The sequence below is a fragment of the Epinephelus lanceolatus genome, chromosome 17, assembly GCF_041903045.1.
Source record: "Epinephelus lanceolatus isolate andai-2023 chromosome 17, ASM4190304v1, whole genome shotgun sequence".
In the NCBI taxonomy this organism is placed as follows: domain Eukaryota; kingdom Metazoa; phylum Chordata; class Actinopteri; order Perciformes; family Serranidae; genus Epinephelus; species Epinephelus lanceolatus.
In genome coordinates, this window is record NC_135750.1 from 33,065,673 (window position 1) to 33,169,345 (window position 103,673).

Consider the following 103,673-nt stretch of genomic DNA (forward strand, 5'->3'; position numbering starts at 1 on the left):
TACTAATAAAATGAAATAGTAATACAAATAATAGATAAATGTCTCCATTCCACTCACATTTGTACATACACTTCATACACTCATTGCCAATATATGCAGTTAAAATGGGATAAAAATGCATGGATGTACATAAATTAAGTTACTGCACCTCATAAAGAAGAACTGTATTGTGTTTTAATGAGTTTGCCTCAGTTCTTCATCACCCGCCAATGTTTCATAAACTTGTCCAGACTAATGTATTTCTATGCATTTACTACCAGAATAGTCAAAAAGCAAAAAGTTTATGGTTTCTTCTCTTAGTGTCTTAAAAAGGCATTCTGCAAAATGAAGGAACGGTAGGAAGTGCCAACAAACCTCCCGACTGACGCAGACACTCACACAGGTAAAGGTAAATCAGGTGGGTGGGACATGGGGCACGACATATGTCTGTCGGTGGGTTCAGACGGTGCAGGTCGTCCCATCAGTGAGCAGACCTGAAGTGATGGCCCAGGTAAAGGTAGCAGGAGGCGCAGCAAGGAGCCACCAGGACTGTGCAGAGCTTTACTCTGACATGGCTACTGTTAGCTCCACCGCAGGTGAGTAAAGAAAAATACTGTATGTAAATGTGTATTAGTCTGTTTATTATCAGTCCATCATGTCATCCATGTTTTCACCTGCAGAAAAAGTAAATTTCTGGCAATTTTTGTTGCATGTTTCTTGAAAGTTATTTAAGTTACTTTTTGCAGGTGTTGTCTCATTCAACTAGTATGAAGTTATAGTGTTGCATGATGGTTTACAAGCTGTAAACATGGTTTTGTAGAGGACTGTAAACCATATTGAATTTATTTAACATCAAAACTGTTATATATGTCACTTTTGATACTGGCACAACATGTTGCCTCGTAGATGCTTTAAAATTAAGCTTTTAGCCTTACATAACATCCTATTGTTCTGTCCCTAATAGTTTATTAGTTAGCCAAGTTGCCAATTAGCAATGTAAAATGTTTACTTTGTTAACAGCATTCAAGTCCTTTAGTTTTGTCCTAAATAATCAAATTCAACCATATGGATATGTAACCAGGTTTGGTTAAAGTAACTAAGAGAATAAAAGTCTTTGTGAGACAGATTAGTTTACAATTTTAATACCTATCATCAAATCAGCCCTCTCTGTCTCTTCTCTTACTGCTCTTACCGATGTGAACAGACAAGGTCAACTCAGTACATCAATTTGTCAGATTAGTCACTTTGTGGTAATAATCTTGGTCAAATCCTCCAGTTTCTAGTATCTTTTTCTCACGAGCTCGTCTTTAGCAGCTAAAGCTCTGAGGCTCTCAGGTTGCCTGGTGGCAGTGGGAACCATAAAGTCAGCGTAATCCCTCTTTTTTGAGACAGTCATCGGTGAAATGCGTCCTTACAGGTCCTGGCCATTTTTTGTATCATGCCAAGTAATTCAAGAAACAGGAGCTGGAGATTTTTCTCTGTAAGAGTAAAAGTCTTTTCAGCATCTATGCAAACTCTTTTTCTCCCTCCTGAAAACAGATATAGGAGAGTCGGTGAGGAAAGGGTCATTGTGTGAGACCTCCATGGGTGTCAGCCTTGGCAGGCGGAGCAGGGCCTACCCTTCCCCAGCCAGGAGACGACACCGCACCACCTTCAGCCACAAGCAGCTGGAACAGCTGGAAGTGGCCTTTGGACAAAACCAGTATCCTGACATCTACTGCAGAGAAGAGCTGGCTCGTGTCACCAAGCTCAACGAAGCTCGCATACAGGTGGGATATAGCTCTCAAGTTACGAATGACAAGTTTCTGACAGCCATGAAGTTCAGCTGTGACTTTATTAAGTCACTCCTATGTTCAGAGGATATGAGACCAAAAAAATGAAAATCTCAGGTTTCAGTTTTGCTAATACTAAGTGCCAAACTTTGGAGCTGAAAAATGAAGCCAACACAGAAGTGCCAATATCTTCAGTTCCGCCAATTAGTCTTTGAGCAAGTTAAAAATGGCCAACTTTATAGTAGAAATAAACATGTTTAATTCAGTTTTTATTAAGACTAAAAATTGTGCATGTAGGGCGTGGCTGCTTTGAGGAATGAGTCATTACCAAGACAACACCATTGGTTAGGTAATGTAACCATGGTATAACCCCCAGATTCATAGGGAATAGTCGCAGCCGTAGCTGTTGCTATTTCAGTGCGTTTTCAGATCATGAAAGTTCATTGTAACGTTTTGGTTGCCTATGAAAAGTACCCTACATTGTGTTTTAATGGTTTTAGGTATGTTTTTTGCAAGCGAAATTTGCCTTAGCATTATCACTAACCAAGCTAGCAGCTAGCGTTAGGTTAGCTCTAGCCTCTCATCCAAATACTTTCAATTCTGGCTCCAAAAATCCAACATGGTGACAATCAAAATGCCAAACTCGAGTTTCCAAATGGGAGTCCACAAACCAGTGGCTGACGTCATGGTGGTTGCGTCCGTTATTAAAGTCTATGGATAACACCTGAAAGAAATACTCAACCACAAAGTGATCATTTGTAAATATATATCATTTGTTTTTCTCACATGCCTCCACAGTGAAAGGAGAATCCAAAAACTGAGAAAATTCTTGATGAATTGGAGTAAAAGAGGGCCATGTCTAATGTCAGCACAACAAAATCAAAACATCCGTTGACAAACTCTCATACAACTTGTGCAGTATGATGTAGCATGTGTTTGAACTCGGCTCATGCATGGACAGAGTTCAAACGTGGGCCCCCCTTTTACTCCAATTTACTAAGAATTTTCTGTTTTTTGGATTCTTCGTTCACCGTGGAGGCAAAGCAAAATTTTCTTCACAAATTCAACATAACATGGGGTGAGTAACAGATACACACATGGTCATGTTGTGGGTGAAGTTCCTCTTTAACCAAACTTGGTTGGACAGCAGTCAAAGTACAGTTTCCAAGAAAAAGAAATATGATATTGTGCGTTTTATTTTGAAATGTGAGTAGAATCAACATGACTTTATTGAAAACTCTGCAATAGTGCAATAGTTGGGTAAATTGTATTTAGTGATAAATTCATTTGGAGGTTAACTTTCCCTGAACACATGCCGAAGTGTTGTTTTTGCTTCAGTGGTAAAACAAATGCTTAATTGTTAACACTTTTAAATTGAATTATATTGACAGATGTTACTTGTACCAAGAGGTGCAGGCCAGCTAACCTTGGCTTTGTCTTTAATTTGTCCTTGTCTCAGCAGGTTTGGTTCCAGAACAGAAGAGCCAAACAGCGGAAGCAAGAGCGGGCTTCACACAAAGTTCTCCAAGTGGGTGTGTTGCCGGGCCACAGGGCGCTGCTGGGAGGCATGCATGTCCAGCCGCCCAGCATGGCTCGACAGTACTACACCCAACCTCTGGCTCACATCCCCCGCCTCCCCCCAATGTTGCCCTCTGGGGCATACTCCCACCACCCAGGCCCGGCGGCCCAGTGCCCCTGCCCCAGCATCCCACCCCAACCAGCCGCCCAGCGGCAGCATGAGGACTGGTACAGCCCGCTGAGGAGCAACATCACCTCGCCCATGTTCTCACTGGCCTCCATGCAGCCTCTGGAGCCGGCCTCGCACTGGAGCTGAGAAGTTACAGAGGCCAATTTAAACAGTCAAATATTACATGAAAATCATTTTTAATCTCTATTCAGCTGCAGAAAATTGAGTGATCGTGCACAGTCCTTTTCAGCTTGTTTTACATTCACACACTCTTATTCATTTAAGTAAAGTGTTGACTCATTTCATTTTTATTTGCCCAAATAGTCTGTCGTTTCAAATGCAAAAGGTCCACTTTTGTAATTAAAAAAACCTCAATAAGAAATTCAAGTTCTTGGATATGTAGAAAAGAATTGTGCACAAATTATATCAGTGATGAGGCTCCACAGACCGATGTGCTTTATGAATACCTGAGTACAGATTTGAAGCAGAAAACTGCTTGAATATCAGCACTCAAAGCTACAACACTGACAAAGACACACATTTATGTTACAAGTACAAATTCTGCCCCTGATTTTGGCTGTAAAAGTAACTTCACTGCCATACACAATGTAGGAACTTTGACTATTGTCTTTACCTCAATTTAAGGGAAAGTTAAAATGTTTTGTTTTTATCTGCTAAATGTGTGCACCATCTTGTGCGTGATGAGGGAAACACTGGTATTTTTCAACCTGGATCCAAATTTTTGCCATGCTTTTATATCTAAGTGACTTATAGAAACAACAATTAGCTACAGTGCTGTAGCCCACGGTGAAAAAGACTGCAATGTAACCACTTGGGGCAGGAGTACCCCTAAATTTACATCCATTAAAAGAGCTTGTTTTTGCCACTGATAGGCTCAAATTGTTCTTATGAGTGTCTGACAACATTACAGAAAGAACCTTACAGAGAAATTAAACATTTTTCTGTACCTTTAGCTTGTTCCAGTCTGTTTTGTGTCCAAGTCTCACTAAAGGAGAAATCTCCTGAACTCCTGCAGACTTTTTCATGTTGTAGGAATCAGCTACATATTCAGCCATGACACTGAAAGTCTTTTAGATACTGTAAGACTCTCTGTCTCTTACAACTTTCCCTCCTGTTTCTACTGTTTTCTTGCTGCAACACTTCCTCTGAGATTTCAGAACACGACTTCTCCTTTAGTGAGACTAGGAATCAAAACAGACAAGAACACACGAAAGGTATGGAAAAACTTTTCATTTCTCTCTGGTGTCCTTTCAGTAATGTTGTCAGACACTTGTAAAACTAATGAGCCTGTCAGTGGCAAAAACGAGCACTTTTAGTGAATGTAAATTGAAGGGGCGAACCTGCCCTAAGTGGTTACATTGCAGCCTGTTCTGCTACTACAGCTGCAGCACTCTCTCAGCACTCAATGCTGGACCAATTTCAAAAATGTTTGTTCCCACGAGTCACTAAGACACAAAAATACAGCAAAAAAGGATCCAGGCTGAAAAACCACCAGTTTCCCTGGTATTTCTACTATTTCTTTCTTGGTGCATCTAACAAATAAAGATTTAAGATTCCCAAAGCCTTTTTCACATGATTTCATGAATGCAACATTGTAGGACTCCACACAACAATCCATTAAAAAAGATATCACCAGGGCGTCGGTATTGTAGTGGATAGTGCCAGTGCCCCATGTACAGAGGTGATGCGTCGCTGCAGTGGTCGCAGGTTCGACTCTGGCTTGCGACCATCTCTGCATGTCAGCCCCCACTCTGTCCTATACAATAAAGGCAAAAAAGCCCAAAAAATAATCTTTAAAAAAGAAAAAGAAAAAAAGACATCACCAATAGGAGCCTGTAGATTACAGTTTTTATTATTTCACATTCCAGAGACAACACAGTTGCATCTGTTATGCTTTCAGTTTGTTTTTTTTTTAAAAATATAATTAACAACCTGAACTGATTGAAGAATCAATACTGAACGGCAGAAATATAGAATTCATCCACACTTGAGAAACAATCAAAGATGGATTCAACAAATGTTGAGACACTCACACACTCAGCCATGACATTTGATTCATATCTGTTTTAAAGGCAGCTAATGATTTGAAGCAAAAACATGTTGAGTTTGATGCTTCCTAACACTTTGACTGGAAACCTGTGAAGCATTTTAACAACTGCAGTGGCAGCAGCATCAACCAGTGTGCTTTGAGTTGAGATTATCCAGTGATAAAGAATCAGCAGCACAGCGCTGTGATACATACATACATTCATTCATTCTATGACATTAGATTTATGTCAAGTATCAGCTGGCTCACAGAATGTACAGTGACGATGATGGTGATTGGCTCATGTCATATCTTTATGACAATAACAGCAAATACAACCCCAGGAAGAGACATGTTGGGCTGATGAACCACTGCTGAATGGAGACTCTGCAGGCAACATACAATATAGTGCTCTACCTGCGACCTCATCAGTTCAGCATGGTTCTCTCCTCTCTACACACACACAGACACACACACATACACTACATCAGGCTACTGTACATCTGATTAAGTCAAGGCCACTTTCTAATGTCATGAGAACGACCCGTTTGTCCCATCCTCATCACAGACAGCGAATGAAATGGATTCACAGAAGGAATCATTTGGTCCACAACGTTGAGTGTCACACAACCACAGTGTGTTCATGTAAATGAGTGTGTGTCTGCTTGGGTCCAGTATGCACACTGTACAGAGTGAAACCAGTTTTAAATGGAAACTCGGGTCCAAAAAAGTGATGACATTCTGTTTAGATGCTATTGCGCTACCACAGTGAATTAAGTGTAGCACCGTCAAAAGAAGCACACACACTATTAGAGTGTTTAGACTGTACGTATAAAGGGCCAATTCACCCAAAACCTTCCAAAATTAGAAGTTGAAGATAGTCTGGGTTTTATTTGCCACAGTCTTCCAACACGTCTAAAAATGACACAGAGTAATGTCCAGGGGACTCTCAGGAGTTTGTATTGATAGTTGTATTAGTTCCCAGTGAAGGTATTGGGCTTTTACTGTGTACGCATTTTGGGAAAAGTGATCTCAGAGATCATTGAAACCTCACCAAACTGAATTAACAGTATACATGCATGGTAAGATATCATGAGGGGTTAGGTAATGGTGTTTGTCAGTGATATTGAGTGAACTGACCCTTTAAAAAAAAGGCATGATTTCAAGGAACCTACAAAAACAGAAGGTGCAGGTGTGTCACTGCAGCACAAGCATACACCAGAGTCCAACTAAAAAGACCCTTTTCTCGTCCTCCTTTTGTGTTGCTTATTAAATTACTGGTATAATCACTTTTGCTGCTACCAGCTTAGACATCACTTTAAAAAAACAATGTGTCACAAGCTTATTAAGTACAAAAATTTCCAGAACTTGGACATTAATCACCAATAACCCTGACTGATCGCCAGCAACGCTTAGACAATGGTTTCTAGACAGCTTGGTGGCTTCTCTTCTCTTCTCTGCAGATTCCTTGTTGTTGTTGTTGTTGTTGTTGTGGACATGAAGAATGCCAGCGCTCCACTGACATCTTACTCTAGTGATTTGGCAAACTCTGCATAATCTATATACCCGTCATTGTTTTTGTCATCATCCTTCAGAACATCGTCAATAAGAGTTATAAGGTCCTCCTCTTTCATTGGCGCGCTGTTCTCTCCTCTCTCCTGAGAAGGAAACAAGATAATAAAACAAAAATAGTTTGTATGTGTGACGACAATAAATACTGGTCATTACATACACTATTTATATGGCACATGAAGTAAGTTTGGTTTCTGTTTAGTTTTGCTTGATCCTCGCCCCTCTCTCTTTATATACTTTCCTCTTTCGCACTTATTTGGTAATGCGGTACTGTCACTTTGTGGCTTTGGGCTCTAGTTTCGCAGACCGGGCGCGGCGGAGGCGCAGCGCACCTGCGCTTCGCCAACTGGGTGTGGCCAGGCGGACTTTGTAAGTTTGGCACACTGTGCGCCTGGCGCAGCTACTCCTCTTTCCCACCTCCGTCCCTCCTACCGGCGCAAGTCGGAAAGAGGGAGGAGAGAAGGCGTGGAGTGGGTTTTACACACATCACACCAATCAAATGAGCCCCTCTCCTCACCCTTGTACCGCATTCGTTTGGCAATCCAGGCCGGTCATTCCTTGTCGGATTTATATGACCATATGACACGTCTGATCTGAATGCGTTTCATTGCAACAGTCCGGAAAACATGGCGACGCGCCATAAGTTTGTTTTTGTTTGCATGGTTGCTGAGCAACGGAGACTTTGCTGGTTGAAATGACTTTAGGCTACAACGGGCTTGCACAGACTTTTTTTCCAACACAAATCAACAGTGGAAATAGAAATGCCATTGCAAAGTACTTGTATGATTTTTACAACACAAGCGCTTAATTAAACAGCATATATGAGGACAAATTGAGGACAAATAACTTTGTTTACCATTCACAATGTGCGCAGCCATCTTCGTCGTGACGTCAATTCTACCGACTCGGTCTACCTGGACCTTGCCCGAGTTTGATGACGAGACCTCCGGGTAGAACGTGTGTTCTTTTGTACCTTTCCGGACCAGAAACCGTATCAATCCCGGTTCCGGCTACCAATAGAATGCAGCATTAAATGCGTCGCGCGAAGGCGTAATGAGAGTTTACTCAATTCGCCATGGCAGAAGAGAGCAGCAGCGTCAGACAGCCAAACTTCTCCCAGGAGGAAACTGATGTTTTGGTCCGGGAGGTCCAAGCTCGCAGTGTCTGAATATATGGAACTGCGAGCAGACCTCCACGGGCTGATGATGCAAAGGTAGCCTGGGAGGAGGTCACCACAATTGTAAATCAGTGTTGCGTTTCTCTTGTGCGCGCACGCTCTCTCTTTCTCTCTCACAGTCTCACTCTGTTTCTTTTCTTTTGACTTTTCTAAGATGACAGATGCTGAATATATACTCCCTATCTGATGCTGTGGCTGTTTGTGGTTGGCTGAGAGGGATGTGAACACATTAGTTTGCAGCTGTGTTAATCAGATCAGGTTGGGTTTCCATTACGTGTGCCAAACGTGCCAAATGGTGCCAATCCCCTTTGATCTGACATCAGATGTGACGGGACAGTCGATATAGAGATACATTTATGTGCTGATTGCAGATAGTTGCATTGAATAGTGTTTTTTTGGGTATTTATTGCATCGTTAATGTGCCTGATATTCTGGAAACCTGCCTGTGAGGTTTTGGTGACGTGTGCGCACTGTCCGCCAGTCAGCCAAACTCCGGCTTACACCGGCTGCGCTCCGCCTGCGCTGACAGTAGACCTGGTTTCAGCTGGCGAGCTTTTAGCGCACCTTCGGCGAAGCCTTTTGGCACAAAACTGTCACTGCGCCAAGCTGGATCTGTCGACACCTCCCCCTGCTGCGCCGCCACACCCATCTCAGCGCACCTCGGTCTGCCAAACTACCAAACTGAGCGCGCCTCGGGTTGCGCTGCTCAAAACTAGCTCTGCGCGGGGTTCGCCACCCTGCGCCACCTGCGCTGCGCCGGGAAACTAGAGCCCTTTGTGTTTGGTCTGACAAATCGAGAGCAAGACGTTGCACCTGAACCAAAACATACATGATTTGTGGACAAGCACCTGAACCACAGATGGACTGCATTTGGAATGTGCAACTCTACTGTATGTCATAACGTCATTCTACAGTGTCCGCACAGATGATGCCTGATGGGGGCACTTTTCCTCAGCAGGTGTGCAACAGTTTCCATCAACTCTAAGTGTAATATAATGTGTCATGCCTTAAAAAACTGCTAAATGCTGCTTAAAGGAGGAAACAGTCTGAAAGTAAGGTTCCTACTGCTTTAGTGCTTCATTTCAGTTTCCTTTAGCTTGAACAACACTCGGCCACTCTTAAAGAAATGAGTTTCTGCCATCACGGAGTTTTCGTTTGAGGTGAAAGAAAGGTGTTGGGAAGGCAAAAGGTGGAATTATTTAGAAAATGTGGATCCATCAATTATTGATAAGTATCTTGCTTCTGTATTCTGACATGTTTCTGACACAAGGGCTGCATTTCATTTGTTGTTCAACATGCCCTTGATGACCTCCCCTTCATTGGCACTGGCCCTTGGGAGAATCCCGCTAGCCATCTTAAGTGTCATTTCATTTGTGTGAAAAACTGAGGGGAACTTGGTGAGCTTAACTCTCAGAGGGCTGAAGAAGGGAGTAAAAAACAACTGTCACTCCAGCGTTGGTATCACCAACACTGCACTGCAGTTATATGTTTAATACAAGAAAAAATACATCCATGGTTAGGGGGCAGTAATGTATGTAAAACTCCTGTCGCACCACCAAGGACGGAGAAGATGAATAAATTGGAAATAAAACATTGAATAAAATGAATAAATTCACTATCTAACATGAGTTTAAATTTCAGTTTTTCTTATATATCGTATATAACTATATAGGCAAGCTTACATGTGTATAGGTTCACTGCCCATCAGAAGTTTCTTGAGGACATCTCATTGATAGCTGCATATTTTACTGGAAAAATGTCATATAACTGATTGCAGTTAATATTTACTTTTATTGTTGTACTGTTCAGTTTGTGAGATTTAGTTATTCCCAACATTATCTGTAAATGCATGAAAAAATAGCTGTTTTGCAAGATATCATAAAAATGTAGCAACATTAGATATGATAATCATGATACAGATCACAAACAGAGATTTGTAAATCAGAAACCGATGCAGCTAATTACCTAGTGCAGTTATTGCAATTATCCACAGAAGACGCCTTTGCCTTATTTAAATGAGTCTGCAAATACTCCCCTATACTTCCTACTACACTACTTCTGAGTGGTGATTGGAGGGGGCATTGGGGGATTTTAAAAAATAGTTTACAATAAAATAATCACTAAAATGTGTTTCCCAGAATAGTAAAAGCAGTGTGTGTGTGTGTGTGTGTGTGTGCAGTGTTCATTTTTACTAATAAGTACACAGTATACAAAGCTATAAACACACAGGCCGTCTTTACTCAATCCTTTAGCAGTTACTAAAATGGTTACTGGTATTTAAGTAAACACCTAGAAGAACAGAAACAAATATACACACACTTTCATATGTGTTTACTTACTTCTCTGTGTACATGTGTGATAGCTGTTGCGAGCTCCAGCCCATCCAGCAGGTTGTTGCCATCATAATCGTGCATCTTGAAATAGTGCAGCTGAAGCTCCTGAGGTGACATGTCTGTCTCTGGTTTGTCTATCACTCCCTCTAAATGCTCCATGATGTGGCTGGAAGACAAAAGATGATTGAAAAACCACAGAATGTTGCTACTGACTGAGTTCAAAGTTCACCATGCTGTGCAAATAAGTCCAGAACTGTGGCAGAGAGCATGGTGAATGTAGAGACATCACTCACTCTTTGTCCTGGACCATGTTTTTGTCCAGGCGACCGTGACCAGTTATATGAGCTCCACTCTCTACGCCCGCTGGTGGGGGCTGCTGTGGATCCACCTGAGAGTGGACACACAGCAGAAAGCAAGACAGGAGGAGGAGCAGTGCCCCCCACTGTTCACTACACCTGCTGCTCCTCATTCTGCTGGACACACAGACAAGACAGACAAACAGACAGAAAGTTAAGGACTCCTGGGCTGCATTTTAAGCACCCTCTTTTTAACACTAAATCAGTGGTTCTCAACCTTTTTCATGTCAGGGACCCTTTAATTGATACACATTACTTCATGGACCTCAATCTGAAAAGATTTGGGTTGTTTGATGTGATTGAATACTATAATTGTGAACTGCAGTTAAAGAGATAACTGTGGAAGAAGAAAAGTCCCTCTTTGACTCTTACTCACATTGAGCTCATGTCTAATGCAAACTAAGTTGTGAAAATAAACTATTCCTCATTTTTCCAGGGAACACTGGAACTCCATCAAGGACCCCTGGGGGTCGCTGGTTGAGAACCACTGCACTAAATATACATATTTGTTTCTACAACATTTTGTAATTCACATTTCCCGCACAATTTTCATTCACTTGTAACACTGATGTAATTAAATAATCTCTTTCAAAGGTTCTTAATTATAGCGTTCTTCTTGCTGTTTGCTCTTTAAACGTCATATTAGAGCTACATTAGTGAGCTGGCTCTATCTGATCACTGCGCCATATTGCCAACAGCGGAGAAACCAATCAGTAAAGTCATGACTGTAAATCAAAGTGTTGTCGATACTCAGCCATATGGGCACCTTGTCCACAGGTACCGTTAAAACATTGGCTATCTTAGTAAAAATACTGGCTGAATAGCGATATTAAACTGCTGTGAAAATATCACATAGAGCTACATACTGTGTGTACCACGAGGTTACAGAACTAACGTTATCTTAGTATGAGACCAAAGTTAACGGAAACACTAACGTTAGCAAAAGGCTGACAGTAATAACATCTGCTAGCATGGAGCTTTGTTTCAGGGCTGCGCTGAGAAACCGCGACCTGTTTAATGCAAAAACAATACGAGACGTTTAATAATATAATTATTTGAAAGGTCGTTTTAATACTTACCTGAAAATATTTTGCATCCTCGCTTGACACCGCAGACAGTTATGTTGTTTTCGTAGTTGGCTGGCAACAATGATCAGTCACAGCCTTTAAGGACCAAACGGCTTGCCGTAGCTCCACTTTGACACGACAGCTCATTATGATTGGTTAGAATTATCAAAGAGTATAAAATTAGAGCGAGATGATTCACTGCGGCAACGTCCATATTCGCTGAAATCTTGCGAGACAGACTACTTTGTTATTTTTCGCTGTCCACGACTTAATCAAAATTTTATTATAGTCCGTACATGTTCCAACATCATATTTAAGGTTGGAGTAAGATAATGATTCAACTTTAACACCTAGAAATGCTAATGCTAATAACTAAAATGGGATGGGTCCAACAAATCCCACACTTTCACCCAGGAGCCCGCTGTTCGCTTTGTGTGTGAATGTTGAGCCAAACCATGATGTTTTGTTTTTTAAACATTACCACTTGCTTTTGTTGCACAAGGAAGAAAACATAATGAGGTGTTTTACCCACATTGTAAGGTTATTTCGAAAAGACTGTGTGCATCCATCGAGCAGAAACTGTACATGTGTTCTGTGAAAACAGAAGTATATTTGAAACCAACACAATGCATGTAACAAGCATCAATCCATATGGCATTCTGCATTGTCAACAACAGATGCAGGAAGATACCCAGCCCTTCATATGTAGCCTAGATGTGACAGTCTACAGACAAAGTGGCAATATTTGACAAGTTGGGATGATATAGGAAAGGGAAATTGGGGTTGCAAAAAAGAAAAGAAAGAGAGGAAAGGGAAAGAAAGCAAACTGACTACATAAAAAAAAGAAAATCAAAAGGTATGCTATGTGAGACATGGATCAAGAGAGAAAGAGTAGGGGGCCCCCAGACACTGCTTATGCATGGGGCCCAGAAATTTGTGCAACACCCCTGGTGAAATTAGTTTATGAAGTCTCTTAAGTAAATTAGCAATAACTTTCACAACGTTTAGATTATTTGACAAAATATTCGCACTGTCACGTTGTAATTTATGCGCACTTTACGCATGGCACTTTGCTGTGGACGAAGCATTTAACGATGTGACTCATCTTGACAGAGACAAACATCTTTGAGGTGACACGTTGATTACGTCATCAGGGGGCGTGAAGCAGCGGCTCAGCTGTCAAATCTTCACCGCGCAGGATCACGTTGTGTGCTGGAGTATACAGAGGGGAAGGAGAAGCGTCGATCTGTGCCGAGCAAATGTCAAGTTTCCAGAGAGAAAATGACGCTGCTAAATCTCTGTTCAGGAGGCTCGAGGTTTTATTTTTACGTCATAAAGTAGACTTTCAGTGAAACCCCTCAGTAGTGACTGACCCCTGTCTCCCCCTGTATTTACACCCTGTGCTGTGGATGTGAAGACAGGTGTTTATTGTTGTTCAACTGCTGGTGTATTTTCCCTTTATCCCTCCCATTTAGGAGCACTGGTTTGCAGCATAGTTCTCTCTGCCTGGTTTGTAGCCTACAGCCCTGCTGCTTATACATGTCACAGTGCAATAGCTGACAGATGTATTATTTTGTATCTGAGCCAGGAGGTTAGCCGGCCAATGCTGCTGAACCCAGATCAGGGAGCAAGCCATGCAATTACAAATTGATTTTTCCAATGAACTCATCATTTATGAAATGAACACTATTAAAAGTAAAACAAACACCACCATATATGCATGCCTCCTGTCTCTTTTTGGCTTCCTCTCTGCTGCAGAAGAGCATTGCTTTCTCCGCGTTACTGTTTAAGCCCTACCTGATCCAGTTAAAGTGTTAACGGGAAAGATTAAGGACATGGCAGGACACCCGTCATTTTACTTCCGGCAGCTACAGATCAAGCCCTCTGAAAATGCCACAATAATTTCAAGAAATGCACCTTTACTGACAGAGGTCACTAATGCACTGACAAATGCCATGCATAGGCTAATAGTGCATTGTGTTAAGTATGCATTGTAAGTGCTGCAAGATGACAGTAAAGAAATAACAAGAGGGTTCATGCTGGAAAAAGATGAGTTTACTTTGGTAAATAGTGCAGGGATATCCTTGTTAAATAAAGATTCAGGCCAACTCTTGGTTTTATTATAAATTAATCAAGTAGTTCCTATAATAACAATAACATTTTAACAGTGAAACATATTTCCACAGAGCAAATTAAGTCATATTCCTGTATTTACTTTCGCGCTCCTGTGTGTGGTGACCTTTTGTGCCTGTAACCCACACCCCACCCCTCCGCACTCAAAGATTACACATTTATTTCTCCTGCTAGTCTGCAGTCACTCCCATCGTGTCCGGAGAGTACAGTCACCACCGGGACAGAGCGGCGATGGCATCCCGGGTCTCCTTCACCCAAGTCCGCCTGGAAGCGGAGCTGGAGCGCTACCGGGCCGAGTGCCAGTGGGACAAGATACCGATGATGATCGAACAGATGAAGCTTGCGCGGATCCACGAGGACGGTGAGTGATCTCTGCGCACCTGGAGGGTTTGAAGCTGAGTTGTCCCCTGTCGCCTAACTGATCTGCACACTGCGAAAAATAACGATCAAGAAGAAGCCACAGGTTGAATCTCGTGTCTCCTTTAATAAGTGACAAAAGTTATTTAAAGTCCACTTATTTTAGAGAAGTTTCAGGAAGTTGTTTCCAGAGTATCTTAGTTGTCAGAAAAGACTTGCTCTGGAAACAATGAGGATTTATTGTGTCTGGATTTGTTCAGCTGATTTGTAAAAAAGACTCAGTAAGAATCTAAAGTGTTTGTCAAGGATGGATATGTATTGCAGTGCACGGGTTTCACTGCATGTATACACAAGCTGGACTTTGGACTCTCAAGATAGTGTGTGTTACTGTACTTTAGGTTTCCTCAGCAAATTTATTACACAAATAACAATAATCATAATCATTTGATAGACATGTTGCTTACATCTGTCCCACTGGGTGAGACCAGGGGTCAGAGAGGGGTTGCCGGATGGCTCCAACAATCAAATGTCACTCCCTGGAAGTTTACAGTATACACACTGAAAGAGTGTGAGCATGATCAAAGGTATCTACACATTGTAAACAGCCCTCATACAGGATGTATCTGGCACAACCTCCTATATCTTACACAAAACATGGTTTTCCAGTGCGCAACCTTGAACTCATTCCACACTGTACGTGTGCTAGAAGAAATGCAAACACACTTATCACTGTGTAGCTATACTTTGCCAAGTCGCTAATGGACCTGCCTCCACCTCTCACCTTAGCAGAGTAAATATGGGTTCAGGTGACTGGACTGCAGGTCCGCTGTTATTGTACCCATAACAGGCTGATAGTGCCGAGCAGCAGTTTCTCCCTGCCTGCACATGCACTGGAGTGTTAAATCAATGTGGTATTACTGTGCGCATGCATGGGTCACATTAGCTGATCTGACAATGAGTGTGCATGGAGGGCACGGTGCACCAGGACAGGAGCAGTGGTTTTAGACTGGAGATAGAGGAACTTCATGGTTGGTAAAGTAATAAGGAATCAAACTTAGTGAAATCCACCCCACTGTAAAACAGTTAACAGCACTCTGCATTCTTAGGTCTCATGGTGGGTGAATTATTTTACTTTAGATAATTAAAAGTAATTTGATGTCAGTCAAAGAGAAAGGGTTCTTGTTCACCTCTGGTAAACAATCTCCAAGGATAAATCAAATGTTGTTTTGGCAAATACACATTTCAGTAGTAGCTACTATTTAGGATGCTGAGGTCATGAGTGCCCGGTCTCTTGTTCTGGGAATGTGGGGGTTTAGTAACCCGTGGGGAATTTCGTTCTACAGTTAAAATGGCTATTTCATAGGCCAGTTGTATTTATAGACTCGGTGCATTTAAGGATAATCTGTAGAGTTTTCTTGTAAACAAAAAATGTAAGTTTGAATCAGTGTCTCTTTTAAAAAATGTATTGCGTGTGTTTTGAAGTTCTAGTAAACATCATGAATGCATTTCCTTTCTCATAACACATTTGCACACATTTCTTGAGAATTTTAAAGCTCCAACAGAGTTTTTTATGTTTGCTGCAGTCTCCTTCATTCAATTCAGTGTTTCCCCACAATATTTTTAACCTTAAAAAGGCTCTATGCAAAATTCGGCACGTATGAGTTGTCATAGTTCTCAACATGGAGGTAGCTGAGCTGGTGGCTAGCAGCTAATATTGCTAACTCCTTAAACAGCACTAAACAATAACAACAGTGCTGACAGGGTTAACAGTGTTGACCATGGATGTATTAAGAGACCTGGATACATCATTGGAGGTGGGACCCTGTTCATTCCTATGAAAGTTGCTCAGTGGCACATGAAGCCAAAAGCTCTATTTCTGCTGTAGGAAATTCCCCGGATGAACTGCGCTGCCTCTGCATTATTAGGGCCATACAGCAGGTGCACTAGAGACTTCTGCCAGCTAAGATGGCTAACTTGAATTGGGATAAAATGATTTAATCTTTCGGCTTTTCTAGACTTTCCAAATGTTATGGGACTGAATGGATTAAATCCTAACAGTGAAACGAGTCATTTCATGGGGGTTGTGATGCTCAAAAAAATGTATCCACTGATTTACAGATGTCCCCTGCCCAATGTAAATCTATGGGAAAAAGTCTTTTCGGGCCCAGTGGCATCATGTGATGGACCCAGAAGTTGTAATTCCACTGTTTGGCCATTATGAAAATGGGCTTCAAAGCCTGGTGCACTTCCTGGGGGCCTGGTCTTGAACAGGGGGCAACCAGAGGGTGGGTGCTATGCTTCTGCGACAACGCCATTCTGATATAAGCAGTAACCGCTGTATGAACGTGGATCAAAGCAGCAGCAGTGATGAACTAGATACACACATGAAGTAACATGCTTGTGCAGCCTGACTGGCTCACCACAACAAACTAAAGAGAGGCTCAACACACACAGAGGTGGCGTGACTTTATTCTTTGATCAGGACACCATCACAAATTGTGATTTGTGATATTGGGCTTTATAAATAAAATTGATTGATTGATTGATTGATTACTCCACTATATCTACATAGCATTGCTCCTATATTAAAGGGCCAGTGTGTAATATTTGGCATGGTTTATTGTCAAATCTGAATCTGACATGTATGTACGGCAGCCTGAGCGGACAATCCAGCCAGCCAGAGAACGTGTTTCGCGTGTATAAATAAACCAACGACGACAGCGGAAGGAAGGAAGAAGGAGGAGGAAACAGCAGAGAGTGTTAGTAGTTCATTGACAGAGAGTAGTGAAAAGTTTTTTTAGTTATAAAGTTTGCGAATGGACCACACTCACCACGCAACAGGAGAGAATGAACCCGAACCGCCATCTGCGAGGAAAAGAAGACGCAACTTCACTCCTTGTGATGCACTCTCTGCGGCCCTTTTCCTCCTGATGATATATCTCCCCAACAATGGCAGCACCGAATCCCATTCTGTGCAGCAGAATGGGAGCGGAGGATTCAGCCTCTCTTCTCGCCCGCTCAGCATCCAACACATGGAGTTCCTAATCTGTATGCTCCGGCTCAAACAGGTATGGCTCTGGGTCTGTGTCCACTTCAAGAAACTCTTCAAAATTGCGTTCAGAGTCGTCCATTGCAGCTACTATAGTCCGGAGATATTGCTAGGCTAAATAAACAGCTGAGCTCTGTTTACAGGCTACGCTGTCAGTCAGTGTGCGGGCTGGAGATTGGTGGAGCAGAGAGGGGAGGGGGTACCTGCTAGGTAATGTAAGTGAGTATGTGTGTATGAAGTGTGTCCGTTACGCTAGAAGAGTCAGAGTTTGGGACAGAGTCTTTTACACCCTGGAGTGTTACCGGAGTTTTTGGAGTGCTCAAATAAACGGGCCTTTTTCCCGAACACTACTCTGGTTTCCTGCTCGTGAGTGATTCATTACAATATCGTAACATGGTTTAGATTTCTAAATAAATATTCACCTCTTCGCTAGATAGACCTACTCCTGAAAAACTCGTGTCTGCGCAAAGCTTTTTGTCCCTACGAGGCCACCGTCATTTACCCGACGGGAGGGGTGAGCGAGTGAGCCCTGCAATCTAGAATTTGACCACTGATGTCACTGTTTTCAACCCATTTTACACACTGGCCCTTTAATGCTTTGAATATCATGTACAAAACCTTAATTAGTGGGAAATAAAATCTACGGGAACAGTATTTAAAGAATTATTTTAATAAATAACTTGTGGTATCAGGTCAAAATAGTTTGAGCATAGGTTTGTGTATGGTTGCCTCCTGCCTAGGCATTTTTAAAATCCTGGCCACAGCCCTGCACCTATTTCTCCACCTGCAGCAGACTATAAACCAGCAATAACAAATTTTGGCCACAGGGGGGCAGCTGAAAAGCTCAGCACTGACATATTATCTGTCATCTTTCAAGTTGATGCAGCTGATACATGTGCGTATTTACAAAATCAGCAGATATTCAGCATTCATTTTGAGCTTTCATTTGGAGTCATTTCTCCTGTCCATTTGAATGTAAGTCAAATATTTACTCTCCTTTTAGCTCTGTTTGGTCTCCACCGACTCCTGGGAAATACCCAGCTCTTTAGCTGCTAAATGCTCTACTATTTTACCTAGCTAGTTGCTAAAATTGTGAGCTGTTTGATGCTTGGCAGGACTGTAAAGTGGGTTTTAGAGCTTTTTTTGCAAAAAGACTTGCCAAGGTTGATGAGGTGTTGGACTGAACCAAAACAAATAAAATATGGGCTGCAAAACCAAATACCTGAAACATGCTATAATTATTTTGGCATTCAAGTTCAAGTGACCCATTTTACAAATAGCAACATGATCCACTGATAATATAAAAAAGTGATTGTAGCCACATAAACTATTCTCAGTCAGAAAGCTGTTGCACAATTATCATCACTGCTTTTCTCCACATAGGTACACAAAGAAATCACAGAATGATTGCAGAGATTCACAGATAAATGAATGTTTGAGAAAGCTGTTTTTCTTTGACCACTTTATCTTCTTGCATTGAAACAAACTGGCCAACTATACTGTTACCTCCTGGTTACGTATTGCAACATCGACTCTTTCCAAAGTCTAGGCTCCAACTTGTGTGAAATCATTAAATAACTCTTACTGTAGTTATGGGCTGAGGCACGTCCTGCTGTTTATCCTTCACCTTCCCCTCTCTGATAGGTTTAGCCTTGGCTGTGCAAATAAAACTAACTGGCAAATATGTCAAGCATATCAGGAGGACATAAACACTGCTCACAGAGTTTGCGACAGAACACACACACACATAGAATGCAAAAGCTAAACAGGAAGGCTTTAATCGAGTGAGTGTGTACACAAAAACTGAGGTTTACTACTGGACTTTGAAGGCCAATCAGAACCTACTATAAGTAATATCTTCAGTGTGCAGTAGGTGGACGTGGAGTGCTTATCATATGATTACAATGATAAAGCTATTTAAGGAAAGCATGAGGAAAATGGAAACTGTTGCTTTTAAATAGACGTCAGGACTGTGGCATATTTGAACTCCTCTCCCTGAGCTGGTGGGAAATGTTGTTTTTAATGGACCGAGTGAGGTTTGCTTTGGCTACACAAAAATATGACCTGTGACCCTGAGCTCAGACCTACTCCCAACAAACTCAGTTTACTTCTGACTTTTTCAATCCCACCCCCTAGATGACTATGGGATGCTGCTGCTGGCTGAGGCGCTGCTGGAGGAGTGCTTGCAAGAAAACATGGACCTGTTACGAAGCTCCACACCTTTGATGGACAAGACCCAGCCCAGGCTGTCCCGGGCGAAAGGCCACCTCAATGCCATTCTCAGCCGAGGCCGTCTCACAGTCAGTTCCTTCAGGTCACCCTGTAGTTGCAGATTCCTCTCTCACAGGAAGCTTTTATATAAATGTTTTCCTTTGTGTCACTTTTTGCCAAACTATTGATTTCCTCTTGTCCTCCAGCCCAGGTATTTGAACGAGGCTCTGCTGCTGATGGCCAAAGTGCACTATGTGCAGGGTCGCTACCGGGACGCCCAGGGAATGTGTGCCAGGGTGGGACTGGAGGAGCTGACGCGGGATGAGCAGCCGACCTACCATCTCCGCCTGCTGGCTGAAGCTTTTGTCATCAAAGGTACCTATAGGGAAATTTTAGTTTCTTATAGCTTGGTTTGTATTTTCATTTTTTCCATTATCACAGTAAGTATAAATGCTCTCTGTGCTCCTTAAGTAATGCTGAGACCTGCAAAAATGGTCACAAAAAGTCATATGGGTGAATAAAAACACAAGACGCCAGATCATAACTCAGATTGTGAACAACCTCCAGGTTAGCCAAATTTATTTGGAAAAAAGAAGGCTAAAGGTAAAAATACTACTCAAACTGTCCATCACAGTCTATATACAGACTTCCTAGTTCAGTTCAACCTACACTACTTAAAGGGATAGTTCTGGGGCTGTATTCACGAACATTCTCTCAGTACACTCTCAGAGAGCTCCTAACTTAGCCTGAACATTTTTAGTAAGGCGTCCTAACTCAGGAGTGATTTAGGAAAGTTCTCAGCACAACTCTGAGCAAAGAAGGGACAGAAAGTGAGGGGGTGTGGTTATCCCTTTTGCTAGGTATGATGCGTTCTTTAACAGATATGATTGGTTGTCAGAGACACAGCCTGTAAGGTGTGGGGACACCCAGTGGAAATGGAATGAACTGCTGACTGTGAAAGTGCTGTCATTGTTAGTGTGATCACAGCTGATGGAAAGTTGAGGCAGACAGAAGTCATCACTGCTGCACTGTTGCATTTTTCCAGTTTTTCCAAATATCTTAATGTTGTGATCAATTTATTTCTTAAGTTATAGCATTTATGCCCTGGACGAGAAATGTGTGCTTATCCCTAATGAGATCGACCACAAATATTAGCGCTGCACGGTCTAATCTGTAGCATTTCGTTTACTCAGTGTCATCCAGTGTTTGGAGATTTTTTCTCTTTCTTTTTTCTCTACCTCTTTGTGTTTCTGCTATTTTCTCCTCTGCTTAAGAAACTTCTTAAGCCTCTCAAAAGTCCTCCTCCCTACTCCCAACAGTTTTCACTTTAGGAGCCTTTTTAAGGTCTAAGATGCTATGTGAATAACCATAAGTGCTCTATCTTAGGCAACTGGACTTGCTTGAGTTACTTGACATTGCTTGACGTTTTGCCTCTCATCCAAGAAGCTTCTTCAGTTCTTAAGGACTGGTGCGGAGTCATGAGCTTCAAACTCTTTGATGTTGTGAACCCTTACAGAGTTGTTGAGGTCACATGTGAGTCGTTGACCCACCTGACCATCTTGTGTGTCGTTAGGGTTAGATTGGTCCATCTAACCATGACCTGGATGACTGAGAATCTTTACCTTTTGTAAATAACTTTCATCTTTACAAGGACCTAGTCTTAATTTAAGAGGAAATTCTGAGAAAAGGTCACAATTTTAAGAATTCTCTTAGAATTTCATCACAAGGAGCAACTCTTAGCACAAGGTAGCTTTCTTAATACGGCCCCTGATCTTTTGAAATGGGATTGTATGAGGTACCTATCCATAGTCAGTATATGACATACAAAAGATGGCGGTTGGCCCGTCCCCAGTTTGGAGAAGCAGGCTGGAGTCCGACCTGGAAGCTAAGCAATGTCCAGAGGTAGCAATATGTATTTTAGCCACCTGAAAAAAGTCCCACCTAAAAAAAATAATAATTCAATAACAGTTTAAGTGTATGCTATATTCAGAGTATTGTCCCCACTTAAACTGTCAGACAGTGATTTCTGACAGGGTATGAAGCTGTTATATTGCTCTCTTGAAAGCCAGACTCCATTAAAAAAAAGTAATTTAACATCACTGAACACAGGAGCTGCTGGTCTACTGTTGTCTTGATCGCACGGTTTGTTTCATGAAGTGACTTTGGTGTTTAAAGTGGTTAGTTCAGATTCACCAAAGTCAGGCACCCTTCATGTCCAACAGAAAACAGGCCTACTCTGAGTCACTCATCATTTCCATCCTCTTGTTCACTGCTCACTAGCAAAAGTGAAAATGAAAGCCAACCCCAGATTCTGGAGCAAGCTCTGGCATTTCACCTCACTATATTTGTATGTTTTTTTGTTGTTGCTGTGTTTGTGATTTTTGTAGCTTCCTCTTTGAAGTCTTACCTCACCTTTATGTTGTTATTGTCAGTGTGTATTTGTTCATAAACGTCCCAAACACTGCTAAATGAGAGGAAGATATAGGCAGAGGGCAGAGCTTTATAAGTTTATATATGTTGTTTAGGAAAATCCTGCACAGTATACCTTTCAAAACTCATTCAAAAGGTAATCACAAAGTCACAGTACAATAAAACCCACACACTAATGCAAGGGACAGATAGGGGGCAAAGTTGCAATGACATGAAGCAGTAGGTTTCATCAGGTATTGAGTTCGAATTTTTGGAAGTGCTCGCATAAACAACACCAGCAATACAATGCAGTTCTCAACATGTTCAAACACTGTGTTTGCTAATGCTTTATGAGGATGTTAATGTGTTCAACACGTTTTTATAGGCTTGAAGATTATACATAGCATTTTGGTGGGTAAAACTGAATGTAAAGATAAACCGGAGCCTTGTGTTACCTGTCGCTGGGATTTCAGCCTGTTTGGACATCCATTACAGAGCTGCACAGTTTACATTTACAGCAGACCTGTCAGCTCGAGCCTTCAGTATGCCAAGGCAGCACTGAGGACTGGCATGTTTCCCTGAAAAACACTGCAGGCAAGACTGAACAGCTCCCTGCATACATTTCCTTGATGATTCCATTCCTAATCCCTTTGCTAGGAGTTATCACAGCCCTAAAATCACAATGACCTTTTATGGGGTTTAGAAGTGGAAGTGGAAGGGAGGAGGTGGGGAGACTGATGAAATTCAATCTGTGGAAATGAATGTAACATGGCTGGAAAACATCAGCTTGATTGGACACATACTTCTGTCAGTGACCCCCGGAAAGTGTTTTTGTTTGAGTCTTAACCTCAGCTTGTGGATGACACTGGTGATGTGAAAATGTGGTCCATGAAGACGACCTTTGTGTTTTGTCTCCAGCTGCCTCTCCTGAAGAAACCTTGAGTAACAACACCTAAATAATAACGTCTAAAATGGGATGGACTCAGAGTGAAGGGACGACATAAAGCTCTTGTGGGAACAGATTTAGAGCAACTGGCAGATTTCTGTACAGATGCTGTTTTAAAAACCTGATGATTGTGAGTCATATGTCGAGGAAGCATTTACTGTTACTCACAGTCACACATGCTTTCAAGCTGTCTGACGTCCAAAAATGTAGTTTCGCTTTAGCAGAGTATGTTGGGGTCACTTTAAAAAGGTGCTTTTTTTCCAGTCGGATACGATCAAGCATTTTGTCTATTCTGAGACGATGAGTAGCAGCATTATTCAAGGTCAAAGGTCACATCCACACAGCATTACAGTGTCTGTAGTGCTTTGAGCTCTGGATAATCGTGTTACACCCATCATCATCATCATCATCATCATCATCATCATCATCATCATGTTATTAAATTCCCTGTTTCCTGATTATCGGACATGACCTCATGTTCATGGAACTGAGGAGAATTTTATTACAGTAACTGTAAGATTTTGATTTCCTTTGATTGTTTTTAAATGATATTTACAGTGGACTCTTACATGCTACATGACATAACAGATCAGGTCCTTTGGGGGTTGTGTGGCTCCTTCCCATAATGTTTTGTGTGCATATTGTTTTGGGAATGAAATCAGATGTGAATATTTGGATGAAGATGTCTTGTCTATCGGCAGCTGTCTGCTTATTTGATTAGACCTGGCATCTGGCCTGAGGCTGCTGCGGTCTAGAAATGTTCCTGTAAGCTCTGTTTATTTGTACCAATAAGTCCGATAACAGGCATCAGAGCCGGCATCTGGACCAGGAGTGCCCTGCTCACTTCTTCCTCTGTATTCAAGCATCAGCAGTGCATCCATCTGCGCAGCACAAACTGCCTCCTGACTCCAAATAGTGCCAGATTAATGTATATTTTATCATTTGGCCTCCACCCGTACTGCAGTGGTGGAATGTAATTAAGTACATTTACTAAAATAATGTAAAGTTTTAGGATACTTATACTTTACTTGTGTATCTCCATTTTATGCTACTTTCTATTTCTACTTCACTACAACTACAGAAAGTGTTGACATTGTGCTTTTCTGCAAACCATGGATTCTTTACATTGGTGTGTTTTATATGTTTCATATCAGCTTTTCCAAAGTGACATAGTATAGGAGCTGACTTTGTCATCAGGAGGCAAAGGGGATGGTGGATGACGTATTGCCTTAAACAAACAACAATAACCTGTTGTGTTTTAGCTTGTCATCGCTGTGTTTCAAGTGTCTTCATAGCCATCAAATGTGTGTGTATTTTAGTGACCCATCCCTGTGTTTCCACCCAGTTTTAGGGTACTTGTACCTTGTACTTGTGACCCATCTACCACCCCAACCTGCCTTCTAACTTCCTTCCAAAATATGTTGTGGGATATATACAAATTTTGGGGCACTGTTTTTCTCAGGAAAACATACAAACACTGCATGAGAAAAGCCTGTATAATAACAAACAAATGTAACATATCCGTAGTTTGCAGAAATGTACAATGCTGACATTCATTCTGATGATTGGGGTGACATCTCAGAGGCAAATATTGTACTTTTTACTGTTATTACTTTGTAAATGTAGGTTATTGTTACAAAATATAAATGAACTAATAGGTTGTAATGTATTATTATAGGTTAAGCCACCCTGCAGTGTTTAAACTAATTAAAATGAGCTCCACCTTTACCAGCTGCAACATTAAGGTGATGTACACATGAGTTCATCAAAAATTATAATTCAGTCTTACTGTCTGTGTCTGTGTGGGTGTATCTGTCTGTGTCTCTGTTCCACGTCTTTCTCCTCACTGACTTGGTCAGTCCATGTGAAATTTGGTACAGTGGTAGAGGGTCATGGGAGGATGCGAATGAAGCAATATTACATCAATTGGCCAAAGGGGGGCGCTATAGCAACCGATTGAAATTGCAAACTTTGAATGGGCATATCTCATGCCCCGTATGTCATAGAGACATGAAACTTTGCACAGAGATGCCTCTCCTCATGAGGAACAAATTTGCCTCAAGAGCCCATAACTTCCGGTTGTATAGATTTTCCACCATTTTGAATTTTTTGAAAAACACTTAAAATCGATCTCTTCCTAGGAAGTTTGACCGATCTGCATGAAACTCGGTGAACATAATCTAGGGACCAATATCTAAAGTTCCCTCTTGGCAAAAGTTGGAAAACGTCATAAAACTGAGCTTCTATAAGGCAATGAATATTGTGGAGGGCGTGGCTCATCACATAAAGGTGTATAACATCTCAAGGGTTTCACCGATCACCATGCAACTTTGTAGACATATGACCACACATAATCTGAGGGGACCCCTCCATTATTGATCCGATCAAACAAAATGGAGGCACTAGAGAGCTAATTTCTTATCTAGGCCTAACCGCCATATGGATTTTTACTAAACTTGGTAGATATGTAGAACAGGACGCCTCAAGGTGACTGGAGAAATTTAACAACAGAAAAATGTTTAAAAATGGCTAAAATGTGACCGATCACTGTGGCTCCCCCTGTGGCCGAATGTTGTTGTTTTTTTTCTTCTAATTTTTGGTATGACTAAGTCATGGTATGGTATGCTGTACATAATCACGGAATTTGTCAGTGTGTCATTCTGTCAGTCAGTCATTCTACCAGTGCGCCCCACTTTTAAGTCAATACAACATATAAACACTTAAACTATCTGCCTTTCAACGTGCTACCTCAACTACTAATGTACAGTTTTAGCCTAACTATCCCACTATTGGCAATGGTACTACTGTACTTTCAATAAAGCAATCATACTATCAAATTCACAAAAACTCTGTCTGAATACATTGCTCTTCTTAATGGGTTCAGTTGACTATTTAATCTGCAATTTCCTATGACCTGTATCCTAAACACACACCATGTGAAACTGTACTTGGGCAACTGTGCACTCAATGGGTATGGACTAGTAATATAATATATATGATTCTGACCACACTTTTTTTTAACTTTAAAACTTAAAGTTCTTTAAGACAAAAGTAATAGCATCAAAATATACTCCAAGTTCAAAGTATATTTTGATGCTAATAAATTTGTACTTTCATCTCAAGTAAGATTTTAAATGCTGTATTTTTACACTGTAGTACGGTGACTTTATCTCAAGTAAGAATACTTCTCTCTCCAGTGTCATCCTCTCTATTAGTAGCAGCTTTTTGTTGGCGGATGGTAGCAGGTGGTGGTTTCATGGGTCTGCTTGTGTTTCAGGTCTGTCTCTGGACCACCAGACCGTCTCTGCAGTGTCTCGTGTCCGTCTGTCAGAGAGGGAGGAGGAGAGTCTGTCCTGTTACCTAAAGGCCTGTGATGCTTCTCTGTCCTACCTGCAGGAGCTCGATAAGGTGGAGTTTCATACATGTAAAGTTTGCATGCAGTGTTCATCAGTTCCCTACTTGTTTATGGGTCTGAGTTCACAGTTTACCCTTTGTTAATGTAGGTTTTTTTTCTTTCTATTTACTGGTCTCCAGCACTGTTTAGTTCTTTAACATTTTCCAGAACAAATATTAAGCACTAGTTTGTGGTTCTGTATCTGTCAGTGGTGTAAAGTAACTAAGTACATTTAAGATACTTGTACTTGACTTGTATTTCCATTTCCATTTTATGCGATGTCATATTATCACCCCACTTAATATATTTCAGATTAAAATTTGACATACAAAACATTTATGGAAAACGTTTATGGAATATGATGCATTGTCGTAGATTAAACTGATCAGACAAATATAGGGTAGTTATAATTAGTTCCACCACAACCAATTTCAAAATTAAATTATTGCTTACATGTGACTGCATCAATAATAATAATAACGATCTGATAAAATAATAATTAGGGCCATTCTGATTTTATCTATGTTCATTCACTCTGAAACTAATTTGCTGTGCTTCTCTACTGACAATATTGTGGAGCAACAGTCAAAAGACAAAACCCAGAGCATTTAAAGGGACGGTTCAAACAAATTCTAGACTGCTAAATAGCACTACAGGTGAGAGGAAAAATAGAAAAAAAATGTATTTTTGATTTTGGGGTGAACTGACCCTTTAACAGTACTAAAGGTTTTAGAAATAGTGAGCATAAACTTTGTTGTGTTTGTATTTTAAGGTGGTAACAACACCCAGCACCAAGACAGCCAAAGCCGGTCTGTTTCCTCCACCTGTGGAGATCGAACTGGGCTACTTCGTACAGGCTTCCTTACAGAGTGCTTACCTTTGTCTGCTGCAGAGAGGGTGAGTCCACCAAACCTATGTCAAACACTTCTTGCTGTCAGCATTTTTATTGTCTTTAATTACAGTAAATTGAATCACAATTTGCACGAAACAATACATTTAAATATAATCTCTTTAATTATAATTATGATATATTATAAATGGTGTGACATTGGTATTGTCTTTCACCACCACTGTCCTACACACACTCAACACATAGACATACACAGTGTCTGCCTTTTCTGCTATATGCCTCCTCTGTTTCAAGTAGAAGAAGAAGTACTTTTAAAAACAAATCACCTATGAGCTTCAATACCAAGGATGCACATTCAGTCATAATAAAATACCAACTGCCTTCAAATTGATTTCTGTTAGGTAGTCTGTAGTTGGCTGGAAGTTCTAATTTATCTCCCTGTGTTTACATTACATCACTGCTTATGCACTGTGATTAATGGTTGCAGTCTTTGCTTACTCAGCCTGAATTGTAATGGAGGGAACCTTGAGCTTTTTCATCTGTTTTACAAAGTGAGCAGGAGAAGAAATTAAAGAAAAGCTTTCAAGCACCCTATGACCTCAGTGCAGCACAGATGCATTTTGATTTGTGACCAGCAGGTGTCAGTGTTGCTCTTGGACTCGCAGAAGCATAGTAGTGTTGGACTGTCACTCAGATTCCAGTTTATTAGAGACACCCAAGCTTGACTAATGCTGTCTAATACAACAGCTTTGCAGTAACTTATGACATTACGTCAGGGTTGTAGCGATCAGTTTTTCTTAAATATATATACTATAAACACTGAGATCAAGAACTTATCAAGTGACGCCTGGGTAAAGCCTAAAAATTAAAGAGATATGATAATAATTAACGATGATTATTGTGATAATAGTAATAATGACATAGAAATTTGTTTTGAAAATAACAAGGATGTAAATATACATTCATATAGATTACAGCATAACAAATTATAAATACCTAAATAGATTCTAAAATATCCAGGACTCTCCATTAAACTGTTATTAAGGTCAAATCTTTTACCATCAATGACGTAAATAGGTTGGGCAAAATTGTAGTCAGAACATCAGTGGTGTTGTTTATGGCCTCTGTACGTGCCTCTGTAAGCAGTCTGATATTAACAGTTTATTTTCTGTTCTTCTATCTACCATACAACATGTTTGTTAGCTTGTTCTTCTGCATATTTATTTTTTCAATGTTACACCTTCACAACCTATATATCATACAGATATACGCCTACTGTGTGTGTGTGTGTGTGTGTGTGTGTGTTAGTCATCTTGCGCAGGGTGCTCACCAACTGCGTAGGGTGCTCAGGGTGGTGGAGTCACGAGGGTCTCAGAGCTTCAGGAAGGTGAGCTGTCATACACACACACACACACACACAGACACACACACGCACAAACACACACACACACACACACACACACACACACACACACACAAACACACAGTTACTGTTTGCATTTCTAGCTGCTAAACATTCGTCATTCTATAGTGTATCAGGGCAAGTGTACATCAGTATGCCTACACTTTATACAAGTTAACCCGGCCGGCAATTTAATGATTCATATTTAAAAAAAATCTACACAATAATGATGGAAAAAAAAATACTGTACACTGCTTTGAGCACAGAACTACTACATCTTAATAAGTACTCTCATCTATATCCTCATCTACACAGAATTTACAGTAGTACAGTAATATACAGTTGTTTCCTTCTAGTCTGCAGCAAGGAAGCTAGCAGAGGTGCTGCTGAGCTCCGTGAGTGAGGACAGCTACTGGCCCCCGTTGGGCCCCCCACCCTCAGCCTGGCTCCACAGAGAGGGAGCTGCTGCCTCCAAAGACGCCATCTACCCCACTGTTAAACCTCCACAACGTTACGGCACTGACTGGTTTGTTTGTTTCATTTCTATGTCACTGCCTGTTTTTTTGCTGCTGTTGTTGTTGTTGTTTTTGCTCGTGTTTCGTCTTGTTTCTCATCCAACTGTCAGTCTACTGAGTGCAGTGGCTTTACCCAGGTCTAAAATTAAGGAGGGTGATGCCTCCCGGGATTACGTTTTGTTATTCCTTTGTGTCAGCTCACTATTGTGCCCACAGCAGTTCTCTCTAGGTGTCAGTTTCCTTTGTTGAAGTTGCACTTTCAGCCATTGTGCTATCAGTTTTGTCCAAAATACTTTCCTGCTAATAACTGTAGCACTTGGCAGTTGGCGCCAATCCTCTTTGTCAAGTGTTTTTTGTACTAAATGAGTCATCATCGGGGAGGCTTGAATCTGAGTCACGTCTCTACAAAGTAAAAGTGCGCCTGTTCACATGGACAGTCAGGTAACAGACTTTCCCGAGAGTGCTCGTAGGCTAGCAGTTTACATTGGGTCATCCAGGGTGAGGAATCCCAGCACACCCAAATTATCTCACACACCTCTCCTCCTCTTATCACTGTGATGTAGAGCTATACTTGTATCAACAAGAAGAAAACAACAACTACTACACAGCTTAACACCCACCTACAACCTACCTGTGAAAATTCATAGGGCAATGAATTGGATTTTTCAGTCATGGTCTGACACACACGTGATTATGTAGTCACCTAACTGATTAACTGCCATCATTATAGGTGTAGTTTTCAGGGGGGGTTATAGCCCCCTCAATAGCCCCGATTACATACAGACAAAATACAGATACTGTAAAAAAAAATATAAAGAGTGGTTTAAGGTTTAAAACAGCCTGTGCATTGTAATAAACAAGCATGTAAAAGAGCATGCATGCTCAGTCAGCTCACCCTGTTTAAATACAGAAATAAGAAAATAAACATCAGACTGATAAAAAATGTGATACTGTAAGTGTAACTAGACTAAGAATGATAAAACATGCACTGACCAATGCGCCAGTGATTTCCTTAAATTCTTTCCTCAGCAGTTCGTGATGTGTTCGGCTGGACTGGGAAAACAGAAATCTGAAGCTAAAACCAATTACCTTAATTACCCTGTAATCACCTGTGCGGGGTCAAGGAACACAGCACACAGCTGTGTTTAAAACCTTTTACAGTTTTGGACTAGCTGAACCCTTTCTACTTCGCTGCTACAGCCTGTCAGATGTGAAATGACACAGCAGCCTCTGAATCTTTTCCATAAACTGTATAAAATAATGGACGTAGCTGCCCAGACATCACCCACTGGTTTGTGGACTCCTGTTTTGAAACCTTGAGGTCAGTATTTCGGCCATCACCATCTTGTTTTTTTTGGAGCCAGAAGTGGCCATACTTTGATGAGAAGGTGGAGCTGTGGAGGAGGGTGGGATGAATCTGGCTCACAGACTTTGGTGAAGCCTCACAGACAGCGTGCCACTCAAGGCAGCTGCACCCTTGGTCACATGCAACTTAAAGCCTTGATTAAATGTAAATTTAGATTAAATTAGCTGTAGACCAAAACCATTTTTTGTACCAGGCTGTAAACATGTTTGTTCCTGTTGTGAAGTTGAGCATTATAACATGGAGGCCTACTGAGATTTCTGGAGCCAGCCTCAAGTGGCCATTGAAAGGTACTGCAGTTTTTGGCACTTCCACGTTGGCTTCTTCTTCTTTTTTTTTTTTTTGCTGCATGGTCTTCTCACATGTTGAAAGTGGAAATCATACTATGACATATCACAAAAAGCAGAACAAACCATAGCATTATATAACATAACATAACATAACATATCAAGACATGACATTGCACAGCATATGACATGACATGACATGACATGACATGACATACATAAAGGGACATAATATTCACAAGGGATGTGAATGTCCTGACATGACAGGCTGGTTATCTGCATCAGCACACTTAATTGTGTCAGCGTTTTGTTGCCTCCTTTCTACTTTTCCCTCTTTGCAGGGATCCTGCGCTCGTTGCTCAGGCCCTGCAAGCCATACTTAGTCACCACCACATGACTAATCCTGCCCACACTATCAAAAGTGAAGATCTAAATCCATGTCTGAGATTAGAAGGAGAGGGGGAACAGGAGACTTCACCTCTGAGGAAAAGCTGTACTTGAGTATTGTTCATGGCTTTTGTCACCAGTTACCTCTTTTGAAAAGGCCACGGCGGTGTCTGGTAAATATGTACTTTAATAGGACACGGAGCCGAGCGGAGAGGGAGGGGAGGCAAAGAAAGTGATGAATGAGAGGGATGGGAGAGGTAGAGATGGAAGAAATGAAGGAGCCAGTGTGTGTGTGTGTGTGTGTGTGTGTGTGTGTGTGTGTGTGTGTGTGACATCTGAGATAGAGCTGTGTAGTGATACACCCAGGGTGGTCCGGATTGTGTTACAGTGCCACAAGTGAGACAGAAACTGGACACTCCCAGCAATCTGACAATCTACCTCTGGACAAGGCGTGTATGTATGTGTGTGTGTGTGTGTGTGTGTATGTGTGTGAGAGAGGGAGAGGGATAGACTTCCTGTTATTGGTACTATTTCCTGTTTCCTGTGTCCTGGCAGTTGCTTCTGTCCTCAGGACGTGGTGGAGGAGGCTGTGTTGCTGCTGCTCATCACAGAGTCCATGGTGAGACACACACCTACACACATACACACACTGCCATCTCTAGTACTTCCCTTACACTCCACAGTTTGAACCTCTTTGTTTTCAAAACACATACAAGGAATAGACGCTCCCTTTAACAGAGGACCTTTCTGCTGAGACTATTAGCATCACCACCTTTCCCTTCCTTAGGTTTCCTCCTCTTCCTCCTTCCTCCTCCTCTTCCTCACTCAACATCTCTGTCCATCCAGGCCAGCGGAGAGGCGGTGATCAGTCGTCTGCCAGACCAGGCCGAAGCTCGTCAGGCCAGCCTGCAGGATGCCACCTCTGTCTATGACCTGCTCACCATCGGCATGGCCAGGAGGGGGCAGTATGGCATGCTTTCCGAGGTGCAGTGACGCACGCGTGCGCGCACACACACACACACACACACACACACACAAACAGACACACACACACTCCATGCTGGAGGTCTGAGGAGAGGAGAGCAAAAGTGTGAGAGATGTGTTAGTGAGAGCTTTGCCTTTGCCAAACTTTTTAATGAACGTCCTTATCACTTTGAGCAAGGGGATTATGTGTCTTTTTCTACTCTTTCTCCAATTTTTCTTTCAGTATCTCAATTCAAATTCCTCCTCCATGCTTTCTCTAACTTTTTTTTGTCTGACAAACTCTGTTATCCCCCTAATGTGACCTCTACCCAGATGTAGGAAGCTGGGGAGGCGGAGGTTGAGGGGCTGTCTAAAATTAGGTTTGTCTACCTGTCTGACTGATTCATAGATAGCATCAGTCATTCTATAAGGAAGACCACACACACTCACATACACCGATGTAGTTCCACTCAGACCAGTGGATCAGTTTGCTGATATATGAGGCCAGTATGGGCCATTTATTAAGAATTAGATGTCAGCCGGTCAGTGTCATCCATCTCTGATGTGATGAATAAAATTCACATTGATTGATTACAGACTTACCAAAGCATTAATCAATCTATGAGATGTCTGCAGTCGGTTCTGATTTTAATATCAAATTTAAGTTGGAGGATACACAGGTATGTGTATAAGTATTATTATATGGTTGGATGCATACATCTTACTGTACATCCTTGTAGGAATATAATTAAGCGAAAATGCTGTATGGTGAAAAATTCAATGATTTGAATTTTTTGCAGAATAAAGTTAGCTAATGGCAATAATGGATGTATTCAAATCCTGCAATTAAATAAAAGCAGTAAAACCACAGTGGAAAAATATTCCATTATGAGTAAAAGCCCTGCACTCAAAATGTATTTAATAAGAGTAAACTCTGTTACTTCTTTTAGTGTCATGGATTATTGTATATGTTAAATTATTCATTTGAAATTTCGGTTGCATTCATGTGGCAGTAACTGGTTAAGGGTCAGGACTCAGGACATTTTTAACTCTTTTAACTCCACCAGTTTGGTCCGTGGGATGGATTAAAGGAGAGTAATTGTTCGGAACATGTAGGTGCAAGGCTATCAAAAAAAGCTGCATAGGCTACATGAAGAAAAACACCTGAACACTTACTCCATACCACAAAAAAGACAACCACCTTGAGGTTGGAATTCTGCCATCAAGTTAAATATTTTGGCAATTATAGGATGGATTGCCATGAAATTTGGCACACACATTCATATTTTCCACAAAGTGAATTGTCATAATTTTGGAGTTGCCAAAGATGTTGCTCTTGCGCCATCATCATGGTAAATATATTGAATGCCTTTGTTCATGAAAACATACATGCAAAAAGGCATCCCCTCATTCTATGCTGTATTTTGTGTTTAGTGCTAATTTGGCAAATGTTAGCATGCTAACAAACTACAAACTCACCTGAGTAGATATAGCTGTGGCTGAAGCCGTTAAGTGACCCACCCATCAGCTACATGACTCGCCCACCATACCGATGTGATCAGCCCTCTTTGCCCCTTGGTCCGTAAGCGGAAGCCCTGAAGAAAATGCTAAGTTAGCATTTAGCTAACTAAGAAGTTACAGAGGTTACAACCTGTTACTTCTAAAAGTCAGTCACGTCTTTATATATAATGAATGAAGTAAATTAATACAGCAGATTATTGCGACGTTTGGCCTCACAAGAATGTTGCGTTGTAAACTGTAAAACTGTCATTTTGAGCATGCAAGCATGGTTCAAAGAAGCACTGTGAGATAGACTTCTGGTCCTGTTAGCAATGCTACTTGCTAGATTTTTACCTGTGGGTAGTTTAACCATGAACATACCTTAAAATTGCAAAAAATTGGTAAGAAGTATAATGGTAGTATAGCTGACAAGTACCCTTAATGTAGAGTAAAAAAGTTTCCTGTACCTTAGTGGAGTAGAGGCATCCATCCATCCACCTATCTATCTATCCATCCACTTTTCCTATTCAGGATCATGAGGGGGGCTGGAGCTCAGTACAGATTGCCAGACTATCACAGGGCTGATACAAAGAGAAAGACAACCATTCAGGCTCACATTCAAACTTACAGGCAATTCGCAGTTTGCTGTTTCCTGCATCCTGATTTGTCTGAGCTAGTTTCAGCTCTGCATATTAACCCCCTAATCAGGGGTTAAACTGGTATTTGTTATGTGTGATTTAGCAGGGTTAACCAGGGACAGCTCCATTTACTATATCTAGTAGCCGCAGTGACAATTGCAGTTTCATAATAGCAGACTTTTTAAGTGTTTGTGTATGTTTAATTGATACTCAGCTTGATTCATTCATTGTATCGTTAAAGAAATACCCACAGTATTCACAGTAGTACAATTAGCTACATTGAGCTCAATACAGCAGGATGTATTTGTCTGCATGTTAAATGGTCAGCAGCCTTTCTAATAAGTGCATGTTATTTAATCAGGATATTAAGCAGACCTTTTTCCTGGTTTAGCTCACTTCTGCATGACTGACAACATCTGACTGAGCGGCGCTCCATGCCATCCTCTGCTCGTCCACACACACATCAGTCACATCATTATGTACTGGAACAGCACTGAGTGGGTGGTGAGTGGTGACTGACAGTCATTTCAAGCTAGAAAAATGTATTCAAGAAGAGTGGCCATTCAGTTTAGTGACTATGTAAATGAAGGAAAATGAGGGAATAAATTTAATGTTCCTAACCCTGGCTTTCCTGACTTGAAGATTGGTCTACTAATGGCTTAGGACAGTTTGAGCACACATTTTTCATGCATTTCACATCTTTTTTTCAGCTCAGTTTGGGTTTACCCAGCCAGACGCTGCCTGAACCTGTACCTACGCATCCCACTTGTATGAATTATATCACTAAAACATATTTGTGTGTCTGTATTTCACCCTGCAGTGTCTGGAACGAGCCATGAAGTTTTCATTTAACGAGTTCCACCTCTGGCACCAGCTGGGCCTGTCACTCATGGCGGCCGGGAAGGTGAGCTCATTTCTTGTTATATACCAGCAACAGCCCCTCACACACACCATGCCACACCCGAAGGCGACATCCATCTTCAGCCATACCTCTGTCCTGTACACTGCTGCGCTCCTTCCTCACCCTCATGTCCAGACGTGCAGTAAATAGAATTCACAGATGAGTGTGCAGTCTGCTTGGAGAGGACGATGGGTTAAGTTTTATATGATGTGAACAATTCAAATGTTGCCAAGTAAATTAATTGCTAAAGAAAGTACACTAAAAGGGGATTCAACTACCTCAAACCATCTACTACAGAATGCATCGTCCTTCATGGCAACTCCCATACGCTACTGCATAAAAACAGCTTTGATTGATGGGGAAATACTATTGAATCCATTTGCTGCTAAATAAAGAAAATATTCTTTTGATGTTAAAACACTGTACATTCTTCAAATGGGAGTCATCAAAGGGAGCTGGAATAGCTTTCAATCCCCTCTCTTTCTCTCTCTCCTCCTCACTAAGTGTGTGTTTGCACCCATGTGTGTGTGTGACAGAAAAATTGATCTGGGTTGCAGGATAAAGTGACACTGCAGATCAATGGAGAGCTCTAGAAATAGGCTGCTCCCTAGAAGGAGAAGGGGCCGCCTCAGTGTCGTCAGATCCGCTTCTATTTAGGGCCAGCCGGGTGTGTGTGTGTGTATATGTGTGTGTGTGTGTGTGTGTGTGTGTGTGCGTGTGTGTGAGTGCATGTGCGCGTGTACGTGGTCCATTAATGATTGACCTACATGTATTAAGTGACTGTGTGTCTAAATGGGTCTATTAGGGCTGTGTAAGGACAGTTGATGTGTGTTTGATACACTCGCTTAAAAGCGATTTATGTCATCTGTGACTGCATGATAACTGGCTGCTGCATGCACATGAATCACAATTTGTCAGTGACATTGTGTGTGTGTGTGTGTGTGTGTGTGTGTGTGTGTTCTTTTCAGGGGGTTGGTGCTGTGTCTGTATTTAAAGAGTGTGCCAGGATGAGACCGGAGGATCCCTCATTGCCCCTATTGGCTGCGAAAGTCTGCATTGGTCAGCTGCAATGGGTGAATACACACAAAACCTTCACATAGACTTGTATACACAACAATGTGCGGGAGTCAGATACATGCACATGCAGTTCAAAGTCAGAGCTGTGAGCTCAAGCCATAGACATTAAGATTAGAATTTTTTTTTTTTTTTTTGCTAACAGGGCTCTTTCTGTGATATTTTGCTCTACCTTTCCCAGAGATACTTGTTGCAGTGATACCTTTGAATTTTCTGTGGATGAGTTTTCTGTAGGTGGAGCTGTTTCCCCTGTCTGTTCAGCTATGTGATGGCTTTTGCTGCTCCTGTCTACTCCTCTGTTTAGATAGCAGATACAGTGGATACAGATTAGCAGATGTTTGAAGGGCTCCCTAGATAATAATTCTGAGGGTTCAGGAGATGATCAAAGTAAAAAGGCACAAAATGTATCGGTGCAGTACAAAATTAGTTTTTTTTCTGACTCGCCAATGTTTTGCTTTTTTCCTTGTGAAATCTTCGACACTTTCACCACTTCATCCCTCTGGAAATCCTTCAAACGAAACTATCTAAGAAAGGAAAATCCCTCTTTGCTCAAATTGCTCGCAACCTAGGGCATCAACTCTTAAAACAGTGGTTCCAAACCTGAGGATCAGGATCCCCACAACGGGTCCTGAGGTGATTATTGTGGTACAAAATAAGAAGAAATGAAAGTCTGTGACAGTTTATTTTTCCAACTTTTTTCTAATGTTTGCTTATTTTTAGTCATGTTAGCAACTCTGGACCTCTATGGATGGCAGTGTTGGTCCATCTGTCGGCCAGTCTGTCGTTCAGTTCACCACTCTGTTTCAGACTGAAATATCTCAACTTTTACAAGACGCACAATGAAATTTAATACACACATTCATGCATGGTTTATGACAAAATAACTGCAAAACTGATGAAATTCCCAACAGCTTCAGCTGTTTTTTGTATTTAGTGCTAATTAGCAAATGTTAGTGTGTGAACATGCTAAATAAAGATATGGTGAACACAGTGGTGCCCCCAGGAATTTTTCATAGGGGTGGCCAGATGGGGCCTCTGAAAATCTTGGGGTGACACACCAAAACCAAAAGCCAATTTCAGGAATTTGACAGTCGTAGACTATGTCAGTATGAAGAGTGAAGATGTCACATACTGATAGATAGTGATTTCTCATTTCACAGTTAATAATTCTAATTATCCGATGTGCATAGACTAATACCAGTAACAGTTTACATAAAACAATCCTGTTTTAATGTGTTATGTATCTGTATCATGTTAGGTGATTCATTGTTCTTCAAATAGGCTGGTTGTCCTTTTCCTTTAAAAGACAAATATACAGCTTTAATTTGAAAGAGGACATTGATTGGAAGAAATGAAACATTTACTGGGAACAAGTCTTCTCAAGTTAAGCGGAGACTTGTGAGTACCCCTATTTTGACATGAGAGTTCAAGGGACCCCTTTGAAAATGGCCATGCCAGTTGTTCCTCGCCAAAATTTAGCATAATTTGGAGCATTATTTAGACCCATTCCCAACAAGCTATATTGATATGGTTGGTACCAATGGATGCCTTAGGTTGTCTAGTTTCACAAAATACCACTACCTTGATGCTTGTTTAAAAATTGATCATGCCACAGCCTCTTATATAATTATTTTTGCCAGTGGGGGCTGGTAATTGTACTGGGGAGGCACAGCCCCCACTGTCCTTCCCTTGGGGTTGCCACAGGGTAAACGTAGTAAACACTATGCATGATAAACATCAGTTTATAAGCATTACAATTGCGAGCATGTCAGCATGTTGATGTTAACATTTAGCTCAAAGCACCACTGTGCCTAAGTGCAGCCTCACAGAGCTGCCAGCATGGCTGTTGACTCTTACTCTTGTTTCTTGTGGTATACCGTATAGTTTTACCTCTTTGGGCGGGTTTAAATGACAGTCTGTGAGCGGAAAACCACTCATCAGTGTAACTGTGTTAAATTCATTGACATGCACCCTGTGACAATGGGTCAGAAGTAGATGTACCAGTCAGTGTCAGCAGACTTGTCACAAAGCCAAACATATATATATATATATATATCTATATATATATATATATATATATATATATATATATGTATACATATATATATAAAGCTTAAAACTGTATAGTTTACAGTCTGAGTAGCAAGGATCCAGTCTTCATCTGCAGACAAACACAGTATCCTGGACGATCAGTTTTTGTAATCCGTGCATGTTCATTTTTATTTAGTTACACCTGCTGCCTCTGCTTCAGGGAACACTCATAAGATGATAAGCTGAAAGGTGATGTTGGGTCATATAATTCTGCACCACATGGACGTCAGCTTTAAAGAACATTTAATGTGTACATAGAAAGTCATAACACAGCAGCACTGTGTCGCTAATGTTTCAGGATTGACACTGGGGTCGCACAGGGAGATATGCATCACCGTGAAGCCCCGGCCGGCTTGGATAGTCCTGCTGTTCGTGATCTGTGCAAGAGGGAGAGAGTCACATCAGCAGCGGTATTTAGGATGGACAAAAAGAGAGAGAGAATGAGAGAGCGTGGGGGGTGAGTGAGACAGAGAGAGAGAGAAAGGGGTCAGAGATTAGAAAAGAGGAGCTAACAGGGGCGAACGGAGAGAGCACATCTGTCAGTGGCTGGAGATCACGGCAGGCCGGAGACACTAAGGAGCTTACAGCCTTAATCACAATGGGACACTATGGCCATAGTGCAGTGGGGCATTACATAAAATGGGCCACCATTATCCACCATCAGCTCCACTGGACTATTATCTACCCAGTAACATTTTGTTACTCACTACATTGGCCCACTAGCCCACAGACCAGACCAAACCTTCATGACAATTTCTTCATATCGTTCAGAGAGCTCCTACACATGTATATGAAAAATGATTTTAGGGCACATGAAACCCATTCCAAACGTGACATCACTGCAAACTACATGACTGGCGATCTGAAAGCAGAGCTGCTTTTATAAATTCTTGAAGAGCATTTTTGCAGATGCAAGGTTTTCACCCGACAACAACGACACGTTCTTCTTTCACACCATTCAACTGAGAAAAAAAAACTTAATCCTCCTAAGATGTGCATGGACGGGCTGTGTGTTTAAATGACTGCCTATTGTGTGCAGGCTTTGAACTCGCAAGGGCTGGATTCAGAGAAAGAGACAGAGAGAGAGAGAGAGAGAGAGAGAGAGAGAGAGCGCAGAGGAGGATGAAGGGAGGAAGAAGAGGAGGAGGAGGAGGAGGAGGGGGAGGGTGTCAGAGCAGTTGGCTCGCTGTTGCGCTGGCGTGCCGTCAAAGGCATTACCCCCCTACGCCCACCTACCCACCTGCCCGCCCGCCCAGCACCAGCCATACCTCACACAGAGTGACACACTTTCTCCTCGGCTCAGAGCACCTCGGCTCGGCTCAGCCACACACCGCCTGCAGTTGACTGCTGTGTGTGTGGGCGAGCCTGTGTGTATGTGTGTGTGTCCTTCAGCCAACTCTGCGTCGTCCTTGAGTCTGCTCGGACTGTCCTCACACTAAACTCACACCGGGCTCAGCCATCAATACTCCATTCCCCTGCTGCACCTTAGCCACATTCACAGCTCGGTGCCGCAAAGTTTTTTCTTCTCACACACTCATGTACGAGAGGATGTCGCAGGTTCTGCTTTACAGTGCAACAGTTTTTCACAATGCTCCTGAGAGATTTATTTGTTTAAAATTACAGGTTACTGGGCGCAATCCCACTTCTGATTTTTACCCCTAATTCTCATTTTTGAGTGTCCCTTTTCCCCATGGAACAGAATTATAAGGGGTAGTGGTTGAAATCTTCCCCGGACTGCCCTTAGAAGGGAACACGCAAAACAAAGGGGCAGAACTAAGTGGTAGGAGCAGAGGGTGTATTAGGACTGAGTCTTGGTCTCATGACCAGAATAATTCAGTATTTCACCTGCCCGTTGAAGAATAAACAGTTAAACTTCTTAAGTGACTTACTGGGTGTATATTAATGTGTGTGTCCAGTTCGAGGAGGCTGAGGCTCTGTCGCAGAGTGTAGCATCTATGGGGGAAGAAGCTGGAGAATTTCTACCTCGGGCCTACCTGTCACTGGGTCTCTGCTGCAGTTTACAGGCCTCTGATGGTAAGGACACACAAACCAACAAAAAGTTACAAGGTAAAAACAATCTTGTCCAATAGCTTTGGACAGAGCCAGCCAGGCTGGTTGTTTCCCCATACTTCCAGTCTTTATGCTAAGCTAAGCTAAGCTAAATGTCACCTGGCTAAAGCTTAGGCTAATAGTTAACCAATGGAGAGTAAGTTGAACCCTCTTTGCTTTCATTTGATGTATTTTACATAACATACAGCCTACTTTTACTGCTGAAATATAGCAAAGCCAAAATAGTGGCGATAAAGCATTTGGCTCTGTTCTGTCTCTGTCTCTCCAGCGCCTCTGAAAGCTGATCGTGATGAATTCAACAAAAAGGCACTACATGCTTTGAGCAAGTAGGTTCCTGTTCTTCCATTCTCCATTACATGTTTCTGTTTTGTTGTAGCTTTCCTCAAATCATCCTTATATGTAGCATTTCATTTTTAGTCATGCTAGCTAAACCAAGATGGTTAACATTGTTGCTGTCAGCCTGTTAGCAACTTCAAAGAGCTGCTAGTGTGGTTGCTGTTCTTTTTTTTAGTTTCATATGACAATCAAAAATGTTTGCTCTCCTGGCACACCGTGAACCACCAATCCTTTCTCCTTCCTCCACAGGGCTCATTCATTAGACCCCCAGGATGCTCAGATTGCTATGTACCTGGCTCTCCAGCTGGCCCTCGTACGCCAGGTATAGGCAAAGAAGTCCGAAAATTATTATATGTTTTGTACATAAACATGAATGATTAGAAAACATTGCAGATTGTAAGTTATACCTGAAAATGGGTGTGTGTCTGGCAGGTATCCGCAGCCATAGAGCCCCTGCAGGAGGCTTTATCTCTCCGTGGGGACGACTTGCACTCCCTCCACCTGCTGACTCTGCTGCTGAGCGCCCAGAAACACCACCGTCATGCCCTGGACACCCTGAACCTGGCCCTCAGCCAGCACCCCAGCAACTTCAAGTAAAGCCCACTACACCATCCCACTCACACAGGTCACAGAAAATGTTGGTGGAAGTGTTGGTGAATTGGTGATAAGGCACCAGTCGATCGCTGTACAGATGGACTTTTTAGACTGTGGTGTTTTTTATGTGGGTTTGAGTAAGAGTAACTCCAGTGAGTGGTGCAGCGAGGCCCCATCCTAACACTAGTCCTCTCCGTAGGGATAGGGTGTCTCGGCTTGACTGTGTTGGAGGCCAAGCACACACACACACACACACACACACACACACACACACAAACTTGACGCCTTATTTAGACGTGCCAGAGTGGAGGCCTGCATTGCGGTACCTATGCCCGTCATACACCCTTACCCTTTTAACACTGCAGCTCTGACCCGAGCCCTAGTGCTGCTTCCCTGACAGAAATGAGTCATCTGACAAATAAAGCCACCCGTCTGCTACCCTAAGCAGGTTTGAACACTTGAAAACTCACTTGGACATTTACACTCTGATCATTTTGGGGCAGACAGGGATTCAGTGATTTGCTTTGGGCACTTTGAAAGGAAACGTTGCAAGGACTGAAGGAACCTTTGACCTTTTTGTTCCGAGTTGGCATTTCTTAACATGCATCCACTTCACCGTCACCTTTGGTTTCATGATTGACCAAGGTTTAAAATCCATATACATGTTATATGTTATATTATTGCATATTATGATATAACTTTTAAAGTATATCAGAGTTACTAAAAATATCTGATTTAATGACAAACAATTTCAAAGACAATGAAAATTATTTTTTTCCCAAATTATATTCGTCTTGGCTGAAAAGACTCAAGGAAGTAAACTGATATGTCACTTTTTTGAAATAACAATCCAGCTTGAAATGAAATCATTGAAGGCAGGTCAGCAGCAGTATAGCCCCCAAGCTCTGGATTAAGATGCTCTCATTATCTCACAGGAAAGACTCCAGTCCGTCATCCTGAACAAACACAAAACATTCATTAGCTGTGGAGGAAGCTCCATGGTACCATGCGTGGATAACATCAACTATCCAGGCCAATTATTTCACACTAACCATAATATGGAAGCGTGTTGCATCATCTTTCTGATGTTTTTTTCTCTCCATTTCAAAGCCCAGCAAAGCATTTCATAATACAGCCATTTGGGGTCAGTGTTGGCCTCCACGGTCCCAGCACAGACAGATGGGGTACAACCATACATCAGGAGGGAGAGGAAGAGAGAGGAAATGCAGAAAAACAAGCAAATTGATGAAACAACGAAGGGAAGGAAGAATGTAAGAGCCTGACAGGAAGAAGAAAACACAGAGACAGAGTGGGTGGATGCGGGAATGGCTTTATAATTACACAAGCTTTACTGATCAGTACTGTATGTACAAATGAAATCTGTTCTCTCTCTCTCTGTCTAGATGCACAATCACACACTTAGACACACACACACACACCTCCTCCATAGAGACACTTGACTGCTTTGACCCATTTAAGAGCTCTTTTCCAGGCTCAGCCAATCACATTGCTCTCTGCGCCAGGAATCCCCATTGCCCCGGTAACCATGAGGTCATATGGGTAGAGCAGGCAGCATCAGTTGTTGTTCCCAAACTGTTGTTATGGAGCGGTAGAGAGATATTGAGTCACAGAGAAAGAGAGAGAGAGAGATACAAATCTATAACGTGGTAGTTCACTGAATGGAACAGCTGAATTCAAATGAGTTCCTACTGACTGTCCAGCAACTGTGTTATTACCTCTAAGATTCACTGATGTGTCTTTTTGATAATAATGTCACTGATCTGTCATGCCAGTAAAGCATATTTAAAGCACTAAACTGAAAGCTGAAGAGAGAAAGACAGTTCTGCACAGGCCTGAAATGTTAGCCTTAGCCTGACCTGGCTCAATTCATCTGGGCCCAACTGGCCTGGGACCGACAGCTAAAACACTTTTTCATCCCTTTCTCTCTCTTTCAAAGTAGCAGCACAGGTTTGAGTGTAGCGCTGTAACACACACACACACGGTCTAGTCTGCTGCTTTACTAAACTGCCCATAAAGATTGAATAACTTACTGTGAATATTACTGAAAGTATCATATAGTGTAGCATATAACATAGAAACTTTATCAGGGGTGATGTCACAATAAGCAATAGTTAGACAACCTCTCTCCTCATTGATAATTCTGTTAGTATATCCTTAAGTCAATCATAACAGTGTTTCCCAGCAATCACTTAAAGCCGCACTAATCAATATTTTTATATTATATTAATGGATTACATTACTGTGTAATGTAAAAGGTGTAATTTAGAGTGAACCCACACAAAGTGATCAAAGGACTGTGCAGTTCCCCTCAGCTCTATAGCATGTTTTAACATCTTTCAGCTCATTGTTTTAGAGTTTAACCTAAGTATCTTTGTTCAGTCTCAAGGCTCTCATCAGTCTCATTTCCAGCAACAATAGGCTGGTTTGATGGTTTGATTCATAGAATGTAAAAAAAAAAATGGACGTAGCTACCACGACATCGCCCAGTGATTTGTGGACTTCCGTTTTGAAGTCTTGATTTTGGCATTTCAGCTGTGACCATCTTGATTTTTTGGGGGGCCAGAAGTGACCATATTTGGTAGAGAAACTGGCGCTGTGGAGGAGTGAGGGGTGGAGCTGACTGAGAAGCAGACAACACTATCATCATTGAAAGCAGCCCGACCTTAATTTGCGCAGCTTTAATCCTAAATAAAATGTAAATGGGTTAGTTATTTAAAAAGTCACCCTTAAAGTTGTCATGACAGTTGACATTAGCTATAGAGATAAAAAATGTTTTTATGTAGGCTACCAGGCTGTAAACATGTTTTTTTGTGCTTTAAAGTTGAGCATTTTAACATGGAGGTCTGTGGGGATTGACTGGCTTCTAGAGCCAGCTTCAAGTGGCCATTAGTGAAACTGCAGTTTTTGCACTTCCTTGTTGGTTTCATTTTTCAGCTCCGGATGTTGCCACTAGGAAACTATTTCACACTATGTGCCTTGCCCCAAACATCAAACAGATGAAGCTAGCAACTAGCTGGTGAGCACAGTTGAGCATTTAGCAGCTAAAGACCCTGATATTTCCTTCAGGAGTTGGTGTATACTAAAACAGAGCTGAAAGGAGAGTAAATATATGACTTTTATTAATCTGGTGACCAAAAGCCACAGTTTTAATTAGTGATAACATAAATACAGGTCTGCTGTTTGTGTGAATACACAAATCTTTGTTTACACATTATCCATTAGCAATTAATGCAGCTTTTATAATCCAAAACTGAACTGCAGAAGAACACTACTACAATAAAAGTCCTGAACAGTAGTTATCCAAATCTTAGCCAGCTGGCTATTTTCTCAAAGAACATTAAAAACTGACAAAGTGGGGATTAATAAAAGTCTTTACACTCACCATGACACACAGTCAACATTGTTAGCTAGCCAGTAAGTTGTGACCTGTTAGCTTGATGCTGAGTTGTGTTTGCTGGAATTACTTTACTGCTAAGATTCAAGTAAACATCTCCAAAAAAGAACAGACACACATATTTCTCTGACCTCTACAACACAACATCATGGATAATCCATCTCCCTGTTGGGAGGCAAGTTTGAAAGAGACATGCTAACATTATGTCCAAAATCTGTACAAAAGTGTGAAAAAAAAAATACCTGTGGTCTACCTGTGGTCACCTAAAAGACATCTGTGAATGTTTGCTTACATGCAAACAGTGAAGAATGTTCCAAGTGAGAAAAGTACAAGAAGTACATAATTGTAACATTTAACTGTCAGCAATATTTTAGCCCTAAAATCAAATGAAACCTGCAATTTGCACATTAAAATGAATCCAAACAAGGCCACAATATATCACTACCCTTGGGACCCGTCGGACTGAGGCCGAGTTACAGACCTCAGTCAGAGAATGATCGAGACGGAGAGATAGATAGAGAAAGAGAGAGAGAGTGAAAGGAGGTGTTTTCTCAGTAACAAGCTCATTGAATATAATTTGCTTTGGATGTGTGAGCAAGCATCAGAGATCAAAGCTTGTATCGTGCATGGTGCTGGGCATGCCGCGACAGTCGCGTGTGTGTTTGTGTAGTGTTGTGAGGATGGGGGGATGTGGGTATACGTGTGTGCTAGATTGTAATCTGGCACATACACGTTTGTGTGTCACAGTGTGTGTGTGTGTGTGTTTGTGTGTGTGTGTGTGCATGCATGTGTGTGATTCTTGTTAGCCACTGCCTCTCTGCACCACAGCAAACTGTCAGCTCACTGTAGCACACTGAATTTCTCCTTCCTCCTTTTCTCCCACATCCTCTACCCCCGGCTCCTGTCTCTCTTTCTCTTTCTCCTTCTCTTCCTCACTCTCTCTCCCTTTCTCTTTCTCACCCTCTCTTTCTTTCTTTGCCTCTCATCTTTTTTATCTCTCCGTCTCTGTTTCTCCCCTTTCTTTGAAATTTTAATCACCCAGTAAACAGGCATGCATTTCAATGTGAAATGGGATTCTGCTACAGATTGAGAGAGCTGAGGCGAGAGAGGGAGAGAGGGGGAGGGTTGTGTGTGTGTGTGTGTGTGTGTGTGTGTGAAGGGGGGGGGGGGGGGGGTGGGAGTGATCGTGGTCTCGCAGTTTGTACTAAAGAGAATGATTAATCCCAGCCTTTGATTCTGCATTCATCTGACGGGATGTTGCAGCATGAGCAAGTGTGTTTGTGTATGTGCATGTGTGTGCATCTGTATGAGTGTGTGTATCAGCGTGCACATGCATGCCTGGCTTATGCTCTGCAACACAAAGCAAGCATGTCTGCACAGGCTTGTGTGTGTTAATCTCTATGCACTCTATGCATGCACTGTATATACAGTGTGTGTGTGTGTGTGTGTGTGTGCATATATATATATATATATATACACATATATATATATATACATGTGTCCATGTGCCTGCAGAGAATACAAACTCTGATCTGTGGGAGTGCAGAATGAGTAGTACTGTAGATGTACCACTTTTTCGAGGGAACGTTATTAGCTATTTTTATATGGAGTTTACGCTGGCACTCACTGCTCTTAGCTGGCCACCGCCGAGCGTTTACACCGAGCTACACTGCTCACTGCCATCCATCCTCAAACACTACACTTTGCACTCACCAGGCTCATTCTCAGGAGCCTAGAAATGACAGCCTTTGTAATCTGATGTGTAGTTGTGAGTGCTGTAATCTTGATGAAATCTATCTTATGTGACGCTGCAAGGGAAACACTGGCTGTGATCGAGTGTTGCATAACAAAGTGGAAAATACTCTATACCTAGATGACTCTGATCAGTTTGATATTACTTACTATAATGTGCACAATTTTCAAAGACTCAAGGGGTTTTAAATGTGTGATCAAACTGCAAAGACGAGTAAATTCTCAAATAGTGGCCACACTTGCAGGGCGCTAGTCAAAACAACCTTAAATCACTGTTTTATTTGTAATTTTTTCCAGTTTTTATGGGTCTATCTTACCATATTTTAGCACAGCCTACCCTGTTTTCTGATTAGCTTCTGACAAAATTGTTGACTGTTAATGCAAACCTAGGTTTTTCTCCCTGTTTCCTCATTTACACTTGGTTGTACTTCACTGTTTTACAGTGGGCCGCCAGCTCCTGAAGTGTTTTCAATTTTTTTCAACAACATCCTTAATGTTGCTTAACATAGAAACACTGAAGTCTCCCAGATAACATACTGATTATGTAAGTTTATGTCTGGTGTTTCAATTATTCCAACTTTGATTAGGAGAAATGGTGTTTTAGCTTTCATTTCAGCATGGCCGACAGCTCTAAATACTAGTGTTGTTGAGCTGTTGCCATGGAGAAGAATCCAGTCGGACGCAGCACGATGGTTGCTGAATTCAACAAAAGTTGACTCCAAAGTTAAAGATGGATTGATTTAAGCTGCAGATTATAAAATTAGTTTATTCAACAGCATAATCTTTTGCTTCCACCCATCAATATTCCCGCTCTGTGATTGGATATTTCTTGTCAAAATGCACTTTTCCCCAAATGTTTATGTACACAAGTTTATACCTTCTGCTTTTTATGACAGAAAAATCAGCAGGAAGCGCAGAGTTTCACTGACTTTAGCTTAACAAAAACCAGAGAGACCATTAAATGCAAACTTTTATTTGAGAAAAGTAGAGTATAACGCAGTTTAGGTCGTTCTTTATGTTGCACATTCAGGATACACAGCAAGAGTAGTCAGGTCTTTGTATGAATGATACACACCCACGCACATACACCTTGTCACATTTCAACACTAGGATGGGTTTCTACCATCACACTGCTTTTAAATGCTTTGCCACACTGGTAATGGGTAGCCTAGAGACACACACACAATCACACACTCTGGTGGACCCCTACTGGCAGGCGTATCCTTAACACAGCGTCCCTCGGCAGCACTTGTCATCCACACATCAGAATATCCAATCTCCGCCCTCCCACACACACATGCACTTTAATTTTTTTTCCTCTTCCAACATCCCTCCATCTTCTCCTCACACCCTTCGCACACACACATACACACACCCTGCCCCCAATCGCCCACCGACTCGTGAGTCAGTAACGAGGCGCATTTCACTGAGAGTTTTCTCCCCTTACACGGGCTCGTCTCGCTCTGCTATTGATCCTTGCCCTCCCTCCATCCTGTCATCCATTTTTTCGTCCTTTCTTTCCTCCTTCCCTCTATTCCCCCTGGACCTGGAGGAGCCTTCAACAAGAGGGAGGCAGTGGACAACGAGGCAGGCGGGCGTCGGATGTGCCCAACACCATAGTCTCTCTGCCTCTCTCACTCTCTCTCTCCTCACACTCATGGATGAGTGATGCCTATGACGGACTGCATCCTCTGAGAGCCCCTTCTGGCAATTACCACGCACAAACACACACACACACACGCTCACATCAGAGACTCCCGCATCACTTAACCAGTTGTCTTCAACTTAAAGGGCAGAGCGGAAACACTCTATGGCCTCTACTCATCAACCTCTCAACACACTGCAAAACACACACACACACACACACACACACACACACACACACAGTACATCCACTCTCAAAGCTTGTTGTAGATGACTATCTCTACCCTCTCTGTTTGTATCGATCCACGTGTGCCTCTGTCCGCATACATCAGTGAGATGTTTATGGGCCCTGAGCATTTACACAGCTACTGTAGGAGCTCAAACACTTGGACATGGACGTGACTATGTACATTTATGCTTATTTCTATGCTTCTTTATTTTTCATAACACAATCACCCACTGTCATCTGCATGGGATAATATCAGATAGTCTGCAGTGCTCTTCCACAGGGCAGTATTGAAAGCCCGCCTTCATTGTTAACCTGCAGTACAATTGTTCGTCTTTTCATCAAGTTGAATTATGTCATATCATGTTGTGTGTACATATTGTAGACAATGTGATCAGTGATAATAAGAACAGGTTTGACTGGGCTTGGCCCCACATAAACATTGCTCCAGGCTCATTCACTCAGTTTACAGTTTAATATCCGTACGGGTACAAAAACAGCAGATACTGTTTTGGTCCACTTTGTGTGTGTGTATGCAAGTACCTGCATGATGTGGTAATGCAACATGAAAAAGCAGCATAAGATTAAACCAGGATGACTAATGTGTGTCTACTTTCTGGTCCAGTCTGCTGTTCACAAAGGTGAAGCTTGAAGAGGCCCTCTTTGGCCCGGCTGCTGCCCTGCAGACCTGTGAAGAGATGCTGCAACACTGGCAGAGCCGCTATGATGTCAGCCGCTCCAGGTGAGTGAGTGCATGCGAGATGTGCATTTGTATGGAATGCCATTTAAGTCAACGTTAAATAAATAAATATGTCTATAAAGTAAGTGTGGAGCAAGAGATAGAGATTCAGTGCTGTTCAGGTGCTGTTGCTTTGGTCTGAATCTGTGAGATAACCACACCCCATTCATTTGAACATAACAGACGGAAATAACATGAGCTGTAAAATAAATGTGGCATTACAAAATAAAAATCCCCTGAAATAGATTAAAGTGGATTATAAAATTAAAGTCCCCTGAAATAAATAAAACTGACCATATTAACAAAAAGAACCCCTGAAATAAAATGAGAGTCGCCTGAAATGAATAAAAGTGGAATTATAAATTAAATGTCAGCTGAAATAAATAAAAGTGGAATTATGAAATAAAAGTCAGCTGAAATAAATTAAATTGAATTATAAAATAAAAGTTCCCTGAATTAAATAAAATTGGACATATTAACAAAAAGACCCTTTAAAATACACAAAGGTGGAAAGATAACATTAAAGTCCCCTGAAATTAATAAAAGTAGTCATTTAAAAATAGTCCTTTTTAAAATAAAAACCAATTTATTTATTTGTTGAACAATACAGACTAATTTATTTATTTTTATTTACATTTTTATATATGTATAACCTAATTTATTTACTTAAGACTTTGTTTCATAGCCATATTTATTTACTTTTTTAGGCTTGTTTATTTATTCATATATCTATTTATTTTATATTGACTTAAAGGGCATTCCATACATTTGGGCTACTGTGCTCATCATGTACTGGAGAATGTGGTGTGTTTTTTATGGCCTGAGCATGATGAAACTGGGAGGTAGAATCCTTTTGCTGCTTTAGTATTGATTACCCATAGTTTGTTAGATTGCGTGTGTATTCATGCACTCATGCATTTTTGATATATCATGACAATCAATTATCAGGTTCTTTCTGAGTGGTTTTCAGATATTGAGCTTCAGAGTTTTCACATCTTATATCGTAAAACTGACATTCTCTATTATTCATCATCATAACTGGAGCCCTAGAGATAGCCTAAATATTTTATATTAATATCCTATAACATTTTAAGTTATAGATTTTCTAATTTTCTAGCACAAGGCTTGCCAGTAAAACCTACAATATATGCTGATTTTTTCCTTGGAATTATAAGGTTCCATTTTTTAGACAGTTAACACTCTTTGTTATAATACCCAAAATCAGTTGTAGTACACAAGCCACAAGCTACGTTTCTGGTGTTCAAGCCAACATGAACAGTTAGAAGTTGAAAGCTGCAAAGAGTCAAGACCTTTGACAGTTTCCTGCACCTGCAGTTAACTAACCGGTTTTATGATTGACGCTCATTCGTTAATAACCAAATCCATGCCGGCCCACGCTCTTCTTCTGCATCACCGTCACCCCTGTTGGTCAGTAACACAAACATTTTGGGGACATGATTCGGTAGCCTAATTAAAAATATCCATCCACCTTGGTGATGTTTTGCTGCTGCCCCTGTCCACAGCAGGACATTGCTTAGCTTCTATAGTGTTAGTCCTGCTGGCTTCTACATGCTGACTACCATCTACTGTAGGTAACGTTATATATTATGGATAAGTACCTCATACAACCCCACTTTAAAAGATCTGAAGTATCCCTTTAAATGTAGTCACAAACAGTGAGACAACACAGAGGCAGAACCCGACTGGTTTCACATTCTGAGCACTGACTGGCTTCACAGATCAACCCTTAATGATATAAGTTAGAGGGTGGCTTGGTGGGATAGAACTTTTTTATTCCAAATTAAATGGCCATTGATGTATTAATGTAAAAACGAACTGCAAACATCAAGAATCATTGGATGTGAAGTATTTACAGAGCCTTATGATTCTTATGTCAGTACTGTATATGTAGTATCTGTGCTTGTGAGTGTGTTTCTTCATTTTGTTTGTACTGTACTGTACATGTGTGAATGTGTGTTGCAGTGAGACAGATGACAGCAGCAGTATACCGATGGCTGAGAGGGCAGAGGTCAGCCCTACAGCCAGGAAACCCTCCATCCACCTCACCCTGCCTGACTTCCAGGATGCCTCCACTGGTCTGCTCCCTCACTGGTTAAAGCCTTTCTACATGTTTGGATTGCAGCATACTGAACTGATTGGCATATTTTAAATTAAACACATCCTCCCTTTTCTCTGGTGTTGTGTAAATACCAGTGAGGAAGGTGAGTGTGTCGGTCAGAGTTTGACCTTTTGAGGATTAAAGCTATGTTTGCCTGAAACATTAAATATCAGTGATCTGACTCACCTCCACACCTGTGAGTCATGCAAGGTCACGGGTCGGTTCGATTGCCATCCAGTCTCAGGAAATCTATTGATGTTCTGAAAATGAACAGAGAATTAAAGTCATGTTTGTTTTTCTCAGAATGGCTCTCTTCTGTCATCGCATATTTTCTGATGGCAAATGAACAAATGATCTCTGTTACATTGGCCTATTTTAAGGCCTTTGAATTCAATTTAAATGTTTCTACTACATATTTGGTACAAAACATTGTTTACATGTGCTTATCATTCAGTATCTGTAACCTGTTAAAGTGTTCATTGTCTTGCAGTGTAATCACTTTGCCAAGCAGGATAGGATTTCCTTCTGTCGATTTAAAAGGTACAGTAATTTTCAGCTCTAATGGTTACCATTTCTTATCCCTTCACTTCCCCTCACAGGTTCGCTGAGCCCTTCATCAGTTGCAGTATCTCGTCTGGAAGCAGCACTCTCTGAGGTGTCGGACCTAAGCTCAACCCGTCGCCAAGGGCCCACCTATATCTGGACCACCCTAGAACGCATTTGGCTGCAGGCTGGTATGACAACAACTCAACTATAACAACATTTTTTCAGGCCTTTGGGTTTGAATCTCTTGTAAAATTGGATTTTATATTTTTTTCTGTTAACAGGATTTTTTTTCTCACTTTTGTTTGTGGTGCAAGTCAGCCAGCTGCCATGCAAAAATTTGACTATGCGGAAATGTTTGTCTGACAGCTGGCAATCAGGTTTCAAGGTTTTGTGTTTTCCAGTGTTAGTAAGCCTTTTGAATGATAATCATATTGGCAAGTGCAAAACAGACAATACAGTGAAGTCAGACAATTAAAGCTTTCCAGTTCTTCACTTTTTATCTAACATTTTGCAGCAATAAATATCTTACAAGACTAACAGTCTAGAGCCATGCTAGCAACTGTATACTGAACCACACTATGAGCTGAATACAAAATCAGCATGCTAACATGCTTATATTGACAGTGCTATGAAGCCAAATTTGTCATGCAGGTATAATGTTTGCCATGTTGACCACATTAGTTTAGCATAATTGCATGCAGTAAAAACAAAATGCAGCTGAGGCTGATGGTAATGCTGTTACTTGTGAGAGGGAACATATGGTGTACCTCAGGGATCAATCCTTAGACCACACTTATCTATGGTTTAGCATAGTGAATTGATCAATTATATCCAGACAGTTATGGCCTCAGTAAGGATGGAAACTCAAACAAACGCAGAAGTGCAGAAAACTGCATTTCCTTTAATGGCCACTTGTGGCCAGCACCAAAAGCGTAAAGCGCAATCCCCATAGACCCCCGTATTAAAATGGCCAACTTTACAGTGGAAATAAACATGTTTACAGCCCGGTGCAAAAAACAGTTTGGGTCCCCATAGCTATTTTTTCCTGTTCATGACAACTTTATGGGAGTGAATTTTTATGTAACACACCGGTTTAAATTTTATTATGGCTTAAAGTTATGTATAATTAAGAGCATGCTTTGAGTGACAGGTGGGCGCCATCTGTTGAGAAAAGGCTACCACAGTGACACAAAGGTTAGATGACGTAACCATGCCATAAAACCCAGATTCACAAACCAGTGGGTGACATCACGGATGCGAAGTTCATTATTTTGTACAGTCTATGACACAGATCGAACTAGATTAAAAATAACAATATCAGATGGCAACTTTTGAATGAGTATCTTCTCCACACAGCCTGTGCTGTGCAGATGCTACTGTGTGACTGTCTTACACAGCTTACTGACCTGCTTATAAGCTCAGTTGAATCTCAGTCTCTCTGGGGAGTGAGATATCGTTTATTCACTTGGCACAACGTGAGCGCACATTTTATCACGTTTTGAGCACTGCAGTCAGAGAAATTCACTTCGGGTCACCTATATATGAAAGGCATGAAAACCCTGCAGCATAAGGGATATAGATATTGAGGTGTCTGCTCATCAGATGTAGATATACAACAAAACAGTTTTTGCTGGAGATGATAAAGTTGTTACTGTGTGAAACAACGTAATTTAATGTGATTACTGCAGCCATTTTCTGCCTTCACATACAACAGTATACAAGGACATGTTTAACAATTTAGTGGGTAGAACCATTTCAGCCCCGATAAAGACTGCATACCTTATGCTGGAATGTGCGCTGTACCTGCATACATGTAGCCACTGTTCTATTAAGGGCAGAATGGCAGTGATGCATACCGCTATTACTTCCACCCCTTCAGCCTCAGTCTGCCTGTGGAAGTTTACAGGAGAGCAGAGCATTAGCAGGAAATGAAGAGAGAGGAGTGCAGAGATGCTCCACACAAATAAACACTCCATCCTTCCACTCAGCTGGAGTGGATGAGGCATGAGAATGGGAACGGGAATCTATACAGCGGCCGAGCAAAAGCAGTGATGCAACCAGCATACCAGCGTGTAATAGCACAGGATGGGATGGTTGGAGGGGCTTTGGGGTCGTGTCCCCTGTGGCCTACTGTAATTCGAAGGTTATTTTCTACGTCTAACCTTTGAACTTTGCGATTCCTCTGCTGAGAACAGGCAAAATAGAATCCGCTTGCTGCTGATTTAAACTAAATTACGTGTGTGTGTGTGTGTGTGTGTGTGTGTGTGTGTGTGTGTGTACGATGAGAGCAGGGGTGGGTCTCTAAACTCTGAGCCAGTTGTACCCCCTCTCTCCTTCCCAGCATTCCTCTTCTCAGCGGTCACTTCCTCTCACAATCTCACATCCTCATTGGCCACACAGGGGGAAAAAACTGGTAGACTTAGCCATATGTAACCTTACAAACACACACATATACCTGCAAACATATAGATAGGCTGCAAGCACTGAAATAATATTTTTTCTCTGGGAGCTCAGGTGAGGAACAGGAAAAGGCCTTACATAACCAGGGAGCATTCACTGAATCCTTTTTCCCCGAAGTAGAGCTATGAAAAGGAACCCCGAGGCTGGGAAATGGCTCTTTTTCATCTTGCCGAGGTAGCATGCATGCACTAAGTATTTCCCATCTGTGCATCTATGAGACACAGGTAAACAAACAAAACATCCGCTACCAAACACACACATGGGTTCACACAGCGCTCAGGAGCAGACGGCGTGTGCAATATATTTACGCAACACAGTTCACTATCTCTCTCTGTAACACACGCACACTGACTGCTGTCAGAGGTGAAGACTTTCTTTCTCAGGGTTTCTCTGAGTGTTGACCCAGCATCCACTCAGGAGGATGATTGACAGCTCTCTGCGTCAGCATCCCGTCCTGATATTGGTCTGCTCCAGTCCCAGGGGCGGACCCTCTGGTCAGCTCTGTGTCCAAGTCTTATTGGACGATGACTTGCATGTAGGCGTGATTGAGTGTGCGTGTGTGTGTAGGGGTATGTGTGTGTGTGTGTATGGGTGTGTGTAGGGGTGTGTGTGTGTGTGTGTGTGTGCCTGGGGTCTGTCCTCATCTTCCCAGCGGCAGCAAAGAAAGGAGGCAGGCAGTGTTAGTATGCGATGGCCATATTTAGGCAAGACTTTCATGACTTCCCAGGCACTTCATTGCACCCACTCTCTCTTTCACACTGCCTTTGTGTGTGTGTGTGTGTGTGTGTGTGCGCACGTGTGTGTGTTGGGGGTCCATCCAAGAGCAGTGTTTTGTGTTTGTATTTGAGTACTGTACAGTTTATATTAACATAATGCTGCTGAACTCACAGTTAAGTCATCTCAGTCACTCTCACATGTCACTGATGGGATTAATATATTTCTGTTCTTTCCTTCTCTCTCTGATCCTTCCTCCGTCTTTCCTTCATCTCTCATTTTCTCACCCCCTTTTCCTTCCTTTGACTCCCTTTTCCTCTCCTTCCTTGCTTTCTATCCTTCTTCACCTCTTATTATCCTGCTTCATCCTCCCTGCATCACTCTCTTTCCTTTCTCCCTCCTGTACCTCCTCTTTCTTTTCTCCTCCTTTTCCATCTTCTCCTTCAGGGGAGTTGTTCATGGCGGACGGTCGGCTAAAGGAGGCCCAGTTCTGCATATCCGAGGCCAGCTCACTCTTCCCCAACTCGTACTCGGTGCTGCTGCAGCGGGGCCGCCTGGCCGAGCTCCGGGGCCAACTGGACGAAGCCAAAGGCCTGTATGACGAGGCCCTGGCCATCCATCCCACAGGAGAGCGCATTCTTGTGCACATGGTGAGAGACAGCAAAATCTTTAGAGGCTGCTAAATTAAATTTAATGTAACATTCTGCTCAGTGGTCGTTGTGCTCATACTGATCCACCCACAACATGCGTGAATACACTAACACATTTTAATTGATTCACTTGAGTGTATTAAATTACCGTTGAATTCTGAACATGTGCATACGCACATCCGTGCACACAATTTTAATGCTTTACTTGAGTTCACTAAATTACATTACAGTGTATTTGGCTCAAGAACCTCAGAATCGCGTCAGGCTCATACACGCAGTCATGTAGAAATGCAAACAAACTTGAGTGTTTTTCTGAAATCTACAAAATTAAATCAAAACTTAGAAAAAATAATATTCTGTCAGCTCTTTGTAACTGCACACAAACACAGTGCTGGAGGAAGTCCTCGGTCAGTTACTTAAGTAAAAGTAGCAAATCTACAGTGTAGAAATACTGTTACAAGTAATCCTGCACTCAAAATTGTACTCAGTAAAAGTACAAAAGTGTTGGCATCAACATATGCTAAAGTACCAAAAGTAAAAGTACTCATTGTGCAAAATGTCCCATCCCAGAATAATATATATTAAATTAGTGAATTATAATTATTGATGCATATGCTGTAAAGACTGTTGACATAAAATTGAATTACTAATGTAAAATACAAGTGTTTCAAAACTGTCCTGGAGTACAGTATTTGAATAAATGTTGGTTACATTCCAGCACTGCACAAACACTGCACACAAACAGTGCACACACACATACGCGCACGCACACACACACACACACACACACACACACACAGCCAGTTGGGCTAATGATGTCATCCCATGAAATCTTTGTCTTTTCATGCCAAGTGATTGCATCTCAACAGGTTAAAATCTGGCGTCTTAAGACATCAATGACATCCCAAAGTCCCACAGTCTTATTGCATAAAAATAATATAAAAGAAAAGAGAAGTGGTCTACCGCACTAGTCTTTCCTAGAAAAGATAGTAAAGGTGACTGCTCCCAGTTTTTACTGCAGTAAAAACTTAATAAATACCTAAACACCTATCCTAATTTTAAACAGTATAATACAGACTAAACAAGTTCATGAATAAATCATACAGATAACAATGTCTTTGCTTTGAAAGGATTCAGCAATCAATACCAGCTGAAATATCTGTGATTCTTCATCACAGCATTAATGTATCCTGGCATGTTTAATCAATATCTAATCAATACCTCATTAGGCTGAATCAGGTGTGCTGGCAGAGCTGAACAGATCTCTCCTTTCTGAAAAGGCTGTGCACTAAGTTGACCTCAAATAATCAACTATACTGTTTACAGCAGTGTTGATCCACCCTGAGAAGACAGCAATATTAGCAGATGACATTTGTGTTTTTGTTGTGTAATTCAAAAGAAATGACGATGCTATGTGGCTAATAGTAGCTTGCTACATGGAGGTTGTTATGGCAGCAACTTATAATCAATGCTGTTTTTGAAATTAACAAATTCCTTCTGTTTTCAAAAGGCTATATAGAGTAAGTTAGCCTCATATACTGGTGACAAAGGTACTCACACAGAAAGCGTTTTAGTTGTTGGATTCGGCTTTTTGTAATTGTTTTAAATGAGAATGAAGAGTTTTGCTCGCAGTGTTTGCATTGTGACGCGCCTCACGTCTCTGAGCTCTAAGTGCCTGCCATTTTTGCCAAAGCGTTCAATTTGAAAAAAACTTAAATTCAGAGCGGGAAAACTCCCCATGTCATCTCTCTTTTTTGCCATGATCACAACAGCAAGTTTACATTTGGTAAACAATGGAGGAGAAACTGGTGGTAGCAGTTGCTGGATACCCAGAGCTATACGGCTTGACAATAGACAGAGTTAATTGTCTCCTGATTTGTCTGTCTGAAAAACTTGCCATTTTGGTGTCAGAATGTGTAGAAGGCAATATTTACTTCATTGACCATGGAGCTCAGGAAATGGTCATAACCTGTACTCATGTTGACTTTTCCCATTGGAATACATCCACTTAGTACTGCTGCTAGTCTCCTAAAGGGGCCTGGCAGTGGCAATACCCATGTGACACATATACAGGAAATTAATCTTAAGTGGGCTGTCTCAGTTTATCAACAGACTGTGGTTGTATGGTAAAGAATAAACAGAAAGGTAAGCTAATAAAATTTGTTTTTTTTTTGTTTAATTCAGCAGAAAGGTTTAAGCTAGCTTGCTATTAGCTGCTAATATTAGCTCTCAATTTGGCAGTAGTGATGGCAGCTGCTCATAATGGTTACTCTTTTCTCCCATGTGCCATGCTGTACTGTCAGTGTCAGGATCATGGTCATTATAGTCTTAAAGGAGCTATATGTAAGAAATCTAAAGCAAATAGTCATAAAATCCTCCTAATATGTCACAGAGACTAAGGAATAATGTTCATATAACATACTGATCTCACCGACAACAATAGTACAGCCAGAATATTCGCATTTAAAAAAAATTTTTATGGTCCGCAAATCATGTTTTGAATTTGTGTTTTGGCCTGTTGCGCCACCCACCGCCATCTACCAGTCACACAGTCAGTAGAGTCTCAGCATCAGTTACAGTTACGACTGAGCTACAGCAGCACGGCAAGCAGCATTAGCAGTGTCCCGGTACATAGCATTAGCAGTCTCCTCAGCTGTATCACGGCAGCAGCGTTAGCAGCAGAGAAGCCGGACTTGCTCGAACGGTCCGCTGGAAAACCGAAGATCAAGGACGCGGCAACACGGCCCTGCCACGGCAGCCGCCTGTGGGCAAACAAATCAGTCTCCAGCGTGCCGCTGTCCAGCAACCTCAAATCTGTAGGGGAGGGGGGGCGGACACGACTCGCGGCAGTATTTTGTATTTGAGTGCAGTAACCGTTTTGGCCACATTCTTACATACGGCGCCTTTAATTATCACATCATGGCTCTGTCATATTCTGAGATGTGTTGATTTGTTGTGGGCAAAACTTCAAATTTCATAAAATAGAAACAAACAGAGTTTGGTCCATAACCAACAAATGACAAATACTGCTCAAAGACTTCCTTTATCTCTCCTGATCACTCCCCCACATTTCTTTCATCTCAGCAGATCCTCTCTCTCACTTTCGCACTAGAAAGATCCTTTCTCGCCCACTTCCACCCACTGCCTCACTCAGGCTCTCTCCCAGTCTGTCTTTCAGATGATCCACTGGATTAACCACAGCCACTCTGACCTTTGAACTGTCTCTGTTGTCATGGTGAAAGGACCAGAGAGGGATATTCCTAAAGCCAAGGCTCACACTGCCCGACACACGCTCACACACACAAATGCACCAGTGTCTGTGGTCTCCATAGTGACCATAGATGTGCTGGTTGATATCTCTTTGACTTGAGTACTGGCCACCTTGTGACCACATAAGGCTAATGCTTTTGCTCCTAATGTGCACTTTAGTGTGGATGTGTGTATCTGTGTATCTGTGTGTGTGTGTGTGTGTGTGTGTGTGTGTGTATGTGTGGAAGTGCAGTCCCATTGGGGTGGACAGAGGTACGCGTCTCTTCCATATTTGGCCTGTGGGAGAACCAATCCCAGGGGGTGAAAAGTTGAAACAAAGCCAGCTGGCAGTGTCCTACTCTGGGTCTCTTACAGGGCAGATGTGTTCTCAGTCTGAAAGTGTGAGTGTGTGTATGTGCATGTGTTGTGTTTGTGCCTTCCTCCGTGGATTTGGCGCATATGGACCTTTTTTTTTTCTTTTTTGACTTTGTTGAACCTGGATTATGGTCCATGTTGTAGTAGGCACTAATAGACTCAAATACAAAAAACGCTGCTATCTAGAGTACTATTTGTTGTGGATTAAACAGTATATTAGGCATGCTAATGGAGCAATGTGGTAAATACTTCATTGCATTGTGATGGAGCCTAAGTGGGACAGTGTGTGGGACATTTTTATTTGGAGCGCTACCCATTTGTCTGGCTTGCATCAGCCTGCCAGAATACAACCTACAGTTGCTGCTACTCTGTGGCTCTGGATTCATGCATTTATTTTTATACTGTATCTGCCGTGGACACTTTGTGCGCCGGTGGCCCATTTATTCTGCTCTGCCTTAAGGGGAATTCTGATGATATTCTTGGTTGGTATTCTTACACTTGAGCTATTATTCTGCAAAAGTACATACTGTACTTTCCTTGAATGTCCTTAAGATCTTTTTTTTTTGTTATTAGGGCTGCACATAAAAGAGGATGTACTCCTGCTGTGGCTTGCAATGAAATCCTCCTGATTTTCTTTGTGGAGTATTTTTTATGGACACACATTATTATGAGACAATATCAACAATCTTAAGCCTCAAGGGCTTTAAAAAAAGGACATGTTATTCAGATTTTTATTTGGGCATGTTGCCTTTATTCAGTAGTTTACAATGTAGATATAGACAGGAAATATATACAGAGAAAGATATAAGTATATTATGTATAAATATAGGTTTGATATGCAACAAAGAGTCCACATTGCAGTAATTTGGTATGCATCTTAACCACTATGCCACTGCCATTTTTACAGGACCTTGAATGCAACAATTATGTTGCATTATTCAACAATTATAGCAATTGATTACAAAGATTTCATAATAAGTAAGGGATAATGCCTTTGAGTTGTCCATTATTAGGAATTAATGCTAACAGGGAAGTGCGAACCATCTGACACGCAGCGGAGGCCATTCATTCCTGGTAATGGACAACTCAAAGGGTATTATCCAACTCATACCATGCTTACTTGCCAGAAAGAAAAAAAAACTATTCATATATATTATATCGTACATTTTGCAATCAAAATTAAACATTTTTATCAAGCCATATTTGGTTTCCCTGTTAACACCGTAGGGTTTACCTAATAACTGGAACAATCATTACGGCCAAATAAGGTTCTTATGCAACGGAAATGTTGTTCAGTACTCCAGTAAATAGGATGTAACCTTTATTACGACTTGGCAGCGGGAGATACTTAAAGTCTGCTCAGCTCATAGAGCCATTTGGCTCAGCTGTGAGCCAGAAGGTTAATGTTATGCTCACAAGGCAATAACATTACGTATGGTTCATAAACAGGAAATATAACATGACAGTATCTTTAACAACAAGACTGGTTAGCTATCCAGCCAAGTCATTGTCCCCAATTCAGTATCAATATTTTCAGAAATGAATGATACCCTAGGTGTAGTGTTACTGTCAGCCGCAGCATGAAGTAGGGAGTTGAATAGCGAATTTGATGTGAGATGATCTCTGATGTGATTCAAAGTATCAGTGAGTTCAGAGGGCCAGTGTACTTCTTGCAGCTTGTGTGTTACAGTCTTCGTCCTGTAGTGTTCTGAGGATTAGGCACTGACAACTACGCTCAGAGTTGGAAATAAACTGTAAACATAAACAATAATGATCTAACATCCCAACTACAACAGCGCTGTATATCCGTGCTTGGTGACGATGACGTTCTATAGGCTCATTTAGCTACTCATTGGCAACAGACACAAGTGGAGTATTTACAGACGTATTTTATGTCGTAAAACAAAACATGAAAATCTCTTAAGCTTTTGTTAACCACACACCTTATTTCAGGCATCTAACCAAAAAATGCATTCAAAACCCATTGACATCAAGATGAGGGAACCAGGAGTGCACACATGCTAACTCATTTCCACGTTGTAGGACTCATTCCTTGGGCACCCTACAACTCTAGATAATCCACAGTACTTGTTGCAAGCAGTTTCATGGAGGAACTGTTTTCTTTTAACCAAACTACATCCACCAACCAAATCACTGCAAAGCAAGCATGGACTAATGGACGAGAGACTGCTTGTGACAGCGGTGCTAGGTGAGCTAGCAGTAGATGCACACTTCCTTCTGCAAGGTGATACATGTTGGCAGGTGTAGTTTAGTTGAAAGGAAAATAGTTTCTACCTGGAACCTTCCATTATATTCTAAAGAAAGGCAGACATCCCCTGAGCCAATATCTCCAACACTCGGCAACCAAAACAATCGGGATTGATACATAGCACTACAGGTAAGAGGGAAAACATGTATTTTTGATTTAAGGTTGAACAGTCACGTTATTTTTAAACATGTAGTGTCTTTTATAGCCATTGTAAAGGAATTGCATGTTGCTTCATCATTAGTCAGTATTGTTAGCTGCCTGCCCATGAAACCACAACACAAAAAAGTATTTTTTAAAGCTTTCTCTACAATAGTTGATTATCTACTTAAAAATCCAATTTCCTCTGAACTGAATAGTTTGACATTCTTGGAAACATGTTTATTAGCTCACTTTCTGAGAGTTAGATGAGAAGATCTATACCACTCATGACTGTGCGCCGCAAGATGATTAGCCTGCTGCTAGCTCTTTTAATACAGTGGGCATTTTTTTTGTTGCCCTTGACAACCAAATTTCTTGTAGATTTTAGAGCATATTGACTGACATTGACAGCTACATTTACTCCCATACAAGCAGAACAAAGCAAAGGGTTTTTTTTGAGGTTTATGCACAGCATCACCCAAGCCAACCAGAATGGAGGGAAGTCGTAATTTTCTCCACAGTCGCCACAGCAGATGAGGAAAGGGAAATGTGAGTAAGGGAAACCCATAACTGGAAGCCATACAGAAGCTCAGCAGCCCCTGCGGTGTGGTTCATAATAACACAGCACCACCATCTTCCCTTATTCACCGCACACCACTTTACTCACTCCACCTCTACATATTAGCATCAACCGTAGCCACATGGTCTTTGAGTGTGTGTGTGTGTGTGTGTGTGTGTGTGTGTGTGTGTGAGGGAGAGAGAAATGCAGTGATCAGACAGTGACTCACCGCTCTGGTCAGCTGCTGGTTTCAGAGTATTTTTGGATGAATAAGGGTGTGGTAGTTAGGGGAAACCAGTATAGGACATTGGCATGCTGTATGTGTGTGTGTGTGTGTGTGTGTGTGTGTGTGTAAGATATATGTGTGTGCTAATGGTTAGCAACAGATTTATAGTTTAATGTCACTGACCGGTTGTTTTAGTCCACAAGCGTCTATTTTGTTCATCTATCACGGTATTAGCAGTGTCAGCCTTTACACATTTGTCTGTCTGTACTGTTAACCTCATTATGGTAAGTGTTTGGTTGACGTGTGTGTATGTGTGGCATGTGGTGCGTGTGTGTGTGTGTGTGTGTGTTCTGATGGGTAGCTGATCCTGAAACACGGCCCAGCCTGGCTTCCGGCGATGGCATGAAATGAATCTGACCCACTCCCAACATCCTCCACATCTCATCCCTCCTGTTCTGTAGCCGAGCCTGCTCTGAGTCAGCCTCACACACATACACACACACACACACACACACGCACACACACACACACTTAACACACACACTCTTTACTTTTCCTCCTCTCCCACAGAAGCATATTCATACACTGCTTCACATATGCATGTATACTCTCAAGGACGAGGACTTATGCTCATTGAATTAATCGCGTTCCAATTATCAAATGCCCCCCATCTCTCTCTCCCTCTCTCTCTCTCTCTGTCTGTCTGTCTTTTTCTGTCTCTCTCTGTCTCTCTCTCTCCTCCCAATGTGGATGGGGGTGGTTGTCAGCTGATTAGATAATGCAAATACATTATTTATAACATTTTGCACGTTCTTGCCGCTTTATGGGATTGCCTAGCAACCAGGGAAATATATTCTATTGAGCAAGACCTCTGATAACCACGGAGAGAGAGGGAAGGAGTGTGTGTGTGTGTGTGTGTGTGTGAGAGAGAGAGAGAGAGAGAGAGAGAGAGAGAGAGAGAGAGAGAGAGCAAGGAAGAAGAAAATCGGGGGGGGGGGGGGGGGGGGGGCAAACAGAGAGACAATTGGGAGTTGGCTGGTGCCTTCGTTGCTATGTATGGCTCATCTGGGCTCACTTATTTTTTCCGTTTTCTTTGACACCTCTCTCCTTTTTTCTCTCCATCCCCCTCTCTCACTATTCATTGCTCCCAGTTTAGCTCTTTCTCACTCGCTCACACTCTTGTCTTTCCTTGCTTTCTTCCTTTTTCTTTCCTGTGGCTCCTGTATCGCCCCTTTCTTTCATTCCCTCGTCCTTCTTCTTCCCCTTCCTGTTGCTATATCCCCTTGTGTGTGTACAAGTATGTGTGTCATGCTGTGTTTTTTACTGTTGTATATTTATATAGCTGCTGTAATCTGAAGAGACATAAGAATGTACTTTGCAATTCAGGACTTGATTCTAGATGCATTGCATATGCTACTTCTTTTCTCTCACACGCACCACAGCAATAGGTATACATACAAATTATTTTTGACATGTAAACATGCCATCCAGGTGCATTAGATGGTGGAGATACTTAACGTGTCAGCATGGTCTTTATCATATGCTGACAAAAACATAACATACAAGAAAATGTTAGCATTGTACGTTTCTGCAAACTATAAATATGTTACATTTGCACATTTCATATGTATCATTTCAACATTTCTAAAGTAATGTAGTATATTAGCTGATTTTATCATCATAAGGTGGAGGGGATGGTGGATGGTATGTCACCTAAGTGAGATGCATACCAAGCTTAAGACCACTGCAGGCCACTGTTCGAGACCAACAAACAACAAAACCATAGTGATGTAGCGAGGCTTTGTTTCCAGCTGCTTTTTAGTTACCATCGCTGCTTTCCTGCAGGAATAGTGCCACAAAAAGCGGTTGTGTTACACCAAGACATTGCTGTGTTTCCAATGGCAATGGTGCCCTCAAAGCTGGGTATTTTAAGCCAAAACAAACGTATCCTAACCAAAACCCAATGTTTTTTGTGCCTAAACCTATCCACATGTTAACCACAGTGTTGTTGAAATGTAAAGTTTCAACATTTCCACTACTTAATAACATGCAAATGTGACGTATCTGTGGTTTGCAGAAACATACATTTCCAACATTATTCAGGCGATTGCATTTAACATACTGTAGACAGTTGTGCATCACAGTGGTGAAGTGGTTAGCATTGTTGCCTCACAGCGAGAGGGTTCTTGGTTCCTCCTGGGGCTTCTTCCCGCAGTCCAAAGATGTGCAGGTTAGGTTAACTGGTGACTCTAAATTGGCCATAGGTGTGAATGTGAGCATGAATGGTTGTCTGTCTCTATAATAATAACTTTATTTATATAGCACCTTTCAAAAATGAGTTACAAGGTGCTGTACAACAGAGATAAAACATATCACATACAATACAATTGCCAGCGTAAAAAACCACCAAGAGAAATAAAATTGGCCTTAAAAAATTAACTTAAAAACACCCATCCCCAACAAAGTAAACATACAGTACAGCCATAATAAAACAGGATTAAGAGAAGGCCAATCGATAAAAGTGAGTCTTTAGAAGAGATTTAAAAGAATCCACTGAGCTTGCCTGCCTGAGATCGCCGGGCAGGGAGTTCCACAGCTGCGGAGCACGGACAGCGAAGGCCCGGTCACCTTTTGTGATAAGACGGGACCTTGGGACCATAAGCAAAGCTGAGCCAGCGGATCTCAGGCAGCGTTCAGGTTTGTAGGGTAAAAGCAAGTCATGGATATAGGCAGGAGCCTGACCGTTTAAGGCTTTAAAAACAAGTAGTAAAATCTTAAAATCAATTCTAAAACTCACAGGCAGCCAGTGGAGAGCAGCAATGGTTGGAGAGATGTGGTCACTTCTCTTTGTACCTGTTAAAAGCCTGGCAGCAGCATTCTGAATAAGTTGCAGTCGACGGATGTTTCCCTTGCTAATCCCAGAGTACAGAGCATTACAGTAATCAAGTCTTGAGGAGATAAAAGCATGGACAACCTTCTCCAAGTCAGTGGAAGAGAGGAACGGTCGGATTCTTGCTAATTGTCTCAGCTGCCCAAAACATGATTGTTATGTGTCAGCCCTATGATAGTCTGGTGACCTGTCCAGGGTGTACCCCGCCTCAATGTCAGACAGGATAGGTAGCCAGGATAGCCACCAGACTACATTGACAAAAACAGCAATTTTACTTTGCTGAACAGAGAAGTTACTGGTCTACCGCTGCCATGATTGGTTAGTGTGTATACTAGTAAGGTAAAGTGGAGAAAATATACCAAATATAGCGTCACCTAATCTGATATTGATTTTCTTAGTTGGGTCTTTTAAGGTGGCTAAAATACATTTTGCTGTGGTCTCATCACATTGCCACTTAAGAAATAGCTTAATATGCCTGTCAACACCTCTAAAGATCTCCAATTAACACATTGTATCTGGTGTCGGATAAGCTGTTTCCCCATTTCCAGTCTTTATGCTTAGCTAAAATAATCAGCTGCTGGTTGTGGCTTTATATTTTACAGAAACAGAGTGGCATTGAGCTTCTCAAGTAACTCTCAGCAACAATGGGAGTAAGCATACCTCCAAAAAATGTCAAACTAACACTTTAGGAAATATGAGAGGGAAACTGTATGTGAATAGGTTAATAAGTAGGGAAAGTTCAAGCCAACATGACTAAAGTAAATACAGCAGTCTTGGCTCACCTCTCCCTGCCAGCTCAGACTCAACCACTGATGGGATTAAAGGTTCAGGTAAAGGCTCTCGACCTGGTTCAATGGCAGGGCATTGGGCCACTGGGTTACACTGTGTGTCTGTGAGTACTAGATGTTAGCCTACAGCGGTTTAACAGACAGCTTTTGGATGACATAACATCCCTGGTTGCCATATTGTATGATTATGGATCTCTGGGATTTAAACCATGCCAAGCACACACTTAACCATCTCTAGTCTAAAGCTGTTACACTTAGAATTATTTCTAACTATGAAAGTACTTACACCTAACCATATTCTTATTGTTCAGTTTGTCTTGTTAGTTACAGCTCTTCAGCTCCCTCAGTAGCAAGGCTGACAACAGCAGATTGCAAGTCTAAATTTAGAGTTCAGCTGTCTCTACACTGTCTAGAAGACATTAATTTCTGGGAACTAATCCATATGACCATTTTGTCGCTGATTGATGTTGTGGTTATGTCATGTATGTATGTATGTATGTTTCAAGCTAACCAGCAGTCTGGTCAATATTGGATTAATTCCATTTGGATCAACATCCAGTCACACATTTGTTTATAGCCCATACTGTAGCTTTTAATCAGTGTGCAGCTTTATACATTAGCTGGATTTGCATCCAAGTTTTAAATAATGCAAACTATAATGAAAAGTTTTAATTCTCGCTTAAGGCAGAAAAAGTTTTTGGGTAATAAAGAAGTTATCCAATAAATATTATTCCCATAAATACATCTTTGTGGTGGCTGCTTAGCTGTAGTTGGTACGTTCAAATATTACAAAGTGCTCTTTTTGTCTTTGCACAGTATGAAATATGAATATCAGCTGACACTGAAGAACAAAAACTCATTTCCCCAATGCTAATCAATTCCATAATCAAATCTGTGTTGGGTGTGTTTGTTTGTGACATTCGGGAAGCTTTTCTCAGTCTCTTCAATCTAGCTGATGGAAATGCCCTTAATTAAGCGTTGTGTATTGTTTGCAGCGCTTCAAAAGTTTGCTTAAATGTAGCTTGAAAGATGGATGAAAACACCACTGCCCACTCGTTCGGTTTGGCTCAGCTTAGTTCAGTTGTGCTTTAATGGCACGACAAGAAACAAACCTCCACTGCCAAGCACCATGGGATCAGCTGAGGTAGAACTGGAGACAGATGGCTGGGAGTAATTAAAGCAAAACCAATAGATACCAGTTTTATCAGTGTATTGCCAGAAACATTCGGTAGCAAACTAAATGTTCTTGAACACACATTTGGTCACTCACTTCCTCTCCTATCTGCTCACTCTCCTACTCCCTCAGACATTTTGTTCCTCACTGTGTCACTCTCAGTGATCTTCGGTTCTCATCCCAATTGGAAATCTTTCTCCTTTTTCCTGTCTGTCTTGTTCAACTTTCTCTGGAAACGGTTTGTCTCAAACTTAAAGGAATAGTACAACATTTTGGCTAATATACCTTTGTTTTTTTGCTATGGGTGAGATAAGAAGATCAATGTCAATCTTATTTCTGTGGGTTAAGTACCAAGCTGAAATCAGGATACTGTTCACCTAGCTTAGCATAAAGACTGGAGTATAGGGGGAAAGACCTAACCTGGCTCTGACTAAAATGGAAGAATCACCTACCAAAACATTTAAAGCTGACTTACATGTTGTACTGTCTCCCAGTCTTGTCACAATAAAGGCCTTGTCTCACCAGACAATGGTGCAGTGAATCTAATCCACCTGCTTTTGCGAAATATGTGGTTCTAGAAGCTTTGTGATGTAGTAATAACTTGCAGATCTGGGGCTGGCATTATAGTGGGACAAGCTCGAACATGCTATTGTTCCAATGGCTCATAATTCTGAAGCCCTAAAGGTCCAAAATATGCCCAATAGGACTGAAAAGCCATATGTCTGACATTATGCCAAAAACAAACCCACATCTCTCCAAAGGCATGACTCACCCTGCTCTGCCTCTGATTAGCTTAGCCTGATATTCTTACTCTAACCCAAACTAATATGACTCCTCATGCCTAAATCTAACCAACCCAACCAATGAAGAAAACAAATACTAGCCTATGATGTCATTCTGCATAATAATTAGCCATGTGCTTGGGAGAACATGGAGCCTATTTCCAGAGCAATTCACCTTTTTTTTCAACGTTGGACAAATGGGCCTTCAGTCCAATGGCACATTTTCGGACTACTGGGGCTCTGGAAGTATTAGCCATCAAAAACAATGGGCAGTCTCCCACCAGTCAGTCACAAGAGCTCCTTAAGCTTCTTTCTGTTTTCCTGTACTGTTTACTCTCCCTTTAGTTCAAAGGAATGAACATCAATTCAGTCAATGATTTAATTGAAGAGAAAAACAATCTAAGGGGTACACCAACTTCTTGCTTATTACCTGAATCACTAATGGGACAATAGATAAAAACTGTCTATTCAAAAGACATACTAACCATTGACTACTGTCTCATATCTGTCTGTTAACCATATATTTTTGGTGGGAACATTTACTTTGACAGATGAGGTTAAGTAAAAGTGGATGGTGCAGCACAGCTAAGATACAACAGCTTCCCCCATTCTGGACATTCCAGCACTCTGTTTTCTTAAATGTCAGTACCGCTATTGATTGTTATTGGTTGACATTGTATATTTGCGAGTTTAACCTGACAGGTAAGACAGCGAGTGAACACAGACATTCCATTGGAATAACATATGTTACTGCAAAATTTTGACATTTTAGATGCTGGTGTGACCACGCTAGAACCAAAAGCTCACTATACATACCAACCATTGAACGCTGTACAACCAACATTATAGCTATAGCCAGAGACCCGAAATGAAAGTAGCCTTTTGGGCCGTTGGATGAACGGTTGTTTGTCAAGAAAAAGCTTTGACACATAACTTTCCCTATAAATATTAAATCATATTTTTTTATATCTCTGTTCAAGATTAAAAAAGCAAGATAATATTGTAAGATTAACATGATGTGAGATTAATAATTTCTCTCTCAAAAATAAAATGTTGACCTCCTCCTTTACAGGCAGTGTGTGCTTTCCTGTCAGCTTGTCTTGTTCAGCCTCTCCTGTGTTTCTGTCATACCACAGTATACAGTAGTGTTTATTTGATTGAGCTGCTGGCCTAGAAGGATCAACTTTTCCATGGTTACCAGCATAACTGACATGTGGCACAGATGGAAGGGTGTGAGTGCTGGTGTGTGTGTGTGTGTGTGTGTGTGTGTGTGTGTGTGAGTGTGTGTGTGTCTCCCAGTAGCCGGCTTGTTTATGCTAGAAACGCTGGAACAATGTAACCCCTGTGAGTCTAGAGACAACAGTACAGACAGTAAGATGTGGAAGCTAGTGGCCAAACCGGCGGCAAGGAATACATCATCCACCTCAAGCATACACCCACACACTCTCATGCATGCATACACACACATACTCATGTAGACACAAATGCACACACACAAGCTTGTAACCCTGTTTGCACATCCTGTGACAGGTTTTCTCCGTACCCAAGAGTTTCGATCTTCCTCTGTGTTTTCCTCACAGCAGCAGAGGAAAAGGAGAGCGAAGGAAGGGAGGAAGAGAGAAAGAGAGTGAGTGTGTGTGTGTGCTTTTATTGAAAGTTGCATCAGAGCCCCTAGACAGCTATGTGAATTTCAGCCCAATTAATCTGGAGCTTGTGAGCAGAGACTGCATAACAAGACTCGTCTGTCTGACCTCAGGCCAGCTCAGTGTGTGTGTGTGTGTGTGTGTGTGTGTGATACAGATAGTCAAAGTAAGGGAGAGAATGCTGTTGTGCAAGAGAGGCTGCCTGTTGTCACCTTGAGTGTGCATGTGACACTGTTGCTTAAATATATATATATATATGTGTGTGTGTGCGGCGTCTTTGTGTGTGAGACAGATTTGACTCCATGCTGTTGGTCAGTTGCATGACAGCCTCTTCTGCTGGGCTCTCAAACACACCGCACCCCAACTGAGCCAAGCTCCAAAGAGACACAACACATTTCCACATTCACACAAAGTTCTGCATGACCTTTAACATGGTGACAACAGATATCATCCATGATATCCCTCTCTGTCTCCATATACTTCTTTTTACACACACACACACACACACACACACACACACACACACACACCCTGACAGACACTTATTTATCCTATGTATCAGCTTTAACAACAATTTATTCAATTTGTATATCCATACAGTTTACATGAAATTCCAGTTACATACTTCTTATTCCCTCCTTGCATATCTTTTAATGCCACAGTCATGCATATAGAGTGTATACTGTACATACATACAGTATAAAATCAGTGAATGATGAGATTGCATGCATACCCACCACTCTCCCTGGCAGAGCCCTGGGCAGTAGTCACCCAGCACGCCACTACAAATGAAGACTAAAGAATATCATGACCTGCAAAGAAACATACCAATGTCTTTGAATGTTTTGGGCCATATAGCACAAACCGTGTAAACTAATAAGCACCAACCATTTTTATATCATTGTTAGGAGATTTTTCTGCCTCCTAACAGAGCTACAGAGTTCAATATGTAAGAAAATACATTTACAGTTTTGAAACTTTCTCGAGACGGGTAGTGAGAAATGTTGGGCAATGCCACATTTGTTAGTAATGAGTAGGGTAAGGGATTACTATTTGAAATTCAATAATTAGATCACGTTTCGCTTCTCAACTTTGACAATCTGGGCGTCAGTTTTTTCACTGTGTCGCTGGGAGATTCATGAATGGTGGATATCAGTTTGGTCTCTCTGAATCTACTAGCTACTTGTTAACCTTTTAGCTCCAAAGTTGTCTTATGTACATGTTGTGTGTTCTTAGCTGGCTTGCTAACTTTGGCCACTGGTAAACCTACATTTTGGAATCTCTAGGTTTGGTTCAAAGTGTGTGAACATAAATCATGGTTGTATAAAGAGAGCTGCATCTGCGTTTGAGGTGGCACCCTGTTAATTTTTCATGAAAGTTGCTCAGTGGCGCATTAAGCCAAAAATGTTGCTGTGTATAAAATTACCAGGTGATTGACACTGCTTCCGCATCATTGGGCCCAAAGAGCAGGTGTACTAGACACTTCCACTGGCCAAGCCAGCTACTTCCAGTTTAGTGCTCATTAATTTGAATGGGGATAAAATGATTCAGTTGTGCGGCTCTAATAGACTAGGTATAGGTCTATGGTATGATATAACAACTTGGAAGTTGCAATTCCACTGTTTGGTCACTACAAAAATTGCCTTCAAAGCACGGCACACTTCACTGTGGCTAATGTTAAGCTAACTGCTGATGGTCAGTAAATGTAGGCTGGCTGCTTGTAAAGCCACAACGTCTCGTTTTCTATTTCTAAACCAGTTAAATACAGAATATGTGAGCAGTGGGTGTGGAGGCTTTAGAGTTGGTGGAAGGCACTTTTGTGCTAGGCTGAGTGACGTAAGTAACTAATTATTATGACTAATATTTAATAACAGTGACAGTGATTTTAGTAATTTCCCTCTGATAAATTGAATGGACAAATGTGTTTTATTGTAGCTCAGGGTCTTTTGGTTATAATAACATTGTGCTCACAGAGTTAATTGCTGAGATCTGGGAACGCACCGACATAGCTGAAAATAGGTCCAACACGGCAACAAGCCCGAGCAGTCAGATGATCGTACAGATTGAAAACAAGCCACCGGGTAGCTTAATTTGTTTTGGAAGAAAACGAAGGCTAACAGTAAAATTACAAACTACCGGATGCTGCATGTGCAATGCGTTGCTTCTTTGACAGCTGGTTCCCAAATCACAGATTTTGCCAATAAGATTTTACTCTAACAACATAACTTTGACAAAAAGAGAGTACAGTGTAATCTGAAATTGATTTTCATTCTTCATTTGCATTACACATTGACACTAGTGTTGACCAGTAAAACCGAACACCTTTCCCACTGTCTGAAGGTCAAAAAATTTAAGATTTTAAGAAGCGAGGATATGCTTTGGCAAATCAGCAGTGATTTGTGTACATAACGGTAACTACATTGCACTTAAACAGTCCCATTGACCAGCAGTCTCTCCTCCGACCCAAGCAGGTTAAACACAGCATCAGCTTTCATTACTGTGAGTGTATCTGTGTGCACAACTCATGCATCATCTCTCAGCAGAGGACTGCTCCTAATATCACGATTTGTGGATTTTCTCCGTTCAGTTGTACAATCCCAGTTGAATATGACTCGAGTATAGTACAGTTGGCCGTTGTTGCTGTTTCTGTTGTTGTTTTTTGTGGTTCTAAACTAGTCCACAGGACAGCAGGCATTATAATCCAAGGTTTGGATTTTTTTTCTTTGCAAAAAGCCACCATCTGCTAACTTGATCTTATCATGCCATGAAAAATGTTTTAATGGTAGATATTTGGGATGAAAAAAATATTAGGGACAAGTAGCTGCAGATGAATGCAATATCACCATTCTGTCAAAGGTCAACTTTTAGCTCAGTGGAGTAAATTCAGCAAGTAGATTTTCACAAAAAAAAAAAAAAAAAAATAACACTTACTTGATGAGCCTTACAATAGTATACATACGGTATATAATAATACAGACCTAAATTTCTTATATTTCCTTTGTCTTTTTCCATCTGTCCATCCAGGGCCGTCTGCTGGTGAAAACTGGGCGTGTCCACCTTGGGGAGAAGGTCCTGCGTGATGCGGTTCAGGTCCACAGCACCTCCCACGAGGCGTGGAGTGGCCTGGGCGAGGCCCTGCAGTCTCGTGGTGCCAGCCAGGCCCCCGACTGCTTCTTGACAGCCCTGGAGTTGGAGGCTTCCTGCCCCATTCGGCCCTTCAACATCATCCCCAGGGAGCTTTGAGGGGCCTGGGCTGGGGTGGAGGTTTGGGTCAGGGTAAAGCTAATAGCCTGTTGATGTATAATTATACATTGGTGCAGATACATTGAAAAGCAGTGCTGGGTGAAAAATGTTTCTTTAATGAAAAGTCTGACATTTTGGGAAATAGGCCTGTCTGCTTTCTCGCCAAAAGCCTGATGAGGAAATTGATACCACTCACATCTCTCAGATAAATATAAAGCTACAGCCAGAGGATGGTTAGCTTAGCGTAAAAGGGACCTATTATGCTTTTCCTTCTTTTTTGTCATATATATAATGTTACAGTGTCAGATATTCATAAAAAAATGTGGCCAAAGTTTTGAATGATAAGGTAAACTTATGTAAAAGTAATCCCTGTCAACAAAAACCTCAGGCTGCAGACCATTTTAAATACTCTGTTACCAATGTTTTCCTACTTTCAAGACAAGCTGACATCAGCTTGTGATGGATTACTTTAGCTCCAGCTCCAGACAAGCGTTAACATTACGTAGCCTACACTGCTACATGTAGCTGTATGCTAACATCATGTTCTCTTGGTTGCTGATGCTTTTAATTCTCCCAGTTGTCCAGTGAAGATTTTATTTTAAAAGCTTCTGGTGATCTTTCAAGGTAGAAAGTGCAGCTATCCTCTGTTACAGTCATTCCGTGGTTGCAATGACGGTGCACTGTAAAGACACCAAGATACGAAAGACCTGGAAACACTGACCAATCAGAGCTGACTGGGCTTTTTCAGGAGAGGAGATGGAAGAGATGGACGCTGAAATGGAGCGTTTTATGCAGAGAGTAAATACAGGTCTATTTTGGCAAACAGTATGAGGAAAATAAACTGTAGTAGAAACCCCAAATACAGGTATGAATCTGAAAATGAGCATAACAAGTCCCCTTTAAGAAATTCTCAAGCACAGAAGCCTGGTAAAACCACAAGTTCTTTTGTAGTCTTTCGCCAGAGCCAATTTCAGTGTTTCCCCGTTTCCACTCTTTATGCTAAGCTAAGCTAATCAACTCCTGGATGTAGCTTCATATTTAGCGAGCAGATATGATTGTGGTATCAATATAATCATCTGTCTGTCAGCAAGAAAGCGATTGGAGTGCATCTCCCAAACTTCAAAGTATTCCTTTAACAAGTATTTCTTAATTATTGTTAAATCTCAGTGAGTTTCATTGTCACCCTCTTAATTATTAGTCTAACTGTCCAAATACTATATGAGAATTCCTAAATTATCAGATGGAGAATTGCAAAAAAAATGTCCCTTAATGTTGCATATTTACACACAAAACAGTGACAATAATATTGGATATTAATACTGTGTGTGTGTGCAGGAAAAGCAACAGAGGCCGATTTCAGAGCAGTGTAAAGAAAGAATCATGTTTATAAATGTAAGTACTGTAAGGAAGTACATCTCCTATGGAGTTATAAGCCCAGAAGTAATAGCTCTTTTGCAATTTGTGACAAATGAGTAATATTTTAAATAATCAGAATTATCAGGTATCAGTTTATTGGTTCATAAATCACAGAGATGTGCTGGTTGCATCTTGAGATAGAATGTATGTTATGTAGAAATGCAGATACATAGATTATGTGTAGGCTGTCAGTTACAACAGCAGCTCCACTTCATCTTTATTTTAGCCCTTGATGTATTTTTGATGATCATGTTGATTGACGAAGCTTTCATGTACACACACCCTCTCATCTTCAAATGAGAGCTCATACATTTTCTTGCAAGGACAATCACATATCATTCAATATGTCTTCATTATTTATGTGTGTGCCTGTGTGTTTTCATGCAGTATGTCTTCTTATTGTGTAACTTCATGTATGTGTGTTTGTTTTAAACTGTCCCTCTGGGGTGTTATCAGTCCCTATTCTGTTTGTTCTGTTTGTTCAGTACAGTAGGCGACTCATCCGCTTATAATGTGTGTGTGTGCGTGTGTGTGTGTGTGTGTGTGTGTGTGTGTGTGTGTGTGTGTGCGTGTGTTATTTTTTTCTTTTTGACTCATCTGTTCGTAATGCGCTCCATTATAAACAACAATGGCTTTTAAAAATCACTGCTGGATGCCGCGTCTTCACCTGCCTTGTCACTTGTGACTAATGGACATCACTTCCGAGTGCCTAACTACATTAATGTGAGCAGTGGGACTGGGCTGCCGGCTTATGTAATACTGCCAGCACAGTTTTCTGCCTCCAAACTCCCTCCTCCTCCTATCTCTCTCTCTCCTTCTCTATCTCTCTGTGTCTCTCGCTCTCTCCCAGCTTGCCTGATGTGATGTGATGTGGCTTGGTTGCCTAGCAGCCATCCCCTTGTTTGAGTAACTGGGGAAGCAGAGAGATATCTGGTCTGCTGAACAACACACACACACACACACACACACACACACACACACACGGCGAGCGGCAGATAATGCCCCCGTTGTGTGGTTTTACAGGCTTGACAGTGTCTGTTTGATGTCGGCTGTTACCATGTGAGGTATGAGCCAGCTATAATCAATGTCTCAGGATGGTGTAAATTGATTTGTGTTATGGGAAGAGTCACTGCCTTTGCTCTCAGCAAAGCCCCTATTTCTTAACCCTTTCCCTCCCCGCAGGGCTACAAGCACTAATCCTCTTCCTTCCCTGTCTTTTCTTAAAACTCCACAATCGCCCACGGCCCTGTCGCTCCTGGCATGAAAATCCCCCATCCGTCAATACTTCGATTTTCGCGCAGGAATTATCGATCACTGTCGCCTCTTTTTTGCCATCCGAAAAGAAATCTATTTTTACTTTTTTCCCTCCTCGCTCGCCGGCTCTCCCTTGTTCCATCCTCTCCTCATTAGCGCTGTGTGTGACACCTACACAGGGGCTTCGGGAGATGAATGGTCTAATCCCTGTGGGTAAGGAGTGAAATATTACATGGTGTGCTCAAACATGCACAAATACACTCACACACTGACAATGAGAGGCACATGAACACATTGTGTGGTACAGTACACATGCTTGAATACACTCGCGCACGCACGCACGCACACACACACACACACACACACACACACACACACATGCCACAGTCTTGACAGCTCTGGTAAAAGGAGACAGATTAATGGAGGAAGCGGCCCGCTGCAAAGCCTCTCAGAATGACAACGGGCAGAGGAAGCTCTATTCACTGGACCGAGTGTCACCACACACACACACATAAATATATACAGTATATACACCTGGGATCAATGAGCAGATCTTATTGTGTATGTGCGTCTGCGTCATCGTGATGTCAGAGCACCCAGGCATGTCGCTCTGGTTACGCTGGAGCATCACAAGACTGTCTGTGTGTGATATGAGAGTTGGGAGCAACTGGTATCAAGTGTTCAGGTACACTTACTGTACATTAATGGTTGCCTCAGACAAACACACAACCTCTTTACACAGCATCATGGAAGAAGTGGCAGCCATATTGGATAGAATACTGATCATTAACAAACAAATAACTGACAATCAAAGGTGGTGACCACGCTGAGTGAGGTGTGTATGTGAGTGCATGTGTGTGGGCCTGGTATTCAGGTCACAGTGGTGTGTGTGGATGCCAGTCCTTCAGGGGCATATGGAGGGCACAGGCTGGGTGGTGTCAGTACAGGGCGCCAAGAAGGAAACCATAAACCATCATTGTGATGTCCAAACAAGGCCGGGGAGTCATGGATGGGTGAGGGGTGTTATGGAGGTTACAAGGATCAGATGTGGTTCCATAATCTCATTTATAAATAAAATGACTGGTACAGTAGACGTATACATAGTTCATGCCCATGGGGCAAATGTGTTCCAGCAGAGCTCAAAGCACATGTTGATGAAAGACAGTATTGAGAACGCTGTGAGAACTGCTTAAAGGTCAGAAATAAATGCAGGACGTTGTCAGAAATACTTGTCAACATGTCAGAATGTAAAGCCTTGTTTACCAAAGATTTTACAGTAAATATCTTCAATGAATGTTTATTTGCTGGAATTTCATAGACATACTTTATAGCTGCTGTTTATAAAGAATGTGAAGTCAGGTCAAGCCGCATGGGACGGAGCCACCATGTTCCAGTGATTGCACTCTGTTACTTCTCGGTCCAAAAACAAAATAGTTTACAAAATAGTTTACAATGTCCAGAGATGTGAGTAGACGTAGTGCGCCAGGGCCTGTAATCAATCCTTTGGCTGCAAAATAATTTGGATCAGTGTTGTTTATCTTGATTAGCTTGTCCAAATACCATTACTACTGTAGCAGGATCAATAACACAGCATGGTCCTCGGAACATGAGAGCCCCATCCAAACCAATTTAACATGGCATGACATCAACTTCACATTCTTTAGGGCCAGTGTTTAGGGCTACGACATTTAATCTTCCTCAATGGTTCAGTATGTATGATTTATGGAAATATATATTGGCAGAAATTGAATACAATATTAGTAGTGTGTTTTCTTTAGTAAACAATCGCCTGAAGATGAGAATCTATGTTTTTGTTATCTTAGAATGAGCATTTATGTCTACGTAGTGAGCGGAGTCCGTCATGTTGGACTGCTGTGTTTCCACAGTGGCTCAGAATGAACAAATAAAACATTTGCGCTGTTGCGTCGGCCCCTGTAGTTAGCTGCCTCTCCACGACAAGTATAACAGCATTAGAAAAACACAGATTTTTAATGTGAAACTGCTTTATTCAGTAATTTTACCGGTTTAAATCACCAGGTTCATTTGTTTTGGGGACGAAGAGACCTCTGTGGATAGTTTAGCTCCTGGTAAAAAAGTTTCCTGAATGTCTGGACCTTATGGGGGTTATGGGGGGCCGAGGGCGGGGGGGTTGTAATGTGAAACTGCTTTATTCCAAGTTTTTAATCGGTTTAACTAACTTAGTCTTTTTCTTTGTGGAGTCCACTGCTTATAATGCAGTTCCCGGTAAAAAACAGGAATCCTAACTGGGAGTTTACACTTGGCACATAAGAGAAGTTTCAGCTTGTTGCGCTCTGCAGTCCTCACTGGTAGATACCACTATATCCTACACACTACTCCTTTAATGGATACAGGCTATGATAAAATTCATCATCATAAAACCCATAAGTATAATTTCTATTTGTGGGAATGGTTAAAAGAATAATTTGACATTTGGGAAATTACTTTTCTTTCTTGTTCATGTATGCTAAAGATGAAGTTAGAGCCATGTAGCTTACATGTATAATTGCAGAAATGGAGAAACATCTAGCCTGGCTCTATCCTGAGGTAACAAAATCTGCCCACCAGCATTTCTAAAGCTTACACACAACAGTACCTCACATTAAACAACAACTTGTTGGTTTAACACTTCAGTTTTGTACAGGCTGAACAAACAGATTTATAACATGTTAATTAGGGAGCTTAAGAGGTTCTGGTTGGGGTGTTTTGTTGGTTTTGGACAGAGCCGAGCTAACATTAGCTGTTTCCCCATTTCTAGTCTTTATGCTAAGCTAACTGAAAAACAGAAAATAAGGGCAAAAGGTCACTTTCTCAGACAATGCAGTCATTTGTTGTGCAACTCACATGCAGCTCTGATAACCCTGTGTAATGATATGAAATAAGTGCTGGCTTATTCTCACATTGTTGCCACGCCATCATCAGCCTCATTTTTGGACTTGCTCTGATGCTCATTTATGAGGTTGGCATTGTCCAGCACCATGCCTAATAACACCGCAGTAAACAGCAGCTTGGCCGGCAGCGTGTTCTCTTCCATCAATCACTCCAGCTCACCTGATCGGCCTCCAGCGCTCTTGGTCCACTTCCACACATATCACAACGGTGCCAGCACCATTACCCACTTAAACAATGACCCCCTTGTTCGCTAACAGTCGCCCATTGGAGCTGATTAAACTTTTAAATGTCATTTAATAGAAGCGTAATGTTGCTCCGATGCGTCTGTCAGCAGCTTGAGGGGGGTAAAAGGATACCTGGTCACCCTCCCGGTGTGTCACACTGCCCGCTAAATTCTTCAGCCGGCTAGTCATCACCCTTAGTGTGTGGATGTGGTGATGAGAGTGAATGTGACCTGGACTTAAAGGGGACACGAGGGAGCAGCACCTCTGAACCTGCCACCTCTTTGTTTGACCCTCTTGCTGCTGGCTGGAGTCTCGCAAGGTGCTCATGTTATACAACGAGGGAGAAAGGGAGACAGCTTTCTGTGATACTGGGAGGCCATTTTAGTTCAGCACAATGTCAATGACAAACAAAGCCTTCTCTGTTCGAGGGGTTGTTTGTTGGGCGACCTTAAGCTGGGACTCAGCAACTGATAATGGCATTTGTCCCACACCAGTACTGGATTATGGGTATTTCTGTGCAACTTCACATTCTTAGGAAATTCCAGCAGTCTGCCTTCGTCATTATTCTGGAGCAGGGTCACATTTTCTCAGCATGTTGCCCCGAGTTAGCTGTTAATTTGACGTCCTTGACTCTGGCCCAGCTGTGCCACTGAGTAGCAGGGTCACTGCTGCCAGAAACACAGATTTACTCCAGACCCCACTGATGTGCTACACCGCTTCCTGAATGTTGACCGGATCTCATTAAGCTGTTTCTGAAAACCGAGGTTGATATTTGGGCTGCTGGTGCGACCTGCCCTGACACCAGATGTTCTCGTGACCTTTAAATGATATAAATCCACTGTGCCAGCACAACTCACATCTTGACTCGCACTTAAACTGCCTTCTCACCACTCTAGGCAGGAAACACTACCACAGATGAAAAGATATTGTGTTGTGTGGTAGGCTTTCTGCAGTATCCTGATTGTGTTTTCGGCAGTGTTGAAGCAAGATCCACTTTCATTTGGCAGTAGAGCTTTTATTTATTACATTTTAAACACTGATAGCAAAAAGGAAGTAGTAGTTTATTGACGAGACCATGGAACCTTTAAGAAGTTAGTGTATGTGTGCACATGTTTGCAGGTTTGCGCGTCAGTTTGCAAGTGCGTTTTTAAAAAGCAAAGGATCACAAGTGCATGCGTGCATGTGCATTCATCGCATTGTGCAGCTGCGTGCGTGTTCTTTGAAGCAATGTGTGTCTACGAGGGGGGAGCTTGATTGACAGCGAAAGAGCGGGTGCCTAGCCGTGCCTGTGGTCGAGGCAGGCTGTGGGAGATGGAGGGTGTTAAGTCGTCAGTATGAGGCATATGTCAGAGATCAGTGCTGGACCGTGGAGATCACTGAGATGAGAATGGAGGAAGATCGCTGGGGGTTGAGAGAGAGACAAGAGATTACTGGGGGCTTGGTGCCTTGACCACAAGCAGAATGGCTGCTCATCACACACAAACACACACACACATCTCTCTCATTTTTTCTTCCTCACAAGCAGTGGATACACATGCCCAGCCCTCTAGAGGCTCCATGCAAAGCCCCGTGTTAATAAGATTGTCTTCCTCTCCGGGTGGAAGTGTGCGCTCCTTTGTTTCCAGAATAATGACAGGGGGAATAAGAGCCTGGCTCTTGAACCTCCTCGAGCTCTTAAGTGTCTGCAACTGAAGGAAAACAGAGTGGTGGGGATTAAAGTCGGCCAAGTAGATGTGCCGTGATAATGTCCGTACGGCTCGACTGACTGTTGTCCTCAACAAAACACTTCACTGATGTCAATAGGGGTGAAAACATGATTGCCTCATAATGTACAGTATATCACAAGTTCCAAATTACCCTTACCACAAACAAATTGTTATTGAAATAAGCCTCTACTCTTAATCCAGCCTATGTTTTATGGCTACACCAATCCCTACTAGCTTTCGGGAAGCTGCTCTGTTAGCTGACCCTCAGTGTTGACACAATAGTGAAGGTGGTTTGAGGTGTTTTGTAGACATGAACAACTTTTTCAGCAAAGCTAGAATGTAGCAAGCCCACCTGTGACCTCATCACTAATTCTATAATATGGCTATCCTAACCCAAACACTCAGGTAAAAAAAAAATGGCTCCTGTTATTCATGGATTGTATAAAAAATGGACGAAACCATTGTGATGTCATCCATAGTTTTTTAGACTCCTGTTTTGGCATTTTGGTTGTCACCATCTTGGATTTATGGAGCCACAGGTGACCATATTTGGGTACGAAGGTGGAGATAACCCTAATGCTAGCTGTTAGCATGGTTAGCACAGCCCACTTACAGCTATGGTTAACTTTGATAATGCCAATGCTAATTTTTGCTAGCAAAAAAGGAGCTTAAAACTATTAGAACAAAATGTACTCACAGAAAAAAACTGAGCTTCTGACTCTGTTAACTTTCATGAACTGAAAATACACTGAAAAAGCAATAGCTACAGCTATGCATACACTCTGTGAATCTGGGGTTACACCATGGTTATGTTACCAAACTAACACTGTTACCGTGGTAGTGACTTAGTCTTGCCTTAATAACATTTTAATGGGTGAGTTATATACAAAATGTTCTCCTGTACAAATGTCATGCACAGGGACATAAGCTATAGAGACCAAAACGTTTTTAATGCCAGATGTTCACATTCTGCTGTGAAGTTGGGCATTTTAATATGAGGGTTTATGGGGAGCCAGCGAGTAGCCAGTAGAGCCAGCCTTAAGTGGCCATTAGAAGAACTGCAGTTTGTTTCACTGCCACATTGGCTTCATCTGTCAGCCCCAGAGATTGGTGCTTGGTTCAAGCCGACATTTAAACCCATTGTTTCCACGAAGAATGTTGGCTGTTCCAGTAACATCGTAACAAACATGACCCCATGTCTTCACTGTGTGAGGTGCTCACTGTTATGGTACACGGTATGCTAGGGCAGCAGAACAAGCTTTACACAAAATTGACATACTTTCACATTCTAGGGTACTAGGAAAGTACAAGCTGCTCCACTGACGATGCCTTGGGAAGAGAATTTGTAGATTCTTGACACATTAGCACAGTGTCTACATTCAAATGAGCTCAAAAATAAGTCCATTAAGTTATACAACGTTTCTATCAATGAAGAAGCTATAATATTGTTTGCTAATAGCATTATGATGACTCCTTGCTACATTATGTGTTGCTATGGGTGATTATTCATCCTCTAAAATCAATATAACACTAAAATAAAGGCTTAAGAAAGTGGGCTCTAATTACCGTTGTCCATATTTTCATCGCTGGATCTGTTAACAGAATCTGGGTGGGCAGAATGGATGAATACAAGTCTCCACTCCCTGGACAACTGTCTAACTGGCAGTGGCACAAAATTCTGCTGCTCTTAGGCGTGAGTGTCTAACTCTATGAATATGAAGCAGTGCTGACAAAGTGCATGCATGCTCAGCAAAACCCTTCTCTGAGTAAATAAACGATAAAAGAAACACTGCCCAGGATCGCACTAACAAATCTGCAGTGTGTTTGTTCTTATTTCTGTGCCTATCCCCTGTTGTGCTGTAATCTACACCGCCATTATGTTCCACACGGAGGGGATTCCTGTCGCCGCTGTTCTCTGTGTCCCGACATTATTGGCCGTGTTTGTTTGTTTCGTGAAAAGAAAGAGTATGCGGAGTAGGTAGCGATAAGAATAGCTGTTTTATTGTGTGCCACTGCCTTGGCCCCTAATACTGAATGTGTTATCTGAGGGTGCAGCATGCCACACTAAGCTATGTGCATGTGACGCATGGCTGAGCAGCATTCCTCCTCCTGAGTGCATCGCAGGGCAGAGATAGTAGGAAGGCAAAGCAGCCTGACTGCTGACAGAGAGGGAGAGAGGAGTGAGAGCAGGAGAAAGGAGAGATGAAGGGAGAGAGCAATACCGGGAACATGTAGTTAAGTGGAATGAAGTACCCTTTGTTGCAGATAAGATCATTCTGCTTCCCTGGCCGGCGTCACTAAAGCGATTTGAGCACAGCGAATGTAGCTTATTATGTCGTTGGCAGGCCACAAAATCCCTCACTGACATGCAGATATAGTACATTGGTCCAAGTAATAAGAGACTGGAATATTGCTTTCTTTTGTGCATTCCTTATTTTACTGTTATTACATAAACAGCCGTCATGTATGGTCTGCCACCAAGCTGACAGGATGAGGAGGTGATGGTGGGATCAAGACATAGCCGGAATTAAAGTCCACACTAGAGAATGTTGCGGAAGAAGAGGCTGAATGATGGGTCTATGGCTTCTGTGTTCAGACGGTCGCCCAACTTCCAGCAAGGTTCGTAGGCCCCTGGTCCTGGGGTCTTCTGTAGAATACACAGACAATAGCGCACGCGCACACACACACACACACACACACACAAATGTGCCTTTTATTAATGTCATCACTGTGAAATCCAAGTTCTCTTTTAATAATTAAGAAATGTTCAAAGTCTTCACAGAATATGTCCTGAAGTCTGTGTTTATCATGTGAGGGATGTTTTCTTTGCTGCATTCTGTTCCATTTTAGTTTCAGGATTTATCTAATTAATAGCCTTTTTTTTAACTTTGATAAATTTACATCAAAATCATGATACTGAATCCAATCAAAACATTACTATTATGCAGATTTCCTGACTCATTATGAAGCTAACTGCCACAGTGCGGCTGAGAGGATATAAAACTGTATAAATTATAAATTTACAGTCTGGCAATAATGACAAACAGTTATAGCAACACTACTAATAATATAACTTTGGACATATTCACAGACTACCTGTGTGCATTTATAGAGGACATATTGGACTCACGGAGTGCACACAGTGGAGCCGTGGCAACGTGGATTTGAAGCAGGAAGTGATGCCTTTTCCTGGTCTGGTCTGTGGGTTATAGTGGCATGGAGCAGGTCCTTGCTTCTAATGTGGTCAGAGATAATTATTGGTTGATGGATATCTTGATTTTGTGATCAAGCCTCAATATGCTGTGGAGCAAGGCTAGCATGTAATCACTAGCATGTGAGCACACTTAGACTACTGTAGGGTACCTACCTTTGGCCAGCTAAGAAACATACAGAGGAAAAGAAAACACGTAGCTTGTGTTTTGTAGTTAGGTTATTTTTTCCCTCATTTTTCCTTTTTAACAACATTATTTTTATAAAAATATTAATTAGCAGTGGCATGCAACAACTAGTTTGGAGAGGTTTGGTAATCTAGCAAGTTAAAACAAACTGGATGAAACTTGAGCTAAGCATGCTATACCTCAGCCTGAATATACAAAATAGCTCACTTTTTTTTCTATTTGCTCTTTATAGGCATTATTGTTAATGAAAATTTCAGTAAGCTGTAACTTTATCCTGTAGCAAGTAGATTATTTATTAAACAACGGTTTGGTAAATCAAAGGGGCTTAAAACCAAAGGGGCTGTGGTTGCCATAACTTTAGTCAAACATGATATACCCTCATACAAGGCAAAGCTAACATATAAATATTAGCATCACATAATCACAAATGTGGTTTCTTCCCTTTGGTCAGGTAAGAAACCTTTAGAGGAAATGTTTTATTCTGTATTTTTGTCAGCTGTGTTTGAGTACATTGGGGACAGTTTGTAAACATCCACACATCCATTTTCGTAACCACTTATCCTCTTGAGGGTCGCTGGAGCCTATCCCAGCTGACAATGGGCGAGAGGCAAAGTACACCCTGGACAGGTTGCCAGACTATGGCAGGGCTAACACATAGAGACAGACAACCATTCACACTCACATCACACCTACGGGCAATTTAGAGTCACAGATTAGCCTATCCCCAAGCTGCGTGTCTTTGGACTGTGGGAGGAAGCCAGAGTGCCCGGAGAAAACCCACGCTGACACGGGGAGAACATCAAGTTCCACACAGAAGGGCTCCCTCCTGGGATTGAACCACTATACCACCGTGCCGCCCAGTTTGTAAACAGATGTTTTGATACAGTTTTGCTGTTGGCCCTCCATTTACTTTCATTCATAATGAATTTTCTCAAATTTTTGATTTTTTTTGTTTAACAAGGAAACGTGAGAAAAACAAAGTTTTGTTCCCAAATTCAATGCAACACAGGGTGAGTAACTGATAAATAAATAATACTTTGTGGATGAAGTGATGCTTTAAATGAAAATGTCAGTGGCTTGCAGCTGATTGCAATTAGCTTTTTTAATGGGCAAAGTTTAGGTAACCCAGCAGAATTGAAACAAGTGCTTCCCAGTCCCGGTTGCTTCACCAGACACAATCAACTTGTGTGCAATCTAGGTAATTTAGTTAAGGACACACAGAGAAACAGCTGATGAGTATATGTCTTGATTGTATTTGCCTAACGTCATCATGCGTTTTTGGATTAGTACAAGCACCTTTGGAGAACAAGGCCCTGTTTTTACAGAAGAGAAGGTGGACTGTAAGTGTTTATGGTCTCACACGAGTACAAATATTGTTGTTCTTAAGCATCTGAACAAAACTGACAAAGTAAACCCTTCTGGGAACAATCAAACCAAACGTGATGTTCTAAGCATTCATTATATTCACCTACTATACATCGTGACCTCAACATTCCAAGAGCCAAATGTCAGATAAATTCTTTCAGCCATGGATCTAAAAGCTCATATAAACCTATTGTTACACTATGCTGATACCCAAGTCATCTAAAGGATGCACATATAATATACGCCAGATCTATTTTAGGGTCCCATACCCATATTTTTAAGACCCATGACATATCACTTGACTCGGGTCTTTATGGCCTTTGCTGGTCTCTGATTGAGTTGTGTGTGTGTGTGTTTTTTTCCACATGTGATTTGTGTTTAGGGTTAGTCATTGTCAGAAGTCAGTCTCTCTCTCTCTCTCCTTGCCTTTCACTTCTCCTTTCCTCTTACCCACTAACACACATACTGGTCATCACCAGCGGCGTGCCATGCAGAAATAGCATCATCCCCCCTCTACCCTCCTCCTCAGACATAAAACTGTCTCCCTGTCCCTGAACACAGGACCAGCCTTTCATTTTCAGCTGCTCTCTGATTCTGACAGAAGAAGTTAGGAAGGTGTCTTTTCCTGTCCTCTGCCCCTTGGAGGGATGGATGCTACCATTACATGCCATTTGATCCCAGTCGCCAGTTCACTTGATCCTCGGCAACTGGCCTGCTGAGCCCCGCGTGCCTGCCTGATGCTCCCAGAGGTGCTAATGCAGGTGTATTTCACAGGAGCCGGTGCACGGTGGTGAATCTGTGTGAGTGTGTTTGAGCCAAAGCACCTGGCCTACTTTCCTACTATGGCACAGCACATTAGGAGCGTTCTCCTGTGTGTCGGAGGTAACTGGCACATGCTGTCAATGTCTGTGAAACTTTAAAACTTTGACCTGTTTTTGATTGGTGCATCCAAGACTCTGCTATACGGTACTCCTTAAATCAACTGGAAACCTTGTTTTGTTTTTTTTGTTTTTTACATGAGATGATTTTAATATGATATTTTCTTGAGTTGGAAAAATAACTCTTTTTTGTCAAAAATCCATTCATGTGTTCCAAAGGGTTTTTTTCCCAGCAAACAAAAACATGCTACAGCCATGCTAGCAGCTCTGTGAAGCTGAGCTAAATGCTAATATTAGCATGTTATCATACTCCCAATGACAATGCTAACATAATTACCAGGTATAATGTTTACCACATTACTTATTTTAGTGTAGCTTGTTAGCACGCTAAGTAGGGTTGAGCCGAACACTCGCATCAAACAAGTATCAAGTACGAATAATTTACAGATATCATGCAGCTAAAATATGTCAATATCCTCATGATGACTTATGATCATTTGGGTAACTGTGTTCAGTCTCTTACTCTTGTGATGAAAAAGTGATCTAAAGCTAAATTCTGAGGCTGTTCTGTAAATAGTTTTCCAAAAAAACATCTTCTGGTCAAGTCCTACCCACTTTCAGTTTAAACTCTGCCCATTCCAAGTAACTATAGGGAAACAGATACAGTATTTCACGTTCACTGCGCCCCGGGTACGCTCTGTGCTCAGAGTTTGTGGTTCAATAAATAATTGAATGGTAAATGTATTCCACTAGGTCTCCAAATGAGTGGTCCAGCTCAAAAATAAAAAAAATCAGCACATGGCAGCAGATGTTGTTGTTGTGGGCCGCCACAACTAAATCAATGTGTGGGGAAACTGTAGATAATTCGGTTGGTTAAACGGATACATATAATGGTGTACTCGCTAATCCCAAATGCTAACATTTGTAAATTAGTACAAAAAACAACTTTAAATCCCAGACAAAATTCAAGGGATGACCAGCCTCATTACAACTCATCCTGTGGGGACAATGAATGTTTGTATTAAATTTCATGGCAATCAATACAATAATTGTTGAGATATTTGACTCAAAATGTCAGCCTCATGGTGGTACTACAGGAAACTTCAGGGTATCACCATAGTAATTCGGATACATCCTCTAGGGACCTTGAATATCTGTACAAAATGTCATGACAGTCCATCCAAAAGTTGCAAAGATATCTTGGTCTGGACCAAAGTGATGGACTGACCAATGTTGCAATCCACAGAGCCAAGTGTGACAAATATAAACTACCAAACAGCAGGTGTTTGGACCAGCACGTTTTCTTGCAGTAGTTAAAGGCTGAATCACTTCTGTGCTACAGCAACAGAGGAGAGGAGGGCATTTATTCATATGAAAATGTCTGGGATTATGACTTTAATTCAAACAGGCTTGAATCTCAAGGGAGGATTTGTTCCTCCCGAGCAGCACGTGCAGTCGATATTGCAAAAAAGCACAACATGTAAATCTAGGACACGCAGTGGCCCCAGGATGGAGAAATTAAGTCAAATCAGGAAAAGAGAATATACATCTTTTTTTGTTGTTGTTGTGTTCCCAGACATCTTCAGCTCACTGGAGGTTTTTCTCTGGATGTGTGGAAATCTATTTCATTTTATTCTGGGCTGAGAGGCAAGGCTCAGGATGGACCAAGAGTTCCCAGTGTAAACCATTAAGACACTTAAATTTTGATCCCCTAAAGTCTGCCCGCCTATGCCGGGTCAGCTGTCTGAATGATCTGCGCTTTCAGTTAACCTCGCTGCGGGATTTGTGTAGGTGCTTAACCTTTGACAATAAACTTGTCTTAGAGTCGCTGTGACACCACTAACAGCAGAAAACTGCTCCCAACTCTGCAGTAATAACACCCTCGGGATTTCTTAGCGCCTTTCCTTCTCTGTCAACACTCAGCAGCTGCCAGCGCGGCTCAAATATCCATCAGCTACCAGCATGGACACACAGCTAAGGCTGCAACACTGCAATATGAACCAAAGCTGACTGGTCAGCTAGTACAGTGCCATAACAGGCCCTCACTTGGGGCAAATGATACAATCAGACAGCCTGTGGGATTGGTTTTCTTTGACCCCTGTGGTTGTCATAACTAGCTTGTGTTCAGCACCAGATACACATTAGGTCATAGCTTGTAACTAAAACCTATTGAAAGTGTATTGTAATGAAGCCTTTTTGTGGGCAATGGAAAGACTGAATGGTCCTAATAACTCGTCTTGGTGACTAGATACTTACAGGAGGAAAGCTGATCCGCTGCACGCTCGACCGAAACATCACATGCCTGCAAGAAGAAGAGAGAACAGAGGGGGGGAGTGGCTGTCAGAAAAAAAGAAGAGTGAGAGAAGAAAAGAATAAGGCCATGCATGATCAGAGGCAGAGAAAATGAGAGAGCAGATTGGTGATTGCTCCTCCATCTTTGAGCTGTGAGGAGATGAGAGAGGGAAGGAGAAGTTGTATGAGGGGGAAGGATTCAGCGATCAAGGGATGATTCATGGGTTGTCTGCTCCGCTGTGATCTGCGAGTTACAGAGAGGCTGTTTGTCGAGTGCTTACTTGCAGGGAATCTTCTCCACTGGTTTCGATGTCACATCGTAGTCGCACGGTGAAGTGTTTATATGCTGGCACAAGGAATAAAGATTAAGAGGCGTTTAAATATCTATGACAGTATCAGCATGAGTTGTTTTTTGTTTTTTCAGTCTGCTATGTTACTTGCCAACAGCTGGCTTGTGTTTCAAGCACGTTCTGTTTTCTGTTGTAAAGCATCTACTATACTTTTAAGCAATGTACTGCAATGGTGTCGATAAGTAAATTACGCAGTTAAGCTAAAAAAATGCATACGTGAGTCAAGGTGGTCTAGAGGGCTATGAGTTTAAATACTTCATGCTAATCATAATTTTAAATGTAACATAAATTACAATTTTTTGCTGTTAGTGTAATAACTTGTTACATTACGACAGCGCAGACTGCACCCATTTTTTGGGCAAGTAACGGCATCAGCTCTAAGTAACAGCAACAGCAACATGGAGCAAATGTTTAAGATGCTGGAAAAATATCTTCAAATTGAAATTTTGCATTAGGGGATAGATCAATATTTTGAGATGTGCATTTATTTGCTTTGTTTCCCCAAGAGTGAGGTGTGCAGATCAACACCACTCCCACATCTGTACATTCAATACTACGCTAGGTGATTAACCTAGCTTAGCATAAGGACTGAAAACGGGGGGAACAGCTTGCCAACAGTTCAAAAACACCAATATATCATAATTTTGAAGACTCTGAAAACCTCTGGTTTCATCAATATTTCAACATGTAAAAACTGCTCCTGGGTTTTGTTTGCCCAGAAATCGCTATAACACATAGCTTGAAACATAGCTTGTACATTCTACATTGGCCTGGAGAGTTTAAGGTACTACAAATTAAGAAAATGCATGCAGATAAACACACCAGAAGCAAATAAAGAAACATCTTCACCAATGTGTCGACACAAGAAAACATCAATTTGACCACACTGCAAGAAGCTCATAACACGACAGAAAGTATTTCTGGGAGACCCTCAAAAGTGATACACACAGCTGGGATACACAGAACTTGTTATTGCCTTTGGCTCATGAAGTTATTGAAGTCATCTATCTGTCAGTGATGTTGGAAAATGACCTCACATAAGTTTTTTGGCTTATTTTAATATTGTGATGGCATTATTCATATATTATTTAAGATATGTGCTGTTAACCTAGTGTTTTATATTGTAATATCTAAATAATGCAATCACGGTGACAGGTAGCCATATTCAATAACTTTGTTTGCCATAAACCATTGCAACAACAGCATGTCCCAGTGTGTGTGAGGAGAACTGGATACAGCGACAGGAAGTGTCTCAGTGGCGCAGGAAGCCAAAAAAGCTTGATTTTAGCTTGAAATTACCCGGACCTTTTCCATCGTGGGGCCCATAGAGTGAGCGCACTAGAGACTTTCAGTGGCTGAACAGTTAACTTCCGGTTTAGTCCTCCGCTAACTTGAATGGGGATAAAACGATTTCATCTTGCAGCTCTTTCAGACCTTTAAAATGTTAGTGGAGTGATTGGATGACATTCCGATAGCGAAAGAAGTCACTGTGATGCAACACCTCTTTCACAATGTAAATCTATAGAAAAAAGTCCTATTGGGACCCATGGCATCACGCAACACCCCTGGACATTGTGATTCCTTGTTTGGCCACTATGTAAAATTGGCTATAAAGCTCTGCCCTGTTCCTGCGGTCTTGGCTTGTCCCAGACATGTGCACCACATTTAACAGACACTTGGCACATGGTTGTCAAAGTTGGGAAGATGTTTCTTGATTTGCTTGTGTTGTTTCTGTTTTGCATGTATTTTCTTAACTTGCAAACCTGCTCCATTGCGCCATTAGTGGTAAAAAGCTCCACAGGGTAACTTTAAAAGACAGACATGATAGTGCTCTTGAACTTCCTATCTAATTCACAAAGAAAGAAAAAAAGTGTATTTCCCAAAACAGTGAACTATCCCTATAATATGTGATCAATTTCATTATGCCAGTAGGATTAGTAAAGGTCATGTCCGAATCCCACCTTGTCCCTGATGCCCAGGGTGATGATGTCAGGCCGTGGACAGTTTTTGAAAGAGTAGGATGCCCGGTGCTTCAGGAGCTCTTGGATGGAGTCAGTGTAGTCATACGCCCCAGGTAGAAGCAAATCTCCCTTACGTACACCCTGAGTGTGGGCTTTTCTCCCCACACCTTTGAAACCATAGGTCTTCCTCACCGGGTTCAGTTCAGCTTCTTCGATGAAGTCACGAACGTGATAGACACCTGGAATGGGTGTGTCCTGGAAGGTGAGAGAAGAGAAGTTTAGGGAATGTGTTAATCTCTTATAGCCAGACCTATCTCCAAGGCACTATGTCAGCGCTAGAGAAAGGTCAGGAAGCACAAGTTAATGTTCTGCTACAGGGGGAAAAATGCTCTGGCTTGTTTGTATTTCTTTAAACCAATCACAATCGTCTTGCCGACATTACAGAAGCTTGTCTTAAGTGGAACAGATGGGTACATTGGTGAAGTCACTGTCACTGACACATGCCGCTGCTATGGTTAAAAGATGTAGCAAATCAATTCCATCTGACCATGTCAGAAAACAGATCAACATGGGGCATGAGAGTCCTGCGAGTCTTGGCTTTTTTGAGGTGTGTTCAAAGATTGTTATATTCCTTGTAAATGTTAACGATTCAGCAAAACAGCAAAGCAGACATTCCTTATTGCACGATTCAAATCTACATCAAAACTTGCCATTTTCAGCGTGTAGGTTGTCAGCTTGAAGGTTGTTGATATTTTCCAAATAGTCAGCCAGTGGCAGGTATATAGCCACAGTCTACATCTGGTGAGCCACACTAGGGAATGTGTTAACACAGCACCTGGTGCTTTGATAGACACTTTCCTGTATTGTTAGCTATATTGTTGTGGCCACTGTTGAACTGTTGACCGCAAGAGCCAAATTCAGATCAAGCAGCTGGAACATTTGCATAGGTTGCTAAACTATTTTTATGAGAGTAAAGTTATTTTTGAAACTTACAATTTTATATCCAGCCAATTACTAAAGTCCTTTCCAATCATTATTTTTAACTGAATCATAATCATCTTGAGGTGATAATGAGCAATATCTTGCCGATGGTAACATGGTAACTCTGGCATTTCATAATGTCTCTAATTAAAGGGAGCTAAGATGTATGACATAAATGTATTGCACTGTAAATGTACAGCAAACGCGCTGTGTTTTCTGTTCATTTACCGGAATAATTATCAATCTACCTGGACTATAATTAGCCAGCTGATTAACAATGGAGGCTAAGAGCTGGGATCACATTAAGATAAACTGATAATTAATTAGGTCTATGCATTATTACCATGAATGCTCTGTAAGGCACTTAGGGACTGGATTCACTGTAGTATAAGTGAATGTATTTCTGGCAGGCTGCACACTTTGGACAGAGACAATGGGATAGTGCTATGCAATGATAGCCATTAACTGAATATCTACTACACAGGACCTAATGAGCCACTTGTTTGGGCCTGCACAGAAGCCAGTGCAGCAGCCTCTCCTCCTCCATAGACAGGCTCTGAAATCACACAGCAGCGTGACACCTACTTTCAGTGTTCCCAGCCACCAACTCCCCCGGCCACACAGGTCCACCTTGTCATCGCCCTGCAGATAAGAACAGGATACAAGCCAAAACACAGTAGATAGTTTCTGCTATGATGACATTGCTATGCCAACAATGTGTTAATGCATCTCCTCATGTGTCATCCTGTTCTTTACCAGTTCAGTTCGTCCTCATTAACCACACAGAGTTATGAGGGCTTTAAAGAGCCTTACCTTATCTGTTCTATTGCCACCCCTGGACATGTCACTGACTTTAGAGACGGCTTTGTTTTTCCATGTGGCCGTCTCCTGCACCATACTCATTGTCGCTCACTATCTGCTCGACTGGGGATCCAGTGACACCTGACCACCATTAAAACTGCGACTGTTACTATAGCAGCGACTCCACTATCGATCAATTTTTCAACAAGCTGGCCTGGTGGAGGGCTAAATTTAGACGCACCGACCAGTTTGACTGAGAGTAAGACACAATGCACCAAGCCAGCACTGAGGTACACACTGTTCATGATGCAGTTAGTTATTTAGGCCTCTTTATCATCATCCACCATCATGTGATATTTAAAAGGATACCAGTGGTGTAGTTGAGGGTATATACGCAGATGTTTTACAGTATACCCACCTATTAGCTAAAAAGCCATTGCAATATAGAGGAGAGTATACTTACATCTTGGTACCTACCCTTGTACCTGGTAGTATACCCACCTCATCAACTACCACTACACCACTGATGGATACTGTGATATTGGTCAGGATATACAGATCAAAAGTTTCCATTACAAAGCAAATTGCAATCCACTACAGACAAAACAGACATACATGTCAGTTCTACCAAATATCCAGAGAGACAGCTGTTAAAACAGGTCTCTAGGAAGTGCGTCAGGCTTTGAAGGGCAATTTTTGTCGTGGCCAAACCATGTAACTACAACTTCTGGGTCTGTCAAGTGATGCCATGGTGCCTCAAAAGACTTTCTCACAGATTTACTTTGTTAGAGACCTTCTGTAAATCAGTGGATAAATATTTTTGAGTGTCACAACCTCTGATATCATCCTGATATAATAAAAGTCTAGACAAGCCCCACGACTAAATTATTTTATCCTCATTCACTTAAGGCTTGGCTGGCAGAATTTAGCCGCTCTGCTGAGACATAGCTGCAGCTGCCTTCTGTTTGAAGCCTATATGACATGCCCCAACAAATCGCACTCAACAAAAGGGGCGGGCGATGTTACAAAATTTGGTTTCCATCCAGTAGCAAGTAATTCGGCAAAATCGCCAATACTGATACGATACAATACGGTATGATCCAGTGCTTTTTATTAAAAAGAGTAACTTTAACAGCAACTGATGACTAATATTACAGTGTGAAAATGTAACATAAACCAATGCTGAAGATCTGATATAACAAAAATATTAATTTCATTAGGCTGCTGTGTATCAGGATATTTCTTGTCTGAGCATCTCTGAACAGACTCTGCCAGTGAACTCCATCCATGTCAGAGGTCTGGATGCTGAGGTGTTTCCCTTCTCCTCCCTGCTTTTTGGTTGCAATTCTAAGTTCTCTCTCTCGTGTTTTTCCTCCTTCATCAATCCATCACTGCAATCATGTGTTGGATAAAACTAATCGGGCTTGGACGTACTATCTGCACTGAATGTCCACAGACAGCTGCTCTCATGTGTATGCGCATGTGGTTCTATTCATTGTACAACAGAGGGTCCACAAAAGCCTATAGCAGTAAACAGGAGGGCCGGGAGACGGTCTTACTGTCCTCCTACTGACAACATTGGGTGAAAGTGAAACTTAGAGGACGCTGCTGGATCTCAAGTAAGTTGACTGAGTGCAGACAACACAAAAGCAGTGGAGAAGTGTAGAGTACATGCACTAGATGCGTTCATAGCAACAGAACGTTGTTTGCACAGACAGTTTGAAATACAAAAACGTAAGACATATAAGAAAGAAACTGGTATCAGTCTTCCAGACTCTAGGATTGATGTTCAAAATGAAAATGTACTATCAAGAGTATTGATATTTTAAGACTGATCCGCCCTTACCCACCACCAGTGCAAGACGAACCCACCAACAAGGCAGTCAAAAGTGAATCCTGCCACAACATGACGTAGTGAAAAATGAGGCTAAACATAGCAATAATCCACTTTATAGTTTTGCTTTATTCAATATACTTATAGATGTGATTCACTTTATAAGTAACTGTAACCCTATCAACCGTGTCTCTTTTACCTAACACTTCATAGCTAGCTAAATGCTAACCTAACATTTTCCAGACCAATAGGCGAAGGGGGCTGAACATGGAGGTATGGTTGGCGAGGCATGTAGCTGCTTCAGCTGCAGCTGTACCTAATCGGCTTGGCTGGCAAAGTCTGTAGTGCATTTGCTCTATGGGTCTATGGGTAATATTATACCTGGGAAGTCCAACTTTTTTGGCTTCATGCACCACTGAACAACTTTTATAGGAATGAATGGGGCCGTGCCTCCAGTGTATCCAGTTCTCTTTATACTCAGACCCTAGTTTGGAAACCAGTGCTTATAAACCACTTACAAGCACTGGTTTCCAAACTAGGGTCTGAGGACAACCTAGGGTCCAATGAAAAAAAGAATAATGGTATAATGCAACTTGTTCCATTCTTTGACATAAGTTACACAACAGAACATAAAATACAATTGTGATCATTCCACTTTTTTGAGTACTGCTGTTATCTACAGTGTAAATGTGTGCAGTTATGTGTATTTAGTAAGAATGGGTTCTCTTTAAAATGAGGCACTTAACCAGGGAACACCACAGGTTTTAAAGTGTGATAACCTTGAGAAATGATTTCAAACTAACCTTCTTTATGTATGAAGCTTGAAGTATCTTACCTCATGTGGCATGCTGCTGTAGGGTGGAGGGGGAGAGGCACAAGCACACACACATTTTCTTTTCAGTACAGCAGAACTAAAGACCATCACCTGAAGTGAAAATCTCGCTCTGGGAGCAAAAGCGCAACATTCAGCCTCGTTGCTAGGCTACATGCAACACATGGTTTGAATGAGCCAAGAATTCATGTTTACACTGCTTGTCAAGGAAGTCTCATGTGGCCTGAGAGTACATGAGGAGACAGACACACACAGAGAAAACACACAGGTAGCAAAGGAGCTGCTTGAGGTTGTCTCCTTTTTCGTCGTAGTACCTGATGTACACTCTTACTCTTGTGTGGACAATGCGTGAATGTAGAGGAGAGCCAAGACTAGTGTTACATGTGCTGTGTAATTAACAGCTTTTTATAAGTAGACTGCGATGACACTTCAGCTGGGAGTTTTTTAACTTTTGTGATAATTAGTTTTGACAAGATGAGAGCCACTTGTGTCATCGATTCACACCTGAAATTACTGTGGATCGTGGTGTTCCTTTTTGTTCCATCTCTTGGAATTTAAGCTGTTTCTGTGCAGACTCTGTGAAAGGGATACTGCATTCATTTTAGCTGTACACACAACAAGACTAAGGAAAATCAAATCAGGGTACAGAAATAAATTTTCTTTTTGCATCACGGTCCATTTTGGTGTACAAGTTGTGTTTGGTAATGCTCTGTTTTGAATGTGTATCCACAGGGACCACGAACATGCATGACTGACCAAGTCACAAACAACTGCAGCCCATTCTGCTCCCAAGGGATAGTCAAAACCATCATGTAACTTTTTAAAACAATGAAGTTTTTTTACCCCATAGTTCAGCTTTAGCAAAGTTAGATGAACTACTGTATAGGATCAAGGACATTAACTTAAAGTAGCTAGCATAAAATTCACACAGGAGGCAGTGCTGAGGTCCACAATAGAGCTTTATTTTGTCATTCATCAAAATAACAAACTTAGTATCTCTGCAAGCTACTGTAACAAACTCAATAATCAGAAATTAAAAAAAAAAAATAACAGGTACACCTCTATTTACACCATAGTTTCTGATGTACGCTCAATCACCTGCATCTCGTGATTGGGGGCGAATGCCAAGTAAGACATGAGGCAGTCAGCTTCTACATGGTGCTGTGCCAATAGTAGCAGACAACACATGGCCTGTGTAGTCAGTAGGGGACCTGGACAGTACAAGGCTAATCCAATGTCGAGTACCATTGTGTGCACTTCAAAATAGAAGCCTTTGATCCCACTCAGTGCTTTTATTTTAATGACAATACAGATTTGATCTGAGCTTATCTGAACATTAAGAGGCATTGGCTGATGCTCCTCAGTGCTTTTGGAAATTAACAGGGGACACTTTAAATTTAAAAATGGTAAACATTTCATATGTATTCTAAGCAACAAGAAAAAAAATGATCCTATCAAAAATGGAGCATCCTGTCCTCGATACAAAAATGGGAATTATTACAGGGTATACAAACTCAAGGATCCATTATAACTGAGAAAACAAGACAATTTTCAAATCCGGGTAGATTGCAAATTTTATTGGAAAACAAAAATATACAACTTGGAATGGATTATTTGAGGCATGACCAGAGGTCATAAAAAAAATAAAAGAAAGAAGTAAAAGTAGTGAGTAAAACATTAAAAAGCATGGTAAGATTAGTCGTTTTCTGGTATATAGAACAGCAGATACAAAAAGAGTTTGTACGAGTACCTAGGAGATACACCCGTGTCATTTTTTTGCAGTAGTGCAATGCTGAGAGATTTCCATATATACTTTGTCCGTAGTCCATGCAGAGTTTAAACTCCTCTACATTGTTTCCATGCCAACAGTGTTGCCAAGTGACAACCAGCTGACAGGTTTCCAATGTCGCCATGCGTGGAGGGGCCCCGAGCACACAAGACGGGAAGATTCGAAGTTCTCCGGCTCCCAGGGGCCTCCACAGGCATCTGGTTGTATGACCATTCCGTCACTCCAAAACACCATGACAGCAAAAGAAAGGGACATGGGGACAAGAGCCTATGCAGTTTACATGCAGTTCCTTTGGACAGCAGAAGGGGCAGGGACGAAGGGGGGCTATTAAGATTTTACAGATAAATTACACAAAGAAAAAAAGGCAAATTATTTATATACGAAATCTGTACAAGGCCTTCACTTCGCCGTCATCATTTGTACGAACTCTGCAGGGGAGAGGGGGGAGAAAAAGAAATGTTGCAACTCAGTATGCGATGAGTGACCTACACAAAGTCAAAATATAAAGTACAACATCTACCAACCTTCATAGTTGACCTGTCCATCTCCGTCAATGTCTGCTTCTCTGATCATCTCGTCCACTTCTTCATCAGTCAGCTTCTCCCCAAGGTTTGTCATCACATGGCGCAGCTCAGCAGCACTGATGTATCCATTGCCATCCTGAAAATTACACCAGTCAGTAAGCACAATTTAAATAACTGCTGCACATATGCATATGTGTGTGTGGGAGTGCAGACAGCATTTACCTTGTCAAAGACGCGGAATGCTTCTCTGATCTCCTCCTCGCTGTCTGTGTCCTTCATCTTCCTGGCCATCATGGTCAGGAACTCTGGGAAGTCTATCGTTCCATTCCCTGAAGACAAAAAGCAGACATTGATGATGGATTTCCATCTAACACATCAACAGTATGCGTGTGGTTAGCAAGTTTTGAAGCTAGACTGTGTTCTCACCATCAGCATCCACTTCATTGATCATGTCCTGCAGTTCTGCCTCTGTGGGGTTCTGGCCCAGAGAGCGCATGACTGTTCCCAGCTCTTTGGTGGTGATGGTGCCATCTCCATCCTTGTCAAAGAGCGAAAATGCCTCCTTGAACTCTAATAGTAAAAAAAAAGTAGATAGGCTTCTTTAGTTTGGCAGAGATGTCACACCTCTGGTTAAATATACACAGCAAAATTGGCTGACAGTGGTTGTAATATGAAAACACAGCAAAAGGCTGAATCTATGAAAAAATAATTAAAAATCCATATTATTACTGTCAGTCAACCTTGCACAACAAACTCATCTCATCTTTATTTCTGCCAATCACAATGACCCCAACTCTGAATTGGCTCAAAAGTTAGTCAAAAGAGCAGTACATTAATTACGTTTAAGTTATAAACTAGCTACAGCATACTGATGAGCCCTTTCTGTTTTGGGTTCCAACTGAAAACGTTTCTGGCTAAACAAGGGCAGCGACCAGGAGACCAAGCACCAGGGCAGTCAGGCTACATCAACAGCAAATGACAGCCTGTGTGGTTTGGTGGAGCCGTGAGGGATGAGGAACGATGACACAATCATCAAGTGTGATGAGGCCAATGGGCAATGTGTAGTGGCATGCAGCAACTCATCAGTGTCACAAAACTACAACCTGCCCTGCTATTTGTAGGGTCAAACACACAGGGCAACACCCTTTTTGTTATGAGGAAAGGCCTACTGCCTGCATCAACTGCATGAAACATCAGGGAGGGGAGGGGGATACAAGCCATTAAAACTCACACCACTGCAGCTGCTTACTGCACTTTAAATTACTGTTAATTTCCCCAAGTTAACAGAACATGCTAATGCACAGTCACGTCATGCTGTTTGCACAAATCTAAAAACTGGCACGTCAACAAAACATCAGGCAACATACAGCAAGTGTATGATCAGCACATTGTGAAACCTGAAACCTAAGCTTAATAAAAGTAAACAGAAGCTGCAAGATATTAATCAGGGAAACCACTACTGTGCCACATTTTATAAATGCATTGCATACATTACACCAAGTGTCCCTGAGCACATACCAGCTGCAATGCCTTGACACACACTCCTCCTGCATGATTTAGATTACATCATCTAGGTCTCATCTTAGGATATCAGTATACTAAGCCCAAGTTACTACTGGAATTGTTCTTAAATCATGCCATGTAATGAGAACACACCTAGGGCAAAGGACACATCATGCACAGCATGTAAAAGCTGACTGCCAACATCTCACCAGAATACACAGCCCTTCCAGATTACATATTATATTACATGGCAACCATGAAAATGCAAAGTTTTCCATGAGGGAGTCCTTCTGCACTCTAGAGCCAGCAAGCAACAGCCGATTCATTCATTCCTGTTTTATGACCAGTAGGCTGCCCTGTGGAACACCTTAAAAGGCAAAAGTATAAATCCACTGCAAGTGATGCAAGGATCCATAGTGCAGGCCACTTTGCAGGATATGAGGCAAGGATATGAAGTAGTAGATCAATGTGGCGATGTCTTACCCGCAATCTGCTCTTCTGTAAGCTGATCAGCCTGTAAAATACAAGATGAAGCAAAAAATGTCCAGAATTAGATATTATGTCTTAGAACAAGATGGATGGCCTCGAAGTTAGGGCCACCCATTACTTTTTTTGTACATTCATTTATTTGCAATTGTTGCAAACGCGTCTTTCCGTTGCTCTGGAAGTTACAAAAGCTGTAATAGCATCTGTAATATTACAACCTAACAAGACAGGCGTTTTCGTGTCGTTGGCTAACAATCTTGTTACTGATCTTGGGACACCACAGAAATATCGAAAGAAAAAAAAAACACAAAACGTTCCTTTCAAACATTAACGGCAGCTCTATTCACATTTGAATGTTCGATGACGCGAACTTCATCATAGACAATGAACGACTTGCAATTTGGCGGTAAATGTTAGCTAGGAAGCGCTAAAGTTAGCTAGCTACCATGATATGCCGGCTCAGTTACAGACCTCATACTAACACCGACGTTGCACACTTTTAGCAGAATGACTGACTAATACAGTAGCCGTCACAAGCAAGGCATCGGCTGGCAGTCTCAACATTACTTCTCAATCAGCGCCTCATATTAAGTGGGACAAATGCCGCAATTTGACAACGGGAACAAATGTTCGACGGCCACCGTAACAACGTTAGATAGAATAATGATGGAGTCGCATAAAGCAACATTGATAGCGAACGTGACTAACGTTACTTAAGATGCACTGTTTCTACTGTAACTGCGCTAACGTTAGACACAAGGGTGTTAACTTACTGCATTTATTCACACCAACGCAGCTTTAGCTAACCTTAGCTTTGTCTAACAAGCTAACATTACCTAGCAACTAGCAAGCTTGTCATTTATTCGGCCAGCACTGCGGTAAGTTAGTTCACTGTGGCTTCGGCTTAGCCGCTGGTGACGTTATTGATATAAATTACGCGCATTTAAAAAAGAGACAACTGCTATGGGACTGTCAACTAATTCTAGAATGGAGAGAGAATGTAATCTTCTTTTTCCTTACCATTTCGATGTAGATGGAGCGGCTGCTTCACAAGAAAATCCGTACGAAACTAAAGCCAACACGAAGCCTATGCGGACTGACAATCTCTATGAACACACTGAGAAACAGGCAACTGGACTCGCCTTTAACGGCTATCCTAAACTCCTCCTCTTTTTAATATCACTCCGCCAACTTCCTTTTTCCTCAGTTATTAAAATAATCAAAAACACATTTAAAGACATTATTAGCCACACGAAAAAATCAAGAAACATCAGCAATACCCACCTATGACTGCCGTGATGATTTTGATATCACTATTAGAAATTATATTGCGTGTTGCTGGTGGTCTACATAACAGCGTATGAATACTTTCTGCTACTCTGTGATGTGGCACAAGACGTAGCTGAAAGAAATCGCGCTCTCTGATTGGTGTGTTTGTACCTGCAATGCGTCACTCCCATGGTCTGCGCTGCCGCTGCATCTTGTCCATAGACATCCCAGTCAGTGCCACAGGCATAGCAGACAAGCTTGTTGCACAGTGTGTATACATATGGGCATCATCTTTAGGGAGACCCAATAAGATAGTTTTGATAAGTAATTAGCTACCAGGAGCATAGCTTTTACTTGTAACTAGGGTATTACTGACCCAGTTTGTGCATACATGAGTGTCTGTTTTCCCTGTTGCTGCAGTTTTCTTATTTGTTATTACATTACTTGTGTTTTTATTAACATGTTAATATCCATCCCCTTTTAAAAATGTATGTTATATGGTTAGTATAGGCTGTGATAGAGTCCAGCATGGCTCTCGTCTTGACTGAAGTTCCTCCTGTCTGCTGTGACAGTCTTCATCAATTAAAATGTTATGCATAATGAGATGCAGTGTCAGGGCTGAAGTGTTTGAGTGTAATAGTTTGTAATAAGTGTAGTCTGTGCATGTGTGTGAGTGTGTGATATGTGACTGGGTCTGTAGCGGGTGATGCTGTCAGGTGACTGTGTATTCTCAGGTCTGATTGTGCTGCTGGTGTGGATGGGAGTATCTGATGCCTGATTGCTTATGCCTGACTGATCACCCAGTGACCACCTGTCTCTGGCCTGATCCCATGGGAGATGCTGAGGAGGAGGAGGAGGGTGGACAGGGATGTGCAAGGAGACGGATTTGAAGAACCGCTCCGAGAATGTACTAGAATCTCCATGTCCCAAAACAGCCCCCCTTCCTCCCAATTCTGCTGCCTCTCTTATTATTAGACACGGATGTCACACTATAAGTAGAGAGCGGGGATTGCGAGAAGCTCAATATCTCACACGTAGATGGAAGAAATGAGGATCCAAAGTGGTTCCCACTTCCATCTGCACTGTTTGCAGAGGTGATGCTGCCTATGCCATGTGATCTGCTGAGCAGCTTTAGAATCAGCCAGGCTTTTTCCCAACCTACCTAATCTGGAGCACATTGGATTCTTTTCATTTAAATCTGTTTTTCTGCGACAGGGTTTTTGTCACTGTGCAGATTATGTAATGCCAAAGGTGACAGCACAAAGGCCCGTCACAAGAACCCGATAAGCTGGAGCATGTGTGAACGACATGTATGTGAAGGTGTATGAATTCACCTTTTGGTTCTCTGAAATTACATGGCAAACACTGTAAAACGTGGACCTATATACTAATATGCAGTTGCCATTAACACTTAACTCCATTTCCTTGACACACACATGTTAGACATTATTATAGAACATACACAGGGAATTGCTCCAATAAAACTGTTGTTAAGAGACAATGGTTTGCTGTTGGGTCATAAATCTAAATCAGAATACCTTTCTTCTTCTGTCCTCCTGCCCCATTTTCATAGCCGCTCTGCACCCAACTTGCAGAATCAGCTGTTTGGTTGGCTGGTGACATGCCCTTCAATGATCCTCAGGTCTCAGAGGACCTGCTCCAGGTCAAAGGTGATTTTAGGTTGGAGGTTAATATGGATAGGGAATATTGGAGCCCAGGAGATGTGACTTAATGGTTTATAAAAACCTGAAACCAATCTCCATGATGTAAGCCAAGGAAACTCATAACATGGAGCACAGTACAGTGTTACAGTTTGCATTATGGATGTTAGGTGTTAACTGATTATTTTTTACTCAGATTAATCCTTGCACACTATGCTCACTACTATGTTCTCTACTACCCACCTCTTATCAGATCTGTGAATATGTAACTGCCTCACGTAATGAGTCCTTATCGGACACAGCCCAACCCAGGACATTTATATAAAACGGCAGCTTTCATTTCCATACTGCAGGGGTCAAAGGTCACTCCAGTTCAGCAGAGGCAGGGCTGAAGGCGCCCCTCCATCTTCATTAATGTCACCTCCCAATGGCCTGTAACATCACTCCTGCTGATAGCAGTTAGCATTGTTCCCTTTGCAGAAAAACCTACCATGTGGGTCAGTTCAATTTTTGGCAATGGGGGCGGGTTGGCACACAGCATGTGAGATACAGTATGTGGTAGTGCTGTGCAGAGTATTGCGCAATTGAGCTATAAAGCAGCTTCCAAGCCAAAAAAAGGCCTAAAGTAAAGGCTAATTTGTGTTCCTAGGTGGTCTGGGATGAAGCGCTGGTGACAAATATGAGAAGATGTTTACTTGTGTAACTGAAAGACGCGGACGCCATTATTAATGAATGAGATTTTGTAATGCACCTGCTGGGTCCTTGCCAAGGGAGTGGATCACCTTTCATGAGAGAGAATGGCAGTTGTTTTGTGCGTCATGGATGTCAAGCTATAAGTGAAAAGACCTTTGCATTGTGTGAGTGCACATGCAGGCCTTCATCTGTTTGCTTTTGGGTATGTTTGAACCTCCATACATGTAGAGTATATGTGAGACTGGCCTCTGTGCCTTTATGCAAATGCTTCCATATACTGTGTGCTAATGGTAAATATGACAGGGAAGGGGTGTGTTCACGTACGCATGTATTTTTTATTACCCACAGGCAATTTCTGCTACATCTGGCCAGCCTCTAAGAAGAATTACCAGTAATGCTTCCCAGCATACACAGGCCAAAGGTCTGGCCCAGTCAATGGACAAAGTTTACGGCCTACGGCAAACCACTCCCTGTAAGCGTGAATG

General features: G+C 41.7%; 5 protein-coding genes across 8 annotated transcripts; 2 read left to right on the forward strand and 3 right to left on the reverse strand.

Moving 5' to 3' along the window:
- The first annotated feature begins 362 nt into the window (after positions 1-362).
- Positions 363-3,585, forward strand: prop1 (PROP paired-like homeobox 1). Its single transcript, XM_033612836.2, has 3 exons — positions 363-575; positions 1,519-1,748; positions 3,214-3,585. Exons 1-3 carry the CDS (start codon positions 482-484, stop codon positions 3,583-3,585), a joined length of 696 nt encoding a protein of 231 aa, XP_033468727.2. The 5' UTR covers positions 363-481.
- Positions 3,586-4,617: 1,032 nt separating this feature from the next.
- ttc7a (tetratricopeptide repeat domain 7A) lies at positions 4,618-74,939 on the forward strand. 2 transcript variants are annotated; one of them, XM_078160632.1, is made up of 21 exons: positions 4,618-4,673; positions 14,298-14,484; positions 19,666-19,829; positions 19,947-20,115; positions 26,373-26,503; positions 27,262-27,386; positions 28,648-28,726; positions 29,098-29,267; positions 31,849-31,912; positions 32,140-32,277; positions 35,215-35,298; positions 36,264-36,368; positions 40,377-40,494; positions 40,799-40,856; positions 41,116-41,188; positions 41,299-41,459; positions 49,123-49,239; positions 51,220-51,332; positions 51,955-52,089; positions 55,523-55,725; positions 72,843-74,939. In XM_078160632.1, the coding sequence occupies exons 2-21, from the start codon at positions 14,355-14,357 to the stop codon at positions 73,059-73,061; spliced, it is 2,556 nt and encodes an 851-aa protein (XP_078016758.1). In that variant the 5' UTR covers positions 4,618-4,673; positions 14,298-14,354; the 3' UTR covers positions 73,062-74,939. The 2 variants fall into 2 exon arrangements, with proteins under 2 accessions (XP_078016758.1, XP_033469026.1); XM_033613135.2 differs by lacking the exon at positions 4,618-4,673 and adding an exon at positions 13,232-13,306.
- mcfd2 (multiple coagulation factor deficiency 2, ER cargo receptor complex subunit) lies at positions 5,291-12,128 on the reverse strand. 2 transcript variants are annotated; one of them, XM_033613136.2, is made up of 4 exons: positions 12,003-12,128; positions 10,861-11,040; positions 10,574-10,733; positions 5,291-7,143 (listed from the first exon to the last, which is right to left on the reverse strand). In XM_033613136.2, the coding sequence occupies exons 1-4, from the start codon at positions 12,017-12,019 to the stop codon at positions 7,012-7,014; spliced, it is 489 nt and encodes a 162-aa protein (XP_033469027.1). In that variant the 5' UTR covers positions 12,020-12,128; the 3' UTR covers positions 5,291-7,011. The 2 variants fall into 2 exon arrangements, with proteins under 2 accessions (XP_033469027.1, XP_033469028.1); XM_033613137.2 differs by having other exon boundaries at positions 10,861-11,037; positions 12,003-12,125.
- Positions 74,940-82,985: 8,046 nt separating the features above from the next.
- Positions 82,986-95,377, reverse strand: stpg4 (sperm-tail PG-rich repeat containing 4). 2 transcript variants are annotated; one of them, XM_033613308.2, is made up of 7 exons: positions 95,267-95,377; positions 92,140-92,438; positions 90,816-91,070; positions 88,786-88,850; positions 88,469-88,514; positions 83,702-83,806; positions 82,986-83,218 (listed from the first exon to the last, which is right to left on the reverse strand). In XM_033613308.2, the coding sequence occupies exons 2-7, from the start codon at positions 92,140-92,142 to the stop codon at positions 83,111-83,113; spliced, it is 582 nt and encodes a 193-aa protein (XP_033469199.1). In that variant the 5' UTR covers positions 92,143-92,438; positions 95,267-95,377; the 3' UTR covers positions 82,986-83,110. The 2 variants fall into 2 exon arrangements, with proteins under 2 accessions (XP_033469199.1, XP_033469197.1); XM_033613306.2 differs by having other exon boundaries at positions 92,382-92,438; positions 95,267-95,362.
- Positions 95,378-96,204: 827 nt separating this feature from the next.
- Positions 96,205-100,721, reverse strand: calm2a (calmodulin 2a (phosphorylase kinase, delta)). The gene is made up of 6 exons (XM_033613309.2): positions 100,586-100,721; positions 99,563-99,593; positions 98,003-98,146; positions 97,799-97,905; positions 97,577-97,712; positions 96,205-97,480 (listed from the first exon to the last, which is right to left on the reverse strand). Exons 1-6 carry the CDS (start codon positions 100,586-100,588, stop codon positions 97,452-97,454), a joined length of 450 nt encoding a protein of 149 aa, XP_033469200.1. The 5' UTR covers positions 100,589-100,721; the 3' UTR covers positions 96,205-97,451.
- Between the last annotated feature and the right edge of the window lie 2,952 nt (positions 100,722-103,673).

Excerpts from the sequence above, each read along its gene's own strand:
- mcfd2 (XM_033613136.2), bottom strand. Across the intron at positions 10,734-10,860 it reads AACATGGTCCAGGACAAAGA|CCACATCATGGAGCATTTAG; the intron begins GTGAGTGATGTC and ends TTTGTCTTCCAG. Across the intron at positions 7,144-10,573 it reads TCACACATGTACACAGAGAA|GAGAGAGGAGAGAACAGCGC; the intron begins GTAAGTAAACAC and ends TTTCCTTCTCAG.
- prop1 (XM_033612836.2), top strand. The coding sequence starts at position 482 with ATGGCCCAGGTAAAGGTAGCAGGAGGCGCAGCAAGGAGCCACCAGGAC. Across the intron at positions 576-1,518 it reads TACTGTTAGCTCCACCGCAG|ATATAGGAGAGTCGGTGAGG; the intron begins GTGAGTAAAGAA and ends TCCTGAAAACAG. Across the intron at positions 1,749-3,213 it reads TCAACGAAGCTCGCATACAG|GTTTGGTTCCAGAACAGAAG; the intron begins GTGGGATATAGC and ends TTGTCTCAGCAG.
- calm2a (XM_033613309.2), bottom strand. Across the intron at positions 98,147-99,562 it reads TACAGAAGAGCAGATTGCGG|AGTTCAAGGAGGCATTTTCG; the intron begins GTAAGACATCGC and ends TTTTACTATTAG. Across the intron at positions 97,906-98,002 it reads CAATGAAGTGGATGCTGATG|GGAATGGAACGATAGACTTC; the intron begins GTGAGAACACAG and ends TTTTGTCTTCAG.
- ttc7a (XM_033613135.2), top strand. The coding sequence starts at position 13,250 with ATGTCAAGTTTCCAGAGAGAAAATGACGCTGCTAAATCTCTGTTCAGG. Across the intron at positions 27,387-28,647 it reads CTTTGTCTGCTGCAGAGAGG|TCATCTTGCGCAGGGTGCTC; the intron begins GTGAGTCCACCA and ends TGTGTGTGTTAG. Across the intron at positions 31,913-32,139 it reads TGCTCATCACAGAGTCCATG|GCCAGCGGAGAGGCGGTGAT; the intron begins GTGAGACACACA and ends CTGTCCATCCAG.
- stpg4 (XM_033613306.2), bottom strand. The coding sequence starts at position 95,353 with ATGGTCTTTAGTTCTGCTGTACTGAAAAGAAAATGTGTGTGTGCTTGT. Across the intron at positions 91,071-92,381 it reads GGTGGCTGGGAACACTGAAA|GACACACCCATTCCAGGTGT; the intron begins GTAGGTGTCACG and ends CTCACCTTCCAG. Across the intron at positions 88,851-90,815 it reads CCCTGGGCATCAGGGACAAG|CATATAAACACTTCACCGTG; the intron begins GTGGGATTCGGA and ends TCCTTGTGCCAG.